The 144,179-nt window shown below is 45.3% G+C and overlaps 1 protein-coding gene across 1 annotated transcript; it reads right to left on the bottom strand.

Annotated features, from left to right (window-relative positions):
• Positions 1 to 57,718: 57,718 nt before the first annotated feature.
• RYBP (RING1 and YY1 binding protein) lies at positions 57,719 to 130,585 on the bottom strand. Its single transcript, XM_065886068.1, has 5 exons — positions 130,554 to 130,585; positions 129,680 to 129,805; positions 58,588 to 58,764; positions 58,395 to 58,493; positions 57,719 to 57,971 (listed from the first exon to the last, which is right to left on the bottom strand). The coding sequence occupies exons 1-5, from the start codon at positions 130,583 to 130,585 to the stop codon at positions 57,719 to 57,721; spliced, it is 687 nt and encodes a 228-aa protein (XP_065742140.1).
• Between the last annotated feature and the right edge of the window lie 13,594 nt (positions 130,586 to 144,179).

The following is a 144,179-nucleotide window of genomic DNA, read 5'->3' as shown; positions in this document are numbered from 1 at the left end:
ATATAAATTGGTGCAGCTACCATGGAAAACAGTACGGAGATTCGTCAAAAAACCAAAAGCAGAACTACGATAGGATCCAGCAATCCCACTCCTGAGTATATAGACGAAAAAAAAATGAAAACACTAATCTGAAAAGACACATGCACCCCAATGTCCACAGCAGTGCTATTTACAATAACCAAGATGTGGAAGCAACCCAAATGCCCATCGACAGACGAATGGATAAAGAAGATGTGGTGTGTATATATATACAATATATAAACAAGAATGCAATTCTGCCATTTGTAGCAACATGGATGGACCTAGAGAATATTATGCTTAGTGAAATATCAGACAGAAAAATAAAAATACTATATGATATCACTTACATGTGGAATCTAAAAAATAATACAAGTGAACATATACACAAAATAGACTCACAGACATAGAAAACAAACTTATGGTTACCAAAGGGGAGAGGGAAGGAGGGAGGAACAAATTAGGGGTATGGGTTTAAGAGATACAAACTCCTATAAAGAGAATAGATAAGCAACAAAAATATATTGTACAGCACAGGGAATTATAGCCATTATCATGTAATAACTTTTAATGTTGTATAATCTGTAAAAATACTGAATCACTATGCTGTACACCTGAAACTAATATTGTAAGTCAACTATCCTTCAATAAAAAAATACAGAATGTCAGTTTAATTTGAATTTAAGATAAACAAGAATTACTTTTGTAGTATGTCCCAAATATTTAGCGGCACATACTTTAAAAGAACTTTTTTATTCACTGTTTATCTGAAATTCGAATTTAACCAGCCTCCTGTATTTCATCTGGCAGCCCCTTAGGCTGAGCCCCCCGGGGTAGCCATAGGGCAGCAAACCTCTCAGAGCTTCTCACTGGCTCAGACTTGGTCATCCCAAAACAATCACTGCAGCCTAAGAAAAGTTATCCACTGGTGCTATCACTCTGAGTCTGGGGTCAGTTTATCCCAAGCTCCTAGGAGGAGGGTGGTTCCCTGAAAGCAAAGTCCAGGAGTTATGAACACAACACATTCAGAAGTAGAGGTGGAATGGAAAAAAACAGAAGCTGTTGTGAGCAAACGCAGAGGGGGGGAATTCCTGAGCTGGAGGCGGAAAAGTGGGGCCCCCAGGGGGCGGGGTCACCAAAGCAGGTGGGGTGCCAAGAGACAAAAGTGAATCCCTTAGGGCCAGAAAAAACCCCATGTTGTGCCTGACTCTGTGGCGGCATCTTCGGGTGAAGCCCACCTCCAGGAAGTCCTTCCCCAATTACCTGTCTTCTCTGAGCCTCAGTTTCCTCATCAGCAAAATGGGGTAACAGTTCAGACTCCTTTGGGGTTGTTGTGAGGATTACCTGAGGTTCAGTCGACCCTTGATTTGGGACCCCATTAGTTCTTACATCATGTTCACAAATTCAGTGGGCATCTCTCAAAACTTTTTTTTTCCTTTTGCGGTACGCGGGCCTCTCACTGTTGTGGCCTCGCCCGTTGCAGAGCACAGGCTCCGGACGCGCAGGCTCAGCGGCCATGGCTCGCGGGCCCAGCCGCTTCGCGGCATGTGGGCTCTTCCCGGACCGGGGCACGAACCCGTGTCCCCTGCATCGGCAGGCGGACTCTCAACCACTGCGCCACCAGGGAAGCCCCAAACTTCATTTCTTAAGGATAGATTTTCACAAACTGGGCTTCCAGTCTTAGAGATCTATTTCATTCCTTGAAAATAGCAAAATGAATTATGACTGCTGGGTAATTCTTTGCTGTGGGGGCCATTCTGTGCAGTGTGGGATGTTTAGAGGTCCCTGGCCTCTACCCACTAGGAGCCAGTAGCAGATCCCCCCCCTCCCCCAGCTGTGACAACAAAAACGTCCCCGGACAAATGTCCCCAGAGGAAGGGGGAGGGTAAAGTCTCTGTGAATCACTGTGATAAGGAAATAAAATACAAATATATATGCTCATATAAACAGGTTTTAAACTGTTGGATCAAATGTATATTGTAAACCCTATATTATACGTGTCCCATCGGGAACACATCTACATGGGTTGAGCCCGCTGTAGTCTCTGAAAATCAAGTCCACGTAAATTGGAGTGAAGATACCACTTCCGGAAGTAAGCAAGCCCAAATATTCTTCCTGCCCCCAGGGACTTTCAGACTGCACTGGAAATGAGAATCATCGTCTCAAAAATGTTGACTTGTCAAGTTAATTGAATGGGGAAGGCCAGGCACGGGGCAACGCCCAAGCCTCTCTTTAGCTTCCATTTCAGCACACGCCAAAGGGCTGATGGGAACAACACCGGATTTGTGTAGTGTCCGAGTCTTACAGTCCTGCTCTGCCTTTTACTATTCTTTTTAAGTCATGGAAATCAGGGACAGAGCCAAGCTTCCATCAGCCGTGGTGGGTGGGAGGGAGGGAATAGGGGCACCTGCAGGTGAAGGACAGGAGACAGCAAAATTCACCTTAACGCTGTCCGAGGACTTGCGCTGAAACCTGGGCTTCCGCGCACTAGCTGTGTTCTTGAGGTACTGCCTCATCTCTCCGACAGGTCTGGCTCTGTGGGCCCGGGTGTTGTGCAGTCACACAGGGCCCCAAGCTCAGAAGGGCCTCACGCTTGGTTCAATGCTCTGATATCAACACCTTGAAAATTCTTAGTCATCTCTGAAAAAGGACAATACATTTTCATGCTGCCCTGGGCCCCGTAGATCATGTGGCCCCAGCCTGCTCTCTGAACCCAGTGTTTGCATCTGTAAGCCGGCAGTAAGGACTCCCTCCCTCCGTAGGTCCCGCTGTCAGGATCACAGACTGGTCCGGCTGCTGACAATTCAGGACACTGCCAGTCCCCGCCTGGCCATCCCGGGAGCTCAAGGAACAGTGGCTGCAGTCATTTTCAAGACCTATCTCAGAAGGAAGTCTTTAACTACAGGCCTGAGACCATGACTCGAAGCTTCCGGAACCTTTGAAATTCTCACTGTTTATTATTTTTGTGACTCCCATCTGTTTCCTGCAGCGATGAGCTCTTTAAATAAAAAGGCCTGTGCTCTTGTGAGGGGTTGGGGAGTAGGGCCAGGCAGGGCCATTGGGAGACTCCACCCCTTGGGCGGCCTGGCTGGGGAGGAGAGGCCCCGGGGGAGAACTGTCAAGCTGAGGAAATAGACCAAGTCCCCTGAGCTTCTGCAAGGGAGGAAGGAAGGGGGGCTTCTGTCTTACATTTGCACCCCGTGAAGGTTTCAAAGAGGAAGAGAAAAGGTGGAGTTAGAGCTGGTCCTCACGAACCCCCAGCCCATCTTATTCCTCCTTCCCATGCTGTAAGCTAAGGAGTTTCTAAGAGCCCTGGGGTGCGCCCTGCCCCACCTCAGCAGGTACATCTTGGCAAGTCCACTTGGGGTTGGGGGCTGGGAGACATCAGCGGCTCTGTCTCTTCCATCTCTATCACCCCTGCAGGTGCCCAGGACCCCAGCCACCTGTACAGTTTAAAGCCCCTGCGCGTTGATGGTGCGTGATGACCACGAGAAGAGACTGCACTGTCGGGAGGCCCCGACTGAGCTCCCCTGGGCATCCCTGCCTGAGGACCCAAGTGCTCTCTCCCAGGGGGCCAGGCAGTATCTGGAAGCCGAGTCCTCTCTTGCCCACATGGCCCCAGGTCCACCTTCCTTTATCATATCCCCTCCATCTCTCTCCCTTCCCCCACCTAGGGGAATCCTTTCCATCACCAGGTTGAGAATTTTCCCTCTTCCCCAACCCTTCTCCCACATCTATTATTTATGCCTGTCACTCCCTCCTGTCCCCCTGAGGCCTAAGCTTTTGAAACTCCAAAGCCAAGAGCTGACACTCCTTGACCTCAGAGTTTCTGCTGAGTCATTCCCTCCCCGAGGCAATAAGTACAAAGGGCACCGCTGGCAGCGTGAAAGAGGCGGCAAGGTAGAAACACCAGGGGCAAAGAACACATTGCATCCCACCACGTGCTATCGGGTAGTTCGGTCAAGACTGGGATGATGATGTCTACCTGTTTCCCGAAAAGTAGAGCTATGCCTGTGGGTATGTGTCACATAGGAAAACCATCGCTCAGGTGACAAGATGCTGGGGGAGGGAGTGGTAGTCCTGCTGAGAGAAAGCCCCACAGCCCAGCATTGCCTGCATTAGTACTCTTACCGAGCAGGGCCCTGTGGGGCTCCTGGGCACAAAGACCTTCTGTGTCTCCCTTTTCTTTGATTACAGGAAACAGCCTTCATTCAGCCTCCATGACCTTCCCTGAGTTCCACTGGGCAGGTTCAAGCAGTAGTTGATTAGGGAAGGGAAGGGAGGGGGCGCGAGACCAGGGAGAAACAAACAGTCAAGAGCAGCCTTGCCACAAGGTCCTGTTTCCCTATCAATGGATACACACAACAATATGTTTGAGCTATTTTGCAGATACTGAAACCCCCTCCAGGTGGGAGAAGTTAACGATTAATGAAGGTAGCAGCACACAAGCATGTAGATCCCAGATCCGCTGGACCTCAAGGTTGATGATGCTGACTCCTACTTACCTCACCACCAACCCATCAGAAGACCATCCAAGAGCTGATCACGTCCTTTTTGAACCATTACTAGGAAACCTCTCACTCACTTCTCCAAGTGGGGACACATAGTTTTTCGAGGCAGGAGCCCGCTGTGTCCCACTTGGCCTGGCAAAGTAATAAAGCTTTCCTTTTCTACTTCACCCAAAACTCTGTCTCCAAGATTGGATTCGGCACCGGTGTACAGAGAAGACGCTGAGCTTTCAGCATCAGTACCAGCGTCTTGAGGTTGAGACTAAGCAGGGCTTCTCAGCCCCCTGCCCCTTTCCTTCTCCCCTCTGAGGCCTTCATCCTTAGGAAAGTCACTTTATCTGAGACAGTGTGGTGGTCACAGAGTCCGTGATGGGGACCGTGGGAATGGATAGGGCTCTAAAGCTCAGTCAACAAGGAAGCCCGGGGCTTCCCTGGTGGCGCAGTGGTTGAGAATCTGCCTGCTAATGCAGGGGACACGGGTTTGAGACCTGGTCTGGGAGGATCCCACATGCTGCGGAGCAACTAGGCCCGTGAGCCACAACTACTGAGCCTGCGCGTCTGGAGCCTGTGCTCCGCAGCAAGAGAGGCCGTGATAGTGAGAGGCCCGCGCACCGCGATGAAGAGTGGCCCCCGCTTGCCACAACTAGAGAAAGCCCTCGCACAGAAACGAAGACCCAACACAGCCAAAAATAAATAAGTTAAAAAAAGACAAAAACAAGGAAGCCCACTTACAGGGAAGTTAGATGTGCTTCAAACCCGAGCTTCTGAATGGGAACATTATTTACTCAGTGAATCTTAATAACTCCATCAATTACCATACAAATTTTTTGGAAACATCCTCACCCACTTGGGGAAGACTCCCAGTCAGGGGATGAGGGGAACTCTTCTCTTTTCCCCTTGGTGAGCAGGACCAGCCACTGACAGTTCACCGTGGTCTACAGTCTTGGCGACAGCAACTCTGCCATCGCCAGCACCAGAACAGTCCCGAGAATGAAGAAGCTTGTTCAGGGCCTAAGCTGGAAAATAAAGCGCCTCATCCTAATTTGGAAGACATTTCCATGCATAGCTTTGCTAAAAGACACCTCCTTTAGGTGTTGCATGCCAAATCAACTCCTTTCAATCAGTGCGTTTTCAAGTTCGGGGCTGGAATGGGTCTCTGGAGGTCTGTGAGGCCTGGAGGATGGGAGGGAACCAGGGGCAGTGAGAGGGAGTGTGGAGCTGCCATCGCAGAGCCCACTGGGACCCTTGTGCAGTGTTGGTCCTCCGTACAAGGCCAAGCCACAGAATTTCTCTGCTGAATTTGTTCCAAAGTTAGTAGCACTTCTTGTGCTCCTCCCAAGTTCCCGCATGGTACTGAGGGAGAGCCCCACCACAAACCAGTCAGCTGATCTTGGGCACATTTTATAACCCCCCGGAGTCTATCTCCCCAGCCATAAAATGGGAATAATTACACTAATCCTCCCTCCTAATACAGTGAGCCCCTCCTATCAGATCATCGGCTGTCTGCGGACAAGACCATGTCTTATTTATTTTCCACAGGGCCCAGTAGAGATGTCCATGTTGTTCAAGAAGAACAACAATGATAAAAGTACCCTCTATTGAGGACCTACTCTGTTCCTGAACTTGGCAAATCACTGGGCTTATATTATCTCACTGAATCCTTACAACAAACTTCAGTATGGTACGCTTCTCATTCCCATTCTACAGATGAAGAGACTGAGGTTCAGAGAGAAGTATAACCTATTTGATTTTTAATACAGGCACACCTCATTTCACTGCACTTTGCTTTAGGGTGCTTCACAGATATTGGGTTTTTTTTTTTACAAACTGAAGGGTTGTGGTAACACTGCATCAAACAAGTCTATCAGCGCGATTTTTCCAATGGCATTTGCTCACTTTGTGTCTCTGCCGTCATATTTTGGTAATTCTAGCAATATTTCAAACCTTCCATCAGTGAAAAGATTACAACTTGGTGAAGGTTCAGATGATGGTTAATATTTTTTAGCAATAAATTATTTTAAAATTAAGGTCACTTTTTTTTGACAACGCTATTATTGCACACTTAACAGACTATAATGTAGTGTAAACATCACTTTTATATGCAATGGAAAACCAAAAACTTTGTGTGACTCACTTTCTTGTGATATTCACTTTACTGCGGTGGTTTGCAACTGAACCCGCATATCTCCGAGGTCTGCCTGTGCTTGATCCTCGCTCATCTGCTTTTCCTTCTTTCCCCTCCCCAGTCCTTCCCCTTTAGTAAAAAAAAAAAAAAAAAAAAAAAAAAAATACAGCCTGGTATATGAAAGGATGTTCCGTAAATGTAAATGCAAATAAATTTTGTCCAGAGCATCTGCAGCTCCCTCTCCTCCCCCAGGATCATTGGCCATTTACCTATTCAGGAAACAATTATTACAAGTCTCCTCTGCACACGCCGAGGATAAAATAATGAGCAAAAATAATTATTATCCAGCCCTTACAGTCTAGGAATATAGTCAAACCTGCTGGGCATCTTTGTAAGCAAAAGGTGCTCTCTACCTTACCTCCACCCCCTGCCCAGAGTTTATTCATTCATTCTTTAACATGTACAGTTTTTTGAACTAAGATTGGATTAGGCTGCAAGTAACATGAAACCCAAGTATCACTGGCTGCCTGAAACTATACAGTGAAGAGGTTTTTTTCTCTTATGTGACATTATGTCTAGTAGTAAATTGTTTTATTTTTTTCATGAATTTATTTATTTTATTTATTTATCTTTGGCTGCGTTGGGTCTTTATTGCTGTGCATGGGCTTTCTCTAGTTGTGGCAACTGGGGGCTACTCTTCATTGTGACACGTGGGCTTCTCATTGCAGTGGCTTCTCGTTGAAGAGCACAGGCTCTATGTGCACAGGCTTCAGTAGTTGTGGCTTGCAGGCTCTACAGCTCAGGCTCATTAGTTGTGGCACACGGGCTTAGTTGCTCTGCAGCATGTGGGATCTTCCTGGACCAGGGCTCGAACCTGTTTCCCCTGCATTGGCGGGCAGATTCTTAACCACTGTGCCACCAGGGAAGCCCAGTAAATTGTTTTCTAATTAAAAGCTGTAGGAACAGTGAGAAATCTTGATGATTCTGTTGGTCTTTTCCTCGTGGACATAATATGGCTGCCACAGCTCCAACCATTAAAACTATATTCTAAGCAAGAGGAAAGTGGGAAGGTCATAAGCAAAAGAGCCCTTAGCTGAGTCAGGCTACCTTTTGTGGGGCTTTTCAGGAAGTTCTTTGCAACAACTTATACTTCTATAAAAGACACTGTTGGTGCCTGCCCCTCCCAAGTCCCCTGGACACTCGCCAGTTAAGCCACAGAAACTACTTCTACAGATATTTTCCTTTGGCCCCAGTAGCTTGCTCAGGTCACCACATAGAGCAGACCCAATGTGCCAGAGTTAACGGAGCCCAGGAACAGCCGCAACCAGTGACAGACAGCAGCTGGTGGACAAGTACTCCAGCTTTCTCGCCCTCAGAGGCTCCCAGTGGGACAGAGCCCCAGCTGCCCCCAGCGGTACCCTGCTCACTCACAGCGTCTGCATTTGGCTTCTCCTCTTTGTCTCATTTCTCCACTGCCATACAAATCCTTCCTGGATTTCTCTTCCAAATAAACTGCTGGCTCTTGAATCTTTGCCTTAAAGAGTCTGCTTCTGAGAACGCAACCTCAGACAGCCTGGTTGGTCTGCGGTCACGGCATCACGTGGCCACCCTGGCTGCCAGAGCCTGGAAGGTGTTATCCTTTAGATGAATACATTAGTGCTCCCATCACAATCAGGTGAGAAGAGGTAACATCTTGGATGAGATTGCCTCTAGCAATTTCTACCACACCTAGATTAGGTAACCTCTAGATGGGATCCAGAATTTCCCACGTTTGCACCAAGGACTCTCCCAGAACCGTGTCACACCCAGCATCACGGGGGGCACGGGGTTCCAGGGGAGGCTAGGACAGCCTCTGCCCTCAAGGGGGCTTAGAGTCTGAAGGGGGAATCGGACAGCCGAATAGCAACCAGAACGCAGAGGTGAGGGCAACAGGGCAGAAACGGGTGCTGACTTTTGGCAGCGCTAGTTTTGAGCGAGGCTCTGTCCTAAGAGCTCTACACGCATGAAAACGTTTAATCCTCCCAGGAGCCTCAGAGGCAAGGACTATTTTTACTCTTTTCTTTCTGCAGATGAAGAAACTAAGAATCAAGGAGGTTGAATAACTTGCCCAAGAACACCTGACTGCTACATGTCAGAGTTCCACCTCAAAACTCAGTTTGCCTGACTGTTGGAGGAGGTGATAGCTCAGCTACGCATGGACGGATTCACAGAGACAGGTGGAGAAGAGGGCAAGACAGTTCCAGGCAGAGAACAGCACGTGCAAAGGCCAGGAGGCTTGAGATGCTCAGGAAGGATGCCCAAGCCTCAACTGACCCACCCACGCAGAAAGGGAGCCACAGCTGGAGAGGCGCTGCTCCGGCCTCCAGCGTTGCGACCTGGAGCTATTCTCACCCACCCATCCTGCCCCACCCACCAGGACACTGCCCAACCATTCCTTCTGGCTCACTCGCTCACTGGCTTGCCGTCTCCTGCACACACACACGGCTCCTACCTTCTGACTCCACACTGACCTGCCGGCCTCACCATGTCACCCTATCATCTCTAGCTCAGGTCCAGAACTCCCCAAGTTTGCACCAAATCTTCTAAGCATCACTTTGAGAATTAGAGTCAGGTGTTCAAATCCCCGCTCTGGGACAATCACACAGGCAGTCTGATCCTCAGTTTTGTCACCTGTAAAACGGGAATTAAAATACCTACCTTGGGCTTCCCTGGTGGCACAGTGGTTGAGAGTCCGCCTGCCGATGCAGGGGACGCGGGTTCGTGCCCCGGTCCGGGAAGATCCCACATGCCGCGGAGCGGCTGGGCCCGTGAGCCATGGCCGCTGAGCCTGCGCGTCCGGAACCTGTGCTCTGCAACGGGAGAGGCCACAACGGTGAGAGGCCCACATACAGCAAAAAAAACCCAAAAACAAAAACAAAAAACCTACCTCACAGAGCTGTAGTGAGGACCAAATGAGATTGTATCTGTAAGTTCATAACACAGTGTTTACACGTGGCAGTCTTATCTTGTTACTATTACCATCACCAAAAGCGCTACCTTAGCAGATCCATCCATACGTTGGATACTCCTAATATTGCAAAGCACGTTCTCACCCGGTCTCTTTTGCTCCTGCTATTCTGCTCACCTGGAGTGCCTTCTCTTGCCCTGACTAGTCAAGCCATTCCCTCATTGAGGTCTGGGAATCTTTCCCCTCCAGGTATTTCTCCTCTGGCTCAGTGGGTCTCAAACTTGGCTGCAGAGTAGAATCACTGGGTAGCTTTTAAAAATCCCCCTGTGAGGGGGGTGGGGGGAAGGATGAAGGGAAGGGACAGTTAGAGAGTTTGGGATTGACATGTACACACTGCTATATTTTAAAAGGTTAACCAACAAGGACCCACTGTAGAACACAGTAGCAGTCTGCGCAATGTTACGTGGCAGCCTGGGTGGGAGGGGAGTCTGGGGGAGAATGGATACATGTATATGTATGGCTGAGGCCCTTTGCTGTGCACCTGAAACTATCACAACATTGTTAATTGGCTATACTCCCATATAAAATAAAGAGTTAGAAAAAAACAATCCCCCTGCAAAACCTGGAGGGCATTATGCTAAGTGAAATGAGTTGGATGGAGAAAGACAAATACTGCGTGATTTCACTCATACATGGAATATTAAAAAAAATAAAACAAATGAACAAACCAAAAGCACAGATACAGAGAACTAAGTAGTGGTTCCCAGAGGGGAAGGGGCCAGGGGGAGGGTGGATGGATGAAGGGGCCCAACAGTATGGTGACAGATGGAAACTAAATGTTTGGTGGTGAGCGGGCTGTACACATGAAATTTTTATAATGTTATAAACCTATGTTACCTCAATAAAAGATAAATTTTTAAAAATCCCCACCCCTAGGCCCCCAAGGGACAGACTGCTTCAGAACTGAGCGGATGGGACCAGGACATCGCTAGGTCATCAAGCTCCTGCAGGTGATTTTGATTTGCAGGTAGGCTGGAGAACCGGGACGCTGACCTCTCTCTTCTATGGAAGACCTGCACTTTGACCCAAACTTACCGAGGGACTTGCGTCATTCGATAGCTGGCTTGTGTGTCTTTTTGTCTCATGGAAGCAAAACCAAGTTCTGGCGAGGAAGCTCCACGAAGAACCCCTCACGGGTCCCTGCAAGCCAAGTGCTGACTCTCCTTTCCACACTCAGTCAAGACGCTGGGCCGGGAGGTCGGTGGACACACAGGGGGTCATTTATCTCTGTCTCTCTCCTCCTCCCCTCGGCCCTTCCTGCTCAGCGGCGGCCGTCACTCGGATCCCCCAGGAGCTGGCCTCTGCCCTGTCCACATGGCGCTCTCGGTGGGGACTCCTCAAAGCACATCCAGAGGGCCTGCCCTGCCCTCCAGGCAGCCTGCCCCTGACACGGGTGAGGCAGAGGGCCCCCGGGCTGGCGGGAGCACAGCCAGCCCGCCCCTGTCCGGCCACTCCCAGCCCCTGCAGCCGCCCCAGGGCCTCCTCCGCTGCCCGCGCATCCTCGGAGGAGGCCTGCAGGGAAGAGAAACGTGCAGACTGCTGCAGAAAACGCTCTCCCAAATGGCCCTGGAAGCATCTCTCACTCCGCAGACTCTTCTCCCCGTGAAATCCTGCCCCTGCACCATCAAGGTGGAGTTCGCATCCGCCACCCCCCCGCCCCCGACTTTTGTTTCTGTCTCCACCAATAAGCACATCGGCAGTGACTCAGACGCTAGATTATAAAGGTGTTTCAGCTTCCTCCTGGCTCTGCGTCTTGGGACCGTTGTCCTGAGTGCCAGTCGCCCCTCGATGAGGAAATAGGGGGCCCTAAAGAGGCCACGTGCAGATGTTCTGGCTGGCCGTCCCGGCCCAGGCCTCAGCTGACAGCCAGACCGACCTTAGACACGTGGGTGAAAGAACCTCAGGAGAATGCCAGCCCTGGCCGCCACTGACTGGACGGCAGGAGAGACCCGCGGGAGGACTGCTGCGCTGACCTCACCGGCCCCAGAGCCATGAAAGGTAATAACAATGAGGTGATTGTCGGGACTTCCCTGGCGGTCCAGTGGTTAGGACTTCGCCCTTCCACTGCATGGGCCACAGGTTCGATCCCTGGTCAGGGAACTAAGATCCCACATGCTGTGCCGTGCATCCAAGAGAGAGAGAGAGAGAGAGAGAGAGAGAGAGAGAGAGAGAGAGAGAGAGAGATATGACTGTTGTCCCGCACAACGCAGTTTAGGTAGCTTTTACAGCAACAGAAAACTGACACACTGGTGCGAAAGCAGGCTCCAGGCCTTGGGGGAGGGAATTCTGAGGTCTCCAGGCCCCAGGGGCTGGTCTAGAAGAGAGGGTGTGAGCTCCGGGTGGGCAGAGCTCTCGGTCCAGCAAACCCTCCTCTTCTTCCTGGGCGGGGGCACAGCGGAAGGTGACCCTCTGAAGTGTGGAGCCAGCGGGGGCCCTGACTATCTGGATCGAAGGGTGCCACCGTCCCCAGGCATCCAGCCCGAAAGTGGCCCAGGGGTGGCCATCCAGACCGTGGGCCTTGAGCTGAATTCTCAGTCCTGACCCCTGCGTGGAGGAAGCCGAGGGCCGGGCAGACAGACTGGGCTCTGCGGTGGGAGCAGAGCGATTGCCCCAAGCCATGTTTGACTTGGCTCCCACTGTGCTTTTTTAAGAGAAGGAATGTGCTGCCAACATTTAAAACCTGGAATACTTCAAATAAAAACCTGTAGATGTATAAATAGATATTTTCCCCCTGATTCTAGAAACAAGCATGCCAAGATTTTCTCTTGAAAATCAGACACGCTGACCCCAATGGGTCCACATCTCTTTGTGGCAACAACTCGCTAGAGCTGAGGATTCCACAGGGGTTTCCTCTCCCCTGTGCTCCAGTCCCAACCACTCCCAGTTGCCGTGCACTTACCAGGCTTCGCTCATTAACCTTCCCGTTCCCTGTAGACACTGAGCCTTAGAATCGCCAAGGCTCAAATGCTCAGCTGGCCACCCAGGTCCACCACTTACTAGCTGCGTGACCTTGGACAAGCTACTCACTTTTCTCTGCCTCTGTCTTCTACCTTGTAAAACTATGACACACCTGCCTTGAAGAACCAGGCTGAGAACTAAAACTGAAATGCATGGGAAAGACTTATCCAGCATCGGACATATAGTAAGAACTTTGTAAGTAATTACTCTTCTGATCACTGTAGTTATTTTTGTTATTTGAGGCCTTGGACCTGATTCCCTGTCCACCATCTCCCATGGCTCCCGCTCAGCCCACACAAGTAGTCCCCAACACCCCCCGCTCTGCAATTCCATCCGCTGGGCCCAGGAGAGCCATGGGGACGGGAAGCAGCCCTGAGCTCCAGCCTTGCCTTCAAAAGTAAATATTAGTGTTGACCCAGCCTGGAGGTGCTGGATGCAGGAGAGCGAGCGTGCAGGAGCCCAGACAGCACGTCTGCCAGGAGCTGCCGGGCACAGGGACCGCCGCTTATCCCCAGCACCAGCCTGCAGCGCTCTGGGTTGCTTGCAGGAGACCAGGGCCGGGGAGAACTCAGTTGGCAACGTGTGTACCCTCGCCCGGGGTCAACCCCACCAGGCCTGGGGTCTCTGACCGCAGGGGAGCAAGAGATGATGCTGGGGTCCAGGACTCTGACTTCCACATCGATCACCCCAAAGTAGGCAGTGGAAGACCAAAGGCTTCCCTTGAGAGGGGCAAGTCCAGGAGGGAGGCGACTGGCTTCTGCAACCGAAGCTGAGTGATCAGCTTTGCTTCAGCTGCCATGATCTGGTTATTTTAGGCAAAAGCTAGCAAACCAAAAACCACAGGCTTTGGATCGGACGGCTGCCTGAAACCAGAGCCCCACCCTGGCTACTTAAAACTGTTGAGTTGGGGCAGGGAGGATTATTGTCATAGCCGGGACTTTAGGAGGCTTGGGGACTAAGGTGCAGCTGTGTTCTCCTATCTTCCCATCATCAGCTGACCTCAGCACGTTTCCCGAGGACCAGGCCATCTAGGGATACGGCAGTTACAAGGGTGGGCGGCCTTGGGGTCACTCAGGGCCGGGTTTGCATCTGTTCTGCTATTCAGCTGTGTGATCTTGGGCAAGGTTGTTAACTTCTCTGGCCGTCAGTTTACGCATCTGTCAAAGGGTGAGAATGGTACCTACCGCATAGGACTGTTTGGAGGATGAATGAGACGCTCCCCTTTCCCACAGCAGAGGGATGAGTATATCTGGCCCGGAGGTGAGTGCTGTGATACCGACCGGGCAGGGCTTCACGCCTGGCACCTCCTAAGTCACTGACCAGCCTGTGGGCCATCAGCCCTGTGCCCACATTGATTTAATCTGTGGCTGCCTTCTCGCCCTCACAGCTGCTGCGTCACGTATGTACAAGGGAATATAAGGCAGCAGTTGGAAAAGGAACAAGGCCTTCCTCCGTGACCTGATGTGGAAAGATGGAGCACCCCCCTCTGGATGGGCTGGCGGACAACAAGGATGGTTGAGGGGTAGGGTTTTCCCGGCTCATCTATTCTTTCCCTGTTTGTGGGCAGGCACTGCAGGTAGATGCCCAGATGCCCATAACCTCGGCTGGGCACGGAGACCCTGATGGCTGCAACCCCCCACACAAAGCCACCGCTGCCCCCTGCCCCCCAGCCTTCTCGCTCCCCGCCCCAACTCCAACTACAGCATCCATGACAAATAACCGTGGACACGCCGAGTCTCTGCTGGGGAAAAACTCGTTCTCCACTCCATTCGCTACCAAGCCAGGTGAGCGCTCCAAGTTGACAGAATTATCAGCTCTGAGCTAACAGCGAGAGATGGACGGAGAGGTGAGTGGGGACAGCCCGCAAACACATCTATCTCCCAGCTCCGAGATTCCATCTGGGCTTGCCCCCAGCAAAAGATGACTTCGCTGCGGAAGTGTTCATGGGCCCTTGTGGTGGAGTCAGTTTTCTTCCCCTCGGCCTTTGCCGAGCCATTGAGGGAGGGAGCAGAAGAAGCCCCGGCAGCAGACCCCTGGCTGCAGCCCTGAGCATCTTCCTCCCCAAGGAAGCTTTCCTTTGATCCTGCCCAACATGCCCGTTGGAGGACCAGGGGGATAAAAAGAGTCTGAAAAATGCAGTTCTTTTGTGAAAAGATTGGCTGTCTGGGGGGCTGAATGGAAAACAGTCAACTTCAATCCAATGGGAAATTCTTCTTTCCCCAGGCGTTCTATCTGATGAGTTTGCTCAGCCCATCTTGAGGCCCCGGCAGCCCTCTAGGGATTGGAACTGCTTGTGCAGGGGCTGCGGCTCCTGGTGGGAAAAGGCGCCCAAGCTGATAAAACTGCAAGGCTCCCAGTCCACGATCTGCGGCCTCGGACAGGCCAGGTGGTGCCCAAAGATGCACAGCCGTGAGGGCTGTTGACCCCTGGAGCTGTCGCTCTGAGTTGAGGGGAAGCCAGCGCCAAGGGCTCCCCAGTCTCTGGTGGGTTCCCAGGATGAGCTGCTAAGTGACTTCACAGCTCGAGGCCTGGACAGCCCCATCCATCAGATGGGAGGGGGGACACCTGCTCTTGCCAACTGGGTGTCCACCTAAACATCACTGTTCATGTGTTGTGGTGTGTAGTGTTTTGGGGGGCTGGACACCTGGAAGTAGCACACTGGATCAAAGGACATACCAGGAAACATGCTGACAGACGGCCAAAGCCCTCACGGTTTTCACTCCTGGGTCAGGCAACTTCTACTGGGTAACAACCTGGCGATTTCACCTGCACAAAAAACAAGCATTTATCTTTCAGCTCACTTACCTGCAGTTCAGCAGGGGTTGGGCTGCTCCAGGCCATGTCTCCCATCGCCTTGGATTGGTGGCTCCCTGGGGAATGTCCCTCTTCTGGTGATGGCAGAAGGACAAGACGGACGATCGGAAACATTTGAGGCATCTGAAGGCTTAGGGCACCGTCACCCCTGCCCTCACTCCACTGGGCAAAGCAAGTCCTGTGGCCAAGCCTGGCGTCAGTAGGACAGGGAGGCATCCTCCTGTCACAAAGTTCAGAGTAAGGGAGGAGTGAGTACGTGCTGAACTGTGATCTGGTCTATACACATCTGTCTGTCACGTGTGTGTGTCAGCTTATGCTCACTCGTGCGCAAAGAGGTACAGACAAGAACATTTGCTGCAACACAGGTTGTGTTACTGACACCTAGAGAAACAAAAGTATCCATCAACAAGGAGTGATTAAATAAACTGTACCGCGTGGCTATGGTGGGATACTGTGTAGCACTTCAAAAGGAATGGGGCCGAACTCCATGAACAGATAGGGCAAGATGCCTTCAGACAGGGTACGTGAGAAAAGCAAGTCACAGAAAAACAGATTTACTATGACCCCTTCGGGGGAAAAACACCCCACCTATGTGTCTGTGTGTGTGTCTCCGTGTGCGTGTCTGTAACTGTGTGTGTCTGTGTGCACGTCTGTGTGTGTGTCCGTAACTGTGTGTGTGTCCGTGTATGTCTGTGCGTGTGTCTTGTGTGTCTATGCGTGTGTTTCTGTGGTCTGTGTGCGTCTGTGTGTCTGTGTGTGGTCTGTGTCTGTGTGTGTCTGTGTGTGTTTCTGTGTGTGTCTGCATGTATCTGTGCACGCATATATGTGTGGCCCAAGAAGGCCATGGGCAATTTTACCTGTAGGGAAAACCTTCTGAATTATTTTAATCTTTTACACGGGGAATGTGTTCATATATTATATACAAAGTTTTTTTTTCAATTAGAATACCAGAAGAAAAAATTAGAAAATACCAGTGTTAGGGGCTTATGACCTCCTTAGGTGCAAATATTTTAGAACCTCGGGTATGTGAGGACCCTGCCAACACAGAGCCACCCACTCTGCCCCGCCACAGACACTTCTGTCCCACAAAGTCCCTGTGGAAGATAAACTCACACGAGAGATCAGGAAAGAAAACTAAAAGTGGCTTTTTTATTATGAGCTGGGCTGGTGCCCAGGCAGGCAGAGCCCTTGGCCGGGACACCGAGCTGGAGCATAGGCGCGGGCCCACGACCTCCATGCGCTTCTCCGCTGAGGCCCGGCCTCACGTCCTGCTGTCTGCTGCCTGGATAAGACCCGGATGTCAGAGATGCTCCTGGGAAACGGAAAACAGAGAGGCCAGGGTGGGCACGTGGGCCCCAAGGGGGCAGCCCAGGCTCTGCTTGGCTATCCAGCACCGTGAGGAGGGAACCAGGGCAGAAGAGAATAGACTCTTGTCTTTATAACCATGCAGTTTCTTGCAAATCTCTAGACCTGCACTGTCCACTCAGGCAGCTGTTAATCCCATGAGGCCATTCACATTTAAATTAACTAAACGATCCCACTGCCCAGCCACACTCAACCCGCCTCATGTACTCAATAGCCACGTGTGGCCCGTGGGTACTGTACTGGGCGGCCCAGATGGAGAGCACTGCCATCGATGTGGAGACTTCTAGCGGGCGGTGCTGCTTCAGGCTTTCACAGTAACTCCCAGTGGAGGAACTGCGATGTCCGGCCGAGGCTGCCCTTGGTACGGGAGTGCGGGCGGGAGCCACAGACCTGAGTCTTCCGTTGTGAACGTGGTTAACATTTAATTTCAAAATGTCTGTGATGTGCAGTATCCCAGGAGGCCTTCGAAGGATGTCAACAGTTCAGCCGCCCTTCACGGGGGCAGGGGGCACTGGCCTCACGCTGGCTGCTCTGTCCCGGCCCCATTCTCTTCTAGGGGCAGCCCTGGTCTGAAGCAAAGACACTGCCATCTGTCTCCCCTTGGTTGTCCCTTGCAAGGAAGGTGGAACCCTTTCGGTACAGGAAGGCGAAACCTGGCTTCTGCCCTTACCCTTCCACAGAGCTGCCTTGTGAGGCTCTCCTGTGATGCCCTGAAGGCCACGTTTCTGTTCTAAGACTCCTGGCCCTCGCCAGACATTCAGCACTTCAACCCACTGCTGGCTGAGCATCTCAACCTCCTGTGCCTTCGGCCACACAGCACCCGCTGTGACTCCATCCCCCAGGTTCTGCCCGAGGGCCTTTCCCTCATGATGTCAGCTGATTGCCCATGGGCTGAATCTGGCTCACAGACATGCGTTCTTTGGCCCATACAGCACTTGTGCAAAGCTTGAATAAACTATCTCAAAACAACAATCAATTTCACATGAAAATCCAGATTTCCGGCTTCCATCAACAAACCAGAAGCTCTTACAAGCCCAGACCTGTCTTCCCACCTGGCAGTGAGCCAGTGGAAGCCAAGAGAGGCTCCATCTTCTTCCAGCAGGGATATGGGCACTTGTGTTTGCTACAGGCCCCAGTCCTCCCTCATGTGACCCGCCTGGTTCCTGGGGGCCTCTGTCCTCACTCTTCTCTCTTTGTTCTCACAGTCCGATCCCTCGGGGCTCCACCCTCCTGGGACTCCCAGGATTCTTCCATGCCGGGGCTTTCCACTACACCCCGTCCTCACTTCAGTCACTGACCTAGACCTCACTTGGACACCCCAACAGCACCTCCACCTCGTCCCACACCAACACAGCATCTTCCTCTCCCTCCACAGCCAGCCAGCTCCTCCCGCTGCATCTCCAGGGATGGGAGGCTCCCCGCATGGACCAGAACACCAGGAGTCATCATCACTCTTCTCACCCACCACCAGATTCCACACCCCTCACCTCTGTCCTCACCTGGAATAGCTCAATAGTCTCCTACCTGGGCCCCCTGATAATAACAGCCAACAGCCATTCATTCATCACTTGGCAAGTATTTATTGAGCACCTGCTGTGTGCCGGGCACTCTCCCAGGGGCGGTGAGCAAAACAGACAAAGATGTCTGTCCTCACGTGCTCACATTCTGGGGGACAGAGACACAGAAAACAAGGTGAATGAGAAAAAAAAGACATCAGTGTGTTTTGTGGTGACGGGCGCCATGGAGAAGAATGAACAGGGGGAGGACAGTAGAGAAGGGGACTGTCATTTTATTTGCTGTTTGGTTTTCTGTGGTTGTTTCTGGCCATGTGGCAGGTGAGGTCTTTGTTCCCCAGCCAGGGATCAAAGCTGAGCCCCCTGCAGTGGAAGCGTGGAGCCCTAACCACTGGACCTCCAGGGAAGTCCCAGGGGCTGTCATTTTCAACAGGAGAGCCCACCAAAAGAAGGTGACATTTGAGCCATGGCCTGAAAGAGGTGAAGAAGTGAACCACGTGGACGTCGGCAGGCAAAGCAATTCAGGCCGAGAAGCAGCCCAGGATGTGCCGGCTCGTTCTAAGAAGAGCAAGGAGCTCCTGTGATTGCAGTAAGTACGTTGGGCCTGGCGGGCATCTCATGACACGCGCCAGGGAGGAATGTAATGACGAGGGAGTCGCAGATCACGTAGCGCCGTGCAGGCCATTGAAAGGACTTGTTTACGCTGACGGAAATGGGCTGTTCCCAGAAGGTCCGGGGCAGAGGTGAAAGATCTGACTCAGGTTTTATCAGGATTTCTCTGGCTGTTTTGTTGAGAAGAGACTGAAGGGACCAGGATGGGAAGGAGGGAGAAGGAATGACTTTCTGCATCCAAAGGAAGTAGCACCAGATGGATGTGCAGACATGTTAGATGGGTGATGTGAGAGGAAGAGAGCATGGCGGCTTCAAGGCAGCCCGACTTCCTTCATGAAGGTTCAAGGCTTCAGAGGCACATGTCTCAAGAAAGGCAGAGCCAGGAGGAAGCTGTACCGCCATCCTGATCTAGTCTCCGAGGTCACATCGGCCGTCTCTATCTCATTCTACTCTTCAGAATCGAGTTGTTAATCCCAGCTCATATTTAAGGGAAAGAGAATCAGACTTCATCTCTTGAAGGGAGCATCATAGAATTTTCAGGCATGTTTTAAAACCATTCTAGGACTTTCCTGGCGCTGCTGTGGTTAAGAATCTGCCTGCCAATGCAGGGGACACAGGTTCGAGCCCTGGTCCGGGAAGATCCCACGTGCTGCGGAGCAACTGGGCCCGTGTGCCACAACTACTGAGCCTGCGCTCTAGAGCCCACGTGCCACAACTACTGAAGCCCGCGCGCCTAGAGGCCGTGCTCCACAACAAGAGAAGCCACCGCCATGAGAAGCCTGCGCACCACAACGAAGAGCAGCCCCCACTCGCCGCAACTAGAAGCCCGCGCACAGCAACAAAGACCCAATGCAGCCAAAAAAAAAAAAAGAAGAAGAAAGTTAATAAAACCACTCTAACAACTTCTGTCCCTCAATTTCCCCATCTGTAAAGTGGGGAAGATGGTGATAATACCAGTCAACCTCAAAGAGCTATCGCAAGGATGAAATGAGATATTTCAGGTGAAGGATTTATACAAGGTCCCATACACAGCAAGTATTTTTTTAAAAAAAAACACATGGTTAATCATTTCATTCAGATCAAAACCAAGTAACTTTCAAGCCAACAACCTGCCTTTTCGTAGATTTTTCAAGCACCCACCTAGGTTCTGGCTAAGATGTTCTGAATTCTTTGCAGGTGCCTGTCAGCCCTGGAAGGACCCCGCAGCTGAGTGGCACCTGGCTGGGCCTGGGAGTTGGGCCCTCCAGGTTCTGCTGTACACCTGGCAGATCGAGCTTAATTCACTTCCGGCTCGTTAGTGAATTCAGTTGCCGAGCGTAGGTGCCAGGCTTCCAGCCAACCTCCCCCGCTCTCCCTCAAGGAACCATGTGAGAAGGGGAAAAATAATTAGTCATTAAAACAAGTGCTTCAGGAACACGACAAACGTCAAGACCCAGTCTCCCGGCTGGGTGACATCCTGACATTTAAAACAGTTCCACAACCCCCTCCCGACACATGATGCGTCACCCACCTGGCTTCCCAAGTCATAGCTGGTGGCCCAGAGAACCCTCAGGCTGCCCTGCTGGCTGCAGACTCCATGTGCCCTGGGCTTCCGTACATAACTCACCCTTTGTCATCTACCTGGCAGAAGTGGCATCACACACAGAGTGCCCATGCTAACAAGGCCAAAGTCATGGACCTGTCTCCCACCCACCCAGCTGCTTATCTAATCATACACCCACCAACCCACGCAACCTTTTCTCTATCTACTCACCCCTCCATCCAATTATACACCAACCTACCCATCCATCCATCCATCCATCCACTCATCCACCTATACTCCCACCCATCCATCCAGGTACTCACCCACCCACCCATCTCTTCATCTATTCACCCATCCACCAACCTACCCAACCAGCCACTCTACCATCCAATCACCCATCCATCCACCTACAGCCCAAGCCATCCAGCCATCTACCAGCCAAGCCATTTACTCACGCAGCCAGGCAAGAGACACTTAATGAGCACCGACTGGCCATTCAGGTATTCATTAATATATCCAGCAAGCATTTATTAGTAGCTACCATCTATTCATTCATTCAACCAACACGTCTAGAGAACTTACTATCTCATTCATTTATTCCAGCGACGAGCACCTGCTCTTTATGCATTCACTTAAGAGTGATCAGGCAACAACCATTCATTCATTCACTTAACAAACATTTAAGTAACCATTATTCAGTCAGTCAGCCAGCTAGCAAGCATTAATTGAGCACTGACTAATGCCAGACCCTGTTCCAGGCACTTGCGATGCTATGAGTTAGGACAAAGTCCATGCCTTTGAGCAATAAACATTCTAAGCCAGCAGACAGACCCATCAAAAGATAGCTATTCTACAAGGCTGCCAGTACATTGATAAAGACACACATGGAGTGTCCAAGACGGTGTACAAAATCCAGTGTGGAACCTTCAGGGGAGGCTTCCAGGGGAGTCAGGTGAGCTGTGACTTACCTCCCGGCTTGAAATTCAGACCACCTTAAATCCCAGCTGTTCTCTAGCTCTGTGACTTGGGGTTATGACTTGCCATCTGAGTGTCAGTTTTCTCATCACAGAATTGAGTTAGTGACAGTGGATAGAACGTAAATAATAACAGTGCCTACCACATAGCATTGGGAAGAGGGAGGCCTATATGGTTATTCATCAATAAGCAGTCATTCTTACTACCTACACTTAAAACGTGAGTAGCAGTTAGCCACTGCTAACTGGTGGAAGTGGGGGGAGGCGAGGCAGCAAGACCCAGATCCAGGCCAGAAAGTCTTATCGACGGCAAGGCCAGGGCACTGTGGACTAACAGTGATGTAGGGCTGCTACAGGAGGTGATGCGAACGGAGAAGGAAGGGAAGGAGCGACTCGGGGAAAATATGGGCCACAGCATCTAGGGCAGCGGTTCTCAAAGTTTGCTTCCTGGAGCACAGTGTCCGCATCTTGTGGGAATTAACTAGAAATGCGAATCCTTGATTCCAACCCCACACCAGAGCTTGGATGACAAACTCTGGGGCAGGGACCAGCATCCAGTGATTCACAAACCCTCTGGGTGACTGTGAGGTACTCAAGTTTGGGAGTCTGGAGACTGGTCTAGTGGACTGGGAGTTATAGTGGGAGGAGGAGGGGCGGAGGCGGGGGGAGCCCAGCAAGCTTTCCATGGGAGAATGTTTGTCCACAGGTTTACTTTCATTACCAAACAACAGAATACCTTTAGTTGCAAGCTGTTGACAGGAGAACAAGGGGTAGAAAGTGTAGGTAACAGATAAAAAACCCAAAAACCAAACATCTCTCCTGCTGGCAAAGCAATTCCCTGCCTGCTCCCAGGTGGAAGGATGGGGTCAGAGGGTCCACACGTGGGGAAGCTCTTGCCTTGGGGTCCCCCTACTCCTGAAGGCGAGGGGCGGCTTCTGGCTCGGACCCGAGGGCCCCAGGCTGTGGATCTGCCAGCTGTAGGGGCTCTGCCTCCCCCATGCCCTCACCCTCTGCCTGTCACACGCGGGGATGTCACAGGAAACAATGTGCTTTTGCTAGCACCCTGCCTGCGTTGGCGGCGGCCTGGCGTCAGGCATCACAATGACTCTCATTTCCTAGGAAACAGGGAGTCGCACTTGTACCTTTGCTGGGAGCCTCCGCATTTGGAGCTGTCATGTGACTCGGGGAGCTATTTTTAGCCTCCCCCAGCCCTGTGTTGTAGGAAGAATGATTTGATGAAAATACTAAACTCATTAAAAGCCTGGGGGGTGGGGACGGGAGGAGGGGCTGCTGGAGCAGAGAAACTGCAACCTCCAAGCTTCTGGTCCAGGCTGAGCAGCACAGAGGGAATGACAGCTGGGAGCTGGCATTTCCTTGGCATCTGTGCCCTGGGGAGGTGGGTGGGGGAGGGACGATTAACTCTAGTACCTGCTACTGCTGCTATGAACTGTGGACCAGGCACCGGGCTCCACAATTTACCTGCATCATATTATTTCCACCTCACAATACTCCTAGAAAATAAGAGCTAACGACATCCCACTTTGCAGATGAGGAAACTGAGGTTCAGAGGGGTTAAAGAAGTTACTCAGGGTCATTAACTAGGAAACTGGGAATTCAGGATTCGAACGCAGTCCACTTGACCCTAGAGCTTGCCCTGTACTCATCCTGCCAGAGAAGTCCATCTGTTCAAAGCAGGAGTACAGAGCCAATGACCTTACAGGTGTGTGACCCAAGTGGTCCTGCACTTAGAAGGGCCATGCATTCAGTTTAATGCTGTGCTGTCACCATCTTGAAATTCTCCATCGTTTTGTAACCAGGGGCCCCATATTTTCAGTTTGCAAATTATGGAGTCCAGCAAATTATGTAACCAGTCCCGCTGGAGAATTCTCCTGCCCTCTTTGCAAATTCCTCTGAGCTGCGTGCTAGACTAGTTCATCACTTGGTTTTTCCTCCTGTTCAGAATATAGCAAGACTTTCTTTTCATTGCATTTGTGGAGAAGATCCATATTGTAGAGTCACCCCCCCAGACATGGGTTCAAGCCCAAACTCTGCCACTTATTAGCTGTGTGTCCCCCGGGAACCTGCTTCTCCTTTCTAAGCCTCAGTTTCCTCATCTATAAAACAAAGGCAATAATAGTCCCTACCTCATTTCATTGCCGCATGGATAAAATGTGATTTTTTTGTGGTAAGCACTCAGCATGGTGCCGAGCACGTAGTAGACACTCAGTCAAGGCTAGTTTTTGTGAGTAAAACAGCAAAGCACTGGGACTTCCCTGGTGGCGCAGTGGTTAAGAATCTGCCTGCCGAGGCAGGGCACACGGGTTCCAGCCCTGGTCCGGGAAGATCCCACATGCCGCGGAGCAACTAAGCCCGTGCGCCACAGCTACTGATCCTGCGCTCTAGAGCCCACGAGCCACAACTACTGAGCCCGTGCGCCACAATCACTGAAGCCCACGTGCCACAACTAATGAAGCCTGAGCACCTAGAGCCCGTGCTCCGCAACAAGAGAAGCCACCGCAGTGAGAAGCCCGTGCACCGCAACAAAGAGTAGCCCCCGCTCGCCGCAACTAGAGAAAGGCAGCACGCAGCAACAAAGACCCAACGCAGCCAAAAAATAAATAAAATTAATTAAAAAAAAAACGATTCCATTAGGGCTTCCCTGGTGGCACACTGGTTTAGAATACGCTTGCCAATGCACGGGACACGGGTTTAAGCCCTGGTCCGGGAAGATCCCACAGGCCGCGGAGCAAGTAAGCCGCCCGTGTGTCACAACTACTGAGCCTGTGCTCTAGAGCCCGTGAGCCACAACTACTGAAGCCTGGGCGCCTAGAGCCTGTTCTCCGCAACAAGAGAAGCCACCGCAATGAGAAGCCCGCACACCGCAATGAAGAGTAGCCCCCACTCGCCGCAACTAGAGAAAGCCCGTGCGCAGCAACAAAGACCCGACGTGGCCAAAAATAAAATAAAATTTTTAAAAGAGGCCCAATGCCTTCTTTAAAAAAAAAAAAAACCTGATATTAAAAAAACAAAACAAAACCACTCTATTAATTAAAAAAAACAACAACACAGCAAGCATTGTGTAGCTCCATCCCCACGGCACCACCAGGACCCCTCCTACTCTGCCCTGTTTTCCCTGGGTGTGGTGAGTTTCACACAGTCTTATGAACCTGCTGCCTCCAGCGTTTGCCACGGACACCCTCCCCTCTGCAGCTCCTCCTCCATCAATCTGCATTGCCTGGAGTCTCGGGAGGGGGTCCTCAATCATGTCCCCACTGCCAAGATGGCCAATAGCGTGTGTGCCTCTCTGGATCCTCAAAGGCTCAAATCCTCCAGGAACACACCCCTAGAAGCCTCGGTTCCAGGCTGCAGTGGGGGACACTCTTCAGCCCACTGCATCATTTACCAAACGCGTGCAGATCTAGTGCCATGCTCACGTTAGCCCTGCGGGGGAGAGGTGAAATAGAGGTGAAGAACTGGCCCTGTTTTACAGATGCAGAAGGATGAGCCTGGAGAAGAAAGTAACTTGTCCAAGGTCACGGCCAGAAGGTAGCTCAGCCAGGCTTCGAATCCAAGCGTGACATCAAGTGCAGTGCCGAGGTCAGGCCCCATCCTGTACTAAGCAGACAGCTTCTCGCCTCATCCCACAGAGAGGGGTGACCTCAGTTTCTGCTTGTAGCCCCTTGCTCCAAAGGACCCAGAGCCACATGTGGGGCTGCAGGGAGGAGCTGGGGAACGCAAACAACAGGCCGGTGGTTCGTGCCCAACCTCCAGACACCGTGCAGGAAACCTCCCTCTCTTTTAGCCAAAAATGTTTTAAATGCTCTTGTCCGAACCGACTCCTCCCAGACCTGTCCGCCAATTTCCCAGCTGGCCCCAAATCTGCAGAGTCTCCAGTGGGATGACCTGGTTCAGAGGCTATGGGGAGAAAACGCCGGAGAAGATGCCAGCAAGAGGAAGGTGCGCTCAGACAGATACCCATCGTTCTGTGGGGACATTCAGAGTGTAAGGGAGGGCGGAAGACCACAGGGTGACCATGTACAGAATCACGTGTTGCCTCTGAAGGACGTCCAGAACCAGGGAGCCCTGAGAGCCCAAACTGCACCCGTAGGTGCTTCACCTACATCCCTGCCCTGACACCCAAAGGCTTCTCAGGCAAACACCTGGGCTCCCTGTCCATGGGAGCCCCTGGCTTCTGGAGTGAGCCTGGCCGTGCAGAGTTTATGCCCTTAACGTCCCCAGGAGCAGCCTCAAGCCAAACAGTCGGGAAGTGCGGATCGAATACCCAGCTTTCTCACACCTCACGAGGGACAATTCTCCCGGCCACCCAATGGCACCGAGTCCCAGTTGCCCACAGCAGTGACCTGTTCATTAACGCGCCCTGTCCAGGCTGCTTCCCTTCCCTGTCTCGTTTCTCCACACCCCTACCTCTGTTTTCTGGGGTCCTCCCCAATCTTGGCATAAGAGTCTGCTTCTGAAAGGACCCCAGCCTAAGACAGAAAACATTCGTTCATTCATTCATGTATGTCACAGGTCCTTCTTGCATTTCCGCCTTTGTATGGCCATAAACAGTGATTTCAAGGAGCCCCTCCGCGGCCCCCGCCTCTGACCCAACTCCGTTTCAGGTGCCTGGGAGGCAATGGATACGAATAAAAGTAGACACCTTTACAGAGGGTGTCACGTGTGCCGGGGGTGGTCCTGAGCAAAGACCTCCACATGCACCATCTCCTTCCCTACCCACAGTGAAGCATCCATTCTCAGACTCCTTTTTCAGACAGGGAATTGAGCCCTCGGGGAGGTTAAGTGTTTTCCCAAGGGGACACAACAAGTAAGTGGCACCAGCGAGGTCTGTGGAAGCTTGACCTGGTCACCAAGCTACACTCTTGGAAGCCGGTCACCATGCTGTGAGGAAGACCAAGCAGCCCCATGGAGAGAGTCACACGAGAAACCAAGGTCCCTGGCTCACAGCCCTGGCTGAGCTCCCAGCCAGCATCTACTTGCTGGGCACACGAATGAGTCACCTTAACTCCAGCGTCGGTCAAGCCGCCTCAGCATTCGTCACATGGAACTGAGAAAAGCTCTCCCCACCGAGCCCTGCCCAAATTGCAGATTTGTGAGCAAAACGTATGATAGTTGTTGTTTTAAGCCCCTAGACTTGGGAGTGCTTTGTTTGCTGCAGTAGATAACTGACTCAGAGGCAGTGAAGGGACTTGCCCAAGGTCACAAAGCTGGTCAGTGGAATAAAGCCTTGAACCAAAGTCCCCAGCATCCTGGAGCAATGCTTTTCCCTTTCACAACCCTCGTTTAACACATGGGAAAAACAGGGTTCAGAGAAATTAGGTAACACACCCAAGGTCACAGAGTAATTTGAGGGGTTGAACTGTGTCTGCCTCAAAAGATACCTTGAAATCCTAAGCCCCAGTACTTCAGAATACGTACCACCTTAATTAGAAATAGGCTTTTTACAGAGGTAATTAAGCTAAGATGAGGTCATTAAGTTGAGCTCTAATTCAATATGACTGTTGTCCTTATAAAAACAGGACATTTGGACACAGAGAGACCACACAGAAGGGAGACGGTGCAAAGACACCGGGAGAAGGGCATTTACAAGGCAAGGAATGCCTGAGGCTCCCACAAGCTAGGGGAGAGGCACGGAACAGCTCCTCCCTCACAGCCCTCAGAAGAATCAACTGGGCTGATGCCTTGATTTTGGACTTCAAGAACCCAGAATTATGTGACAATACATTTCAGTTCCTTGAATCACCCAGCTCACGGTACTTTGTTACAGCAGCCCTAGGCAACTAATACAGCCAGTAAGTGGGAGTCTAACCCAACTGTGCCTGAACTCCTAGCGGTTATAAACTACTGCCCCTCCCCTGAAGCATTCTGGGAAGGTTTCTTGGAGGAAGTGACGTCTCAGTCCTGAGGGCTGCATAGGAGTTGGCTAAAAGCTAATGGGAGGGAAGAGTGTTCTCTAAAGACGGGGTAGCTTGGGGTGCCAGGAGACCTGTTCCAAGGACTGGAGAAGTTCTAGTGGCTGGAATAGGCTGCATGTGACAAGGGCACAGGCTGGAGCAGTGCCCAGGGGCGGGATGAGGATGGCCTTTGTGAATCCAGCAGGCAGGCCATTTGGATGTCATCCCGAGGGCAGTGGGGAGCCCTCTGCCTTTTCCTTCTGCCTTGTCACCGCTGCAGGGTTCCTCTAAGAGCATTTCACACTGTGGCCTGGCCCTCCTACTTGGAACCTGGAAGCGAGGGAAACGGTGGGCTTGCAATCAGCAGGGGAGGAACCGTCTTTGCAGAGCCCCCTCCTCTCGGAATTAAGGGCTTCTGACACTGCCTTCCACCCTGCAGGCCCTGCAAAAAGTCTCATCACTGCCAAGCGTGAATCGAAATAAAGGCCTCCACGGAGCTGCTGGGGACGGGAAGGGGAGCAACGTTGCTGGGGGGCCACCAGAGGGTCCCTTCGAGAAATCTCTCCTACAGGGCAGCCCCATCTCAGGAGGCACTGGGTGGGATCCTAGGCCCTTATTGCTAATGGGCAAGTTTACAGATTAAGACACAACCCTCACCCCCTGCAAAGCTGGGGCCTGTAAAGAGCTGCTGTTAAGATTCCTGTTGTCTGGACCAAGGCTCACATGATGTGGAGATGTGGACGCCAGAAACCTTTCTCCTACCACCTCCTGTACACCCAGAGGACAGCTTCTCTGTGTCTCCCAGTCTTTGCCTGCATTCCTTTCATATCCAAATTCCTCAGCCAAACCAGAACTTCTGAAGTGTCCCTGGGGCTGCCATGTCCCCCTTCCCAGTCTTCCGAGGGCCTTCTGTCTCCATTGATATCTGCTCAACTGTTCACCCACCCCAGGTCAGCAAATCTTGTCAGCAAACATCCTACCAGGTACCTACGAGATGCAGCAGAAGCCTGGTGGGGGGTGGGGGAGGGAGGCGTCATTGCGATAAGGAAAACAAGCACCCAGCCCCTCTGCAAAGGCCCCTAGCACTCTTTTCTAAGAAAAGCTTGAGTTGTCTTTAAACCGGGAGACTGTCCAAGCGGAGGCTGTCAGGAGAGCCTAGACGGCTGGGTGGTGGTCCTGGCGGGAACCTGGTTGAACGGTGCTCCCACGTGGGCCCGCTGCACATCCCCTGCGGGACACAGGGGCTGCCTCCCACACCTACACCCAGACAGGGGGCAAGGCTCAACGGAGATCAAGGGCCTGCAAAACAGGGACTTGGGAGCAGAGAGAAGGAAGGGGGTAGGGACATGTTTAACTGAGGCCTCTGTTTATGTATGTTTGTTTTGTCTCTGCTGCTGGGAAGGACCAGAAGGGAGGAGAGCTGTTTGTGCTGGTTCACAGTGGCTCCAGCAGGCAGCCAGGCCCTTCGGGGTGACTGCAGGGCTTGGAGACAGCCTCTGGCTGCTGTGAAATCTAGAAGATGAGGCTGGGCTCCCCCGAGGGAAGAGAGGGGAACACTGCCTAGGAAGGGGAGGGAATGTGAAAGTGCTCCGGGCACCCCCAGGGTGGTGGGCGGGGCTGGAGTGAGCACATGATGGCCTCTCCGTGGGGTCCCTAAGGACACTGATCCCCCAGATCTGATACCAACAAATGCCAGACCTGACTGTGGCTTAGAAGGAACAGCCCTGGGAGACTTCAAAGGATGGGCTGGACTTGGCGATGAGGCGGCCCTATCGTGCAGACAAACCCTGCAGGAAAGATGCTGGGAAGGCTCCATGGGGACTGAGACCGACGAGATGATCCTCCCGTCCCACGAGCACGCAGCCTGGGGCTTGGAGTCGGGGTTAGGTTATCTTACAGAACATGCAGACGTGAGGGCGGCTCCTGCAAACCTGAATTCACCAGAGGAGGAGGGAAGGAAGGAAGGAAGGAAGGAAGCGGGGGAGAGCTGAGAGGCAGGGAAGGGAGCCGGGGAGGGCCGGGGAAGAAAGGCCGAGGGGCAGGGGAGGGAAGCTGAGTAAGGACAGTCCCAGGCCCCAGAGCTCCCGGGCAAGCACTCCACAGTCCCCTCACACTGTGCCTGGGGCTGGGCCTGAGGACTGATCCCCCTGCTGCCCCCGGCGCCAGGACTGGTTTACACAGTGGGAGTGGAGACTGAAACCCCAGTCCACACTCAGGTCCCGGGGCTGCACTTTCCAATCTACACAGAGCCAGCCACTGACCCAGACCTGGGCCAGCGGAGCCCAGGCCGAGACAACCAAAGGCTTTTTCTGATTCACAGAAAAGCCATCCTGAAGTTGAGGAGCAGGCCGACTTTGCATCCTATCAGCCCTAACACAGGCTACACACTGTGCTGCAAGGGCAGCTGGGGAATGTCATCTCGATCCCAGGGCATCATGTGCCCACCTAGTATTTGGAGGTTCCATTTCTTAAAAAGGAAGAACAAATATTGAAGGACATGAAGCAGAGAGCAGAGCCCCGGGGAGTGGGAGCCAGAAAGGGGAGTCAGGAAGAAAGGGAGGCTGACAGCGAGGCTTCTCCGGGGAGGAAAGACCAGAATGAAATGTTGGGGGGCAGGGCATGGGGTACGCATGTGGCTCTCAGTACAGGGGGAGACGTCCCCTGGGCCTGAGGAGTCGGACAGTCCTGGCTCTGCCGCTCACCACTGTGGCTTTGGGCAAATCACTCCAGCTCATGGAAACTCAGTGTCTTCTTCTGTAAAATGGGCACAGCAAAAGCACAGCTTTCATGGGGTTACTTTGCGAGTAAAATGTTGACAGCCCATGCAGCGGCGCTGGGCACACAGGAAGGCCTCAGCGACTGGAACTGATGACAGGGCCCTGTGTGTGGTGTGTGGAACTAGGTTGAGAAGGACTATGGGAAGAATCTTCTAGGAGCCCCTTTGGCCTGGGCCGTCAGTTTGCCTGCTTGGAAAACATTAGTCCCAAGTCAGCAGGGACCTAATCCCTTTCCATGTTTTCTTAATTTCATCCCCACCCAGACCCTAGGAGGTAGTATCTGATCTCTGAAAACCAACTACTGTGCCCAGTGTTGTCACAAGCCAGTAAGAGGGCGAGCCCAGGTGCTAGAAGGGGTCCAGAGCCGCCCTGCCAGGAGCACGCTCCACTACAGCAGGAAGCAGCCTCCGTGCCTCCGAGATGAACACTCCTCCCCTCAGGCTGAGAAATCCTGGCTGACGCCCCAGCTGGACTGGAGCCAGCGTTTGCCCAGTAATGAGCACCGCTGCCTGGCTCCAGGGAAAGCCTGAGGCCAGCACAGGAGCTCAGGGAGCGGGACACCACCATCCCGGGCTTTTCCTTGTCATCCCTCTCCTCCAGGAGAGCTGGGAGGACGAGGCTTTGCAGCAGGAAAAGCTGCATCCTGGCGCCGATGCTCATGCCAGGAGTGGGTCTCATAAGGGCATCACCGGGCAGCAGAATCCATGACAGCAGAAAGGGAGGGACAGGGTGCCGTGGGGGTCTGAATGTCCTCCACCCCGGGCTACTTGGAGGCAAGCAAAGGAGAGAGGTGTGCATGCGTGTGTGTGTGTGTGTGTGTGTGTGTGTGTGTGTGTGTGTGTGTAGGGGAGGTGAGTGGCACCATGTCAAGGACAGGATCTGAAAATGGGAGAGGGGTGGGCATTGATCTGGGCAGAGCAGGTGGGAGGTGAGGATGGAGGAGGGAGTGGCAAACAAGAGGTGGGGAGAGGCACGAGGGAAAGGAGGGCACCAGGGATTTCAGGGGCATCTCCTGTTCCCATTGTTCCCCACCCCCTTCCTCTGGGAAGAGCACTGGGGTGGTCCCTGCTCTGAGAAAACCCCCAAGCGTATATAGGTGGTGTGGGTCGAAACATGTCCTAGGGTCTCCTGCCCTTTCCCACTGGCCTTCAGCATCTCTGCCTGACAAGTGGGTTTCCACTGGAGTCCAAAGTCAGCTTACCTGCCCCTCACCGCCCCCCTTCCTGACAAATCAGGAACAAAGGCTGATTTGGGACCATTATTTCTGGACACTGTTGAAGGGGGTTAAGCCATGTTTTGGGTTTGATTTAGGATTTCTCTCGGATTTGCTAGTGATTCATTTGGTTCTGTAAGAAGCCGGCCTGCACCTTGGTGTGGACGAGGTTAAGTGACTGACTGACCGATGGTGGCCGGCTGGCTGGGATTGGGATGGACCTGGCCTCAGACTGTGGGAGCCTGCAACGAGCTACAACTGACTGGGCTGCCCGAAATTGGGCTGATGGATGGAGCCTGACTGGCCAAGGGACGGGGTGACCAGCACGCTGACTCACGGACTTCATGACTGACTGGCTCCTAACAATGGGCCTGGTGGTGGGTAGTTGGCTGGTTGGTTGCCTAATTCAGACTGAATGGATAACTAGGAACTTCCCGGGACTTACTTTTTTGACTGCCTGAGTCCTGCGGCTGACTACTCCAGTGTGGCTGGTGGCTGATCCAGACCAGGTGACTGGGTGACTGACTGTGACCCCCTACCCAACAGCCTTGATCGGTGATCTTGCCTGAACGACTCTGGCTGGGGGAGGGGTCGTCTCTTTCGGACTGACTAGACGACTGGATGTCTGCCTGCGACCCCAGGGCCTTGGCTGGTGCTCCTGCTTGCACCCCTGACTCTTTGAGACTGACCGACAGGCTGGCTGGTGTTTCCTTGGGGCTGGAACCGACCTGGCCACGGACGATGGCTGCCGGTGACTCAATGTTCAATGGATAGAAACTGTGCCCAACTGACTAGTCTGGCTGAGTGGACCGACTACCCGCCTCAGTCACTGAAAAGTGACCGTCCAGCCGCCTTGACGGCCGTGGGCGGCCCGAGACGGACCGGACAGATGGATGCCCGCCTGCCTGTACAGCTGAGCCTGGCCGTGAGACAACGTCCTACCAGCTGACTGACGGGAACGTGCTCGCTGGCTGACTTCGATGGGCTGTCGGAAGACAGAGGAGGAGGCGACGCAGGTGATCGGTGGGCTGCTGGAGGTGGGCTGACCGGCCCGGCCTTGACTGACCGACTGGTTGGCAGGAGGCCCGCTGACCACGGCTGTGACCCACAGTGTGAGTGGCCGTGTCTGCCCGGGGCAGCCCTGGCTGTACAGAAAGCAGTGACTGACTGGCCGACTGACACTGGCTGGGCCAACAGCGGTGACTGGGTGTAGCCAAGTCCGTCTGTGAGTCACGGCCCGCCCGCTGGAGGCTAGCCAGGCACCCGGCTGAGCACAGCTGTAACTGGAGTCCTGAGGGGCCCTGCCTCACTGTGCGGCCCTGATTGTGCGTCGGGGGCTGTGACAGACAGACCGCCTGCAGACACAGTCCCTACTTGTCGCAGAACCGTCAGGGGCCCTACAGGGAGCCGGCCCAGCCCAGGGGACCCAGCGGCTCCTGTGGAACAGCAGGAGGCGGCAGGAGGCGCTGCCAGAGGGAGAAGAGCCTAACAGGCCCTGCCCAGGGCGGGGCCCAGGTGGAAAGTTCTCCACGTTACTTAGCCGCCTCACCGGGGCTGGGCCACAGGCACACGTGCTCTGAGCTGTGTTTCTGGAGTCTTACAGCTCCTTTATTAGGGGCAGGGGAACTGGGGAGAACCTGTAAAAATGCTGAGCCGATAACCCCCACAGAGGACGCCAATGACAGGAGCTCGTCGTGGGGAGGGGAAGGAGGAAAGCCAGCTGGGCCCCCGGGCTGCCGGTTATATACAGGGCTTGGACGGGGGGGCCAAACACGGCCCTAGAAAACGCAGGCCTCGTAGCACAGGGCTGGGGAAAGCTTAGGAAAGAGCGCGAGTCTGCCAGGCGCACCTCTGTTACCGAGGCCATTCTACAGCTGAGGAAACTGAGGCCCACAGGGCCCGGGGCATTTCCCAGAGCACAGCCCTCCTGGGGCCACGGGAGCCCAGGGAAACGGTGAACCCCAGGCCCCTCTCACTCTCCCGCAAGGCACTGGACCGCAGGTTTTCAGGGGCAAAGTTCATGACCTTGGCCAAGGCACTCTACCTTCCTGAGCCCCAGCTTCCTCATCTGTTAAACAGGTATTTCTAGTCGGAGGCCGTTTGGTAGAACCGAGATCGGGCTCACAGAGGCCTCTGCTACTTACTGAATACGTGGTTTCCTCACCCACCAAGGGAATAGTATCAGTCATGGCTCTTACTCTATAAGCTTGTCACGAGAGAGAAAAAAAAACCAATCCAGATGAAGACTGCAGCTCAGGGCCTGGCACCCAGTAAACAACCGAGAAACGTGCGCTTTCAGGATGAGGGATACTGGGATCAGTGAAGATCTTTGAAGGGAAGCCGGGAAGCTCAGCCCCAAAGCGCTGGGAGCAGCCCCTCAGCCTGGCGACAGACCCTTGACGGAGCCCAGCCAGGCCCTCGCTGGCGGCCCTGAGATGCCCCCCGGGCCCCCAAAGGATCCAACAGACTCTCTGGGGACACCAGCTGCTGCCGCCACTGCAGCTACTGGGCCTGGCCCCCGAGGGACAGGGAGGTAAAAACAGGAGGAAATTCTCAGGGGTTCTCCTGGGAAGAGGCAAGGGCCCGGGGATTTTGAGTAGCCGTGGTAGGGCAGGGGCTTCTTCCAGAAAGGCCCAGGATCTCAGGCCCTCCAGCGCCAGGAGAAAAGGCCAGGCTCGCCTCGGAGCCAGGGCAGACCGAGGGGTGGGATTTCGCCAGGAGGCTGAGCACCGGGGTGTGAACCCAGAAACACCCACTCCCCACCCCCATGCTGCTGCCCTGTTCTCAAAGTGCTGCCTACGCGGCCTCATTGGATCTTCAGAGCCACCTGTAGCTGTGAATTCCAACAAAGGAGGATCAAACAGCCTCAAGGTCACAGCCAAGGAACTGAAGTTCCCCTCCTGACTCTTTCCTTCCTCAGTCATTTCTTCCTGAGGCTTAAGACCTCAGACTCGGGAGCTGGGCAGACCTGCATGTCTGAATCTGGCAGCTCAACCAGTTACTAGACCTGTGACCTTGGGCCAGCGACTCCTCCCCTGAGTCTCAATTTTCCCATCTTAAAATGGGGGTGACTGTAGCATCAATCTCACCGAGTCACAGAGAGGACTGGACAAGATGCTCCGTCAGTGCTTTACAAATGTAAGGCTGAGGGAGCTGAGGGTCTGTCCCTTCTCCCCCACACCAGCTTCCTCGTCTGCAAAATGGGCTTAACCTCACCCTGCAGGTCACTGCGATGAGTAAGTGGTCACTTAGCACAGTGGCCACCCCCTTGCACAGCTCCAGAAGGTACTATTCACAGCCTACTCGGTCAGCCACGGCCTCTGCAGCTCTTCACAGCGACCCTGACTGCACGCAATAAAGGCTGTTTGTCTTCCCCTTAGAGGGGAAAGCAAAGAAGGAGATAAGCCTTTAAATACCAGGGGCGTGCTAAGGGCTAAGTTAAGGAGGGTGAAAATGCCTCCACTTAACAGAGGAGGGAATGAGGAAGGACTAGATGGGTCACAGACAGGTAGGGCTAACCCGAGGCACAGGCTATGCCAGCTCGGGGGCTTTGGCAGAGGGGACGCCCTGTGAAAGGCCTGGAGGCTGGAGAGAGCAGGACATCTGGGGCCACTCGGACCAGCTAGTGGAGCCAGACCTGGAGTTCCAGGGGGACCGGGCAGGAAAAGAGGCCCTAGGTCTGTGGCTGGGGAGGGATACGGGCAGAGTGAAGGACCTCACTCCTGGCCCCCAGAAACACCAGGGGAGGGATCTTTTCGGCAGTGGCCAGGTCAACAGGCAATCTCTGAGCAGCTCCCCTGCCTGGGGAGGGGCTGCTGGGTTCCCCGCACCCCCAATTCTACGGCCCCTCAGGCAGGAGCTATCACTGTTCCATTTGACCAAAGAAAAAAGGAGCTACTTCGTAGATTCATTTCCTCGGGACACTGTTAGAAATGACCACAAACGTGATAGTTTAAAACAACACAAACGTATTCTCTTACAGTTCTGGAGGTCTGAGGTCGAAAGGAAATCAAGGTATCAGCAGGCCTGAGCTCCTTCTGAAGTCCTCAGTGGAGAAACTGGTTCTTTGTCTTTTCTCGTTTCTAGAGGCCCGCTACCTTCCCCAGCTGGTGGCCCTCCCTTCGATCACGCGGACCTCTCGCTTCCCTTTTCACGCTGCTTTCTATCCCTCCAATCTCCTGCCTCCCTCTTAATGACGACCCTCGTGATTACACTGGCCTCACCTGGGGAACCTCCCATCTCAAAATCATTAAGTTAATCACATTGGAAAGTCTCTGGTGACCTCAGGGCCTCTGCACTTGCTTTTTTCACTGCTTGGCATGCTTCTCCCCCAGATAGCCGTTTGCCTCATTCCTGCACCGCCTTCAAGTGCTCAGATGAAACGCCTCACCCGCATCCTGGTACTCCTCATTCCTCTACCCTGCCTTCCTTTTCTCCGTTCCACTCATCACCAACTGGTGTATTAGAAATTCACGTATTTGTTTATTGTCTCCTCCAACAAGAATGTAAACTGTACAAAGACTGGGATTTTGTCTGCCCTGTTCACTGCTATATCCTCAACACCTGCAGTAACAAATGAACAAATGGGCACCTGAAGTTCAGAGAGGTCAAGTGACTTGCCCAAGATCACACAGCTACTAAGGGGCAGAGCTAGGGATCTGAACCTAGGTGGGTCTGGCTCCCATACCTTCCTGGTTTGGCTTAAGGATGCCTGTCAGCCTCTTAAAAATCACTTACGTAGATACCAGGCCATCAGGCCCTGCCCTCTGCCTTCTCCCGGTTGATGATGGGGTAATTGTGGGCTGCTGGGTGATTCACCCTAGGAAATAACCAGAGGAATAAAAGTAGTTTCTGTTGGCCCAGGGCATTAGATTTCACAATGGACTGAGGGCACCGTGAGAGCAGGGAGCATGCCTGTGTCACCTGGCGCAGCGTCATCAGTGCCAGACAATGCCCGGAACGTTGTTGGTGCTCGAGTCGTCTTTGCTGTCGAATGAATGGCTGTCACTTGATTGCACAGAGAAGACGTGCTCTATATCTAAGTATCTACGTGTCGATGTACCTATCTATCATCTATCTATCACCTATCGCTCTATTCATCCATCTGACATCTCTCTGTCTCTCTGGGTTGGGGGACCACCCATCTTTCTGCCCTGATGTCCTGGCCACACTCCTTGTCTCTCTGTGCATCCTCCTCGCCTCTGCCTCTCTGAGTTTCACGACAGGGTCCCCCCCAGCAGTACCTCAGGAGGAGCCCCGCCCTCCCCTGAAGTACGTGTTCTCCGATGTCAGTGTCCATGGTAATGACCCCCAACAACAAGGGGAAACATGCTGGAAAAGGCCCCACATGAGCCTCCCTGTCTCTCCTGAACCGTCCCCCCGGATCGGCCAGAGCATAAGGTAAAGGGGCTCTCCCAGACTCTCCCATACACTTTTCTGTCTTACCTCCCCCTTCTCCAGCCAGGATTTTCAAGAAAAACAGACCCTTACCTTTCTCCATAGTTTCTTTCCAACCAAGCTGCCAGAAAGAGAAGTCGAGAAATCTCCCATGATGAGAGAGGGGGAAAAAAAAGGCACGGGAAGGTATGAACAAGGATGCACACAGAGGCCAGCCCAGAGGGGCAGCAGAGTGGCAGCTGTGGCTACAAAGATATCTCCCCAAAGAGGGAAGAGAATGCAGGAGCTGGCCATGGCAGGTGAGTGATGCCACACTGAGGAAAAGGGAGGAAAACACGCAGAAGGAATGTCATCCCCACTGAAGAAGAGGCTCTAACCCATGGCACCGCCAGCTTCATGCAATTCCATGCTCAAGCATTTCAATCAGCCACTGAAGCAGCACGATGACCAGCAGGTGTTTGACGCTACTGACCCCATGCTTTCAAGCCTTGGCTTTACGCGTTCAACCACCCTGGTTCCATGCGGTAAGAGAGCAGCCGCTGGTGTGGGGCCACCATGTGTCCACCTCCGACCATGAGCCCGGGCTCTGTGCTCAGCCCTTCCTCTCCATTAACACTCAGATATGTCATAAATGTTTCTTTGAGGTAAGGTGTGCCCATTCTACAGATGGGACAACTTAGGCTCGGGGCGGTTAAGTCACTTGCTCAGAGCCACAGTGCTCTTCTCGTTCCCACGCTGGTCCCCCTGCAACAGGAATCAGCAAACCGCTGCCTGCAGGCCAGTCCAACTGTTGCCTGTTTTTTTTTTTTAATAAATCGATTATTTATTTATTTATTTTTGGCTGTGTTGGGTCTTCACTGCTGCGCGTGGGCTTTCTCTAGTCGTGGTGAGCAGGGGCTACTCTTCGTTGTGGTGCACAGGCTCCTCATTGCGGTGGCTTTTCTTGCTGCGGAGCACGGGCTCTAGGCGCACGGGCTTCAGTAGTTGTGGCTCGCGGGCTCAGTAGCTGTGGCTCGCGGGCTCTAGAGCGCAGGCTCAGTAGTTGTGGCACACAGGCTTAGTTGGCCCGTGACATGTGGGATCTTCCCAGACCAGGGCTCGAACCCATGTCCCCTGCATTGGCAGACTGATTCTTAACCACTGCACCACCAGGGAAGCCCTGCTGCCTGTTTCTATCAAGTTTTATTGGAAGACAGCCACACCTGGTTGCTTACAAGTTGCTTCTGGCTGCTTTTGTGCTATAGGACAGCAGAGCCGATAAGTCACGACAGAGATTTGATGACCCCCAAAGTCCAAAATATTTACTCTCTGGACCTTTACAGAGAAAGGTTACCAACCCCTGCCCTGTTATCTATTCTCTGCCCGTTCCCCAGAGGGATCCTTCAGAAAGCTCACTCGTCACGACACAACCTGTTTAAAATCTTTTGAATAAAATCCAAATTTCCTTCCACAGGCCCAGCAGGATTTGTCTCCTGCTAACCTCCTCCCCTCTCACCCCCACAGGTTACACTCCAACCTACTGGACAGTTTTCCGTTTAATGTGCCAGGCTCTTTCTAATCTCAGGACGTTTGCACATGCTGTTCCCTTGTCTGGAATGCTTTTTCCCAGCTTTAAGTCTTAGTTCAAATTCCATTTCCTCTGAAAGGCCTCCCCTCTACTTATGCTCCATCTCCACACTCGGTCTGTTTCCTGGCTAGCAGTGATAAAGGTTCGTCATCGTTTTATCTATAGGTTCCCTTTTACTCTCGTTTTGGCCGGCTGAAAAAAAAAAGCCATATTCACAAACGTCTGCAGAGGGGCGAGGCGACTCCAGAGAGGTGGATGAACAGATCCGTGCCTCAGTGAAGCCCCGGGGACTAAATCCTCCCCCAGCCCAGCTCCCTTCCCGCTTCTTCAGAACTGCTGGCCAGGGAAGAGGGGCCCATGCTGGCTGCCCCCGGGTAGCCCCGCCCCAGGAAGGAGTCTGCTACTCCTCACTCAGACCCTACCAAATGTCCCCAAGATTGTCACCCCTGAGAGGCTCTGGGACATAGCTGGGCTTCCCTGGAGAAGGTGACACTGCAGGACTGCGGTTGGTGCTCGACAGGGTCCAGACCCCAGGTGTCATAGGCTGGACAGTGGCCGCCAAAGAGATAAATCCAAGTTCCTAACCCCCGGAACCTTGGCGGAAAGGGTGTTTGCAGACGTAAGGAAGGATCTCAAGATGGGATCACCCCAGATTACGAGGGTAGGTCCTAAATCCCATGGCAAGTATCCTTTTCAGAGACAGCAGAGAGGAAAACACAGACACACAGGAGAAGGTCATGTGAAGACAGAGGCCGGGATTGGAGTGCCGTGGCCACGTGCCCCAGAAGCTGAAAGAGGTGAGGACGCATCCTCCCCTGAACCTTCAAAGGGAGTGTGGCCCTGCCTACACCTTGATGTCAGACACCCAGCCCCCAGCACTGTGAGAAAATACATTTCGGTGGCTGTAAGCCAGCCAGGTTGTGGTTAATTGGTTAAGACAGCCACAGGAAACAAATACACCTGGGAGAGGCGGGCCCACTTCTGGCTTCAGCCCACAAAGAATCACAGAGTATTTTGCTAGAAGGGACATGGGGTCTGAGTCATCCAGCACCGCTTGACTCCAGGCAGCCAGTCTCCACCTGACCGCTCTTTCCACCTCCACACACACGCTGCCGCTCATCCCTAGTAATATTTATCTTCAAACCGACCTAAGACTGTCCTACTCAGATGGATTTCCAGAGAGAACTTGAGCTCTGAGTGGGGAGAACCAGAACCGCTGGCCACGTATTCGTTCTACCCTGTTACTCCCTGATTCAGTCACCAAAACATTCATGAAGCGCTGACTGTGTCTTGGGCGGTGTTCAAGGTTCTGGAAACACAGCAGGGATGAAGCAGACAGGAACCGCTCTCCTGTCGAACTGGCTTTCTCCTGTGGAAGGGGCAGGTGGGGATCATTACCCTAAGGAATACCAAGCTGCTGAAATTAAAAACCTTCACTGGCATGTGCCCTAAAATTGTCAGTGACCCCTGCGTGGGCACGTGCTGCCGAAGTCCCACACCTTCCCTCTCAGGGAATGAGCTGAGGGGGGTGTGGGGGGCAGGGCGGTGACGGAGAACAGGGTCCGGACTCTGTCTGGGTGTGCGCTTCCTGGCTCTAGAAGAGCCTTGAGAGCCTCCACCTTCCCTCCACCGAAGCAGGACTTCCCAGGCTCCCTAGTTCCCCCGTCTCTAAGAGCCTGTGGTTCTGGAGAGGGAGAGGCCTCCCCCCAGGCACAGAGCCAGGGCGGGTCTGTGGGGCTGGGACAGCAGCATTTCCAAGGTGCTGAGCCCTCTGGGCCAGGAGGACGGGCCGGGAGGACGGGCGAGAGGGAGGTTCTCAGAGCCCGTGCCAACCCCATCCTCCCACAGGCGACGGGAAGGGCTGTCGTGTGACTTGCGGGATCTGCGGACAAACAAGCCGTGAGGCTGGACGCTGGCCCAGGGAGGACAGGAAGCCTACTTCTGAATCCTCTGGTTTTGACAACATCGACCATTCACTGAGTACCTACAACTTGACCAACCCAGACAACCTGTTTTATATAGTTGAGCAGCACAACCACCATCAAACTATTACTAGTCCCATTTTACAGAGAAGGAGGCTGAGGCTCAACGAGGCCACGCAGCTCTCAGCGGCAAGGCTAGGATCTGAACCCAGGGCTGGTCTTAGCCATCTCACTCTACCACATTTAGCTCTAGTTCTGAACTAGGAAGGTGTTTTCAGTTGCAAGGGACAATGGTCCAATTCAAAATGGCTTAAGCCCACTTCCATTCCCCAGAAGAATTTATTGTAGAGTTTAGGGCTTTCAGGCACAGCTGGATCCAGATGCTCAAACGGTGTTCTCGCAATTCTGTCTCATCCTTTGGCCTTCTTTTCCTCGGTGTTAGCTTTACCTTACAGTACCAGAGGTACAAAGATGACTACCCAAGACTTCAGTCTTCTACTCTACTTCACGGAATCTCTGGCAACATGACACTCTGTTCTAAATAGTTCTAGCACAAGTACTGAGTATCAGTCTCATTGACCCAGCTTGGGTCACATGACCAGCCCAGAACCAATCATTTGGTTAAGGGGATGCAGTGTTCCCACTGGCCAGAAATGGATCAGGTGTCCACCCCTGAAGTTGGCAGGTGAGGACAGTATCCCTACCCCCAAATCACAGAGACTGAGAATGAGGCAAGTGACTCACCAAAGCGCAATCGAGAACCACTTACTAGCAGAATGGATTCTTGGCAAGTAGAACCAACAGACATCCACTATAGTCTCTCTGTTTCCTCGTTCAGCCTCTGGTAAATTTCCTTTGGGAAATCTCCAGCCTTATCCTCATAGAAAGAAGAGGCAAAGCCTTTGCCCACTGCAGCAAGGCGAGATGGCCTTGGTGTCAGTCGCCTTTGAATGGCAGATGGGATTGGTAGAAGAAGTGCACTGTACATCTCCCCACATTGATGGTGTGTGCGGCCATTTGACTGCCTTTGGTCAGCACAGTGTAAGTGAGCGTGTGTGAGTAGAGGTTTTAAATGTCTTTGCTTCATTTCACTTGGTCTTCTGTGCTTCTGCCATTTACCATGAGACATCCTCTGGGTAACCACTTATTCCAGAACAAAGAAACACCTGGAACATACCTGACAATAGACCCGGGGCCTAAAGCAGAGCTACCCCGGAAGGCCACAGACCCAAGAGCAAGATCCATGTGTGGCTATTGCTGTAAGCTCCTGAGATTTGAAGGGAGTTGTTTGTCATGCAGCATTATCATAGCAAAATCTGACTATCACACTTTGAAAGTTTAGGAGGTTTTATGTTGAGGGAGACCACTATTCTTTGAAGTAAACAGTTCTTCAGGGCCTTAGTACTCTGGGCTGTAGCCAGTCTGTATTCTGCCAAGATGCCCTGGGAACCCAGAAAGGCACAGCCACCAGATTTTAACACAATATCATATTTCAACTGGCACAAAGGCCAGAAAGAGTTTCAGCATCTTTTCTGGAGCCCTGCAGCTGCCCTACCCTCCCTCCAGGGTCTCTGCATGACCTTGGACAAGTCACTTGCCCTCTCTTAGCCTTAACTGTCTAATCTGTAAATGGGAATAAGACTAATCCTTAGCTTTGGAGGGGAGCTGATCAAGAGGATATATATAAAGCACAGTTCCTGGTGCATAGAAATAGCTCAGTAAATGTTAGCTTTCTATTTACTTTATTTTTAAATTACAACAGGAGTAAAGATGCTTTTGAATGTTGAGTCTGCTCCTCTGAGCCTTGGGAACATCATGAAATAAGCATGTCTGCGCCCCTAACAAGAAGCCCCCTGTGCCTGAAACCTGGCACAAGAAGAATCTAGAACATGACGAGGCAGGTCTCTCTTTGTTTTAGTTCCTTGAAATCACACAGTCTATTTATTTTGATCATTCGTTACACAAATAAAAATAAAACAAATCCTTGAGAACAGCGACAGCATTGGCTGCGACTCTGATCCGTGAGAAAGAGCCACGCCAGGAGGAGAAGCCACAATTCCTTTCAGTGGGAAAACATTGCGCTCCCACGCTTCCTTTCCAACGGAAATTTCCCGTGAGGTGGGATTTTCATGCAACTGACAGACCGGCCTGGGTCCAGCCCTCTTCAGGCTCCGCCTCTGGGGGCCTCCTGTCCCCAGCCCTGCAGTGTGAGCCTTGGAATGCAGGTGGCGAAGTGGTGGTAGCTCAGCACGGGCTAATTCAGGGCTTGCCGGGCGCCGGGCGCCACATCACATGCTCGGTGCGCAGGCTCACTTGTTCTCACCACGTCCTGCCGGGCTGCTGCACATCTTATCCCAGAGGAGGAAACTGAGACTCAGAGATTTTAAGTCATGTGCCCACATCCCGCAGAAAGCCAGGGGCAGTTCCAGGACTTGAACTCAGCCCTGATTCCGAAGCTTATGCCCCAAATCCCTATGTTAGGCTGCACTGCCTGGTCCTGGCCCTCTTTGGGGAGGGATGTAGCCAAAGCTGCAGCTCCTCCAAGCCCCTGGCTGGCCACATCCAGGAAGGGCACCCTCCAAGCTACAGCCTTGTGCCCTCAGAGCAAAACGCCCACCCCGGGCTTCTGTGGCAGTCGGCCTTCTCCACTGCAAAGAGCCCTGGAATAAGGGGCTGCATACCCGCTTCCCATTCTTGGAACGACCGCCTCCCAGCTGTGTTGCTCAGGAACTCACTAACCTCCCCGAGCCTCAGTTTCCCCATCTGTAAAAGTTTCCCCACCACACACTTGGCTCAGTGGTTTCCAAACTCTTTCAGGCAAGGACAGCACGAGTGAACGGGCACGCAGACCCCCACATGAAAAGCCGATGAAAGAGCGGCTGTTGCAGATAATAGAGGCCTGGGTCTTGGCGCCCCTCAGTCTCCAGGGGAGCTGTCTGCACTCGACTATCCCAGCTCAGCTCTGTGGCTCCATCCAGCTCTGCCATTCTGTGTTTCTCAGGTCCTGACACATGCCCCCCCAAGAAAGATTTTTCTTATCAGATGTGTTCATCAAGACAGTTTTGCAAGTGACACAAACGATTCAAACCAAGTTGAGCAAAAAGAGAAACGTAGGGGCAGGGTCCCTAGAATTCCTCTTCGGCTTTCTTAAACTTGGCCCTCTCTTCCTTAAAGGCTTCTTGGCTTTCCACAGTCCCAGGGAAATTATGAGTGCCTTCCTTTGGCCTGTAATTCCCTGAGCAACCTGGCCCCTGGTTTTCACTCCAACCTCATTTTGAGGCTCCGTCTCCCTCCTCCGGGCCTTTGCACATGCTGTGCCCACCAAGAACTTCCCCAGATTCTTCCATAGCTGACCCATTCTCACCATGCAGGCTTCAGCTCAAATATCACCTCTTCAGAGAGGCCTTTCCTGTCCACTCCAACTTAGGTAGCCCCTCACCTCTCCCATCACCTCGCCTGGCTGCATTTCCTTATCACAGTCTGGAAGGACCTTATTATCTGTGTGCTCCCGTGCTTGTTGTCTATCTCCGCATTAGAACGTCCACTGGATAAGGCTCTGCATTGTTTACTGCGGTATCCCTGACAACCAGCACTGTTCTTGCCCTGGACAAGTACTCCATAAATAGCTGTGGAATAAGCGAGTGCACGGTTGACAATAACTTCACGCTTTACGGAGTCTAGACTCCTCTGTCTGAAACGCAACAGCTCACCACCGAGCAGACCCTCTTGCTCCTCTCAGAGGGAAGCCACCCCCCGCCCCCACCAGCTCTGCAAGCCAGTCCCTCCTTGGTTCCTCCCCCCCACGCCCACCCACCCATCCCCACGTCCTGCGAACTCTACCCCTGACCTTTCAAAGCCGACCACCTCTCCCTGTCTCTACCACCACCCTCCAGGCCCAGCTCCCGTCTCTCTCCTCGGGGCGCCTGCTGCAGCTTGCCAGGACCTCTCGTGGAATCTCTTCTTGCCCCAGTCCAACCTGATCCTCTCAGCACAACGTTGATTCTGTCAACCTCTGCTGAAAAACTACCAAGAGCATCAGCCGGGACACAAGGAGGACGCTCAGCTGCCTTCCCGTGGGCCACAGGCTCTGCAGGCCTGCCCTGTGTGCCCACCTGTGCCGTCCTGCCCCTCTCTTTCTGTTCCAGCCCCAGGTTCCCTGGGACCCCCAGCTGAACAGAACACTCACCAGTGTTGGTTCCCACACTTCTCCTGGGGCTACTGGATCCAGTCTGCCCTCCTCTAAGCGATCCAGTCTGCCCTCCTCTAAGCTCATCGGGGCAGGTACCTTGCCTGGCTTTCCGGGCTCAGCCCAGCCCCATTTCTGGCCTTAGGGCTGCTTAATAAGTATCGGTAAGTGCATGGATGAATCAATGCGGTTGAGTACCTACTATGTGTCAGACATGAAGCGAAAAATGTAAATACGGTATTTCATTTTCTCAGGAATCTTTTTTTTTTTTTTGGTCACGCCACATGGCTTGTGGGATTTTAGCTCCCCGACCAGGGATCGAGCCCAGGCCCTGGCTGTGAAAGCACCAAGTCCTAACCGATGGACTGCCAAGGAATTCCCTGAGCAATCTTTCAAAGTAAGCACTGTTATGTTCGATCAAACACATGATTGAATGAATGAACGAACGAACGAACTTCTAAATGAGGGCAGGGGCACAAAACCCAAAAGCGTACAGAAGCCAGGAGGGAATGCACTTAGTGAGAGGCACCCAGTAAGAGGCACCAGTGGATAGACAGGGCCACGGCAAATGAAGCACCATGGCGTCCTTAGGAGTTGAACTGTGTCCGCTCAAAATTCATGTGTTGAATTGTACCCCCAGGACCTCAGAATGTGACCTTATTAGGAAACAGAGTCCTTGCAGATGATGGAGTTAAAATGAAGTTGTTAGGGTGGTCCTAACCCAGTGTGACTGGTGTCTTTATAAAAAGGGGGAATTTGGACACAGAGGGACTGACACACATTGAGGGAAGATGATACAAAGGGACACTGGGAGAAGACGGCCACCTGCAAGGCAAGGAGACAGGCTGGGAACAGGCCCTTCCCTCACAGACCTTAGAGGAAACGCTGTCAATACCTTGACCTTGGTTTTGCAACCCCGAGGAACTGGGAGATTTCTGTTGTTGATCCACCCGGTCTGGGGTACTTTATTACGGCAGCCCCAGCAAAGCTAATACAGCACAAATGACATCCACATGCAGCAACCCTTTTCAACTCCTGGGGGCCCAATAAGACGTGTCTGGAGGTCGCATTCTGCCCAGGAGGGCACAGGTGGCAACTCCTACAGCCTGTCGGGTCCCCAGAGCACACTGTCCCCAGGGAATCGGCTCCGGGGGGGGGGGGGAAACTGAGGTCAAATGGGAGTTCAATTATGGCTTGGAGACAAGTCCCCGAGGTCACAGATGAAATGAGGCCAGATGCCGCAACCGGGCCCCAGCCTCCAGAAGCCGTGCGGACACTCCCACACAGAGCCAGGCCAGGCCCAACCTGCTTGTAAAGTACAGGAGAAAACCCGAATTAAAGGGAAGAGACAGACTGGATCAGAGACGTGCCTCTCGACCAGTACCCCCAGCATACGGTAATGGATACTCTATAAAGCACGCTGGAACTTCTGTTTACAAGTATCTGTTAATTATTAAAATCGAATCTATTTTTTCTCCCCTCCATTTAGTTGAGAAATCTCACATTACACAGAAAGGTTAATTACACACCGACTTCCAAGAACCCTTTGTTGGAAGCTTCTGTTTCATTTTCTCCAAGATGAATCCTTGAACTCCACATTTGGGAATGTAGACGCAGGCCAGCTTAGTGAAATCGTTTCCTCACTCTAGCAGCCCCCAGCTGTAGCCAACCTCTCAGATGACCTGATGCAGCTGGGATTAACCAGAAACCACTTCAAACCCACCCCCCCCAAACCATCTAAAATGTGGTTTTGTTGCTTTTTCCATTGAGACTGAAGACCACCATGTTTTCAACATGTTATCCTGGTTGCAAAAGGAAGAGGGTCTCCAGTTCTGGGACCACAGCGAGAGACATACAATATCCCAGTGGCTACATCAATTAGGTCTGTTTGCTCCCGGCCTTGGGGAAGGTAAATGGCCTGTTACTTGGCGGGTAATGCATACCACATGGCATTCCTCAGCCTCGAGGAAGCCGGAGAGGCCTTATTTTCCTAGCGAGAACTGGAACGGTGCAGTAGGGAGTTGGCCCCCAGCACCAAGGCTCAGCCCTTCCCCACCATTAGCTGTGCCAGTGAGCTCCCCTGCGCACCATGATCCCTTTGCAGCCTTCCCAGATTCACTTCTCTCCAGCCGCGCCTGGAAATCTCCTTGTAGCAGGTGGGGTAGTCCCAGCCACCGCCTAGACTCTCTCCCTGGCCAGTACTGAGACTCATAAGGTTGAGGAAGCTGTCTTCTTCTCCTAGTTTGCTGAGTGTTTTCATCATGAAGGTAAAAGCTACTTTTAAAAAGAGACCTTGAGGCTTTCGCATAAAGATCTCCATCTCCATTTACGTTCAGCATTTCCCAAAAAACTGTACACACATATCATTTTGTTCCCTCTTGGCATGCCATCTAAACTAGAGTCGAGGTTTTTTGGTTAGGGTTTGGGGGCGGGGGGTATTTTTTGTTCGTTTGGCTGGCTTTTTGTTTTGTTTCAGCAAAAAAACAAAAACCAAAACCCGAAAAACAAAACAAACAAACACAAGTCTGGGAGAATGAAGAGGAGACAACGATAAGAAAAGGTTTTAAGCTGGGAAATAGATGGGTAGGTAGCCACTGCCTTAAGAAAGCCAAATCTTAAGCCAAGTTGCAAAAACCACCAATCAACCAAATCTTTCCAAAGGTCAGGAATTTGTTCCTCATGTAATTCTAGAAGTCGAGGTGAAGGGTAGGGCTGACTTTATAATAAGGAGAACCGGTTAAAGTTGTTAAAGAAGTGGATGGTTTCCCAGATGGGCTCGCTGGGCCCACCTCTCACTCCTGGAGGCAGGGTGCCCTCTCCTCCCCGACTCCACCCTAGAATGAAGGTTTATTCCCCCAAGAAGGTGAAGCAGACGATGCATGGCTTTACCTGATGAGGACTGAGGCCCCAGACTGTTCCCGGTCGGTCTTTACTTCCAGACAGGAATTTGGAAGGGTCTGAGACTCCTGAGGTGGGCAGACCTAAAGACATTTACATTCAGCGTTTCCCCAAAAACAGCGCCAGCACATCCCTCAACAGATAACAAGCTCTGCTCTGGGCTTGGTGTTTCAGCTTTTCAGCCCGCCCCTCTTCAACAGGAGACACCTGAGGAAAGCCTTTAACAGGGCATAAAACAAGGACCTGAACAACAGAGACTACTTCTGGGAAAAAAAAAGCTTTAAATCATCATTAATTTTCTCAGAGAGTTGAGAGAATATACTACAGGCATGATATAAGAAGAGGATGTGACAAAGAAAATATACAGAGAAAAAAACACAGCAACAAAAGGCTCTTGGAAATCGGAAACATGACAGAAGAAATGAGCTTAATAGAAGAACTGGAAGGCAAAGATGAGGTGTATTAGTCTCTGGGAGCTGCTGTAATAAAGTACCACAAACTGGGTGGCTTAAAGCAACGTAAACGTATTGTCTCACAGTTCTGGAGGCTGGAAGTCCAAAATGAAGATGCTGGCGAGGGTTGGGTCTTTCTGAGGACTGTCAAGGGAGAGCCTGTTTCTTGCCTTTCTCCTCGCCTCTGCTGGTTTGCTGGCAACCTTTGGCATCTCTTGGCTTGTAGAAGCATCACTCCAATCTCTGCCTTCATTTCCACGTGGCATTCTCCCTATGTGCATGTCTGTGTCTATGTCCAAATTTCCCCTTTTATAAAGACACCAGTCATATTGGATTATGGCCCATACTACTGACCTCATTTTAACCCAATACTCTGCAAAGACCCTATTTCCAGACAAGGCCACATTCAGACACCGGGGTTAGGACATCCACATCTTTTGTGGGGACATAATTCAACCCATAGCATGAGGATGTTTCTTTCTAAGAAAAACAAGAACATAAAAAGATAGAACACAAAAGAGAAATCACAAGAAAATCAGAGGAGGTGATTCTCTGAATATCTGAATAACAGGGGTTCTAGCAAGAAAACGGAGAGTAAATGAAGGGAAGTCATAGCAAAATATTTCAAGGAAATCTCTGAACACTGAATGACTTGAATTTGGGGTTTCAAAGGGTCCACTGGGCATTTGGGAGAGAGGTGAAAAGAGACCCACACCAAAGAGCACAGCCATGAAATGTCAGCACACTGGGGACACAGGAAAGTTCTGTAAGTGTCTAGAGAGAAAAAATCGGTCCTGCGCACAGGTCAGGAACCAGCCGGTTTTGGGCTTCTCATGAGCGTCACCAGCTGTGAGGGAGGAAAATGACTTCCAACCCAGAGATTGTGCCAGGCAGGTGTGAAGGAAGAATAAACATGTCATTGGTCTGGAAAGGACTCAACGAATATGCCTCCTACACATACACTCTTTCTCAGGAAGCTACTGGAGGATGAGCTCCGCCAAAATGAGGGAGTAAAGCAAGAAAAGGAAGACTGAGGTGATTTACACAATCAGACCCCGAATTCTCAGGCCTTTAGACTCGGACTGAACCAAGTCACCAGTTTTCCTGTTTCTCCAGCTGGCAGGTGGCAGACTGTGGGACTTCTTGGTCTCCATAACCACGTGAGCCAATTTCTATGAAAAATCTCTCTCTCTAGATAGGTAGATATCTATAGATACACATATCTGTCATCTATCTATCTATCTACAGTTGACCCTTGAACAACACGGTTTGAACTAGTCGGGTGCACTTATATGCCGATTTTTTTCAATAAATAGATACGACACTACACTATCTGCGATAGGTTGAATCTCCGGTTGGTTGAATCTGCAGATGCAGAGCCATAGATACAGAGGACCGACTGAGTTATACTTGGAGTTTTTACTGCGTGGGGAAGAGGTCTGCATCCCTAACTCTCCCGTGTTGTTCAAGGGTCAACTTGTAACATCTCCTATTGGTTCTTTTACTCTGGAGAACCCTAACTAACACAGAATGGCTTAAATAAAAGAGAAGTTTAGGTCTCACCTGTGAGAGGTCAGGAGCTGGGCAGGGCATCCAGGCTGCTGTCTTTCAGCTCTTGTTGTCCTTACTGTGTAGCTTCCATCCTTAAGCTGACCTCATAGGCCGAGATGACAGAGGTGCAGCCATCACATTCAAGTTCCAAGCTGAAAGCTTGAGGAGTCAGGCAAAGCTCAAGGATGTTTGCCTCCCTCTCATCATTCAAGGACATTAAGGGTCTCTACTGCATAACTGGCAGACGTTATTGTTCTTATATGCACTTACGGCCCTTCTGATCAGACAGGCCTGGGCTCAGGCTGGCTGTGCCCTTTGTGACACTGCGTGAGCGTTGTCAAGACGTAAGGACGGTTCTGTTTGTGTACGGTCCGCAGCAGTGGTTTAGTGGGAGGCCAGATCAGACTGTCATTTCCAGGGTGGGCTGACATCTGACAAATCTTTGAGAAAAGAAGCCAAGCCATCCAAACAAAACTCAGGAAATAAAACGTTAAGTCTTTCAACATGACGGCGGGAGGCTGGCCACCATCCCGCTCTTCCCACAGGGCCTGTGGCTTCTTGGGATGCAAGCTCCCGGCAGGACTGGTGGCCCTGGAGTGGGAGAGCCTGTTCTCCAGGAGAACTGTGGTGAAGCCAGAACCTTCCTTGTGGGGAGGAGTGGGGAAGGTGGGGGCGGGGAGGGTATCGGCTAGCCGCTGTCCTGGAACTGTGTCCTTTACCACCAAACAGCAGCAGAGTCAACGCTGGGCTTTGAGAGGGGGGGATGGCTTCATAGCGGGAGAGACCAGCTAAGAACAGAGGGAAGTTACAGGCCGGCTTTCACGTGGTTGAGTGCCAGGCTTTTTAGAGGCACTCAGGCGGATGTGTGAGAGAAGGCCCTGGCTCTATCTGCCGACTGCCAGAGACTAGAAAACGCCCGTAGCAGGGCCTTGGAGCCCACGCCTTGTCAAATATATATTTACCGCCTTCTCCCTCCCCTCTTCAGGCTAGGCTCTGCGTGGTTGGGAGCAGAATAGCTGGCTTCCTCAAACTTTTCAACAGAAGCACCCGTCAAGACAGCAGAGTATACGGAGAATGTGAAATTTCTTTGAGGTCCTGCTTTTACTGTGAAAATTCACGCTGAAGTAGTACGTCACCAAACCCCAGGCTTCCGGAATTGGTCTTGTGAATTTCGCTCCCTCTGTGCGCCAAGCGGCCTGCCCCCGCCCCTCACTCCCCTCCAGCAGCACCAGCCTTTCCCAGGCAGCGGTGCCCGGGAGAGGGGGGGTGAGGGGGGGCCCGGCTCAGGCGGAGCGGGGCTCACGCTGGGCCCGCCAGCCTGGCACACCTCCCTCCAGTGGCGGCCGACTCTCTCAAGCAAAATCTTCAGATGTCTGGGTCGCCGGGCGGTGGGGATTTTCGCAGGCACTGAAGTGGATGGTCCCCGTCGAGAGGCTGCCAGCATCTCACCTGCTGTCAGGAAGAAAGGCTTCTGGTGTCCAGGGAGTCAAGAACGACTCACTTAAGCAGGAGTGTGACTAAGATGAGAGAGGATTCAAGAGCACGGCTGACAGCCGGAGCAGACTGTTAAATCCTCCCTGGTTAAGTGACGGTGGACAAACCCACAGGGAGAGAGCCGGCACCCCGCCAAGGCCACAATGCTGGCACGCAGATGTTCCAGGAGGATTTCCCCATCTGCAATTACAGCGCCAGAACCTTCCCTCTTCTGTGGTGGGAGTTCCGGTTTACAGCTCTGAATGCTCCTATCTCTGCAACTAATTGGTACCTGAAGGTGAGACGAGCGATCCCCTTGCAAAGCTACCGTGGTTCCAAATGTGGCCTCCATGGTGGGAAGTGGCAGATAGAGAGAAAGACAGACAGATAGATAAAGGAAATATTTAAAAACAAGATAAGACAATCACAAAACAAAACAAACCCTTCTCATTCATTCCTGGTGTTAACATCATGAAGCATTATAATGAACGTTCGGGAAAAGTTTTGCTCTCCTTTAGTAGAAACATAACAAAATACAAGCAAAGGCTGGGCCACTGGCCCATGGCCCCTTGGAGCAGAGAACAGGGCAGGAGAAATTTGCTTCAGAGGAGAAGAAAATGAGCCTGAGGAAGCTGACTTGCCCAAGGTCACCCAGTCAGGTGGAGGTGGGAGTCTCACCCAGTTCTGGCTCCAAAGGTGTATCCTGTTGTTTCCGGGAATCACACCCGTTTGGTGTTCTGCCCTGTCATCTGAGAGTCCCCGAGTTGGCAGAACCGGTGTGACTGCCTGGGCAGGTCCTGGTCCAGCCTCCATGGTGGGCCGCTGGTCTGGCACTCAAAGCAACAGTGCTCAACGTCGGCCTCCTCCTCTGGTCCCGTTGTGAACTGTGTTAAGAGTTGGTGTTGGGGCTTTTCTGGCGGCGCAGTGGTTGAGAGTCCGCCTGCCGATGCAGGGGACGCGTGTTCGTGCCCCGGTCCGGGAAGATCCCACATGCCGCGGAGCGGCTGGGCCCGTGAGCCATGGCCGCTGAGCCTGCGCGTCCGGAGCCTGTGCTCCGCGACGGGAGAGGCCGCAACAGTGAGAGGCCCGCGTACCACAAAAAAAAAAAAAAAAAGAAAGAGTTGGTGTTGGGTATTTTGTTCTCTTCTTTCCGGACTCCTTCGAGCCTCTCGGCTACCTTCTGCTTGGAATCCCTATGGCTCCAGCAAGTGCTCCACAACTGAACGGTTGATTCCAAACTGCCTTGTAGTGTTCCCCGATTGCTGTGGGTAAGGATGCCTGAGAGCTGTGTTGAGGTTTCAGAGGCTGAACTCAGCTGAAAAACAGTACCGTGATCGACCTGTGATGCCTGGCACAAGCTCGAGGTGGGGAGAACAGGGTGGGTGGTCCAGGTCACAAGCACCCGTGCACCACTTTCAGCCCGTGCCCTTGTCTCCACACTCCACCCTATTCGCTGTTTTTCAGAACCACGGTGGATGCGTAACCAGGCACTGGATGCCTTACAGCTTGGCTTCCGCCCCAGCCTTGCGGTTTATGCCTGGAGAGAAGGCAGGTTGACCAGGCAGAACACAACAGCTGGATGCCTACTTTCACTCTAGGGTCTACCCAGACCTGAGCCCCCTCCCTTCAACCTCTCTAGACATGGCCTACGATCTTTTCTAGAGAAATCAGAGCCTTCCCTGCAGTATTCAGTAGTTCGTTTCCACTGTGCTTACAGAGCCCAGGCTGCCGGGATGAAGACTGTCCTTTCCTGACAAACGTCATTAAGGGCAGCCAGATTAGAACCTGGCTTCTCTTGATGATTAACAAACAAGACCTTGATCAAGAGTGTTTACGCCTAACACGACAATGGCTCTGAAGCTTTCCTTGCTATGATGTTAAAATTTCAGAGGAGCTCTTCAGAACTGCTGGGAGGTCAAGGATGAAACAGATGCAGGGCCTCCCTGACAGCCCTCTTCTCCTCACTGCCCTTGTTTCCATGTTACAGGACAAGGAAAGGAGAGCACGGCCTGGTCACTTCCCAGCTGAAGACATCATCCTACCCTTGACCAAGAGTAATTCAGCAAGAGCTTCTTACCTCGATGGTGTCACACCCCGGCCACGGTATTCCTCAGTAGGGGTCTGGACATGTGGTATCAAGGCTGGGGTTTAGCTAAAGACATGAGGGAAGAAGCCTTCCCCTCTCTTCTCATCTTCACAACCGGAAGGAATCCACTCTTCCTAAAAGACATCCTTGCACTTTCACTGTAGGGACCAACATCTTGCTGTACACCTCCATCTGGTGTGGGAAGCAGCCTCCGTTCTCCTCAAAAGGTGGTGCCAGTGCCACTGGCAGCAGGGACCCTCAAAAAGGACTCCTCAGGTATCAAGGAAAGCTGACCGGTCGGGGTACAGCCCATCCCTTATCTGAGAGCCCTGGGAAACATCAGAGACACACCACTTGCTCCCTGCTCTTCGATCCTTCCAGATCCTTTCCAAGACTCCCGAGGAGCCGGAGCAAAGACAAAAAAGAATGAAGTTTGCTAAGTTTTCTTTTACCAGGACAAACCCATTTTCCAATTACAGTCCTGCACCATTTATACTCTCCTCCTCTCCGTGCTAGTTCAAGTGCAGACTCAGGCCAAAGAACAGTAATCACAGATGACTCTTACGAGCGCTGTTAAGTGACTTCCACATTCTTTGGAAGTGACTGTCTCAGCAGCAGTCTCCCTAGCCCCGGGCAATAAGCCGGCTTTGTTTGTGGGGCTTTTAGGTTTGACACTGCATTTCCTTTACATCAGAGTCACAATTCACCTAACTGCAGTTGGCCAGAAATGGGTTGTCTTCTGAGGGTTTTCAGTCATGCACTGAATTAATCATCGTTACCCATCATCTCCACTTCCTTCCTTAAATCACTGCAACCTACCTCAAAGGATGCATTTACAGACACTACACACACGCTTTCTTCCAAAGTTTGGCCATTCTTTGGTTCCATTGTATTTTCTGCTGCAGCTCTGAGCCGTGCACCGAGACACCCAAATCAACTTCAGCATATGATAAACTCAAGTTCTTGGCCTCCTGTTCTACGGGGGAATATGACACAAGTGAAGAATCTGAGTACAAAAGTTAACTGTTTTCCTACGGGCTAAAGTCTACACAGACAAAAATAAAGATTTCAATGTAAATTTTACTATTTTATTTGTGAAAAAACTACAAGCAGAATTCATAAATAGACATTTCTATTTAAAGCAGGAAAACGATAAAGTGGCTTCTAATAACATAGTCGTGCACATGCCAGTAACAGGAATATATTAACATCTTTTATTTGCTAGACAAAGAGCAGTGTCCAATATAAATTTCCCCCAAACATTTAAGACCTGTGAATTTCTGACCAGTTCACAAAACCACCGACACTTTAGCATGAAGAAAAAAAACAAACCTAACAGACTGTCAGCTCTAAAGACGTTACAGAGCAGGAACTTCCAAAAGCGTTATACAAGCTGTCTTTCTGAGCAAATGAAAAATATAGCTCGTATAATACATTAACAAAAATTCACAAGGTAAGATTATGTTTTGACATACTTAACAAGCATTCTCTATTTGTCTCCAACAAACAAAGCTAAGGAAATAATGTAACCATCTTTACACAGTAAATTAAGGTTACAAGTCATACACAAGAACAGAACTGCTTGCGCATTAAAAACTGTTCAGCTCCATTGTCATACTCTAAATGTCGGCTCTTAAACCATTTTCGGTTACATACAAGCAAAGGTTATTATATATTCAGCAATTAATAAATTTTCAATAATTTAAGATACGGTAGCTTAAAAAAGTAGACTGAGAATGGTCTTGATAAGGCAGGTGAAACATCTTAGTGGAACTAAACTCACAGAAGCTTCTGCCAATGTTTTGAATATCCAGATTGAAACTGAAAGATTTTGATTAAAATTTTTTGTGGGTGTCAAGATGTCTTTACCTTAATATTACTATTATTATTTTTTGAACTGCATGACTCAAGCAGAGCAGGTCAGATAAGCTCTGTGCGCGCACGCACGAGTGTGAAGGATTGTGTGGTATTAAAACAAATGGAAACTTGCAAGCGTAACACTGTGCGTTTGTTTGTTTTTATAACCTGCTTACTGTGCCGCTGAATACCAAGTATTTCCGGTCCTCTTTTAATATGTATCTTTATCACCTACACTAGTGTTTTTACACACTGCCTACTAATTGTAGGGCAAACTGCAAATGCAGAAAGTTACAGGAATTCCATTTCCAGAATACATGCCTGAGGGACATCATCAATTTCAGAAATTAAAAGCCTAAAGTACCTACCACCTCACTACCGTAACAGAATTACACAACAGCAGCTAAAGGATGGGCCCAAGAACATCTGATTGCTGAGAGCAGTCCCACCGTGCGCTGCAGTTTCTACCAAAATGGCCATTTCATCCTCTCACCTGTTCTAAAGCAATCCTCCCCCTTCCTTCACCCCTCCCCATTCTTTAATTTATTCTTTATCACGGAGGCAAAACTGAAAAACCAAGACATTGGCAATGACTCAATTAGCAGCCTCTGAGTAGCTGGTGAACCAGCTTTTCCCACTAATCTCGGGGTCCAATCACTTTACATGAAACTAATTTTGAAAAAGTACACAGTGTTTCTGAACAAAGTGCAAACCAACACTTACTGGTTTCAAAAGCAGTGCAACCCACATGAGTTTGGTGACTTTTAAATTTTTTAAAAAAGTTAATTAAAAAACTTAGCAATTCCTTTACACCTCTGGAAAATAAATATGGCTGACTAATTCACCCTCCCTGAGACCCTTAATAAAAGGAATATTAAAACTTTAGAAGGAATGTCTTTGCAATACCCCACTAATATTAAAATGTGGATTTAAAATTCATAGTCAAATCACTATGTATTCTATATCCTGATGCTTACAGAAAGCATCTGATTTCCTTTGGTTCGTTAATAAATACTTTAAAAATGTATTTAAAAAGGTAAGTATAGCTTGCATCCCAGATAAAAGCAGTATTTTAAAAAGAGGGGGCACATTGTCCATGCATTTGAGTATAGGACCACAGCAACAAATGGCACTGCTTTATCATCTATACCTTTGAGAACAGAATTTAAAAGATGGTACATTAGTGACTAAGGAATAGTTTTAATGTAAATGTGAAAGGAGCCTTCCTGTTGGCTACTCAAATCAAGCTGTTAATTTTTCTGTTTACTTGTTGCCTCCACAGACAGAAGTCACTTCTATTCTTAAGCAAACCAGGTTTTTCACACCAAAATGTGGCGTTTCATTACTAATCTGCTGCCCTCCCAGAAGTACCGTCAAATAAAGGAAGGTGACATCAAGTTCCCATGCTTGAAATGACTCTCAAGTCTATGAACTCTGCAGATATGAATGTAAGAGTCAAAGAGCAGACAGACCCTAAATCTAAACAAAGCAAAACAGAACATTTTTAAAATGAGGAGGGGTGGATTCATATTAGCGGTCTTTTTTTTTTCCCCCTTTTTTTGTTTGTTTTTGCAAGACAGTTTTTAAAAAGAGAGAGTGAAAAGAATCTTTTTTAAAAGAGAGTTTTACTCAAGCCATCTTTATGTTGAGGAAGAAAAAGATCACAGGCTCGCAGGAAGTAGGAGCTTTCCCTGCAACTCTGGCTGCCAGCACTTCAACCATTTATTCACCACTGAGTTCCTTCCCACAGCAGGGAATTGAGACATGTCTCCCAACACTGAAAAGCTCCATGTGGGGACTGGATGTACTGGTTGATAACCTTTGTTCAGTAAAACAACAAGACTAGATTTTAAGAAAGAAAAAGAATTCTCACAACTGAAGGGGTAGGGTAAGGGAAACCAGGGGAAGTGAGGCAAACAAAGTTCCATTAAACAAAACACCACATGCAAAGTGGAGACAAGGATTTGCTTCTTGTATGGACGAGAAATACAGGTTACACAGTTTGAATCCTAAAACTAAGAGACAATTTATCAATTTACCTCAGACATGAGTAGAGGTCTGGAAAATGGATGGAATTCGAGTTACAGAATACCATATTTTCATGAATGCTTATGTAAGAACAGCAATGTTAACATGTAACCGTAATTTACACGAATACTTGGCATTCTGGAGCTAGTTTCGTTACTTTTGACTGATCAAAGCCCTCCCAACTAAACCACTTGTGATTTGTCAGTTATTCCATCGCAAATGCAGGCTATCTGGAGCAGTCTTTAATTTGAGATCACATTGTTTAAAAAATATATATTTTTCTATCGTCCAGTACTCTTTAGACAGATGAGAAAGTCAAGTTCCCACGTGGGTTGGAACATACTTCACGTAAGACTGATTTTAACTTAATTTCAGCACTTTCATAGAAGGGACCGTCCCAGATCTGTAACTGTTCAATGTTGTATTCACTTCACAGTGTATCAAGCACCAGCGTTGCCATGGATTGGTTTCAAATAACCCTTTATATATAATTTTATATTTATATATATATAGTTATATCAAAACTGATAGTACATAGTATAACTGGAAGAAAGAACTAAACTTAAAAGGATATGCTGAAAGGATGGAGTCTGTGAACACAATAAATAAAAGCTCCCTCCCCCTCCCACCCCACTCCCCCCCAACAAAACAAAAACAAAAACCAGTTGTAATGTACATGGAAAATTGTGCACAGCAGATTTTTTTTTTTTATATAAAAAGTAGATTCAGGAGCACATCCAATTATAAATGATTGTTAGGAAAATCATATAAAACAATGGAATACATAAAAGTGTCAAGAGTAATCGTCAGGGTGCGAAATTCCTTGGGGGCCAGATGCCCATGGCAAGCAGAAATTATCCTGGCAGCATCACTAAGAGGTCGATGTCCACAGAAGATTCTCCAGGGGTGCAAGCGGCATGGGCAGGTGGAGGATGTGAATTTCATACCCTGATTCATAGTTTTCACAACTCCATGTGCAATTTCAGAAAGATTCATCATTTACTGCTGACATGTCGCCCTTTGGCGTGGAGGAACGGGAGGAACCCTTGTCTGTGCTCTCCGACCCCGAGCTGCTCTGGTTCTGCTGTTCTGACCCTGCACTGGAGGTCACTGTGGATGAGGAGGTCGAGGAGGAGCGAGTCTTTTCCTTAAAGTCTGTGATAATGACGGTGACGTTGCCCACAGTTACTGCCAACTGCTGTGCGGTGCTCCTGTCCACGTTTTTCAGCCGGGGCCTGAAAGCAACACCACAGGGGAAGAGCCCGTGAAATCGGCTACGGATGCAAAGGACTTCTGGCCCAACATCACCCCGCCACACACACAGACTGCAAGTCGCTGTGGCAATGAATCTAAAACGCCAGCACGGACACCAGCGCTTACTACCAAATCTGCCGACTAAGCATAGCAAGAAACGAAACCGCCAATCAGTTAGCAAAGCTTCGGACCACGGCAAAATTATGATCAATTTATCCTTCTCCTGTTTTGGACTCAGTGATATAAAAGCAGCTCATATCTATGTGCATGTACTTTGAAAGTTAACAGTCCCACCGCCCCAGCTCTTCACCCCACCCCTTCTTAGCCTACAAACCCAAAGGCACAAAACCACCCCTGACTCTTGATTATGAGCAGACGTGGTATGTCACTCTAGTTTCAAATACCTTGAGGTGTGATTCGTTTCACTGGTCTTTGTTGTAGCATTTGCAGACTGTATACTGTTCGCTTCGCTAGGAGGATCTTTCAGAATATCGGACTTTGGTCTAAATGGGGAGACAGAAAAAGAGGCATTTAAAAGACATCTTTGATTCACCTGCAAAATAACACAGTACTGTACTGAGTTACCGAAGAACTTACTTTGTTTTTTTGTTGGTATTTTTCTTGGTAACACTAGGACTAATTTCTTTATCTTTCTCGGGTTTCTCTTTGTCTTGCTTTTCAACCTTCTCCTTCTTCTCCTTTTTAGGGGGTGGTGGAGTGGCATACTGTTGGGCCACTTGCTGGGCCACCAGCTGAGAATTGATCCGAGGTTTCCTAAAACATTCAAGAAAAGATGTCTCATTATTTGCTTTTTAACTGTTTCTTTAATTTTAAAATTTTGGTCTCATAATTTTTAGGTATTTTATTACTGGTATCCGGCAACTCCAAGTAAATTATATGGTGTTTATTATTTCCAGATAGTATGGTTAAGTCCATAAAACTTTTCCTCTTTCAAATCCACTCTCCGTACATCCACCTTTAATGACATAAACACACGCGCTCACACAAACACACATATCCCTGTGCCGTCAAGACTTTCAGCCAATTAAAACATGGCGCTGCTCCTAGGAGTGCTGAGAACACTACTTCTTTTGAGCTGTCAAGAGTATACTGACTGACAGCTTTCAAATACTTCTGCTGCAGAGGGTTAATCTCATTTTATTAAATGGACACTGGTAATCCCTTGAAAAGAGAATGAAATTAGAAGTGTGACATTCACTCCTCAATCTAATTATTCCGACTTGGTCTGCTCCCCTGCTGCTCTGTGACTGGCACAGACAACACGTATCGAGCAATAAAAGGTAACTGTGGTTCACACGAGCTTCCAAGGGCACGGTGAAGACAAAGTCACTAAAAACATCTCAGACAAGTGATACATTCATTGTGCCATGAACCATTATGTCTGCACCAGTCTCCAACTGACACTGGCTCTTAGCACTATTGTTTACAAATTCTAAACGGTGCCAAACGCTTCTCACAGTGCATGACCATTCGGACACAAATGGCAAAGGGAGAAAGGAAAACCTAGGCGCTATTTCTATACAATATTAATTTTCAAAGACGTTAGCATCTAGATCGACACTTACAATATAATAAATTCTCCAAGTACAAGGTAGAAAACACATATCTAAGTGGGTTATTAATGAGGTGAAGCAACGACCTGCCATGATGTAATGATCCCCTTCAGACCCCACGTCCCCCTCTGTTCCCAACGATGAAGGCACTGGCCAGAGAAAAATAACTGAACAGACAAGGTCTGCCTCATCAATGAGAGAGCCAGTGGTGGAAGAATGGAAATAGAAAAAAATTAATAAAAAAAAAAAAAAGCCTACGAAAAACAAAACAGAAGTTTCTTTCTTAAATAATTCCGCCATTTTTTTTTCAAGAAAACAAAAAGAGTTGCTAGGTACAGGACACGCTGGCTCCTAAATTAAGCACAGTTACTGAAGCACCTCTTGGGAGGAGGTGTGATGTGGCGAAGAAGAAATACAGGACAAGGAGGGGACAGACACCTACTCCTTGACTTCATCAAGGCCAGCCTGCTAGGGGAAGACACTGGGTTTGTTCTGAGTGTCTCAGTGCTGGCTCCACAATAGTGTGGCTTTGCAGGAAACACAGCAACAAAGGAGCAATCCCAGAGCAAGTTTCCTATTGGTCTCCAGCAAACACAGGCCTTGGTTACGGCGGCATACGACGAAGCCCACAACGGGTACGGTCACCTCAGGCTGGACCACAAGCAGCCTCACATGCCACTGAGCAAGGGATTCAAAGATGTGAAGTGCCCCGAGATAAAGGGAGGAAGGTACTTAATACTCTAAACCCCCGGCCCTCAAGTGAAAGGTGAAAGGTAACATTCTTTTTTCACAGGTTCTAACAAAGGCAGCAGCAGCCATTCTAACACATTCTTCTCTTTCAAAGAGGAAGTGTATCTGTTAATACTTACAGAGAAGATAATCACCACTACAAACTATTTCACAAGTATTCACGGGGAACACAAACAGACCAGCTGTCTACAGGGATTACCAAGCAGTTTAAATCAGAGTTTAAACAAACTGTCATATACTAACCAATACTCAGGTGTCAAAATGAAATAACTCAGCCAAGTGAAAACTAACTAAATAAATAAAACTTTATGAAAAACTACACCTTGAGGGAGACTTTCAATTAGGCCAGTATGTGTACTTCACTGCATGGAAGTCTGACAAGAGAAGACAACTGGACACCAGTCCAAGACCACCTGCAACAGCGAGAAGAACCAATGGCATGTGGCACACCAGACGCTTGCCCCAGAGAAACCACCCCCGGCCCCATCACCAGGCCCACCCAGTCTGAGTTAGGGGGGCCTGCCTCACTCCAGCACGTCCTACAGAGTTCTATGATGTCAGTTAGCACGCCACACTGTAACTGTCAATCAAATGTAACACTCCTGAATGGCAAGACCGTGTCTTAATCAGCCTTCTCTGTGGCATTCAGCACAGTACCAGGTACCCAATAAAATTACCTACTGGATGAATAAAGGATAAACGAAAATTTCAGAGAAAGACAAAGTAGGATAAGGACTGAGGAAAGGGCCCAAGCTTTGGTGATCAAGAAGTCAACTGCCGACTTTCAGGAGAGCAAGCCACACACTATCAGGGCTGCAAAGAGGAAGGAACTACAGGATGTCAGAGGAACAATCTAGAGGCAGCCAACAGGAACCCTTTTGAGAACCGTGGTGCTGAGGTAAAGGACAGCCCTGCCACTGCAGAAAGGGGTCAGCAGGGTTTGAGGATATTTCCTTGGGAACAGGAGGCTTAAATCATGTTGTACACTGAAGAGGGAGAAAGACTGAAGGCAGGCAGAAGAGAGGGGTTAGCCATGGGGTAAAGGAGAGAAAGCATACAATCAAGAAAAGCGCTGGGGGCTTCCCTGGTGGTGCAGTGGTTGAGAGTCCGCCTGCCGATGCAGGGGACGCAGGTTTGTGCCCCGGTCCGGGAAGATCTCACACGCCGCAGAGAGGCTGGGCCCGTGAGCCATGGCCGCTGAGCCTGCGCTCCGCAACAGGAGAGGCCACAACGGTGAGAGGCCCACGTACCGCAAAAAAAAAAAAAAAAGAAAAAAAGAAAAAGTGCTGGGATTGGGATTGACATGTATATACTGATGTGTAAAAAACTGATGACTAATAAGAACCTGCTGTATAAAAAAATAAAAATTAAAAAAAAAAAGCAAAGCACTGGGAAAGGAACAGAGACTTTCTTCTGAGATGGGAGGGATGCTAGGTACTGGGGGATTATTGGCAGAATATGGGAATGAGAGATCAGAGGAGAGATCCTGAAACAATGGACATCAGAAGTGGTGCCTGGGTTGGTGAGCAGCTGGCACTACCAGCAGAACAGAGAGCTAGGGAAGAGCAAACAGGAAAGGAAGTCACCCTCGTCTCACAAACAGCCCCTAATGGCAGGCACCTGATGCACCTGCAAGCGGCTCTCAACCACCCAGACGCCGTGCTGATCCAAGATGGATTATCCCCTCACAGGTGGCTTGCCGAGGCCATGGGCAAAGCGTGGGCAACAGGCCAGGTGCCTGTCTCGTATTCCTCCCGCGGATGACCACTCTCTAACATTTCAGCAGGGCAAGCAAACCCTCAGAATTTTTCAGTGCATGCACTACAATCCAGCATCTGTAGGACAGTATGTACACACACACACACACACACACACACACACACACACACACACGGTGACATAAACTGCAATTCCTCAAATGCAGCACATGTGCACAACCGCATGGATGTCCTCACTTGTTCCTAAGAAAATGATGTCTGACTAGAATAGTGAAAGAAGTGTGCCTCCTCTCTAATGGGCAACCAAATTGAAACTTCACAAATGAAAAGGACCCAAGGCTCACTGGGATCAGATTATTACCAAGAAATATGGGATGTCTGCTAAAAGCACCTGTTTTGTTTCACAAGTACGTCTGTGTTCTCAACGTCCTCACATAACAAACTAGTAATTCTTCCATCATCACTTGCTCCTTCCCCACAAAAAACCCTCACCAACAGGTGGGAATCTATTATTTTAATTATTAGAGTGGTTTTTTCAAACTAGTTCCCCCAACAAACCCCACAGTCCTTCTCGGATCAGGGAACGGGGTGAGGTGGGGAAATGCACCGAATTCATTTTGAAATGGTGCACTGCTGCTCAACACAATGCATACCTCTGAAGAAGGTGAAGAAGTGAGAAGGGTCATCTGTGGGAGACCCTCCAAAGGTGCCACCCTGCCAGAACTGCTGTGGCAGCTCCTGCCATCCGTCCCCTACTTACTCCCAGGCCGGAGCATTCTGACGGCATGAGGATGGGAACGTGCCACCTCCACGGAGAGCCACGCACGCCGCACCCCAGCCGGCCGCGCTCTCCAGGTTAGATGCTGTGAACTGCCGTCGAGCAGCAGGCCAGGACCACCTCACAGCCAAAAGAGGACAGGCACACTACGGAGCCAGAGTCAGCACAGCATCCTCCAGAGCACAACTGATTGTCTCTGTTCTACCAATTAAGGAGACTGAAAGCAGAAAGATCAAGAACCTTGTCGAAGGTTCACAGTAAGTGGCTAAACTGGGATTTTTAAACCCAGATCCACCTGAACTTTTCAAAGCTTCCTCTTATTTATTTATTTATGTATGGCTGCGTTGGGTCTTCGTTGCTGCATGTAGGCTTTCTCTAGTTGCGGCGAGCAAGGGCTACTCTGTTGCAGTGTGCGGGCTTCTCATTGCAGAGCACGGGCTCTAGGCGCGCGGGCTTCAGTAGTTGTGGCACACGGGCTCAGTAGTTGTGGCTCACGGGCTCTAGAGCGCAGGCTCAGTAGTTGAGGTGCACGGGCTTAGTTGCTTGGTGGCGTGTGGGACCTTCCCAGACCAGGGGTCGAACCCGTGACCCCTGCACTGGCAGGTGGATTCTTAACCACTGCGCCACCAGGGAAGTTCCCAAAGACTCCTCTTATGAAAGTAACTTCAAATGAGTCTCCCCACCGTTTGTGTGTGTCGGGGGGCGGGGAGGGGGCACAGGGTACTAGGGATGGAAGACCCAGGTCGACTCAGGCTACGGTTTCAACAGATACCTGCCCAAGAATTCCAGCACTCTCGTTAGCTCCACCATCTTCACTGGGGTAAGAAGAGGACTACTTGGTTGTCCTTAAGGGGAGAGAAAAGGGCACGGGGAGAGGAGATGGCAAAGTATGTTTTCCAATGTCTTTTAACATTTCCTGTAAGGAAAGAACCCTTATCATGATATTTAACACTGCTGATCAGTGAGAAATAGTTACTTCCCACAGATTTACACTGCTCAGTGCAGTCTTTTAAGTGTCATACAACACACTGTATACAGCTCGCTTAATGGGCAGAATTTCCAGCATATTGCAGGACGTCAATTCTTCAATATGGAGCTGAGAGTCTGGGGTTCTCCAAAATTACCTAAGTTTCCCAACTAACAAATCTTAAACTGGCAATTAACAGCTTTCCCAATACAGGGGAAAACATCAGATCAAAGAACATGGCTTATTGCTTTTGGTGACTACGCCTCAAAGCCCATTAATCACCACCAACAAAAACAGACAAACAAAAAGCCCTATTTGACCAGAAATACTATACAGTATATAACATGGGGCCTGGTTTCCTTTGTAAGTACGTTTGCCAACAAAAGTTTTTTCCTATCTTCTTCAAAACTGTATTTTTTTAATAAAAAATTTTTAGGTTTCTGAAAATTGTTTCATACCTTTATTGCTGCTTTTCCAATAGAGTTTACCAAGGAAAATCTGCTGTGACATTTCAGTAATAGGCATCATCAGGAAATCTTGTCTATTTATTTACATTTGAACAGCTAATATTTCAGAGAAGAACTGATTCCACAAAGTGAAGCAAATCTTTATCAAGGGACATCCTTAATTTTTGACGAAGAAAAATTTCACACAAACACAAATGAGAGCAAAAAACAAGCTATCTTCCTGGATTGCTCTGGGGGAACATGGGCAAACCCTATGTTTTCCCCATACAACACTTTCCTTCTCCACTGTGTGCTCAGGGGAACCTGAGATCTGTGATCATTTCTCACGTGCTTTTCTGTATCTCAGCTCCCACAAAGAGAAACAGGACAAAGCCATCTTCTCGTAGTTCAGGCAACAAAGAGCAATAACAAATCTTTTTTTTCCCTTGATTATGTCCAGGTCTTCCTAAACTAACATTTGTGTGTTTTGTCCACTTATGGAATTCCATTTTCAGTTAAAATACCCTAAAGGCTCTGAAATCAGACAATCAACTTATCCATTAAAAAAAAAAAAAGAAGTACCCTGCAACTTACAAAACATCTTTGCCAAGTTAACTGACACTGCCCTTGAGTTCTGCCATCGCCCTTACCTCCCCCACCAAGCCCTTCCTTGCCTTGGCAATCTGTTGGTTGAAAAATTAGCAATTTCCAGGACTGAACTACTCTGAAAATGCCTGTCCATTTAGCTCACTCTACCAGGAGCCCACGAGTCTTTGAGATCACATCATGGCTCTGTAATTAAAAGGAGACTTCTCCACATGACCCATTTCCCCGTCCCTCCACTCAAAAGGTTACTCTACACATGCGCATTGGACTAACTAGGATGCATCTTACCTCCCCACCAATGACTGAACTACTGTATTACTGAGCCCCCAATACACGCGCGCACGCACGCACACAAACACACACCAGCTGGGAACACAGCAGAGTACTCTGCACAGCCGTTACCGACTAAAATATTTTGAAAATGAAATGGGAGTAGAAAATACACCCTCAGGGAAGCGGGTGGGCCAAATGTGTAAAATGCGTTATAAACTGCACTTTTTTTCTTTGCAGAAGTACCTGTTAAAGCCATAATTAGGGTAAATAAATCTGATCTCTGTCTGCATACAATATGTAGTCCAAGTTAAAAGAAGCTGCGAATCCATTTTCACGCCAGCTATTGCCTGTATTTAGCTCCAAGGCCATGTAAACGTTAAGATTCAGAGTCTGTCCCAGCAACACTGCCAACCACACACTACTGGCTCCTGGCTTCGGTGAGCGCAACAGAAAAGAGGCCCTACAAGAGCAACTCGCTTTCTGTTCATTTTACCCACCCGCTGCTGACCCATTGTAAGTTACATACCAAAGATAAAGCAGAGGAGAAATGCTGTGAACACAGAAGTCAGGATTCTGGCTCCAACATCAATGACCATGAGATCTCAAAGGGTGACACAAGACTTCTTTTAAACTCTAGACATGCACAGGTAGAACAGATTTGAAGTAATTAGGCTACTTTAGGGCTCTTTCCCCTCCACCTATACTTATATTTTAGCAACTACTGCCTCACTTTATCCTCAACAATTCTAAAAGGTATGTTACACAACCACTAGTATTCTCAGTTTAAAAAGAGAGAGAGGATTTGTAACTACACCAGAGACAATTAGTCTGGTAGTCTTTCAGTTGTACCATGCTAGGCTGAGAGTTTGTAACAAAGGGTGTTAATCTCACGAAAACTTCTGTACCTTTTCATATTTGATTCACTGTTATAGTACAGTTATTACTAAGAGTCACCCAGGTGAGTCAATCCAGCCCAATGAAGAATAACAGATGGGGAAATATGGCAGATAATCTAGTTTTGTAAGTAAGCTCCCAGGGAGTTTCTAGTTAAGCACTTACTTTGCCACTATTTTAAAGGGCTGATTATCTTAAGAGACCAATGGACAAATAAATATTCATCTGTTCAGTTATGGGAGGAAACCACAAAAAGAGCTCCAGTCAGATTCTTCCCTGACGCAGGAAACGTAAGACCTTGTACTAGTTGTCAGTCCCAGTGACTAGGATGCTCTTTCAGCTGGCTGATTTAGGCTCACTTCAACATTACTCAGACCTAGCTGGCTTTGCTTTGGAAAGATGAATACTCACGGCCTTCCTTCCCCAGAGCTGCTGCTGCCACAGAGTCAGGCCACGCTACACCAGGGTAGTACGAAACTTCTATGACCCTGTGACCTTCACTGCTACAATCATACACTGCGTGGCATTATTAAATTCTCTCTGCTCCCCAAACAGTATCTCTTCTTGCTGTTCTTTTCTCTCCTAAATAGTTCTTTGGCCTCTCAAGTAAACACCTGTTTTCATGAAATTTCTCAAATCTTCTAGAATGAGCCACTGGGTGGCCTGAAGGGGTCAGAGTTCATCTTCTAGGTTACTCTTTGCTGCCAATATACATCCTTGACTCAGGAGAACCACTCTGCCTTGTACCAGAAAACTAAAATTTCCCCCTTAATTCGGACTCCAACTATCAAATTAAAAAAAAGAAAAGAAAAAACTGTCAAGCCATCCCCTTTATTCCACTTATCTCTCCATCCTCACCTTCACAGGTAAATAGGGCGAGTACAGACTTTGGAGTTAGGACAGCCTTTGGACTTTATCCAGACTCTGCTATTGAGCTTGGGTAAATTACTCAAAATGGAAATGGGACCACACCTAATATAACAGGGCTGAAATCAAGATGAAAGGAGGTGAAGTTCTCTTAGCTCGTCATAGTACATGTACACAGAACATGCAGATATTCCACAAAATAATTCCCCTTAAAAGTAATATCTACGTTTCAAAGCACTAACTTTTCCAGCTGTAGATGCACCTACTACCCTTCCACAGACACAGGGAGGGAAATGGAAATATTTACAAATAAAAGAAGCTGTTAAGCTCTGCCCTATGGAAATGGCTCTAGAGACAGAAATCGCTCACGTAGCTTAGTGTCCTAAGTTAATCATGCTGGCTGGTAGCAGAGACAGCACTAAGGATCCTCACTGACTTAGCTGTCAGTTTTTCTGCATTACTTCAGACAGAATTTTGGTTTTGCAGATATTCCTTTTAAAGGAGAATGCCTTTAGGGGAGGCTGCCAGGACTTCAATTTTACAATAATATACGTGGTATTGCACAAACTCACCAGATACAACTTGGTTAGAAAACAACTGGCTCCAAGAGAACTAACACAAGCATCCTTAACAGCATAATCTGAAATGTTCTACTACAGATTCAAAATTATCATTGTATTCAAATGTCTCTTATGCTCTGAAAACACACTTACTTAAAAAGTACTTGAGCACCAGTAACTGTCGGCACTGTAACTTTTCTGCAACTCTGGAACATATGTTCAGAAAAGTAAAAGGAGCTACAAGTGGTTGAGGTTCTTGAAAACAAAACCCTTATTTTATAAACGAAGCTGGCGGCAATGGAGAGAGAGCCTAGTCCAGGTTGGTTCTTAAAGTGTGGTCCAGAGACTCCTGGGGGTATTCAAGAACCTTTGAGGAGGGTCTACAAGGCGAAAACTATTTCTATAATAATTACCTCCACAGTAATACCTGCCTTTTCATTTTCCAAAGACTAAATGACACGTGACATCACTGCTCTGAGAGCTAATGAAATGTATGTTTGTATATTCCTGTGTTCTAAACATTGCTCAGTTTTAAGTTCTGATGTGGAAAGTATCTACAGGTATAGCCAACATGAGCAAAAGCTACTTGGGGTCCATAATAATTTTAAACAGTGCAAGAGATCCTCTGACCAAAAAGCTTGAGAGCTGCTACCCTAGGACCATGACAAATATTTTACTGTGCAAGTCTGCTGCTTCATCACAGGTAAAGAAAGAAGAGGTTTTCTTCAGAAGACAACTTCTAAAACAACTCAAGCTTAAATTCTTGCTCAGCAAAACTGCAAAAAAACCAAACAAAAAAAAACAAAAAAACCCCACCACCATGAAAAGCAGCATCACCTCCAAACGCAGCTTAAGAAAACATTTCAAAGAAAAAGAATAAATTTTCAACTTCCTAAACACAAGCACAACTTTCAAGAACAAGGCTTAAAAGTATTTCAACCACAGACTATAAATCTGGCTTCCTTCCATTTCCTCTCCCCTGTGGTGCCTAAAATAACAGAATTTCATTGTGGTCATTCAAATATTTAAAGTAAATGTCCCATAATAAATATGCCCTTTAGATCTCTCACAGCATTTCTCCCAAAGTAAATCCACTGACAAAGAATGGACTAGTTGACATCATGTGAAGAAAAATGTTTCCTAAATTGTTTTCAAAATGGACCTTCTTTGAAGATGGCTAACTGCATTTCTTTCCGATACCTGCCATTCCAAATTTTCAATACAAATTTTATTCTACAGTAAAAGACTTTGGTGTTAAGACTGGAAAGGTGTTTTGCTGGCTGAGGATTTCTTCTGAGCTGTGTTAGGATCGCTGCCACGCTTGAGGCAGTGTGAGAATTACAGTAGCTGCTGTATTGTGACTACAGAAGTGGTGGAGACACACCTCCCCTCACCCGCCTCCTTGAGGAGAAGTCCATGTAGGTTACCAAATCCCAACTCTCTGGGCCAGCATCCCTACTTCCGGAAGCCCATCTGAGTAAAGGAGCAGAGAGAGATGTAACATTCCTCATGCTGTCTCTTGTCCTGGTTTCACCTCTGGCATTTGGGCTTATGTTTCCAAATTCATCAAACAGACTTTTCCTGGTGTCTACTCTATGCCAAGGAAGGCGCTCTGCACTCTTGAGTACGGGTGTATGCTTCTTTTCCAAGAAGCTGCTAAAATATGACGCTTTAGATTTCAACGGCCAAGATCTCTGTTGAGGGTCCTTTGTGTTTTCTGGGCTGCTCCCTGTCACACAAGTTGGATCATAGGACTTAGCAGGCTGAGGTGCCTCAGCTCTCTCCTCTGCTTTCTGTATTTATTTTAGAATCTAACTCCATGACCTTGGATGAATTACATACTCTCTCCAGACTGCAGTTTCCTCATTGATAAAAGAGATCAGAATAGAGTAAGTAAGCAATCTCTATGGCTCCTTCAGCTCAGATACTTGTATTCAATATTTAATAAAAACAATAGAGTTATTTGTTCTTAACATACAGGCAAGTTTGCGTTAAGTACGTTCTACAGACTACACTGCTGGTTTAGTGACTTTGATATGACCTCTCCCAATCTCCCCAGAAGATACACAAAATTACCTTATAAATCATGCAAATTATTTTAAAAAGGATCACAAGACACTACAAATCTCTTCGCAAACCATGTATCTTCAGATGCAAATAAACTTGATGATGTATCAAGTCTTTCTCCAAGAAACTATACTAAAGCAACCCAATCTGCTCTGAAAATTACTTTATAGCTGTCAGAGATCCCATTTAAAATGCACGTAACCATTTTGAAATTACAGTTCATGTCACAAAACTGGGCACCTACAAAGCACACAGAAGAATTTGTAATTCTTCAGAGGGAACTCCCCGCCCCCCCGCAAAAAAAAACACTATTTAGATAATTTAAAGAAATCCAAGATCTAACAAACCAGTTGCCCTCTTCAGGTCTTGGTTTTCTCACCTGTAAAATTAGAGGGTTGGACTAAATTAAGGTAATCTTAAGGATTCCCTCAAACCTAATCCTTAAAACGAAACAAAAACATGTACTAGAAAATAAGAGTTATAACAAACAGGCTAGTTCACGGTCAAATTATAATGGGTTTCCTAAATCGCTGGTAGTCAAAACTTTCTAAAAGCCTATCATCACTTTGGAAGGATGTCTACTGCATGGTCTCTCAACCACAGTGCTGGTGGCATGTTAGAACTCGTAATTCTTTGCTGTGGGGCTGTGCTTAATGCAGTGTGGGATGTTTAGCAGCATCCCTGGCCTCTACCCACCAGATGCCACTGGCGCCCCCCCATCCCCAAGTTCTGACAGACACTGCCAAATATTCCCTGGGTGGCAAAATCAGTCCCAGGTGAGAAACACTGGTCTACAGAAGAATATAATATAAAGGAGTAGAAACATTTACAAACATGGGAAGGCAGCCCAGCAAAAAATAGCACTTGACCCATCAGAATTTTATCCAAAGATATCTACCAAAAACATATATAATATATTCATCATTCTAACTGGTTGGGGTCATAAGAGGGGAGGATTTGGAAAGAAGAATCCTGAGAGCTTTTAATATGCCGACACTGTGTTGTTGTTGTTTTTTATTTATTTTATTTTATTTTATTTTATTTTCTGCAGTACGTGGGCCTCTCCCTGTTGTGGCCTCTCCCGTAGCGGAGCACAGGCTCCGGACGCGCAGGCTCAGCGGCCATGGCTCACGGGCCCAGCCGCTCCGCGGCATGTGGGATCTTCCCGGACCGGGGCACGAACCCACGTCTCCTGCATTGGCAGGCGGACTCTCAACCACTGCGCCACCAGGGAAGCCCTGTGGTTGTTTTTTTAAATAAAGTTGTATGATCACTCCTCTCAAACGTTTTGCAAGTTTTATTAAAGTTGTACACAGCATAGCAGCACGGAGATATACCCATCATAAGATAGATCAGTTACAATGATTAAACACGATGTCTTTGGTAATTCTACATAGCTAAGCATCACACATTTGGTCAGGAACATATCATTCTCTCAAGATCTTATGTAACATTACTTTAATACGCAGAGCCTTTTCTAGGGGAAAAACCCAAGGTAAAATGTAAAGCAACTTCTGTGTATAATACCATAAGACCAGTCTGTTCAATCACCAAACAGATGCTTGAGGGAAGACTACCTAACGGTCTCTACACAAGTTACGACTCTGACAATGTCATCTTATACTTCAGGCATTTCAGGTTAATCATAGTCTTTATTTGAAGCAAGGGAAGGAAAATTTTAGGGTATTTTATTTACTTCAAATGGTTGAAAAATTAGATGTAAATGAAGGTGATGACTCTGAAACCACCAGTAGCTACTGGCTAGAGGCATGAGCACTGGCTTGGAGAACTCCTTCAACTCAGTATACATGACTTTGTTGTGCTGGGACAGGGGGACAGTGTGGTACAGCTTGAAGATGGGAATCCATATACCAATTTAAACAATACAGTAAATATTTGAATTAAATGTTGGTCATATTTGCTACTCATGGATGAAACATTTCTCAGGATTCCAGAAAATAATTAGAATTTTTTGGATAGGAATAGAAAGTTAAATAAATATGAGAATAGTTTGAGGTATGCCATCAATACAGTTGTCCCTCGGTATCCGAGGGGGACTGGTTCCAGGACCTCTGGGGATATCAAAACCAATGGCTGTATTTGCCTATCTGCTGACCCCTTAGCTTCTGAAATGTCAGTTCTCATACTTTTTCTGCTAAACTCATACCTACTTTAAGATCCAGCTCATATGCCACTGCTTTCCCAATTTCTCCTGGCAAATAATAGTTGGTGGTCAGATTTTCAGGGTTCCCAAACCACCATGACATACCTCTACCACTTAATGTTCTACATTATGATATTACCCTATTTATCTGTCTCTTTCCACAAGATTATATACATCTCTGAGGCAGTCCCCACCTTTTACATTTTATGCTATACTCTCCAAACTTGCTTCAAAATAGTTACTTGTTTCCCTGACAGTACGGTCTAAACAATGTGGTGCCGACAGCAGATGCTGTATCAGCATGTAACATTACGTTGTATTCTAATACTAAACAGTTTCTCTGGGCCTCAGAACTGGGGGACTTTGTATAACTCTTCTTTTATACTGCCAAGACCAAGCAAAAAGCCTCACACATGAGAGGTTCTCAATGAATATAATAACTATCTATCCCAGAGATAGAACGGCTCCCAGTTTGTAAGAGGTGAAGAAGAAAATTAACAGATGATGAAATGCGTCCTATGAGGCGGCACTGTGTTCAGTGTTTACATGTATCACCTCATAATTCTCACAAGTTTTTGATGTTTTTGGTGGAATCAAAACTCAAAGGTCCAAGAGCCAATAGGCTAGAGCAGTTTACACTAAGTTTATGCTCCTTCCACTAAGCCACATGGTCCAACCCAAAGAACCTTGAGAAGAAAGGGAATCCAACTGGAGCCAGTGAAAGTGAGGAAAACAAAGGAAAACACTAAAAAGAGAGCCGGAGAAAGTTTTCATGAAGTGGTCAGTAATACTGAAAACTGCAGCAAATGAAAACTTGAAAACAGGTCTCTGAATCTGCCAGTCAAGGAGGTGCCCTTCCAAACAAAGTGTTTCTCTTCCATTCCTTCACTAGATCACCTATGTGCCCCTTCACCCTTCCACCTTTCCTCTTACCTCAAATATCTCAACTACTTCAACATACCCCACCTATACTCACAACCATACAGGTATGAAAAATGCAGACTATGACATTCTGTACTGCAGTGCCTGTATTTTTCTAGGGCTAGGGAATTAGGACAAAATTCTTAGGAAGTCAAGCCTAAGTCCTTCAGGAATGCTCTTGGTCTTCTGTTTCTCTATCAAAGTAAAAAAGATCTATGGGTAGTAACAACTGACTTCACAGAGCATGACATAATTAATAAGTCTGCTTACTTAACCTTAGAGAAACCACATTATCACCAGATTAAGTACTGTGGAATCAAGTGGGATTCTCACACTACCAGCAAGCTCTCCAGTTACACAGATTTATCTAAATCCTTAGCTTATAGAAAGGGATACTTAAACTGGGACGATGGTATACTGCATACACACACGTATCTGCATCGTTCTGTTACAGGCACTTTTTTTCAAGTTGGTATTCCACTCTGAAGCATCTCCCTTTGGCATCAAAGTAAGCGAATTTGCATGCCTTGTAGTAAGTTTCCAACAAGGTAAGGCCTGTGTGTGCCAAAAATGACTCTGAAATGTCTTTGTCTGAAAGGGACTTTTTTCTTCTTAAACTACATTGCTGCAAGTGCACTGTCATCAAAGATCTGCTGAACATCTGATTCACTGATCTGCAGAAGTACAATGGAGATTTTGCAAGGTTTTTTTTTTTAAAGTCTAAAACAAAATTTTAAATGTTTCATCTTAAGCTAGAGTTGCAAAACGGCACAGAGTTCTTCCCACATACCCCTCACTCAGCTTCTCCTAATGTTAACATCTTATATAAACAAAGGATAATTATCAAAACCAGAGAAGTTAACACTGATACAATATTCTTAACTAAACCGGACACTTTTTTGGATTCGCACTCGTTTCCCCACGAAAGTCCTTGTCTCCGTCAGCCTCCCATCTAGGCATCCACATCGCAGTTTGTTTTTCCTCACGTTTAGTCTCCTCCTATCTCTGACAGCTCCTCAGCTTCTTTGTCTTCGACAGCCTGGACACTTCTGATGAGTACTAGTCAGTTGTTCTGGAGAAATGTCCCTCAACTTGGGTTTATTTCATGACCAGAATGAGGTTATACACTCTGACGATTCCAAAGCAAAGACGTGCGTTCTCCTGACTGCATCACAGTAAGGGGTCCCGGATGTTTCCATGTCTTATCCCCGATGTTAACCATGACCAGGTGACTAAGGTAGTGTCTGTCAGGTTTCTCAACTTTAAAGTTATTATCTATTAAATAAAAGACTTTAAAAGAGTTACCTTGAGACTCTATATACCAATATGCTGTTTCTTCTCAAACTTTCACCCACTAACTTCAGCATTCAAACGTGGACTGCGCAAACACTGCCATTGTTTTGTTTTGGCCCCATGGTGATTTGGTCTTCCACATTTATTAACTGGAATTCTTCCTTAAGTAAGAGCTGTCTCTTCAAATTCATTCATTTTTTCAATTATTTTTATCAGTATGAATTCATGGCTATTTATCTTATCTTATGGGTTAAAATCCAATTCTATCGTAATTTATTTTGTTGCTTAAATTGTTCCAGCTTTGGCCATTAGGAGCTCTTCCTTCAGGCTGAGTTCTTTTGACAAGCCCCCACCCTTCCTTGATCCCAAAAAGTCTAGAAGTTTTTAGGATCCAATGTTCCTTGGACTATTTTACATTCCTAAGCACTATACTCAAAGAAAACCCTTACAGTCCAGCTAGAGAAGGAACAAAACAATCATTCGAAGTGATGAATCATTTACATATTATCACAATCAGCGTTATATTCCACACAGCATAACCACTAACAAAAGCTGGGTGATAGCTAAGCAAGTGAGAGCTCTGGATATCACAAGGAGTACATTTTCTCAGAATGTAATCACTTATCTAATGCCTCTACTAACAGAAAACTTTTGTGTTCTAAAGACATACTTCATCATCAAACATTTTGTGGCGAGAGGTGAAAATTCCAGGTGGAACAAGATTCCAGTTAGTTAGACAAGTGTCCTCTAAAAACACACAATGTATTTTTCTGGCGTTCTGCGAAGGGAAAGGGAAAAGATTTCAGACTCTGGAATAAGGAATAAGGGTACAAGAGCCAAGGCTGAGTGCATGTTCCAAAGAGTAAACAGCCTGTGGTGGAGGGAAGCAACGACAACACTGTTCCTTTTGACTTTATCGCGCCCTCTCCACGGCTCCAAAAGCACTAAAGAAGAGTGGGACCTCAAAAATTACTCCCTGCTTGCTTACAGATGCCTAATCACCTGCCATCCAAACATCCCAAAAAGGGTAGGGTTGGGGGTGTGGTTGCTAGAAACAGCAACCGCTGCTGAGGTCTGTTGACTTGGACAATCTTTGCCTGGGACAAATCTTAAGGAGATACAATTTACACAACAAAACGCACGTGGTTTTAAGGGTACAGTTTGTTTTGACAAATATATAGAGCAGTGTAATCACCACCCCCAACCGAAGTTCTTTAGTGTCCTTTTCCAAACAAGCCTCACTCCCAGCTCTAAGAGACCACGGATTTGTTTTCCCTCACTGTGGACTGAATGAGTCTCTCCTCGAGTTTCACATAAATGGAATTATACAGTATATATTCATTGTTTCGTATGGCTACTTTCATTAATCAAAGTATTTTCTGACATTCATCCCTGTTGCTGTGTGTTTTGTTTACCTAGGCTCCTACTGATGGACATTTGGGCTGTTTGCAGTTTTCAGCTCTCATGAATAAAACTGCCATGAACATTCACATACAAGTCTTAGTGTGGACCTGTTTTCATTTCTCTTGGCTAAAAAAACCTATGACAGGTATATATTTAACTTTACAAGAAATTTCCAAACTCTTTTTCAAAAGTGACCATACCGTCTTACACTTCCTCCAGCAAAGTATGGACATTCCAACTGCTCCGTATCCTCAACAGCACTTGCTACTGTCAGTCTCTTTGAGTCCCTCTAGTGCATGTACAGTAGCGTCTCAATGTGACTTTAACTTGCAATTTCCCAATGACTAAAGATGTTGAGCCAACTTTTTGTCCAGGATGCACTTTTACACAAATGCAGTTGATGGTTTCCCGCAAACAATAAGCTTTTATAGTATTTGTGAAGATCGAGAAGCTTGCCAATACGATAAGTGTGGAAGCTGAGTGATAGGCAGAGAGACTGATGTCTCTACTTTTGTGTTTAAATTGTGTCCACTGAAAAAAAGTTAAAAATAAACCAGAAGCCTGCTGGGTTGCCTGCCCAGAGAACATCTTATTGAGGTACAATAATTACTGAGGTACAATAATTTTCAATAATCTTATTGAGAATATCTTACTGAGATACCTCAGTTAAGACCTCAATTGAGGTCTTAACTGAGGTACAAGGATTCAGAAAGAAGAGAATGAAAGTAAAGACAACTACTTGTCTAATTTAGGTACAGAGTAATGGAATAAAAGCATTTTGACTCTGAGCTATAAACAGCTTTTCAAGAACCTACTATCAACTAATTCTTAAAAATTACCCAGCTGATCCAGACGAGTAAGAGTGTATGTACGATATAAAGGTCTGTACAAATCAATGCATTAGATGGAGACACGTGGCAAGACTAGAAAGGTGAGCTGCATGGATACCTGCCACCTTGGATGACACAATGGAAATCTGAAAGGGTTCAGTGAACTGGAATAATGGATTTGATATCAGACAATAGGATGTCACAGGAAAGCAATATTTACGGAGGTAATCTGCTTGCTGCATTTCTTAATCTGAATGTAACTGGTCTAGTGAAAAGAGTCATAGGTGTTAAGAAAATGGAATTTTACTGCTGGTTCTCTTAACAATTTGCAGAATGATTTATAAGAACCACAGCCTTCAGCCTCAGTTTTCCCATTAAGAGAGAAAATACTGGGTTGGCCAAAAAGTGCCTTTGGTTTTTAAGTAAAAACATAAGACATATTTTTCATTTTCACCAAGAACTTTATTGAATGTATTCACCCTTTTGTTCCACTACCTTCTGCCATTTTCAGACAACTTCGTAATTCCACCTTCCCAAAACTTTTTATCTTTTTGAGCAAAGAACTGTTCCAAGGTGCCTTTTACAGTCTTCCAGGGAACTGAAACTTTTTTCCATTGAGAGGTAAAGACCGAAATCAATGGAAATCTGAAGGTGCAATGTCTGGTGAATACAGCAGATGAATCAGAACTTCCCAGCCAAGCTGTAACAGTTTTTGCCTGGTCATCAAAGAAACGTGCAGTCTTGCGTTATCCTGATGGAAGATTATGCGTTTTCTGTTGACTAATTCTGGATGCTTTTCACCCAGTGCCACTTTCAGTTGGTCTAACTGGGAGCAGTACTTGTCGGAATTAATCTTTGGTTTTCTGGAAGGAGCTCGTAATAGAGGACTCCCTTCCAATCCCACCATATACACAACATCACCTTCTTTGGCTGACGACCAGCCCTTGGCGTGGTTGGTGGTGGTTCATTCCGCTTGCCCCACGACCTCTCCCATTCCACATTATTGTACAGCAACCACTTTTCATCGCCATCACAATTTGTTTTAAAAGTGGAACATTTCTGTTACGTTTCAGTTGATTTCAGAGAATCACACGTGGAAATACGGTCAAGAAGGTTTTTTTTTTGCTTAATTTATGTGGAACCCAAACATCAAAGCGATTAACACAGACAAGCTGGTGCAAATGATTTTCAATATTTGATTTGGATATTTTGAGTATGTCAGCTATCTCCCACGTGGTATATAATGTTGATTGTTCTCAATGAATGTCTCGATTTGATCGCTATCAACTTCAGCTGGTCTACCCGACTGTGGAGCATCGTCCAGCAAGAAATCTCTAGCACGAAACTTCCCAAACCTCTTTTGACATGTTCGATCAGTCACAGCACCTTCTCCATACACTGCACAAATCTTTTTGGGTGTTTCAGTTGCGTTTTTACCTCTCTCGAAATAATGAAGCATAATATGCCGAAAAGGTTGCTTTTCTTCCATCTTCAATATTAAAATGGCTACACAAAAATTCACCAATTTTGATAAGTTTTTTTTTTAAATGCACGTTGATATGATAGCTGTCACAATTCAATCTAAGAAAATTGTTTCAAACAAAGTTAAAGACAACTAAGCACTACTAGAGCCACCTTACAGAAAAAAACAAATGAACATTTTGACCAACCAATACCTCTCCTACCTTCTTCCCAGTACAGGCGAGATAAAATGTTGGAACCAGCAAAACATACGCTTGGAGGGGGCAAGTATAGCAGAGCTATTTTGGTTTTCACATTCACACACACACACTTTTGTATGCATAGTCATAAAACAAATGCAAGTTTTCAAAACTTTGGTTTTAGTAAAAACAGAAGAATGCTTCCCCAAGTTTCATACCAATATATGCCTCAGAGAGGTGATACTACATAAAAAAATCATTCAATAAGAAAAAAAGACAAGCCTTAATTGCCACACTACATTTACTGAGCACTACCAGTCATGAGCGAATTTGCCAAATAGTTCTTTTTTTAAAGGTTTTTAAAAACTGTATTCCTAATTCCTTGTATTATTATTAAAGACTACATGGAAAACAACTTAACCTTCTTCTGGTTACTTCAGGCTGCTATTAAACTGAAATTCCCTGGAGAAGTGCAGACCTGCTCTAGCCCTGTAAAGCCCATACTGCTGTTTTCACGGTGTCGATCAATGATAGTGTCCTATACTCATGCCATCTCTGTTACCTAGCAGCTGTCCACTGTTCCTCCTGTTAAGAGCCATCCACACCCATACCCAGACCTCATTCTGGGAAACTGGAATGCACGTAAAATAACCTGTTAGAATTGAGAACACAATTCTTTCAGAAGCAGATTACAATGTATTCAATTGCCTCTCACCGTTGTGGCCTCTCCCATTGCAGAGCACAGGCTCCGGACGCGCAGGCTCAGTGGCCATGGCTCGTGGGCCCAGCCACTCTGTGGCATGTGGGATCTTCCCGGACCGGGGCACGAACCCGTGTCCCCTGCATCGGCAGGCGGACTCTCAACCACTGTGCCACCAGGGAAGCCCTCCAAGTGTCTTTTGAAGGAACTTGTTCTCTTACATAAGTTACTACTGCATCAAATCCATCAATCATAAAAAATACATTTAAAACTTCCTCCCATACCTAACAGTTCTTAACAAATAAACCACAGCCACGTAATCTCAATATGCATGCACATGCCAAACTTAAAATCTAGTAAGGAAAACTTCAGGAAGACAAAAACTCATCAGTAGTCATACTCATGTTATAAGGAGAAAATGTTAACTCCTGGAAACAACAAAATAGTAAATCAAGACCAAAACTCTTCCCTTCAAACAGGAGCTAGAAAATAATACTCTTGATTGGCAGGGATACGGGTGAGGACATCAGGACTAACCATTAAAATCTTCATCAGGGTAGAGGTGTTTCCTACCCAACAAATGACTCCTAAAGAGCTAGCAAATTCAATTCAGAACTTTTAGAAAAGCACAAAACTCTAAATAATACTACCAATTTATCTTCTCTATTGTACTTTTAACAGAACTAGCTTCATTCAACCTTCTCAACTACTGAAGAATACGATGAACAATTTGCTGACCATGTTTTGGCAAAACTATACATACTCTCCCACAGAGTTAACAAAAATATGAACATGTTTAAAATAGAAGAAGTGATAAGGAGAGCAAGAGGGTCAATCGTGGGGGGAGGCACAGCATACAGCAATACCTCCACTCAATTTTTGAGTTGTGAAAAGTTAGTTACCCACAGTTCAAGATCCACAGGCTGCAGAGACTAGACTGGACAAGGGGGCTGAGAGCCACACTCTTCCTAAGTTCCTGAAAACCCCATCTCTTGGTCAACAGGATCTTGCCAGAAGCCCCAGCACTGCCGGTGCACAGCGAGACGCCAAGAGAGGAAATCAATGGTGCTTAGAAAAAACCAGAAGCCTGTCTCTCACTTTTGTTCCTTATCAGGGAGGATGGGGTTCAAGCGCGTACCTTAAGGGTCTAGTAAATGCAAAACTGGCCCCATACTAGATGTTACAAGAAAATAAAGGTGAAAAAGACAGGGAGGCCATGATGAGATTCAGCAGGATAAATACCCCAAAAGGTACAAAGTGTATCAGAATTTTGTTCAAAGGGGAAAATACATCCAGTTGGTGTGATGAAAAATATGCTTAAGGGGGAGGAGGTTTCAAGTGAAATGTAGGGAATAAACAGGATTTTCAAGCTTTTGAAGACCTAGCTTGGACTTGTAATCATAATTGACCTAGAGCAGTTGCTAAGTAGTATTTGGTGAGGTAGAAATAGGTGTTTCTTGACGAAATAAATTTGAGAACTATACGTCCTAGTATCCCCTTTAGAGTTCACAACAGACGGTAAACACTGAAGACCAAAAAGCTCTACACTGAATCTGCATAGCATTGTTTTTACCCAATGATCCCACATTGCTTTGATCACAGAACCATCTTTGGTTTTGCTATTTTCCCTATTACATTCATTGAATTTCTAACTTTCATACGGTGTCCTTTTCATGTTCCATCTGTCTTACCATCGAACTAAATTAAAGTATGAGGATTGGTGCTCTTTTTTTTCCTGTTATCCTGAAGGAAGATGTGGTTCACTGTTTTCTCCTTTTTTCTAGTAATAAAAGTTAATTCCCCAAAGTGCTATGTGTCTGTGATAAAAGTATGAGTTAGCAACCAATAGGGTAATGAGTTTATGCATTTCACACATTACAATTCCCAGGGTAATCTTATTGTGGCTGCATGATCATAACTGCCATCCAAGAATGCAGAGACTGGAGAACACCTGCAGAGGCTGCTGGAGTACACTGGCTACTCTCTCTCCTTTGCTTAGTTTCAAAGTAATTGTTTTTTAATAATAATGAAAACTTTCCTTTATTTTACAGATGAGCAATAGGCTTAGGGAAAGCTAGTAATCTCTTCTCAAGAATGTGGGTTTAATTTGCCTCTCCACACAGTTGTAAGTGCCTAACCAAGACTCCTAAAAAATTTTCCCAGTTTTTAGCAGAAGGGTCAGTGCATAACTAAAACTCTTATGCATCTACTCCAAGCCCCAACTGATGTCATGTTTTCTTAATCTTACCAGAGGTCAAAGGGAAATTTTTACACCTCTACTTTCCAACGCCAACTGAGATGTCAACAATATTAATATGTGCCACCGTGTCAGAAAGGTTAAAATATGGGAACGTGACAGAGCAGGCAAAACAGGGTGTGACGTGATTTACTCCTCTGGACCACTCTATGCCTGTCCACAGTCACTGCTACCACTGCAGTAAAAAGACATCGTGCTTAACAATAAAACTGGATTAAAAAACTGAATCAATTTTTAAATACTCTTAATATTCTCGTTTTGAAGGCTGCTTTGATTTCTTCCCCTCTACTCCCACTTAATCCAAAATATTTAAGTATTTCATTAATACTTATCCCCTATAAAAGCTTCAGACCACATGTCTATCTAGTGCCTTTAAAATAAAAATTCTCCAAATGATCCAAGAGAAGTGCTCTCCTTAAAAGGTCCTGGGGCCCAAGAAGAAAAAGGAATCAAAACATGGGTTAATAAAGGGAATCATGAGACATCTATAGTAATAAAATTTTCCCAGAAAAATACCAGCTTGTATCCCTGGGACATATTTAGTCACTGTGCTAAGTGCTGAGGAAACAGAGATAAAGAACACTACGTGTATCACAAATATATTCTTCAGTAGTTCTTAACCTGGGTGAGTACATGGGTACCTCTTGGAAACTTCTGCGAATATGCTATTAACCTACTCAGAAAAACGCACAAACAAGTAAACGTCCGCGTGCAATTTCAGATTTGTAGATCCCACAGTTACAACTGGTCCGGCAAATACCAGTTTGTATAAAAACAAACAAGAACAACAGGGATGACTGGCTAAGATTCCATCTGGGACTTTCAGAATCTCAGGATGTTACTGCTGAAGCTGTCTGACTTTTCCTTTATCGACTATGAAAACTGCAAATGCTGAATTTAAGTTGAATCAGTCCTTGAACGGTATCCAGAAACTTAGCTAAATGGTAATGACTGAACATGGCCACACATAAATGCCATCCTACCTTTTTTCTATAGATACAGTCACTGACATTATTCGCAGCACGGTGCGGACAGAACACCCACATCCAAGAATCATTCCATCTTTCCCTCTCCACCCTGGTCCCATCGTTACCATTTATTAGAGAAGAATTAACACAGAGTATAGGTTTAAACTTGCTTATCTATTCTTAAATTGAGTTTTTGCTTGTGTATTAACTTCCATAACTAATAAATGGTAAGCATTTTGTGACCCAAGAATAGTTTTTATTCTTTCTTGAAATATAAGCCTCTGTAAAATATTATCCTGAAGATTAAGAAAAATCACCAATGTCTAGCATTACAGGATGTTGTGTTTCTTTTCTCCTGTGACACCTTGGACAATAGCCCTGAATTCAAAATCTGCACTTTAAAGTCCTCTCAAAATAGAAATGTTTTGGAATATGTTTCAACATGAGGGAATAAGACTTTATACAAAGATTTATTCAATCTCCTTCATAACTGAATCCAATGGCCCAGTGTGAAAATGTACTGGTGATACCTCAAACAGATCCCTGACTGAATTGATCGGGGCAGACTAAAATGGGGTAGCTTGGGTGAGGCAAATTCCACAGGCTTGTGTAGAAAAGCCATCCATATAAAAATTCATGTATATACATACATATATATATATGTGTGTGTGTAATGAAATAATCCCAGTTCATGGACGGCAAAGGCAGCTTCCAAAAGCAGAAACGTAGCCTCTCTTGGAGGCCTCCAAATGAAATCTCAACCCGCCTGGGAGAGTGAAGAGCCTACCTTTTCCCACCAGTCAGCCTTCTTTCCTGATAAAAACAGCATCCCAGTGTTACCTTGTCTCAATTTCATCTCAGACACACCATACCCCTCTTCAGACAGACACATACACATGCCCACCCACGCCCCTCGAGCAATCCCCGAAATCCACCCCACACAAGTTCCACACCCCCCAAAAGCACATGGTCTTCAAACACACACACCATGACACCAACGAAATAAACACAAATACACCACCCAAATAAACCAGTGCTCCTAATTCCACCCAAAAGATACATACTCCTGTACCTTCCTTCTGTCACTTCACTTGATGACATGCATGTAACAAACAGAATATGACTTAAGTGATCTGAGCTGAGAATAAAGAGGGAGTGCAGTTTCCTCCTCATTCTCTCTTGGACCACTGAGAGAAGCCAGAAGTCATGTGTTGAGGAAGCTTACAAAGCCTTAAGGAGAGGTTCATGTGGTGAGCAGCTAAGACCTCCTGCCTTGTCTGCCAACAGCCAGCAAGGAACTGAGGCTTTCAGCCAAGTCACGTAAGGACTAGTTATCTTGAAAAGCAGATCCTCTGGCCCCAGTCAAGCCTTCAGATGACTGCAGCCCCATCCAACACCTTGATACAACCTCATTAGCCGGAACACCCAGCTAAGCCACCCTCAGATTCCTAACACTTTTAAAAGGTGTGTGAATTTGGATAAAGGTGCTGACAAGGTACAAAATTCCAGTTATAAAATTAAATAAGTACTGAGTATGTAATATACAACATGATGCCTACAGTTAACACTGCGCTCTATGGTAATCTGAAAGGTGCTAAGAGAGTAAATCTTAAAGTTCCCATCATAAGGAAAAAATTTTTTCTCTCCTTTTGTTTGGTATCTGAGGCAATGGATGCTAACAAAACTTACTGTGGTTATCATTTCACAATATATATAAGTCAAGGGATGCTATACACCTTAAACTTATATACAGTGCTATATATACGTGTGTGTATACTCAGGTGTCAATTATATATCAATAAAACTGAAGAGAAAAAGGTGTGAGATAACATTTGTTTTAAGTTGCTACTTTGGGGATAATTTGTTACACAGCAATAGATAGTTCAGACAGACACCTGCTTCCCACATTTCTCAAATAGACAACAGTTTAAAAGTAAAGAAAAATGCCTACGAAAGAGGATGCATGTTCCATGTTAAAACACATTGATTTTCTACAAAACCTTTACCGTTATACGTTCTGATCAGATTTACTCTAGAGGGAATAATGGTTAATTCAACGAAGCCAGAAGTGAATCTTAATTAATATAAGTAACTCAGCTCTGACCTCCTAGTCAACTCTTCAGATACTCAGTTAAATATTATCAATAATATTTATTGCATTCTTTTAGGCCAGGGGTCAAACTTTTTCTGTAAGAGGCCAAACAGTAACTATTTTAGGTTTTACAGGCCAAGAGGCAAAATCAAGAAGATTATGTAGACTTAAACCACCACCATTTAAAAACGTAAAACCATTCTGAGCTCTCAGGCTCAGAATACAGGTGGTGGGCCAGTTTGCCGATTACAAATCTAGACTACAGAGAGCATACGGTTTCTCACACTAAAGCAAATCCAAAGCTTTCAGTGTCTGTATGTCAAAGGACTTCCCCATAGGTTGCATATTATGCAAGCCTTAATAAAAAAGCAACAGAAACTAGAATAGCTGCTTTTTCATAAGAGAACAAGACTTGCCATTCCAAAGTTAAAACAACATCAAGGGCTTCCCTGGTGGCGCAGTGGTTGAGAGTCCGCCTGCCGATGCAGGGGTCACGGGTTCGTGCCCTGGTCCGGGAGGATCCCACATGCCGCAGAGTGGCTGGGCCCGTGAGCCATGGCCGCTGGGCCTGCGTGTCCGGAGCCTGTGCTCCGCAGCGGGACAGGCCACGGCAGTGAGACGCCCGCGTACCGCAAAAAAAAAAAAAAAAAAACAACAAAAAAAACACAACATCAACACCAGAGCTCTAAGAACAAAGACACACACATTCCTGTCAAACTGGAAAAAATGTAAATTTGTTTCAGTCAGGATATTAAGGGCAAGAGAACGATGGTGGTAATGTTCCCAGAAAATAAATTTATCATTAAACAAGTAAGGGGTTTGAGTAGTAAAAATGACATACTAGTTAACCAATACAACAAGGAATCATACAATTCACCTTCAACTATTGCCATTATCACATCCTCTGGTTTTAAAATTCCTCAAGTGACAGGTTTCCTAATTTATTTTTTTAAAAAAGAGCGTGCAGCTCTGCAAACTCAACTTATTTGGGCCACTGGATGCCTAAAATGAGGTTAATCCTATTAAATTAGCCCTTGTAACAATATAATAGTCAGGAGACTCCCAAGTCTAGTCCTTATACTCTGTGACTAGCTGTTCAAACCTTTCCCAGTCATTTGCGTTCTCTGAGATTCAGATTCTACATGATGGAGCTCAAGTTTATTACATCTGAATCCTCTGAATGACAAAAGACCATGATTCTTATATTTAAAACAATTATGAGAAAGCCTAAAATAACTTAATTCTGTCTACTTAACTGCTATTAGGCGGTAAGCAGGTGTTCTTATAGTTAAAAAAAAAAAAAGGGAGAACAATGAAAAAAATTAAGGGCTGGAAGGTACACCATTTGCTTATGTTCTTGTATTATGAAAATTTTCTAAGAAGCCAGTAAAATGTTTTCTAAAGAGAATACCAATTTCATTGTTTTTTTTTTTTTTTTGCGGTACGCGGGCCTCTCACTGTTGTGGCCTCTCCCGTTGCGGAGCACAGGCTCCAGACGCGCAGGCTCAGCAGCCATGGCTCACGGGCCCAGCCGCTCCGGGGCACGTGGGATCTTCCCAGACCGGGGCACGAACGCGTATCCCCTGCATCGGCAGGCGGACTCTCAACCACCGCGCCACCAGGGAAGCCCAATTTCATTGTTTAATTTGCCTTAAGACAGTGTTTTGTCTCTGTCTCTAAAATTATAGACCCATTAATCTTCTCAGTAGAAATCTTTTTCCCCCAGTAAAGGTTTCCTGTAAAATGTCCTCTCTTAAGTGGAAATATCACTGACAGCGCTTGCAATCGGTCTCGTGGGCCAATCAATGGCCCTGAAAACCCCCATAGGAAAAATAACAGGATCAAGATCCATCTGCCACAAATGGGTAGCCAGGTACTCACTGGGAAATTATACATAAAGTCTTGCACTCACTTGGTTAACGCAGTTTTCCTGCTTGGTGGCTGAGAGCATTTAAGGAAGACCTCATTATCCTATCTTTGACATCTAGTGACAGGTAAGGATCCAGTTTGAATCCAAGTATACTACGTATTGAGATATTGTTTAAAGTCTTCAATATTTTAGACATACTTAGCATAAAGCTGTGAATGTATTTAGAGTCCATACTGAAGTAAAATTCTTTAAAAACTGAAAAATATTAAGTACATTGGAGAAATCCAATGCTTTAACAAAACTTACATTTTCTCAAAACTCTAACCATTATTCTACCTCCACTGTATACCACAAAGGAGGCAATGGATTATAAATTTTCTTAACCACAGATTAAATATTTATATATTTAAAAAATCAATACTAATGAAAACCAGAGCAGAAAATTAGGACCAGGAAAAAGAATATACAGCATTGACACTGTCACTCTAGTTACTAGAAATTCAAATTTTGGCTGAGTTTCCCATGGCTCCCTGGTACTTTTAAAAACCAATGGGCAACAGTCTCCACTTAGGGCCACTAGATCCTTAAGGGAGAGAATTTAGGGACAAATGGACTGTTCAGTCTCTCTAATCTTTTGTTATCAGTAATTGTTTTGGGGGGGAGCAATTTTTGAGAGACACTGAACAAAATGAGCTGGAGGGGGAATTTTCTGATGAGGGCCTGGGTGCTAGCAACCAGATACAGAGGTTAAGTCCTAAGGCATGACAATTACGGCACTTAAACCAGGCCAACGACCCCCTTGTCAAGTGAGCAAGCAGAGGCAGCTGCAGGCAGTCTCGTTTTTTGTTATTTAGAGAGCCCACCTCACCACACGTACAGGTACCAAACTGACCCCCCTAAAGTTCTACATGATAGGCGATGGAGGGTGATTTTTGCCTGGAAACTTTTCAGAAGAGCTGCCCACCAAGATCACAGAAAGGTCTTCGTTTTACTGCCATGAATACTGTGGCTTTGCTAATGCTTTCCAGTGAGCTTAAGCCTTAGGCGTCCTGCAAGGCTGGTCATTAGTGAAAAAAACAGTGGTGAATCCCCAAGTACTTTATTCCCTGGACAATTAAAAACAGGAATTAATGGGGGGTGGGGAGCCATCTATGATTACCTTTTTTTCTTTGGTTTATGTATTACAATGCGTTTTCTTCTAAGTTGTGAAGTTAAGTCCAGACAAAAAAGAGTAGTAGTTAACCATGTTCTCTTGGTTCTTCCCTGTGAGAAAATACTTAGCTCAATTTCTTCTGTTTTACAGATGACACAAATGAAATGCAGATACCTAGCGGTCTGCCAAAGGCTTTACTGTTATTTAGTGTCTTCTGACTCCTGGGTACAGTGGTCTTGATCCTTTTATCCCATAACACTGCCTTCCTTATAAAATTCATGTAAATATTCTGAAAGTAATATTCATAGATATGTGAAAATACCCTCCTAAATATTAGACATGTATCCCAAGACTCATCTGCAATTAATAAGCAGGTGATTTAATGAACAACTGGTTTGCTTGCCAATTTTAAACTTAAAAAGGTATGAATTATCCCCATTTCCTTAAAAAAAAAAAGATGCCCAGAAAAGTCGTAACTACTTAACTTACGTCCATAAATTTTGCTACCACTGAGTAACAATTTCTCTAAAAATAACCACTCTTTATAAACCACTATTTCTCCACAGTGACCCTTTAGCGTCCATCCTGCAAAGCCCATGGAGGACACATACCCAGCACAATTTCTCCCCCTTCCAAACCCAGAGCAAACATAGCAGAGCCCAAATGGGGCTCTAGAATCCTCAAAACAACACTCCTGAAGGCTTTAAGATAAAACCCGTATGCTGCTCAGTATCTCCAGCCTCAGAAGTCTCTGAGTTCCTATCAACTCTCCTATTTATTTGGTTCTATAGACATATACAAGCTAATGGAATTTGTGTCCAGTTACCTTGCATTTTATTCATTCATTCAACACACGCTGTTATCTCAAGCACTGTGCTAGGTGCTAGAAATACCCCATGGTGAGTAAAAACAGGCTGATCCCTGCTCTTAAAGAGCTAGGTCTAAATAGTGAGTCAAACTAGCAAATAATCACACACATACATAGGAAATTACAACTGAGGGAAGCATTCCAAAGGACAGGAACATGAAGGGCACATTCAAAGAAAAGTGGCTTTGGGGGGGCGGTGAGGTAGTTAACCAGAATGGGGGGAGGGAAGAGTCAAGGACAGACAGTCTCAGATAGGCAAAGTATGGAAAACGGCCCTGTAGTTGGAAGGAAGATAGTATGGTAATACGAAGCGCAAGGTGGCAGATTTGCAGAGACGGCACCAGAAGATGAGGCCAGAAGGACAGGCAGGGAGCCAGATCAACACTATTATTTAGGGAGCATGTACTCAGCTACTGTAAACCTTCTGTACTGTCTACTATAGTGCTATTTAACCAGAAAGGTAAAATTCACTAGCTGAATGGAAAGTTAAATTCAACAACAGGAATATGCTGGAATATTAAGAGACACAAAAGTTGCTAAAGAAATGAACAGCTTGGTAGGCAATCCTACCAGATTCATATCACTGATAGCCAACTATGTTTACCACTAGATCAGTGACTCTCAGAACTGACTGCACATTAGAATCAACAGGGGAGGCTTTAAAGAAGAATGAGGCCCTGGTCCCACCAACGGAGACAATGATTTAATGGGTCCAAGATGGGGCCCATCTATGCAAAGGTTTTGTGCTCCCCAGGAGACTAATGTGACGTCTGCATGGAGAACCATCTTTCTTAGGGATACTCTCCTAACAAGCCTCTCAGAAAGAGCCTTGTGCTTCTCATAGCCCTTCCTTAACTGCTAGACACTGCCCCCGATTCCTCCTAGACTTAACCCAACTGCTGGGGTCCCCAGACATATCTGAGGAGCTAAGTCGCAGGAACCACACTCATTCTTTCCACACCCTTTCAAACAAGCAAGTTGGTATAAAAAATGAGGTGGGGATGGAGTGACGGGTTAAGCTGGAATAAAAAAAACCACGCTGAAAGTAAGTTCAGTCTTGAATACTCTAGTCAAAACTCTTGTCTGTGGGAAAGGAGTAAAAATCCCTAAGGTGGCAGACAAAACAAGGGTGACTTCTGTCCAAGAGAAGCTTCCCCCCAACCCACAACACCAGCAGAAAAAAAAAAGGAAAAAGAACAGGGAAAGGGAAACCACTGGATTCGTGTCTGCTTGCTATCTCAGGCAAAAAGGTCTGAGAAACCAACAGAGAATATTAGACAGCAGGATGCCAAGAACAGGAGGAGGGCATTCAAACCTGCTCCTGAAGCTGCAAGCATCAAAACAGTCTTAGGAACTCAAACACAAGTCAATGTAGGTCAACTCTTGAGCTATTAAAATTGCCAGAGTTTAAGCAGAGAGACTTTGCCTATAGCTTATGTTTGTTATATAAGAAAATTGCTTGTCGATGTTATTGTAATAATAGGATTCTATCCCCGAATTCTGGTTATATACAAAGATAATGTTTATAATAATTCAAAATTAAATGCAACTTATGAGTAATTTTAGATTTCACTGGCAACTTTGGATCTTCTGTGCATATCTCCTGATATGATGGGTGCTGATGCACAAAGCATAAAGATTTTAAGTAGGCAGTTTTACGAAGGAAAAAAAAAAAAAAATCAGAATTTGCTGAAAATTACCTCCAAGGATGCGATGCAATTTTCACCTTCTCTATTTTAAAAGTGAAGCCGTTTTAAGAACAATTACAGGTGACACAATGAGAAAAATTAGCTCTCTCCAAGAACTTTCCATTCTAAGATGAACCTGGGCCAACTGTAAACGACACCATCCTGGCACCATTATTTGAAGTCGTTTTCCATTTAAAGAGTCTCACATCAATGGCAGAAGTGCCTTTCATTGTCTAGCCCACTTAATGCCCCCAATTTCTCCCCAGTTCCACTGGCCAGAACATACAGAGCTGACGTGAGTGACAGTGGATTACTGGGATTCTTAATGCCTTTACTTTCGTTAGCTACAGGCTGAACCCTGGGCACTGTGCCTGAACTAACATTGAACTGTCAGCCTAACATCAAGTGTCTTGAGGAGAGTCCTGAAGGAATTAATGAAATAAAAAACAATGTCTGCTCAGCAAAATGCCTCTCACCTCCAAACTTCTAAGTTTCAAACATACATGAAATGTTTATTCTTTAAATCCAGGAACAAGAATATTTCATTCCACCTTTTTGATGACATAATAAAAAACACTTTTCATTCAGATTTTTATTTCCTTCCCAAAAATTACATGTCGAAGAAAAGAGATGACTTAAAAATGCCATCCAATGGAAGTCCTTCTTTTAACGATGGCTGCATTCTTGGAAATGTGTCCTATTTCATCATCACCACCACTAAGGCAACAGTATGCCTTTGTGTTTAGAACGTTAACTTAATATAAATCTTTGGACTGGCAGAAATAAGTCAAAATTATTTTATAATACATCAGGCATCTTTTACAAATACATATCAGGCATCTTTTACAAATACAATACTTTTCGTGTGGTACTTAAAAATTGTTTCTATAAACTCAGCAATTTCATATTCCTAAAATCATATTCTCTACCTTTACTATTTCATCCAATTGCTGTAGTTTAAAACACACAAAAAATACTAAATTTTTTTCTTACTAAAACCTCTTTTTTGTTTGTTTTTTTTTGAAGAAATGAGCCTGTTCACACTGGACTAAGCTCAATGCCGTACAAATGAAAGACTTTACAGTTCCCTTTTGGACATTATGGTCTAGACCTATAAATAAAAATATTCAGAACATACACAGTAAAAAAACGAAAATATCTTATCAAGCTAAACAGTGCATTCAGTAGACTGGTGAATAAATAGGCAAAGGAGTACTAGCAGCATGCTGCAATAAATCATTATGACTCCCTATAGAATAGCTGCACCTCCTGATATTATAGGAATCTACTTGATTCCAATCTCTGGGGTTACTGAGGGGAGGAAGCTGAGAAGCTGATATAAGGCATTTCAGAAAGAAATGCAATTAGAAAGGAGGCTTGCAGACAGGAACAGAAAGCTTAAATGAAGTAGATTGCTGTGTATAAACCTGTAAGATCTATATAAGGCAAAGAAGTGTGAAGACATCAGAGGGGGAAACGTCATCTGTCCAAGGAAGGGGCTTTGGCATATAAAACAACAGAAACAGTGGACACAGCCAAATATCTGAATGATAAAAATTTTACTTTCATTTCTTCTTCGGGTGGTTAATGTAGTTAAGTTACTCAAGTGTCAAGTTAGTTACCGGACAGAGCTCTTCGGTTTACTTTCAAACATATGTAGTAATTGTTATTTTTCTCCCCCAATTCAAAATTTTTACAATACGGTACCATCATTCATTCATCAAATGATCTCTTTAAAACAGGGAGTATGCATTTCCAAAGTGGTTAAAGATCCTTCCTCACAGTAAGGCTAATGTTCAGGATAACAGAACAAACATATAAAGGTCTGACTTTTAAATAATAATTAGTAAACAACTTGAACAAAAACACGTAATGTTTCCAAAGAAATCAAAACGAGCTTCACCAAGCTGCCAGCACCAGCTTGGGTGGTAGTTCTCCACCAAATCTGTAAAGGCAACGCCTCAAGAGGCCCACACGTTAAAGGCAGTATTTCACCCCGCCCCCGCTTCCACCCGACCCGTGCTTTTCTCTGCCGCGTAACGCCTTTCTCTGCAACTCGAGTTAGTACATCATACTAACACCACGTACGTTCTGGATGGCTTATGTCTATCCTCATCTTTAAAATGGAAGATTAATACTAGGTGTCTCCAGGGCTGCTGTAAAGATAAAAGTACATGCCTCGTACCAGACCTGGAATATCATGGTCCCTCAATAAATGGTTATTATTGCACCTCCCACTGTGGATCAAAGTACAGCTCACCTGAGCTACTTCTACTACAAACCTCTGGGCCTCTAGTATTGTCCTTTCTTTAGTTTACCACAAGAGTGTCAAAGTTCATTCTTTCTCTGTCACTGATTTACACCACTCCCTTCCTCAAAGTATCAGCACGAGTTCCCACTTGCACTGGGAGCCGGATCTAAAGTTCTTACCTTCACAATCGATTGCCAGGAAGCACTGACACTTCTAGACATTCTCCAGAGGATCCTTTTGTCTGGAACACTCTTCTGCACCCCAGTCCAAGCCACAGTGTCATTCTTGTTCATTATATCCCCAAGCCTCACTTGTTTCCTTGACTCAGCAAGTATTTACTGAACATCCACTGTATGCAAGACCTTATGTATTAACCTCTTTGACTGACAAAAGAGGTGAGACCTAGAAACCGCTCAACAATTCAAACTTAGAATCTGTTCGGTTTCACTAACACTTCACACTTCTATTTTGCTGCTTTCTCACTTTCAACACACTTGCTCATACATCCTCCTCAAGCAATTCTCTCAAAACAACAATTTCACAAATGAGAAAACTATGAGAGGCCCAAGAATGGTACTGACCATTGGAATATTCCGAGGGATATTCAATGGGAATATTCCGAGGAGGGGGAAATATATGCAAGGGGAGAGACAAACAAGTAAGTGCGGGGAGCGCCGAATAATTTGGGCAGCCAAAGCACATGATCACCGGTAACAGAAAGGACTGTAGGTGTTCACCAAGTGTTTGGGTTGCTGGAAAACTAAAAGCATATGCCAGGTGGTGAAGTCTCAAGTACAAAGAACATCTCTGCTGTGGGTTTTGTTTTGCATTTGTAAATTCACATAAGAATTGATTACACCACATCACAGTGTCCACAGCCTTTTTCAACCTGAACCACAGAACACCAAAAAGTCATTTCATTGATTATTTTCTCAAGTCTCCCGAGGATATAGATAGGAATACACACACACACACACACACACACACACACACACGTATGGCTATGAACGCATGGGAGAGAAGGTAATTCACTATCTCCAATGGAAGCCTTAGAGCAGTAGAGATTAATCCTCTTCAGAACCATTTAAGGAAGTCTGTTGGGTTTAAAAACTCTGTAGGCATCCTAACACTGAATACAGAATGTATAGAAACTCAACTTGAGGCTTCTGCTCTTATCTGAAAGCTAGTAGACGGTAAGGAATTTCCATTGGTGTTATAGTTTTTTCTCAGAGGCGAAAGGGGGAAAGGCAGCAAGATACGCTAGTTTCCACAGTCTGTAAAGTATTTGCAAATAATTTAATTGCTAAGCATATCAGATGATGTTTTTATTTAGAACAAAACTGGGTAAAAAAATTACAACCCATGAAATTTGAGGATTTGGAGCTGGAAAGCACTACAGAGATCTATTAAATATAAGCCTTTTATCTGATAGGTTAGAAAACAAAAGCCAGGAAAAGTTTAGAGTCACACCCTGTGCTCAGGCAGAGGCTGCATGGAGCTCAGGCCTTTGCAGGCATTTTCCATTTGCGTTCACTACCCGTCCTCTTTACAGCTGACATACACCACTTCAAAATAAAGTATTTATAATGGAGTGATAATTAGCAATTGCAACGATGGGGAAGAAGCAGCATTACTTTATAATGCTTCCCAAATTCAGTGTTTGTATTCACTTGAAACACACATTGTAATAACTAAGCTTGTCTGGTTGCATTTCAATGTCAACTTTTTAAAGTCTGAAAATCCTTTTAGATTTGTTTACTTATTGGTGACATTGTTGTTCTCATCAGTGAAAAACTGACTATCAGGAGAAATACACTAAGACCCTCTAACCTGTAGATATCTAATTTTGTAGTAATTCTTGAAAATTAAAGTTAAAAATAAAATACAAATTCCATCTTTAAGGCTTCTATAAGAAAATATTTTACAAATTCAATTTTCATAACATCTCATGTCTTATTTATACCTTCAGAATGAGGAAAGTTTGAATTTACTTGGCTTGAGCCAAAGTCATTTATTTTCACAGTGCCATGGTTTTTTTTTTTTTTGGTCAGTAACCTGTATTTTATTTTATTTATTTATTTTTTTAACATCTTCATTGGAGTGTAATTGCTTTACAAGGTGCCATGGGTTTTAAAAGTGGTTATTACTTAACTTTTGACAAGATCCACTTAGAAACTTTAAAGTATATTCTAAACTATATAGACACCTCAGAACACAAACTTAAGTATAATTTATATATGAGAGAAATGAGCAATCAATCAACTTTAGCCCACATGACAAATTCTAGACCAACGATAGCAAAACTTAAGATGATTCAGCCAATTTGTAAATCTGTGATGAGAAGCCACCTCAGTATTTACCTCTAGAACCTACTGTAAAAAGAGGGTCCTCCACAAGCCCATGAAATCATTTCACAGGTGACCAGGATGACATATGCACCTTGGCAGCTTTAAAGGCCAAGATCTGCAGGGAGGCGACAGTGAGGATGAACCCACTCTTGCCACTCGAGAGATTCAGAAGGGTCCCCATCGACCTTTATGCAGCTATACTAATGGTGCAAATAAAGGACGACAAATATCTAACATTTTTTCTATATTGCAGCAAATGGGATTCCATTATTTGTTAGCACATTCACTTTCTTTATGCATGCTCATGCTTAAGTGGAATAGAGCAGCCTAGACATCTACCAGTACAAGTTTCCTGGTCAAATCAAAATTCCTTCCCCAAAAACCCTCCCTGGAGTTTGTCTGACACTGACAAACAAGTGTATCAGAGAATATTCTTCAAAAACAGAAAACTGAAACTCATCATCAGCCCTAAATGCTGCGAAGAAAACCTTATTATGTCATATAGTGAAAACACAGCCAGTCAGAGCAACACCATCACTTTGGGGAAGAGAATTAAAGACAGGAAGTTAAGTCCAGTCATCTTGTTAACTCTCCACATCTCCTCAATAGTCTGCAAAACATGCACCCTGGTTTGTAACTGAGGGAGGGCATCCAAGCCAGGTTGGAGGGCCCTCAGCTTACTAGACTAAGTTGGTAAGGGTGAGACAGGCTGGGACCTGGGACCCTTTGCTGCAGTGCTGCAATGCTTGCACCTGGACACACCTCTCCTCCAGCAACAAAATACAAAGAAACTGTATGGGACTAAAAATAACTGCGTGCCTGGCAGTTGGGGCAAATTCTGGACAAAAGATACAAAGAGACCAAAAAACCCAACTGCCACTTTTGAAGAGCCTGGAACAAAAGCAGGGCATCGGGAGCAAAAGCAGGGCGCTGCTCGCATGCCCCCTGCACACACCACCACCTAAGGGGTGGGCAAAACACCTAAGCCATCCCTCTGGCCCAACCTCTGGACACACCCCTACCCTCACCCCATAGAAGGAACAAGCTCACCACCCCCTGCCCCCCCCCCACTCCGGGGAGCGAACAAGCAAGGGAACCTGCTGTTTGTTCCCACTCCCCCCTGCTGCTGCCGGGGCCCCAGTAAAGCCTTGCCTGAATTTCTTGTCTGGCCTCTGATCAACTTCTATTGATTAAGGAGGCCAAAAACCCTGGTAGGTAACAAGGGGACAGGATCAGATTGCCTGTATAGCTAGCTAACTGCTGCTTGGCTAACTGCAGCCTAACTGAAAGTTTGTGGTTAACTCAGCAGGACCCATCACCACAGAAGGCTTGAAAACTATTTCGTACTTGAAATACATTTCTGGCAACCTCCAAGAGAGTAGATGTTTAAAAGATTATAGCATGCTTATTAAAACACTTTCCTGTATTTTCACTTTTGTGCTATCAACTATGCTGGGAAAAACTGCACCAAGTTAATTGTCTGAACAAACAGGTGCTCCATGTCTACAAGATGAACCTCCACAGCACGGTGTACAATGCAAAACAAAGTAGACGACTTCCAAAAAGGCACAGCTAATCCTCTGATGGGAATGATCCTGCACAAGAGCTTAACAAGTTACTCTGCCAGCACTCCGGATGCCAGGCACATTCTCCCTCATCGAATTCTCTCATTTAAAGGCAATCAGTGAAGCAACAACTAGACTCCTACTAACTTTTCCCCCATCTTATCACCAACTTTCGGTGTGTCATTTTACTTCTTAGCCAGAAAAATTCTAACTTTTACTGGCAAAAATATGCATATGAGGTAGGAAGTGCACACACAGTTCATACTAATGTGTCCTATCTGAAAGGTGATCTCAGTCCCCTCTGGTTTCTGATCTTCATTATCAGAGTCTCTTAAATAGCTTGCTGTCCATACATGATGGCACACTGCCCCAAAGCTAGGACTGTTCTGCACAGGGAAAATTCATAAAAGATGGTTGATGCAAAGCAGTGGAAAAAGTACTCAAATAACCTTCAACTTGTACCCATCTTGAAATCCACCTGAGAAGTTCACTTTCAGTTAAGTGTTATCATTCTGCTGCCCTCTGCATATGAAGGTGATGTGTGGCTAAGGAAACTCAACTCGAATGCCATAATTAGGTGTACAGCTTGCATTCCTTCCTTTGTCAAGTTTTCTCTTTTTTTTAAACAAAATTTACTCAAGATCTACCTTGCACTTTAGTAAGTTATTACTAGTGAGCCAACGTCAAACTAAGACAAAAGTGAGATATGCAGAGAGGAAAAAGGATGATAAAAACTTGACACTCTCAAGCCAGAATTACACTGTTGTGTAATTGATCTCCAGATGGCAATTTCAAAAAAGCTTGCTGCATCAATAAAATATACATTAAAAAGTTACAAAAGGAGAAACTAAAATGCCATTTTATTTCTTCTGCTGAGTTCTAAACAGAATAAAGAAAAAGAGCTCAAACATAGACACCTGTTCCCCACTACCCTGAATTTCTAATAATCTGACGCCATTTGGTGTTAGTTTTAATATATATTGTGTATCTCAATCAAGCTTAATTACTTGTTGTTCAAGAAACTGTCTTGAACATGCCAAGGGTAGAATTAGTTACTGCTTTTTCACTATAAAGTAAAATGATGAAAACCTAACTTTTCACACAAGATTTATAATACATTCAGAAGGTTCTGGGGCAAAAATATAGACAGATGTTATAAGCTGTTGTTTCATTGTTGGGTAAAAAAAGCTAAAAACCAAGAAAAGAATCAAGTCAGGAACCCGGTATCATTTTAGAAACAGACTAACAAAGGTCACAATATATCATTTTTCACTAGTAAGACTGCCTTCTTAAAAAATATTTTTCTATAAGAGGATGAAAAAGATAAATTTAAAACTTCTGCTCTTCAAAAGACATCAATAAGAAAATGAAAAGGCACATATATTTGATAAAGGACATACATTCAGAACATAGAAAGAACTCTTACAATTCTAAAAACACAGATAACCCAATTTTTGAAAAGGGGCTAAAATATGTGAATAGACATCTGACCAAAGAAGATACACAAATGGCTAGTACAAGAAGATACACAAATGGCACAAGAAAAGATGCTCTTCGTTAGTGATTTCAGAATCGCAAATTAAAACCACAATGACATTCCACAACACATTCACTAAAAAGGCTATAATAAAAAATACAATACAACCAAGTGCTGGTGAGGATATGGAGAAAATGGAACCCCTGTATGTTGTTGGTGGGAATACATAAAATGGTATAACCCCTTCGGAAAGCCCTCTGACAGTTTCTTTGGAGTTAAATATACAATTACAAGTCAGCAATCCACCCCTAGGTTATCTACTCAAGAGACACAACATAAAAAAAAATAATAATAATAACCACACAAACATTTATAACAACCACAATTGGAAACGATCCTAAATCCATTAACTGGTGAATACAGAAAACGAAATACTACAGAGCAATAACGAAACAAGGTGGACAAACCTCAAAAACATTATACTAAGTGAAAGAAACCAGACACAAAAGACTATACAGTGAATGATTCCACTGCCATAACATTTATACAGAGACTAAAAACGTATCAGTGATTGCCTGGAGTGAGGACTCACTGAAAACAGGCCCAAGGGAAGTTTCTGAAGTGCTGTGTTCTAAAACTGGACTTTAGTGATGACTGTAGAGCTGCATAAGTTCACTAAAACTCACTGAATTGTTTGATGGGTGAACTGTATAGTAAATAATGCAATAAAGCTGTTAACTTTAACCCAATCCTCCAAATGTTTTAAATATAGAAGCTAATTTCCAAAATATTCTCACTCCTTATTCTTTATTTACCGATTAGACAACAGACTGTTTTCAAGTATAAATTGTATTGGAATTAAAGAAAACTCAAGATAGTGGCAATTTCCCATTTAAGACACGATGTTTAGAAAATTCTAACATAGCATACATATTCCAGTCTTATCTGTAGTGTCAAAAAAAAAAAAAAGAAAGAAAAAAGCATTGCCCAGTAATTGTACTCTTGGGCGTTTATTCTAGAGAAACAAAACTTATGTTCACATAAAAACCAGTACACAAACATTTAGACCAGTTTTATTTGTTCATTGCTCAAAACTGTAAATAACCCAAATGTCCTTCAAAGGGTGAACGTTAAAACTGTGGTATATTCATACCATGGAATACCACTTAGCAATAAAAAGGAATGAACTACTGATGCATACAACCTGAATGGATCTCAAAGGAATTATGATGAGTGAAAAAAAATCCAATTTCAAAATATTACATATGTATGACTCCATTTATATAACATTTTGAAAAGACAAAATTACAGAGCTGGAGAACAGATCAGTCGTTGCCAGAGAGGCTGGGGGTGCCGGAGGTAATTGTGGCTGTAGAAGAGTAGCTGAGGGGCTCTTGTGATGGCAATTCTGTTCCTTGACTTTGATGGTGGTCACACAAACCACGTGTGACAACATTACAAAGAAGCGAATATGCATGCTTTCACACCTACCACCATATGGGTCTGAGTAAAACTACAGAAATCTAAATAAAGTCTGTGGGTTGTATCAGTGGCAATTTTCTGGAAGTGGTATTAGTCATGCAAGATGTTACCGCTGGGAAAAACAGGGTAAAAAGGATATATCAGATTTCTCTGTAGTATTTCTTAAAACTTCCTGTGAACCTATAAGAATTTCAAGATAAAGGTTTTTTTTAAGTTAAAAAAAAAATCAAGGCACTATATTTGCATTACTTCTTCTGTGGAAAACCAATAAATCACATATTCTGAAGCTGCATTATGCTTAAGTCTTGCGATGTATGATTCTTTTTTATGGGGCATAAACCGCCTCATCAGAAGAAAAGCTGTGATCAAAATCAATCATTAACTTTCGACTCCTAAACACCAGAGAAAAAAAGGTATGAAAGAAATTCAGCACTTAAAACTTCTACACCAAGCAACATAAAACCACCTCTGGAAGTAGACTTAAAATTTTCACCAAAAACAAAAACAATCATCAATCAGAAAGGTATTTCCTACAGTGTGGTATAAGCCATGTCTTTAAAAAACTGTAAGACACACAAACAGGCACAGCTTTTGTTATGAATTCCAGGTTTACCAAGCAAGTTCAAATCACTAACCTGGATTCCCCTTAGCACCCTGACATGTAACAAAGTGCATCTGATAAGGATACCTGAGCATTCTGGTTAGCAGAAAGAACTATCACCATAAACTGCCATTCTGCTTCTACCTGTCTTCTGTGTGCCTAATTTCACCTTCCTTCACCTACTATCCCTCACTGAAAGCCTGTGAAGCTCAGCCCCTGGAATCTGGTGACGTACTGATGGCACCATCAAGTCTTCAAATGGAATGGACAGCTGCCAGGAAAAGGAGGTACAGGTGGGAAAGCCTTCCTGCCCATTTCAAAGAAAGGTGCAGCTGTGAAGTAGCCATTTGAAAAACCATAACATTACCTGACAGTTATAACAATAAAAAGAAAAGCAAAACGGGCACATACTGTAGTCCTTTTGCACCCTGAACTCAACAGATAACTAAAGACAAAAGGATACAAAACATGGGAAGAGATGCTAAAGGAACTAAAAGAAAGGAATGCCAAAGTTCAAACTCAGAGAAGTATGTTCAGAAGATTAAACCCTCTCAATGTTCCAACACAGTGAACAAATACAGAAGGATTTCAAATAGCTAACAAACATATGAAAAGATGTTTAACCTTCTTGATAAGGGAAATGTAAATTAAAACAATGAAAAACCCTTTCCCATCCTACAGATTCCATTCTCCCTTCTCAAATTTAAATCTGGTAACCCCAAGTGTTGATATTACAGGCATAACCTGGAGATATTCTGGGTTCAGTCCACAGCAATAAAGTGAGTCATGGGAACTTTCTGGTTTTCCAGTGCATATAAAAATTATGTTTACACTATACTGTAGTCTATTAAGTGTTAACGTCTTTAAAAAATATATACACACCTTAATTATAAAATATTGCTAAAAAATGCTAACTACCAGAGTCTTCAGCGCGTTGTAAGCTTTTTGCAATGGTGACATCAAAGATCACAGATCACCATCATCATCATATAATAATGAAAAAGTCTGAAATTACAAGAATTACCAAAATGTGACACAGAAACACAAAGTCAGCAAACGCTTTTGGAAAAATAATGCCAACAGACTTGCTTGACACAGGATTGCTACAACATTCCATGTGTAAAATGCATCACCTGTGAAGCGCAAAGGAAAACTGGAATTCTGCTGCTGGCAAGAAGAGTCTGGAGGACAATTTAATAGACAGCCCTCTATCTGTAGGTTCTACATCCATGGATTCAACCAACTGCTGACCAAAACTATTAGAAAAAAACGAAAAAATTTCTAGAAACTTCCAAGACCCACGACTTTAATTTGGAGCATGACAGCAACTACGTACATAGCATTTACATTGTATTAGGTATTAAGAGATGATCTGAAGTACACAGGAGGATGTTAGAAAGTACACGGGAGGATGTGAGGATGTGCATAGGTTATATGCAAATACCATGCCATTTTATTTAAGAGACCTGAGTATCCTCAGAGTTGAGTATCTGCAGGGGGTCCTAGAAACAATCCCGTGGTAATACCCAGGGATGACAGTGATTCTTAATACTGAAGAAGCTCGTATCTTATGATCCATCAATTCCACTTAAAAATCTCTAATCTAAAGAAACTCACAAAATTATCACAAGAAAAAATTTCAAAGATGCTTCCAACAGTGCTACCTGTAATAAACAAAAGGAAAAGAAATCTAAGACAAGCTATTTTACCCAATAAAATACTACATAACAGTTAACATGTGCAAGTCAGATCTAGTATCAACATGGATGTATCTCAAACAATGCTGAAAAAAAATAAGATATAAGACAGGTACCGTACACCATTTAGGTTGATTTTCCAAACAAAGAAAAAAGGTTTATATTGATAATGAATTCATACAAACACGTACTAAAAACAGGAAAATATGCACATGAATGATATATACATCTGCTTCAGTAACAGTGGTGTACTCACCATTTAAACCCCAACTAATGTACACTAAACATTTTAATTAAAATTTCCCAAAGCAAATGTAGGAAAAAATGCTAACATTTATTAACGACGGGTGGAGAGTACGAAGGTACTTTTTACTATTCTTTTGTACTTTTCTGTTAGCTTGCAGGGTTATGTTTTTTCTTAAGTTTTGAAAGGGGTTAGCATATTAGCCAAGGAAAAAAGAAGAGAAAAAGTCTCTGTATCAGGAATGAAAGAAGAGACATCACTACAACTCTTACGAACATTAAATGCATACGGGAAAATTACAAGTAACTTTACGCTTAATGCTGACTGCTTAGATGAACTATGTGTCAAGGAACTTTTCCAACCAAAGCTCACTCAAGAAGAAAGAGAACATAAATAGACCTATATCTACTAAATAAACTGATTTGTATTTAAAAACCTTCAGCAATTAAAATAACAAAACCAGAAGAACCTCCCTCTCCCCAGCCAAGAAGACTTCATTAGTGAATTTCTACCGAAAATTTAAGAAAGAATTCTATACAACCTCCTCCAGAAAAAAAAGAGGAGCACTTTTCAATTCAGTGTTACTAGAATACCAAAGGCCAGCATTACTAGAATACCAAAACTAGGCAAGGACAACACAAGAAAACTACACACCAATCTCTCTCACGAATATGGGTCCAAAACTCGTTAACAAATTCCTGGTAAACTGAATCCAGCAATACATAAAAATAATAAAATATGATGACCACGTGGGACTTATACCATGAATACAAAACTGTTTCACTATTTGAAACATCAAAATAATTCACCATGTCAACAGATTAAAACAAACAAACAAACAAAAAACCTATATCTCAGGAATTTCCTGGCTGTCCAGTGTTAGGACTCCTCTCTTTCACTGCAGAGGGCCTGTGTTCAATCCACTGGTCCAGGAACTAAGATCCCACAAGCTGAGAGGCGTGGCCAAAACAACAACAACACCACCACAACTGTATCTCAATAAATGCAGTAAAAAAGCATTAATAAAATTCAACATCCATTCATAATAATTTTCAAAAAGGCAGCAAACTACGGGTTCTCTTCAACATTGCCCACGGTCCTTGCCCATGGAATAAGGGGGAAAAATAAATACATAAAAAGCAAACAGACTTAAAAGGACAAAATAAAACTGTCTTTACTCACAGTCTGCATGACTGTGTATGCAGAAAATCCCAAGGAACATACCAAAAAAATTCTTTAAAAAAAGTGAATACAAAAACCAATTTTATTTCTACATATTAGCAATGAACCACTGGAAATCTAGAGATGAAAAAGTACCATTTACAACAGCATTAAAACACCTGCAATAGATGTATCTAATAAAATATGTGCAAGATCTGTATGCTGCAATCTGCAAAACACTGACAAGAGAATCAAAGACAACTGAATAGGGGATATACACCACGTTCACGGACTGGAAGACTCAGTATTTTTAAGAACTCAGTTCTCCTCAAAATGACCTACAGTTGAGCTATCCCAATAAAGTAGCCACTAGTGACATGACTATTTACACCTCAATGTAATTAAAATCAAATGAAATTTAAAATTCATTTCCGGACTTCCCTGGTGGCGCAGTGGTTAAGACTCCACCTGCCAATGCAGATCCCTGGTCCAGGAATACCCCACGTGCCGCGATGCAACTAAGCCCATGCGCCACAACTACCGGAGCCTGCGCACCTAGAGCCCGTGCTCCACAACAAGAGAAGCCACCGCGATGAGAAGCCGGAGCACCGCAACGAAGAGTAGACCCCGCTCACCGCAACTAGGGAAATCCCGCGTGCAGCAATGAAGACCCAACGCAGCCAAAAATAAAATTAAATTTAAAAAAATAAAATTCATTTCCTCAGTCTCAATATCCACATTTCAAGAAGTCAACAGGCACATGTTGTTAGTGACTACCATGTATTCGACAGTGTAGATACAAAGCATGACTATCATTACAGAAAGTTCTATTGCTGTTGGGCAGTGCTGATCTCTAGATTCAATGCAATCCTGTTAAAATCCCAGAAAGTTTCACAGAAATCGACAAGCTGATTCTAAAATTTAGACGACAAAACAATGGACCTAGTAAAGTCAAAACAATTTTGAAAAAGTAGAGCTGTCCCTTGGCGTCTGCAGGGGAGTGGTCCCAGAAACCCCCACTTAAAATCATTTCTAGATTACTTATAGTATCTAATACAAAGTAAATGCTATGCAAATAGCTACTGGCAGGGAGCAAACTCCAAGTTTTGCTTTTCTGAAACTGTCTGGAATCGTGTTTTTTTTAATAACTGTTTTTTCAATCCATGCTTGGTTCTCTATGGATGCGGACCCTAAGGACACAGAAGGTCAACTGTACCAAGCTGAAGGTTACCTGATTTCACGCCAACTGTACCAAGCTGAAATTTCACGATTTATGCTGACTACTTGCAATAGACAGTATGGTATTGGCAAAAGGACAGACACATAGAATCCATGGAAAAACAGAGTGCAGAAATATATCCACACGTCTGATTTTTAACAAAGACACCGATATAATTCGACAGAGAAGGGTCTTTCAACAAATGGTGCAGAAAAAATTGGGATGTGCATATGCAAAAATAAGAGACTCAATCTATACCATGCTCCATATGTAAGAATTAACCCAAAATGGATCATACACCTAATTGTAAAACCTCAAACGTATTATAAAGCTGCCAATAAAACATAAAAGAAAATCTTTATGATCCCAGTTTAAGCAAAGATTCTTTGGATAAAACATAAAAAGCATAAGCCATAAAAGAAAAAAATTGATATACTGGGTTTCATAAAAATTAAAAATGTCTGCTCTTTGAGAGACATTATTTTTCCCCCTTTTATTGAGAAATAATTCACATACATCACTGTGTAAGTTTAAGGTGTACAGCATGATGGTTTAATTTACATATATTGTGAAATGAGTACCCACAATAGGTTTAGTTCACATCCACCATATAGATACAATAAAAAGATGAGAACTCTTAAGATCTACCCTCTTATCTTTCCTATAGAAGAGAGTCCCCGTTTATCCACGGTTTCACTTTCCACAGTCTCAGTCACCCGTGGCCTGAAAATATTACGTGGAAAATTCCAGAAATAAACAATTTATAAGTTTTAAATTGTGGTGCCTTCTGAGTAATGTGATGAAATCTCGTGCTGTCCACTCCATCCCACCCAGCATGTTAATCTCCCCTTTGTCCAGTATATCTCACCCGTGAGTCACTTAGTAGCTGTCCTGGTTGTCTGAGAGAATATCAAAGTATTCCAGCACTTACGTTCAAGTTAAGTCTTATTTTGCTTAGTAACTACCCCACAGCACAAGAATAGTGATGCTGGTAGTGATGCTGGCAATTTGAATGTGTCAGAGAGAAGCCATAAAGTGCTTCCTTTAAGTAAACAAGTGAAAGTTCTTGACTCAATAAGAAAAAAAATTGTCTGCTGAGGTTGCTAAGATCTAGTGCAAGAATGCATCTTCTATCCATCAATGTGTGAAAAGGGGTCGGGGGAAGAGAATCTATGCTAGTTTTGCTGTCACACCTCAAACTACACAAGTTATGGCCACCATGCATGCTAAGACAAGATGAAAAACGCATTAAATATATACAATAAGGTATTCTGAGTGTGTGAGAGACACCACATTCAGGTACTTTTATTATAGCGTATTGTTATAATTGTTCTATTTTATTACTGTTGTTGTTAATCTCTTACTGTGCCTAATCTATAAATTAAACTTTATCATGGGTATGTATGTATAGAAGAAAAACATGGTGTATATATAGGGTTCAGTACTATCCACAATTTTAGGAATCCCTTGGGGGTCTTGGAAAGTACGTCCCCTGGATAAGGGGGGACTACCGTGTATCATGCAGCAGTGATAACTAAAGTCATAATGTTGTACACTACATCCCTAGTGCTTATTTCTCTTATAACTGGAAGTTCGTACATTTTTAACCATCTCATTCCAATTCTCCCTCCCCGCTGAAGGACACTATTAGGAAAATATAAAGCCACAGACTAGGAAAAAACATTTGCAAGACACATATCTGATAAAGAACTGTTATGCAGGATACATGAAAAACTCTAAAAGCTAAATAACAAAGAAACAGAACATTTTAAAATTGGCAAAAAAATCTCTAAACTCGTTTCACCAAAGATACATGGGTGAGTTACATAAGCAAATGAAAAGAGGCTTATCATTATTCATTAGGGAAATGAAAATAAAAACTACAATGTGGTACCACTACAACCTACTATACAAAACAGCAACTGGCAATACCAAGTACTGAGAAGGATAAGGATGCACAGAAATGGAATTCCTACACTGCTGATGTGAACGCCAAGTGGTACTTTTAGGATGAGGAAATATTCTTTTCCTTGTTTGTAATTAAAAGACCAAGTTCAGACCTAATACATGAAAAGGTTTGATACTACTATATACAAATACCTCAATAAACCAGATTTTAAAAAAATTCTCATATATTTTCTTAAGTATTTTCTCTAAAATATTTTATCATTTCAGTTTTCCATTCAAAAACTCTTTTCATCATGTCCTTCTAGATGGCCTTCTGAGAGCCTCATATAACCAGCTTCATCAAACCTCAACTCTGCAAGACAAGATGACTGGCTGTTCCACATCACTAGACAGTATGTTTCTAATGCATAGAAATGTACAACCAATCAGATAAGCTTCAAAAAGACATGTAAAGCATTCTACCTCTGTCAAAGTACTCCAGCTGCTCCACAATTATCTATAGAGAAAGTCATCAAGACGAGTTATCAATATGAAAGGATTGATTCTAAAAACGAAGGACATCTTACAAAGGGAAAGGAAGTGCTATGGATGTGATACAGATAGCAACTTAAAAAAAACACCCATCACTCTTACATACTTCCCACTGGGGGAAATTAGATGGGTTGAAGAACCGAAACATATGTCAAGAGAAAGTTCACGCCCCGAACCCCCTCATTTCAAATAAGAAGTCTACCTGTCAAGCACACCAAACCACAGACTTCCAAAGACAACATAAATGTTGGAAGTCGAAGATCGTAATAACTGTTTATGGACTATAACATGAATCAATCACCAGCAGACCTGCACTAACAAGAAATGTTAAAGGAAGTCCTTCAGGCAGAAGGAAAATATTACCACATGTAAATCTGGATCTACAGAAAGGAATGAACAGAACCAAAAATATATGTTGGGAAAATATATAAAACTTCTCGTTATATTTTAAAATCTCTTTAAAAGGTAACTTGACAAATTAAAGCAAAAGTTAATTGTGGGAGACTACAACATATGCAGAAGTAAACCTATGACAATAATAGTGTAAAGGCTAAGTGCAGGAAAAGGGCTACTACAATAAGGTTCTTATACTATATATAAAGAAGTGTAATATGACTTAAAAGTAAACTAAGTTAAATATAAAACAACAACCGAAGAGTAATAGCTGAGAAGGTAAGAAAGGACATACGTGAAATAAAAAAACAAAAACAAACAAGCAAACCAAAAAACCTCAACCAAAAGAAGAGGGGGAACAAAGAATCAAGAATAGGTGGGAAGGGACTTCCCTGGTGACACAGTGGTTAAGAATCCGCCTGCCAATAAATGCAGGGAGTGTTGATCCCTGGTCCGGGAGGATCCCACATGCCTCGGAGCAACTAAGCCCATGTGCCACAACTACTGAGCCTGCACTCTAGAGCCTGCGAACCACAACTACTGAGCCTGCGTGCTGCAACTACTCAAGCCTGTGCCTAGAGCCCATGCTCCACAACAAGAGAAGCCACTGCAATGAAAAGCCTAAGCACCAAGGAAAAGTAGCCCCCACTCGGTGCAACTACAGAAAGCCCGCGTGCAGCAACAAAGACACAACACAGCCAAAAATAAATAATAAACTCAAAAAAAAAAAAAAGAATAGATGGGAAAAATAAAAAACAAATAGTAAGACAGTAGTTAAAATTTAAAACCAATAATATCAATAATCACATTTAATGTAAATGGTCTTAACACCACAATTAAAAAGGCAATGTTGTGATATCTGATCAGAAAAACTAAATCCAACTACCTACTGCCTGTAAGAAACCCACGTCAAATAAAGATACAAATATGGGAAAGGGTATGCCATGCTAACCCTAGTCAAAAGAAAGCTGGAGTTACTATATTAATATATGACAAAGTAGGTAACAGAGCAATAAATTACCAGGGATAAATAGGGTCATTTCACAATGACAAAGAGCTCAATTTGTCAAAAAGACATTATTCTAAATGTTTAGACACCCTAACAACAAAATTGAGATAATTAAACCAGAAGTCGATGAGAAGGATACCTAGAAAATCCTCACACACTTGGAAACTAAGTAACATAATTCTAAATAATGCATCAGTCAAAAAGAAATTAAAGGGATAAAAAAGTATTTTGGATTGATTGAAAAGGCAAACACATTATCAAATTTTATGGGTTGTAACTATAATAGTACTTGAGAGGGAGATCTATAGCATCAAATGCCTGTATTTAAAAAAGAAGGCTCTCAAATCATTGACCTCTACCTTAAAAAACTAGAAAGGTATAATAATAGTAAAGACTAAAACAGAAATCAACAAAATACAAAAGAGAAACAAAGAAAAATCAGTGAAATCAAAACCTCACTGAGATCAATAAAATCCTGGTAAGCCCAACTAGACACATCAGGAAAAAGGGAGAAAACACATATCACCAATAAGGAATAAAAGAGATGACAACTCGGGCTTCCCTGGTGGCGCAGTGGTTGAGAGTCCGCCTGTCGATGCAGGGGACATGGGTTCCTGCCCCGGTCCGGGAAGATCCCACATGCCGCGCAGCAGCTGGGCCCGTGGGCCATGGCCACTGGACCTGTGCATCCGGAGCATGTGCTCCGCAACGGGAGAGGCCACAGCAGAGGCCCGCGTATGGCAAAAAAAAAAAAAAAAAAGGTGACATCTCTACAGATGTTATAGATATTAAAAGGATGATATGGGAATATTATAAGCCACTTTATTTCAGTGAAATGGACAAAGTTCTACATTCCTTGAAAGGCACAAACTGTCAGAGTTTGTGCAGGAAGAAAGAAGTAATCTCAATATTCCTATACCTTTTAAAGAAATATAATTTGTAGTTAAAAACTACTTATAAAGAAGACTCTAGGCCCAGATGGCTTCACTGGTGAATTCTACCAAGCATTTAAGGAATAAATAACACGAATTCCATAGAAACTCTTTCAAAAAATTAAAGAGAAGGAACATTTCCCAACTCATTCTATGAGACTCACATTAGCCTGAATGTAAAACCAAACAAATATAAGGTAAGAAAACCACAAACCAATGTCCTTCGTGAACACAGATGCAAATATCCTTAACAAAATAATCCAACATGGATTATTGCCCTGAGAATACATCATGACAAAATGAGATTATCCCAAAAATACAAGGTTGGTTTAAAATTCAAAAAATCAACCAATGTAATTCAGCATTACACATGAAAACCTGTATAACTGTTTTAATAAATCCAGGGGGAAACTATATCTGACAAAGTCCAACATCTATTCCCCAATAAAAACTCTGAGCAAACCAGAACAGAAACTTCCGCAACCAACCAAAAGAAAACCCAACTAAATACCATACCTAATGGTAAAAGACTGAATGCTTTACTTCCTTAAAAATCAGGAACGATACAAGGATTTTCACTCTTACAACTTCTATTCAACACTGTACTGGACAAATGACCAGTGCAATAGGCAAGTCAGAAAAAACAAACAAAAAAAATCAAGGCATCCAAATTGGAAAAGTAAAACTCTTAATTCATAGACAAGATCATCGATGAAAAAACCTACAGAACCTGAAAAAAACAAAACAAAAACCCTGTATTTTTATAAACTAGCTACAAACAACCAGAAATTGAAAATTTTAAAGTACCAACATTCACACAGCATCAAAAATGTGATAAATTTGACAAAAATATGCAAGACTTGCACACTGAAAACCACAAAACACTGTTGAGAGAGCATTTAAGTAAATGGATAGCTATACCATGTTCAAGGATTGGAATATGGAATCTAATGTTAAGATGTCCATTTCTTCCCAAGTCTATCTATAGATTCAACAAATCCAAACAACAATCCCAGCAGGCTTTTTTGTAGAAATCGACAAGCTGATTCTAAAATTTATACGATAATGCAAAGGACCTAAAATAATGAAAATTACTTTGAAAGCAAAATTAAAAGTCTTATCAGCCTGCCTCTGTATCCAAGGGCTCCACGTCCACGGATGCAACCAAGCAAAAATATTTGGGGGAAAAAAATTCCAACAAAGCAAAACGTGAATTTACCATATGTCGTCAACTATTTACATAGCATTTACATTGTGTTAAATAGTAAAACTACCGTAGAAATGATTTAAAGTACACAAGAGGATGTACACAGGTTACATGCAAATATGCCATATTATATAGGGGACTTGTGCTTCTATGGATTTTGGTATCAAAAGGGGGTCCTACAACCAATCCCCATGGATAGTGAGCATCTACTGTATGCCCTGATTTCAAGACATTATAAAACTATACTAATTAAGATAGTAGTAAAGAAAGACAAACATATCAATGGAACAAAACAGAGTGACAAATATACAGTCCACTGATTTTCATCAAAGATGCCAATGCAATTCAACGAGGAAAGAATAATCTTTTCAATAAATGGTGCTAGAACAACTGGATAGCCATATATGTAAAACAAACCAAAAAAAAAAAAAACCCAACTTACTTCACCCTTACAAAATTTGTATACAAGTGTTAACCCAAAATAGACTAAAGACCTAAATGTAGGCATTATAACTATAAAACTTCTAGAAGATGATCTGAGAAAATCTTAGTGGTCTCTGGCAAAGATTTCTTAAATGACACAAAAAATTATAAAAGAAAAAGGAAATTAAAATTCATCAAAATTAGTATATCTGCTCTTCAATACACTTTCAAAACATGTATCTGAATCTAGAAGAACTCTCACAATTCATAAGTCAAGCAACCGTATTTTAAAATGGAGGAAAGATATAAAAAGATAATAAAAAGAAAATACACAGATGGCAACTAAGCACATGAAAACACGCTCAACATCATTAGTTATTAGGGAAACACAAATTAAAACCGCAATGAGATACCATCAGAAGCCCTCTTAACATTAAAAAGACTGACCACATCAAGGCTGGCAAGATGTGGAGCAACTAGAACTCTCACACACTGCTTTGGAAATTTAAAATAATATAACCGCTTTGAAAAAAAAGTCTGGCAGTTTATTAAACACACCCACTGATTCTACTCTGAGGCATGTACTCCAGAGAAGTGAAAGTATACATCTACACCAAGACTTGTTCAGGAAAGTACAAAGCAGCTTTTTGTTTGTAAGAGCCAGAAAATGGAAACTCAAAGGTCCATCAACAGATGAAAGAATAAACAAATAGCAGAATATGCATGCAATGGAATATTACTCAGCAATCAGAAGTAATAAACATGGATGAATCTCAAAATAAGCATGCTGATTGAAAGAAAACAGACCCAAAGAAGTGTATACTGTATGATTACATTTGTGTAAAATTCAAGAAAATGCAAGCTAATCTATAGTGACAGAAAGCAGATTAGTGGTTGCCTGGAGACAGAAAGGAGAGAAAGCAATTACGAAGGGGCAAGAGGAAATTTTTAGGAGTGATAGATATGATCATTATCTTCTTTGTGGTGGTTTCCCAGTTTACTCTTCAAATGTGAAGTTTTTTATATGCCGATTATACCTTAATAAAACTGAGAAAGAAACACAGATGACGAGATGCTGTGCTTTTTTTCCCTGACTGCAGTGTAATACTTCTTGGTTTCTCTTAGATAGTACAAAGGATTAAGTAACACAGAGTTAATACAGAAATTATACATTAGTGTACAAAATTTACACAGGTTTTACTGTTTATCATCTTTTAAAATCAGGAGATAAAAAATCTAGCTGTTTAGTACTATTTGACAACACATTCTAGAAATGCTACAAATAGATCCTCTTGTAGAGCAGTTATCTTCTCGCTAGTTTCGAAGTATTTTCAAAATACTCCATCTTCATTCCTAGTAATTTTAACTGGCAATAGAGCCTGACATTTTAGCTGTAAATTTAGTATCCATACCATCATTACCATTACACACACACACACACACACACACAAAACACACCCTATAAATTATAACATGCATCTCTTCAGGAACAATCTGCACTGCCAGAGTTTCACCAAGGCATAAAGTGGTTTTCCTGATGACTGCAAGAGGTCATAAATCTAGCTTGTTTACAGCTTCGTGTCGTGTATTTGGGGTTGCTATGCTATTTCTCACACTCCCTACAGTAGAGTAATCCTACTCTTCTTATCTCCACACCAGTATCTGATCCAAACAATTTCATGTCCAGCACAAGAAAAGATATGAAAGGAATGAAACACAGCCACGCTGAATTTACTGAACGGTCAGTTATCTAGTTAGCTCTTCCCTGCTTCACGTCACCTAAAACTTCTCATGGGGCTGGACATGGAGAGTTGGGACTTCTTTCCCTACTTTTGAATCCATGAGTCTTGAAAAGCCAGAGGTTAGCAAAGAAAAGTGTGTATCAATTTCCACTTGCCAGAAGCCTCGTGTGTTCTAATTCCAGGGTCTGCTGTTTGGTGTTTTGTTTGGGGATTTTTCTGGGTGGGGGGGGGGGGGGGGGGCGGGGAATGATAAAAAGGTTGAAGCTAAAATGAATTTGCGGGTTAGATGAGGAAATTCTAAATCATATAAGACAACTGAAAACTGGCTCTAATGTTCTGCATTCATCACTCTTACTTTGCTTCATCTCATAAAGCAGAAGCAGGGGAGGCCAACTAAACTGGTTCCTCTGATTCTAAATACAGCCAATGGAAAGAACTGAAAAAGTGTTCATTCACAGGTAATAAAATGTATTCCACAAATATTTGCTAAACTGAAAGTCAAACTGTATCCTCAAGAACAGAACTATAGAAAAAGTCTGATTTATCTGCACACTACAAATATTCTGACCCTAAAGAACAATCAGTAAGTCCAAAAGCCTATTCTTTAAAGGAAAATATAAAGAACCCAAGAAAACCACATACTATACCTTACCTTCTACAGTCCGGATAGGTTTACTCAATTACATAAAGGTAAAAGAGTTTTAAAATGAAATTCACAGTAGCAGACACCACCATGAAGTCAAAGTTAGAGTTAGCTCTGACCTATCGAAACTCTCATTCATTAGCACGAGGGTTAGAAAAGTTAAAATGACACAAAAATATCCAAAATATATATGTCATTATGTCAGACTTTGAAAGGTTTTCCATTTCACCACACTGCCTATTACTAAGAAGCTGGAGAATAAAAACTATTGTAAATTTGAATTTTACTTTATAGACATTTGAACAAGAGTTACAAACAATTTCTAAAGCAGTATTTCATAGAAAACTTTAGAGCCTGGATAAAGGAAAGGGGAATAGGAAAAGATAATCAGGACCTGTTTACTTGACAAAATCACTGAACTGGAAATAAAACAAACTTCCAGGGACAGGAAAACAAAATTAAAAGGACACTTTAAAGATTCTATTGCTCACTGAGAAAAACAAAGCAATATCCTTATATCAATTTTCTGTGAGCATGTTACGAACAAAATTAATTCTGAAAATACACCTCTCAAAACCACAAGAGGATCACAATGACTCGTCAAGTTAGCATAAGTTGATTAAGTATTAGGATTAACTCTAATACTAAGTTTAGCAAAAGCTTCCCAATCTACTGATCAGCTTGGTTGCTGTGTACTAAATTTATTCAATTTTGTAAAGACATTTCTTGCTTGTAAATATTCTTTAAAACTAGGTATTGATTTTACAGAAGTTTCTACATTAACATCTATTTAGAAACCTTAGTCTCTATTTTCAATGATAATTTGTTTATTCTCAAAATTCACACTACAGTTATTAAGTGCTTATTAATAGCTAATAGTTTTATTTAAAATGCAACAGGGCTTCCCTGGTGGCACAGTGGTTGAGAGTTCGCCTGCTGATGCAGGGGCCACGGGTTCGTGCCCCGGTCCGGAAAGATCCCACATGCTGCGGAGCGGCTGCACCGGTGAGCCATGGCCGCTGAGCCTGCGCGTCCGGAGCCTGTGCTCCGCAACGGGAGAGGCCACAACAGTGAGAGGCCCGCGTACCACAAAAAAAAAAAAAAAAAAAAGCAACAAATTCACTTTTTTACCAAAACATCCCAATTCATCAGGAAAAATATCTTCTCACATGAAATTCATTACTCACATTAAATTCATTATTAGATCAAAGATTTCTGAAAATACTAACAATTCAGAGGCTCTGTTTATAAAACAGTACCAGCTGAAAGGGAAAGATCCGGGACTTCACTCCTGAAAAATAATAGGTAAAATTCCAACATGTCTAAATTATTAAACAATTCAAAAAATTCTCTAGCCCACCTCCTGAACATCCTTTTGCTAAGAGAATTACAATCATTCTGAGTCCTACGTAGCTGCAAAATTTCTAAGAAAAAGACTTCACGATCTTGTCGATTTTAATCCTCCTTAAGCCATACTCTTGAGCCTAGTAGACCCTCTAGTCACTGTTTTATAAACCTTTATAGATAGCTCTGTTTCTAAAACCTTCAAGCAGAATGGAATTTAAGAGGAGGTCATTCTTTAGGAGTTCTCCTGAGAAGGATCACCTTTTTAAAAGATACTGCTTCAGAAGAATTCTATTTTGCAATCAATTGTTGTCTCAGCTGTGAGCAGAAAAGCAGGTATCAACTTGAAAGGGAGATAATCAAGGGACCTATCTAAACAGTAACAACAGAACAGTAACAACAGACTATGCAAAGACTAATGTAAAATTAGAAACTAAAGAGAGGAAGTAAATTAGGGTTAGCAGTATTTCCAAGTCATTTACCAAGGTGTTTTCTTTTTTAAATGGACATACCCATTTGCAGAGAGGGTTAACCAATATACAGCACAATCATTTTAAAAAGGAAACAGGATTCTTAAAAGAGAGACTAGGAGAATGGATTACACTCTAAAGGGTATCATGAAGAATACAACAGCAGCAGCACAGAAGACCCTGCCTCTGAAGACATAACAGTATGTCACTGTACCTGCCCATGAGGGCTTCAAATGTAAACTTGGGGCAACAAACGCAAACAAGAAGTTTCGGTACACAAATTATGCTATGCTATGCTAGAGATGCATACAAACTACTTCAATGATCACAGAAAAAAAGAATCAAGAAAGGATTCCCAAAAGAGCTGACATGAGCTACGTCTAGAAGCAGAAGGTGGCATTTCCTAGGCAACAGTAAGAGGTAAGAATATAGTTCCCTGTGCTATACAGTAGGACCTTGCTGTTCATCCATTGTACAGTCTTTCTTTTAATTAAACGATATAATAAAAGACCAAGTAAGCATACCCCTGGGGCTGCAGGACACCTGTCTGTACTTAAAAAAAAAAAAAAAAAAAAAAAAAAAAAAAAATTCATCTTCCACACCAGGTGTTCTGTCTCGAAGCCCTTATCGTAAAGATCCTTAATAGGAGATTAAATGAATCTAGTGTTTTGGTCAGTCTGCAATGAGCTTAATTTATTTGGGAAAATCAGGGACAAGGATTTATTAACCCATAAATGAAGAAGTTAAAAATAAAAAGATTAACTATAACTTAAATAGGAAACTATTTAGTTACACATAAAGTTGAAAATGCCAAAAAGTTTTAACAAATAAAGTTTTCCTTTTCGAGATTCTGAAATGTGTATCTACTGATGTACCTTGGGGGTGGAGGGTAAGACATTACAAATACATTATTTTCTATATATTTTAAGACAAGTTATTTGGCATCATGATATTCAAGAGTCATTATATTAAAAGCTAACAAAATTGACATAAATCACAGTGTTTCAAAACTGGAGGAAACATAGACATCATCTAGTTCTGTGAATTTCAGGGAATTTCAAGTGTTAACTGCAACCCACAGTTTTACATTCCAACCCAGCACACAAATCTGTACATATATATTTTACAATATATTATTTTTAAGATATATATAATTGTAGTAGCGGACATCGTGTATAGCGAAACTTTTAAGAAATCCTAGGCATTAAGATTGCCCCTGCCAAAACAGTAGACATCTTTGTAACATGATTACATCAAACTTCATCCCCAAAGTGAATCAGGATAGCTACATTCCACAAACCTCACAACTCTTCAATAAAGAAAAACAAATACCAAAGCAGAATTTCATGTTGTAAGACATCACCAAGATCAGAAACGATGAGTCTTTCGTAGGAGTTCTGATGGGTTCTTTGTGTAAGATTTACAGCCCTTAACTATATAAGGGTAAAGGCTATATAGACAGGAAGAGAGGCACTGTGAGGCAAATCATGCTGAGCCAAAGTAAAACGATCTGAAAAGGCAGGGAGAAAACCAAGGGGCAAAGAACATTCCACCTACCTCCCCCTGTCATCACTTGGTCCTGAGCACCAAAACATAACTTCCCTTCTATAAATACGCTTCAACGATGCACACCAAAAGTACTTGTGCCAAGATGACTTGATAGTTTACTGTCACACATTCTGTCCCAGGGTACCCAGCAACAAATTGGATGTCCTGTGACTTCCTCAATTTTCTTAATTGAAGAAGAAACCAGAAAAAGGTCAGCAATGCATACACTGAAAGGAGAATCTACGTATTAGAACACAAAGAATGAACACCTGATGATATATGCTGCACCTGACTCTGCCCAGGAGCTGACTGCCTTGCACTGCACCACTGCTCTGGGAGAGTCAATCATTCACAAACTGCCTCTCACCACTGACTTTTAATGGTAGCATGCAATGTTCTTTCAAAGAATTGTTTAATCTTCTGAGTAAGTCAAGCAACGAACAGCACTTCAGACGAATAGCACTTCAAATAATCTGATTTTAAGGCAGTCGGCATATATAGCATATTCTTAGCCCATTTTTATGGGTATATTTAACCAAGAAACAGAAAGATAAACACTCAACTTCACAACAAGCAAAATACATCACCTAATCTACACAGACTTGTATTAACTTTTTACATCACACATAACCTGATTAGGCTAATAATAATGACGGAATAACTCTGAATCAAAAGAATACAGTTAGGGCTTCCTTGGTGGCGCAGTAGTTGAGACTCCGCCTGCTGATGCAGGTGGACGCGGGTTCGTGCCCCGGTCCGGGAAGATCCCACATGCCGCGGAGCGGCTGGGCCAGTGAGCCATGGCCGCTGAGCCTGCGCGTCCGGAGCCTGTGCTCCGCAACGGGAGGGGCCACAACAGTGAGAGGCCCGCAAAAAAAAAAAAAAAAGAATACAGTTAAAACACTTTTGTACCATATTAATTTGTCCATTTAATTATAGTCATTTTTCTATTTCTTCTATTCTACTAACTGGGTAGGAAATCAAATAAGTTACTTCACTTTTCTGAGCCTCAGCTTCTTCAACTGTGAAAGCTAGAATAATAACTACCTCTCAGGATTGCTCTGAGTACTGCACTGGGAAAACAGACCAAAAACTGGTATGCAAAATGTAAAGTACTATGCAAATACAATGTATTTGAGGATATCATGTTACGACTTACAGTCTAAATGTTCAAGTGTCTCATGCAATATTTTGCACATAAGTGCTCAAATATTTGTCCATTCATTCAGTCATAACTTTAAAGTTAGGGCCCAAAACTTTAATTCTGGAAAACAAAGGTTATGTCATATACTCCTCACATATTTATTCACTAGGAATATTATTAAGAAATCAGTTGTGCCTTTAGAATGATGAGTCGTTCAATCAATACACAATCTATTGGAATAGTAACATTACCATCAGTTATATACTGTTTACAGTATGTATTCTGTGCCAGGTCCTGTGCCAGCTATGCTATATACATTCACTCATTTAATCCTTAGAATACTCCTAGAGAGAAGTTATTATCCATAACTGAAAAACTAAAGCACAAGTTAAAGTAACATACCCAAGGTTACAAGGTTAGCAAATGACAGAGCTGGTGTTACTCAAACTTAGGTTTGACAACCAAAGCCCTGACTTTCAACTGCTACTGCTACTACTCTCCAATATGGGAGCCACGAGGCACCTGTGGCTACTGAGCATTTGCAGTGTGGCTAGTCTGAATTGACTCATGCTGTAACTGTGAAAACACACCGTAATTTGAACACCTAATATGAAAAAAAAGAATGTAAAATATCTCACTGCAGCTTAATATTGATTACAAGTCGAAATGACAGTGATTTGGATATAATGCATTAAATAAAATATATTCTAAAAAATAACTTCACCTGCTTTTTGCTTTCTTACTGTCTGTCGCTAGTAGAAAGTTTAAAATTACATGTAGCTTATAATGCATATACTTCTCCTGGACAACACTGATTTAGAATATTATACAGGATTTTGTAAAACAAAGAGCACAATGGGCTTCTGTGGTGGCGCAGTGGTTGAGAGTCCGCCTGCCGATGCAGGGGACACGGGTTCGTGCCCCGGTCCGGGAGGATACCCCATGCCGCAGAGAGGCTGGGCCCGTGAGCCACGGCTGCTGAGCCTGCGCGTCCAGAGCCTGTGCTCCGCAACGGAAGAGGCCACAACAGTGAGAGGCCCGCGTACCGCCAAAAAAAAAAAGAGCACAAAACATTTTATTTCTTAAATGTTTTAATATTTTTTTCATCCATATTTAATGGAGTATAGTTGCTTTACAATGTTTTGTTAGTTCCTGCTGTGCAGCAGTTAATCAGCTATATATATATACACATATATCCACCCCTTATTTGGGTTTCTTTCCCATTTTGGTCACCACAGAGCACTGAGATCCCTGTGCTATACAGTAGGTTCTAATTAGTTACCTATTTTATACATAGTAGTGTATATATGTCAATCCCAATCTCCCAATTCATCCCACCCCCATTTCCCCCTTGGTATCCATACATTTGTTCTCTACATCACTGTCTCTATTTCTGCTTTGCAAATTAAGTTCATCTGTATTATTTTTCTGGATTCCACATATAAGCGATATTATACAAGAGCACAGAACAATTTTAAATTTACAAACACAACATATTTTAGAGTATACAGATATGTTCCAATAATAACAGCTGTTTTAATACTGTTAGTGTAACCAATATAAACAGAACTTTCAAATCCCTTAATCTAAAATTTGATTTTGCTTACTTAAATTTCAATATTCTAGAATTAGATTTTTTTAAAATTTCCTATTGTGAAAATTGGTTTTTCCAACCGCAAAACTGATACCAACTCATCCACACTACAGAAATCACAGAAGAGCACACATACAAAAAAACCCCATCATCCCACCAAGCAGAATTAGTCTTTTGATCAGTCATTACTTCTAGGTATGTGTATTAGTGAAATGGTATGAAATATTATTTCAAGTGCGATTATATTGTTCATCATTTTGTAACTTGCTTTCTTTCAATATATTAAGAGCATTTTCTTATATTACATATTATTTCTAAATGTGTTCTTAAATTTTTATTTGGAAATAATTATAGATTCACAGGAAGTGGCAAAAATAGTACAAGGTCCTAAATAACCCTTACCCAATTTCCCCAAAATTGCATCTTTTTGATTATAGTACAGTATCAAAACCAGGAAATTTACATCGGTATACTGTATGTAAACAGTTCCTGTCATCTGATCACACGTGTAGATAGATGAAACCATCACTACAATCAAGATTCAGATCTGTTCCATCACCACAAAGACCTCCCTCTTGCTACCCTTTTCCAATCACACGCATCTCCCTCCTTTTCCCGCCATCCCTGACCCCTGACAACCACTAATCTGTTCTCTCTGTAATTTTGTCATTTCAAGAATGTTAATGGCATCCTACAGTAGGTGACCTTTAGCGATTGACTTCCTTCCCTCAGCATAAGGGCCCTTTGAGATCCATGCCGGTTGTATGCATTGATAGTTTCTTCCTTTTTAACTGCTGAGTAGCAGTCCATGGTATGGATGTACCATTCACATACTGAAGGACACTTCTGTTTCCAGTTTCAGGCTATTGCAAGTAAAGTTGCCATGGATACTTGTGAACAGATTTTGTGTGAATGTCAGTTTTCATTTACCTGGAATAAACGCCCAGGAGTGAAATTCCTAGGTCACATGGTAAGTTTTATAAAAAACTGCCCAAACTGTTTTCCAGAGTAGTTGTACCATTCTACATTTCCACCACCACTTGATAGAGATCTCAAACCATTTTTAAGAGGTGCAAAATATTTATGGCTATTCAATAGTTTCTAACAATTCCTTGTTGATTCCTATGTAAGTAATTTCATTTTTTGTTAAAATAACGATGCAATTAATATACATAACACAGAATTTTCACATGCAGATCCTGTAAATTAAATTGTTGGGGAACAGGATACAAATATTTTAAAGGCATTTGCTACCAACTGCCGTGATGGCCTTTGGAAAATTTAAATCAACTTACACACCACCCACCCAAGGGTCTGTAAAAATGCCCATTTCCTACCCTCACTAAAAAGTTTTTTTTAATCTTTAATTTTTTACTTGCAAAAAAATGTTACCTTGTTTTGTATTTATTTGAATAATGGGAAGGTTGTATACATTTCCCACACTTCCTAACTTAATTTGCAGTTCTTTCATAAATTACCTGTTCATGTTCTTCGCCAACATTTTACTGTAATGTTGGTTCACTGATTTTAAGACCTAGTTCTGTCTCTCTAACTTACGTTGCAAAGAAATAGGTTTTTAAAATAAACGTCTGAAATTCAAGCCAAGTGTTAGTAATGCAAGATAACTGCTGATTTTAGGACGTAAAAAATAGTTTAGTTGATATGGTCCCCCAATTTATCAATTCACACAACATATTTATTAATTAAGGAATCACCTCTAATGCCAGCTCTGGATTAAAAACATGGTTCCTAGAACGTTGATCACTTACTTCTCTTAAGCTCACTTCAAAATACTAAGACATAATTTTTCCATAACAGACATCAAAAACGATCTTCACCTTCATGAGGAAGCGTGGCTGGCTTCTCTTTAAAGGAGAATTTAAGGTCATCTAAACCAGTCTTCAAAGTGTGCTCCCCACACCAGCAGCCATCAACATCACCTTGGACTTGAACTTGTAAGAAATGCAAATTCTCAGGATACCCCAGACCTACTTAATCAAAAACTCATAGCCTACATATGAAATCTGATCTGTTGTTAGAAAACAGTCACCAGGTTTGTTTTCGCCCTGAGTAACCACCATGCACTTTTGTGTTTAAGACCCAATAAGCTGATGAAACTGGCATCCTATATCACCCTTAATTTCTTGTCCCTCCCAAAGGCTATCAAAGTTTCCTCTTCAATTGTATTGCTTATGATCTGAAATTAGAGAAAATGTTTTGAGCAAGTTTTAAGATGCTTCTTTTACATCCCCCTTTCCTAGTTTCTTTTCCCAGCCAAAGGATAATTTAAGTAGATTTTCTAAATTGACAGAGAGAGGAAAGGAGAGGAGGAATAAAGATCTAATTGTATTTAAAAATAAAAATTTCACCTGTTTTACCTTGTGATTTCAACTACAGATGGTCCCTTACTTATGATGGCTTTTTCAACTTTACCATGGGGCAAAAGTGATACACATTCAGTAGAAACCACACCTCAAATTTTGAATTTTGATCTTTCCCTGGGCTAGAGATATGTGGTACAATACTCTCTGGTGATGCTGGGCAGAGGCGGGGGCTGCAGCTCCCAGTCAGCCACGTGATCAGCAGGGCAAACAACCGATGTACTTACAACCATTCTGTACGCAGACAACCAATCTGTTTTTCACTTTCAGTACAGTATCAATACATTATATGAAATATTCAGCACTTTGTTAAAAATAGGCTTTGCGGGCTTCCCTGGTGGTGCAGGGGTTAAGAGTCCGCCTGCCAATGCAGGGGACACGGGTTCGAGCCCTGCTCTGGGAAGATCCCACATGCGGCAGAGCAGCTGAGCCCACGCGCCACAACTACTGAGCCTGTGCTCTAGACTCCACGAGCCACAACTACTGAAGCCCGTGTGCCTGGGGCCTGCGCTCTGCAGCGGTGGAGGCCATCACAATGAGAAGCCTTCACGCCACAACTAGAGAAAGCGTAAGCGCAGCAATGAAGACCCAATGCAGCCAAAAATAAATTTAAAAAATTTAAAAAAAAAACACAGCTTTGTGTTAGGTGATTTTGCCCAACTATAGGGTACTGTAAGTGTTCTCAGCACATTTGAGGTAGGCTAGGCTAAGCTGTGATGTTTGGCAAGTTAGGTGTACGTATTAAATGCATTTTTGACTTACAGTATTGTCAACTTATGACAACTTATGATGGGTTATCTGGATGCAACCCCATTTAAAGTCAAGAAAAATCCGTATTTATGATTTCTGAGTAACACGGGAGTTTATCTGTAATGCCTTTACTGAGAATTCATCTTTGGCACCACAGTCTGTCAATCACTGCACAGAAGTGAAAAAACAGCCACATAAAGAATGAGTCAAGACTTAACAGCAGTAATTAATCTAAATAACAGTAATGTATACCACGTATAAGGTACAACTATCAAGTTATGGGTGTGTTAACACAACAGAACTTAACACAATGAACAGCATAGCAAAACATTTCCAAGAACACCCAAAATGTTCCGTAGCCATTTTTAAACTCCCTTTAGGTGCCAGCTTACAAGTGCACCCACCTAGCTCCTTATCACATCTCAAAACTGGTTTTCCACAACGTGACTGACCCTCTGCTTTATTAGCACACCTTTCGACATGACTTTTGGCAGCGTAAATCACCAAATGGGCAACAAAAAAGGAAAAAGAGTCATCACAGTTATTGTTATTTAGTTAAGTGTGCTAAAGCTCTGTAGCCCAAAACCACTCCAGGAAGTACTTTAAATGCATGGCCCAAGGTCTCCAAGGTTGTAAACTCTGTGTTTAATTTCTAGAACATGTTTAGAAAACAAAATCAGAAAAATGAGAATACTACTTCTTAAGGACATGCTTTACAAAGACAAATTTCCCGTAATCCAATAACTTTACAGACAGGACGCAAGCCCTAAAGTGCAATACATATCAGAACTCTTAACTGCAATAGTTTTAAAGGCGACTCCAAACTTCCAGTCTTCATCTATTCTACATACATTGAGTGAACCCCTACCAAGTGCCTGGCACTGTAACAGACATAGGAAAAGATATGAAAAGAAAGATCGTGCCCTCAAAAAAAAGGTGGAAACATAACAAAGGTAATCAAACCAAAATGCGGTTCAAATGTTAGGAAGAGGTATACATGATCTTAGGGTGTTGGAAAAGGCTTCCAGAGACATGTAGAAAGACAAATAAGAGTCAGCCAGGCTACAAGGAAGGAGGAGCATTTTAGAAGAAATCCAGAGGAAAAGAACGTGTGAAGGTATGGAAATGAGACATCATGGTCCATGCTAGGAAAACACCAAGCAGTTCGGTATGAAACACACACATGCTGTGTGTGGAGGGCAGATAGGGTGGTGGCAGGCTGCTTCCAGAAATTCTAAAGAAACGGTAGAGGACCATGAAGCCCCTTGTGATGCTCAGGATTTGGACTTTACCCTAGAAGCAATGAGAACCAGGAGATAATTTAAGCTGTCCAAATGGAGAGGCCCAAGAACCAGTCGGATCTGTTTGTCACGTGTATTGTGTACATGGGGATGGTGACAGGTGGTTAATAAATAGTATCTGGGAATTACCAGCCTGTGAACAGAAGTGGAAAGATACGGGTGACATCTAAGGAGAGTGAACAGTTAAAAAGGAGGTAGGAGGAGGCAAAGAACTAACTAACTTGTATCAACCTGTACAACAAACCCTACATCCAAGAACGAAAAAGGCCTAGTTCAAACCTCAGATTCAGTGAGGCCTTCCCCAACACACCCCACATACTGTCTCTACCTCCTCTAAAAAGCACTTAGGGTCTCTACCAGGTACCATTCACTCCATGCCTACCATGGCATTCACACCACTGGCTATCTTTTTATGGTCTTATCTTTTCAACAAGTTTGTTAGGTTCCTTGTTTATTCAACCAGTGCCTTGAAATATAAATGACCGATGAACAATATTACTCATGAGAGCCAAAAGTTTACTCCATTTGCATACTCCAGAAAATTCCACACACCAGGGTTTATTCCTTTCACCTAATGATGTGTGGATTTTATGCTGCTGCTGGGAGGAGATGACTGTGTTCAACTGTGTAGGTAATGAACATAAGGTGCAGAGAGATCCCATCTCTCGAATGTGTTAGGGGTCTGTATGTAGAGTTGAGCTCTAAGATATTCTTAGGATGAAACAGCAGTGGTTGACTACACAAGAACTACACACAACATGGATATTCACAAGCACAACAATGAGTGAAAAAAGCCAGACCCAGAAGTGTACATACTGTATGACTGCACTTAAATAAAGTTCAAGGGGAAGTGACTGCAGCGTGAACAAGGGGCATCTGGGGTCCTGGTAATGTTCCGTTTCTTAATCTGGGTACTGGTTACACAGCTATGCTCACTTTGTGCAAGTTCATCAAGCCTTACAATTATGATTTGTGCACTTCCCTGTATGTATGCTACAGTTCAAAAAGTTTACATAAAAATAAACAGGCAAGGCTTCCCTGGTGGCGCAGTGGTTGGGAGTCCGCCTGCCGATGCAGGAGACGCGGGTTCCTGCCCTGGTCCGGGAAGATCCCACATGCCGCGGAGCGGCTGAGCCCGTGAGCCATGGCCGCTGAGCCTGCGCATCCGGAGCCTGTACTCCGCAACGGGAGAGGCCACAGCAGTGAGAGGCCCGCGTACCGCACAAAAATAAAAATAAAATAAACAGGCAAAAAGAAAAAACGGGAGGAGAGATAGTGTTAGGAAGTATAAAGGAAGATGTCACAAAGAGAAAAGGCCCTGGCGATGGGACAAGAGGGCAAATGAGAACCACAATGACTGTAAAATGTTTTACTTTAAGTTGTAAAGGAGACTCTTGGAGACCCACCATTTCCTAAAGTACTAAGGAACCGAATTAGTGCTAATAAGTATTTTCGTAAGCTACAGCCACTTGGAATTTCTTCAGCATCTACGGAAGCACACAATAAATACATGATGCATGAAAAAATACACACTGAATCCATTCAAAACCTCCCATCCTAGTAACAGCTGACCCTTGAACAACATGGGTTTGAACTGCGCAGGTCCACGCATACACGAATTTTTTTCAATAAACACATACTACGATACCATACAGTCCGTGGTCGGTTGACTCCACAGATGCAGAACTGCAGATATGGAGACCAACTATGGGACTTGAGCAGCCAGGGAAATCCGTGACAGGTCCCGGAACGAATGCCCCTCAGACACCAAAGGACAAGTGTTACGTGGATTTTCAGCTATGCACAGGGGGGTAGGTATCAGCGCCCCTCACCTTCCAGTTGTTCAAGGGTCAACTGCAACAGGATATACTGGCACGTTAGCTGGCCAGACTTTAGTCTACGATGTGTAGCTAAAAGTTGAGCAGCCTATGCAGAAAGGCTCGAACTCTAAACTGTCCCCCACCAAATGAGCTAACTGGCACAGGTAAACCTCCAGAAATAACTATCCCCTTGCTCCAAAAGAAAGCAGCTTTAGTGTTTCCTAAAAAGGCAAATGTGTATCTCGACACTGCCTACAAAGCAGTTGCTCTGCCCAGTACTCACCACTCTGTAGTTCCCTATTCTGCTCTAATTTCTTCAGAGCACTGGTCTCTAGCTGAAATGATCTTACTCTTCTGTTCGCTTGTTTATTTTCTTGTCCTCGTCATAGTACTTTAAGCTCCACGGGAACAAAGATCTCATCTGTCTGTACACCACTGTACACCCAGAGCCCAGATGTCTGTGTGCTCAATAAAAACTTGTCAACTACCCAGGTAATTTAAGGCCACCAAGTATACACAAGATCAAGTCAGTACTAATAAATCAGTTAAGTCCAGTGTAATAGCAAACACAAAATAAATCATCACTCCGTTTCTGGGTAAGAGTGATCTCTAAACCTGTACCCGCTTTTGTATCAGCTTCGAGGCCAAAAGGTTTGACAAGGTTTGATGATTTGGAGGACCGATAATTTTTCTATGTATTTTATGGAGAAATTTTACAAAAGACAAACACTACAATAAAACCAGTGTGGCCTAAGGAACAGAAGCACTGTGGCGAGTGACCCAGAGCTGCGGGGAAGGGCCTGGCTCCTCCAGGTCAGGCACCCCTCTGCTTTTGGGAGGCTTCCTATCCGCAAAGTACCACAGGATGATGCTCTCTTCTGAAGCTTCCAGCAAAGAGCAAAACTTTCACGTTTCACTAAATATGTGTGTTTTCCCCTAAAGTACTTCATGACTAGTCAAGACTTTCAACTGTCAGGGTATCTGAATTTAAGAGGAGAAAAAGTCCAAAGTTACAACTGCAAAGAATCAGGGAGCTCCTGGACAAGGAAAATATTTTACACACAAACAACTGAGTACTACCAACTTCCCATTCAATATCCTTAGTACCAGAATTTTTTTTTTTAAAGTCACACAATCTTATCACACATCTAAAGCAAATTCTTCACTTTTACTTGTCTGTAAAAACTCTAAATACGGTACATTTTTCAGGGGAATAGTATTCAGTGCAGCACTATTATCGAAGAACCACTAACCAAGAAGAAATGCAGCAATATTTTAGTAATTTTAATTTTACAATAGAGATCACTGCATTCAGAGAAATAACAAAACCAAAAGTAAAATATACCTCATTTATCACCATGTCTAGGAAGTTACTCTGCCCAATACTAAAAAACTTCAACTTAGCAGAACAACGGTTAGGTAAATTTGTGAGTTTGTGGTTTTGTTGGTTTTCTTCCTTTTAAAAGCTGATATCCTCTTTCATGAGACAGGCAAAGTGGGCTGGGAAATAGTACTTTGGCCATCACCTAGGGAAGGGGTAGTGTTTCTTTCCCACTCACCACCACCTTCCATAGACACTCCTTTATTTACCACCTTGAAAGGCTCAGAGTACATCAGCATGGTGGGGAGGCGAACTTCTCAGCCGCAGGTGCCTCCTCCATGCTCTAGTGTTAAAGACTCCGTAAAAGTGTATCACAGAACAGGCATGAGGAAGCCATTCAATGTGACAGAAATGTACTAAAACTGGTTTGTGGTGATGGCTGTACAACTTTTTAAAATTTCCAAAAATCACTGAATTGTACACTTACACAGTTGATGCATCATATGGTATATAAATTATGTCTCGATAAAGCTATTAAAAAAAGAACAACCAGCAGGGTACAAAGCGGAACAGTACAGGCGGAAAAAGGACTGTATTTAAGAAATAAACAGACCCAAAACAAAATTGGTAATACATCCAAAATAAAGCTCTCCACTGCCCCGTGAACCTCCAAGTAGCCTATTAAGTGTTGTCTCCTTCTTCCCTTAACACGTTCCTTTCGAGCTTCTGACCCTCTGCTCTAAGCTGCTACAGAAAGAAGAAAAGACCTTCTGAAACACTTTCATGACTCCACCCACAGAATTAAATTTATCTAGTACACATGGCAATAACAGTGAAAGATGGCAGGTAATTCTGTAGAAATCAATTCTTCTTATCCAGAAGAATTGAGGGGAGGGGGAATTCTTCTAATTGATGCCCAAGCCAGACTGCTGAGACCTCCCGCAGCACTTTATTTATACCTCTCTCAGAGCCTTTATAACTTGGATTACAGCCATTCCTATACATGTCTTACCAACCTTTTAACACCCTCCTCCCGTCCCCAATGTCTTCAGCAGACTCTCTCACACCCTAGTAATTTAATAAATGTTCTTTGGATGAGTGGCAATATTTTCCTAATGAAACTGAGGAATATCAATTCTATTCTCAAAGAATACAGTTCTATGTCCTATTGGACTATCACTAATTCAAAGCTGACTTCCTTGCTTGATTGGTAGATAGATGATGGCAACGACAGTGACAACAATGATGAACAAACTCCAGAATTACCACTGGCTACCCAACCAGCGAGGCTGTTATAATACAAAACATCAGCTCAGAGCAATAAAACCCAATTTCTATGCCAGTCAACAGGCTAGAAGTCCTTTTATTACTTAAAAATTATTCTAAAAATCACTGATTTTTGCCTATTACCCAGTATCCAAAACCCACCAAGTTTTCTACTGCCATCAATACCAAGTCTGATTAAAACTATACAAGGCAACAGATGTCAAATCTTTGTTGTATGAAGAAAATTACACACACACAAAAAGGCCCAGGAAAAAAACAAAGCAGTAGTAACTAGTGTCACAGAAAAATTAACAACAGTTAATACACTGGATAACACAGGAGGAAAACCTGTGAAATTCACCCTTTCACATGAAACCCATCCACAGCATAAGAAAGCCAAATGTTATCTGCCTTTTGATCAATGACTTCTAGAACAAAATCTTATAAAGACTTCCAGATCTAACACATGAAAATACTGACAATAACCAAGATGAAATTAAGTTATGTAAAAGTATCATGAGTTGGTAAGAATTTAAATCCTCAGATCTCTAAAATCTTGTGTTCAAATTCTACACAACCACAGACCTAAAAAAGTCACAGACTCTTCAAGATAGTAGGTGAGTATCCTGTTCCTGAAACATTTTCATTATTAGTAATTTAATATATTTGTTAAAAAAACAATTCCAATGTTGTCATCTGTGACTCTGGAAAAATTTTAAACAACTATATTGTTTTTCAAATCAAAACCTTACACGTGCTTCCAAAGAGCTGATGAGTCAGATTTTTTTATACGTGTAGAAACTGAAATGCACTTTATTATGAGATAATTATTCCCAGCAATGCACTGGATGTAAACTTCTGAATCTGCTTTAAGTTTCTCTTCACCAGTAAAGTTCTCAAGTTCTTAGGAGTTTCCTAGTCATTTACTTTAACATTATCTACGGTAACACTCAAAGCAAAACCACAATAAAGAGGTTTGGCCTCTGAGGGATTCTACATGTAAAAAAACATTACTCAAATAAAATACAATCACTATTGCTTTAAATAACAAATACATTTCTAAACTTTCATGGCATTTGATGGAATTCCCTGTTTTAGATAGCAAAACAAAATCTACTAAGCTCCCAATCTAAATCTACTAATCTACTAAGCTCCCAATGAGTGTTTCTTATTTTAACTAAATCTGCTCTATGATAATACAGAATATTGATATGAATTTACTTTAAAAAGTACCTATGGGGAAATAGGTACTTTTTAGTTCTGGAATACTTTTATTCAAAAGTCTCAGTATTTAGAGTTAGTGGAATTCACAGAACTGTTCCACCAGTAATTGGACAAAGTTGCCCAATATCCTATTTATTCCCAGGTATAAATAAAGCAATGAAACCCTAAGAGGACACATTCATTTAGCCAAAGAACAATAACCAGTTAGAACTGTGCAGTGCTACTACACGGTCATGTTGGAATGCCACCAATTCAAAAACAAGTACCTGATGAAATAAGACTTTTGGCAATCAACTTTAAAGATCCCCAAGGAACTCACTCATTCTGTCTTTCTTTCTCTCTCTCTCTCTCTCTCTCTCTCTCTCTCCCTCTCTCTCACACACACACACAGCCCGCCGATGTCTGCCCATTAAATGACATAAAGAATAGTTTTTAACTTCAAACTCTAATCACTGAAACAAATTCCAGTTACAAGTTAGAAGATGACCGGAAGACTACAAAATCAGCTTCCACATTTCATTCAAGAATATCTAAATGTTAAATCTGGAGTAGTTCAATTCGTTTCGATACCACACAGTTTACCACCTTCACTAAAATGAGGAATTCCTTCAACATTCTTTGCATTTTAATAAAGCTCTAAACACAAACTTCAGTATAATCACGCTATTCATTCTACATTTTGCAAAAATCGTCCTCCATCACCATTTCTCATAAGCTAATCAGAAACATACACACACACACACACACACACACACACACACTGACAGTTTCACTCTTCCAAAAAATGCACTTTCTTTATCAAACCCCAGCATTTATCTTCAAGTGCAAGGAAAACAAAAAAAAGACATTTGCAGTTCAAGACAGGAAAAGCACAACCACCGCGTTACTGTACAACCACCACCAAATTTCTCAGGGAAGAGAAGAATAATTCACGACAGGCAAATTAAAAACATTCTGCACATGGCAAAAATAAAAGGTCCAATGTCCTACAATCCATAGCAAAGCTTCCTCTCTTTTGGAGCCAATACCAATAAGCCAATGGATACAAGTGTCAAATAAATCCAGCGTCTGTTTGAAACAAGACGAAACCTGGAAAAATTCCCTCCCATAAATCAGTGAACATGAGGCTTTGCACCCAACATGAAATATACACAACCCAAACCGACATCATCCCCCCCACCCCACCCGGCACGTACAGAAAAAGCCGTAATCAACAAGTTGGAAAGAAGGCAGAAAGTAGAGCTCACAACCCTATACCCCCGCCTTTAAAAAAAAAAAAAAAAAAAAAGTCCTATAACAAAAGGTAACACAGATCTTCAAGTACCTGGTGGAGGTGCCTTTCCTCACATCGCAGATGCTGCATTTAAAGGCTTCCGCGCTGTTTCTGAAGGTGCAGACGCTACAATCCCAAAAGCCTTCGTCTGCGGCAGGTTTTGCTTGTCTTTTTGGCCTTCAGAGGAGTGAGGAGTGAGGAGTGGGGGAAAGGGGAGGGAAGAGTCAAGGAGCAGGAAAAAGGGGGAGAGACAGCAAAACACAGCCGCTGGTGAGCCGTCGTAATTTCGCAGGAATCCGGCGCTGGAAACTTCGCCCTGGCGACCACCCACCCACCCTTTTCGGGGCCGAGAAGAGGAACCGGGGGAGGGAACGGGGCGCCCCCACCGGCACCACGCAGCCTCCGGGCCCGGGCCGTGCTGCCTCGCACAGTAGGCGGCGGCGGCGCCCCGGGAAGGGCCGCGGCGGGCGCAGGAAGCGGGCGGACTTGTGGACTTGAGTGGGGCTGGGGGGGCCGGGAGGGGAGCCGCGGGCCGGATCTGGAGGGGGCGCGCAGGGACAGCCCGAAGCCGGCGGCAGGGAGTGGGCCGGCTCCTTCCCTCTCCCCTCCCATGCTCGCGTCCTCCCTCCCTCCCCACCTGGTTAAATCTCCCTTTGTCTGGGAGGAGTGGCGGCGGCGGCGGCGGAGGGCGGCTGAGGAGGAGCCGCCATGGCTGCGGCGCGCACGGCCGCCGGCCCCGAGCGGGAGCGACACCGCCTCCCGCCGCCGCCGCCACCGCCCGCCGCCGCCGCCTCCCCCCGCCCCCGGATCTCCATCTTAGCAGCGCCTCCCCCCGCCCCGGGTGGCTCCGGGGCCTAGTCGTCGCCGGCCCCCGCCCGCCCCCAGCCCTCCCTCCCCTTCCGCCCCCTCGGCTCGGAGCAGGTACCTGGTCGGGCTCTTCTTGTCGCCCATGGTCATGGATGGGCTGTACCCCCGCCCCCCCCAAAGCTGAAACCGGCGTTGCTCGGAGGAGAAACGCCGTCCGGGGAGTCGTCGCGGACCGGCCCCCCTCCCTCCCCCGCGCCCGCCCTCAGCCGCTGGGGCTCGAGCTCCGGCCGCCGCCGACGCCGCCGCCGCTGCCAGTCTCCGGACGAGACTAGTCCCCACCAGCGCCGCCTCCGCCGAGTGACTGACGAGGGGCGGGGCCGGGCGCCGCGCGTCACGCGCCGGGCGGCCAATGGGAAGGCGGCGGCCGGCGCCGCGAGGGCGGGGGCGGGGCGCGGGGGAGGGCGGGGCGTGGCGGACGTGGGCCGGGCCGTTGGTGTGCGTGCCCGGGAGTGTGTGCGCGCTGGGGGCGCGCGTGCCTGCCGGTGGCCCCGCGGCCCGGCGCGGTGGAGCGTGCGAGGCCGGCGGGGCGCACGTGGCCGCGCCCGGGTACCGGGTCTGGGCTTCGGGCCTCGCGCGGCCGCACCGTGGGACTGTCGCCGGGCCCCGGGCCCCGAAGCCGCCCCGGGGAAGTAGTTGGGCGCAGTTTGCGCGCGCCGCTGGGGCTTGCAACAGCCGCGACGCTCGCAACGCCTCGAGGCTTGCGGTGCCCCGGGAGCCGGCAGGGCCTCTTTTGGCCCGGGTTCCCCCGCGCCCTTCTGCTCCTCTGCCACGCGGAGCTTTGTATCTGCCTCTCGTGAAGTCCCTGTTTCCAGCCGATACACCGCCCCGAAGCCCCTTACCAGGCCCCTGACGCCAGAGGGAACTGTGCGGAAAGGGTGTGGCTCAGCTCAATGTCCCCCAAGGCCCGACACTCAGCTCCTGCTTGAACCCCCGAGAGCCTAAATAGGGCGTTTCCCCTAGGGAAACTGCTGTTCAGATCCCGGCAGCCACATGCCAACAGTTTAAGCCTTATGTCTCAGCGCCTTCATCTCCAAAATGAGGCTAATAATCATCCTCCATAGGTTCTTCGGAAAATTCAGAGACGTAGTGCACGAAAAGCAGGCAGGTCAGCGCCTGGCACTTAGGAAGGACCAACACAAACTAGTGGGTTGAGAGCTACTATAACTGGGCCTGGGTTGTGCACCATTTCCCCTGCTTCAGAAGCTTCTTAGAGGCGAGGAACAAGTAGTACCCTTTACTTTCTGCCCTGCTCCAAGGACGCTTGCCAAATTGACTTGAACGTGACTCAGGCCCCTCTGGCCTTAGGCAATGGGGAATCGTGGTAGGGGGAAAACCACAGATGATAAGATAAAAGGCTTGGCTGGGCTGAAGCCCTGGGTGGGGTAAGGGACAGGCTCAAGGGATAATGCTAGAAGTTGGGGGGTGGGGATAGGGGTGTGGAGGGAAGATAAGACGGGCCCTCAGCTTCCACTGAGACAGCCCCCCTCCCCCCAGTTTATATGCAAACACAAAGTGGGTTGCTGTCAAGACTGCCCCATAAAAGGGAAGCATTCCAGGGCAGTAGACCAGGGAAGCTCACTTCCCTGAGACAGAGTGCCCAGGGAGCAAGAAGTCCTAGGATCAGTCCAGGGATCAGAAGGGAGAGAATTAAAGAGGGAGGGAATGTGTCAACGGATAAGCTTGATAAGCACACGCTGTCCTTCCTAGGCAGGCACACCCTGGAGGGCCAGCACGAACACACTGTTCAGCCAGGGTCAGCCACCTCCCGCAACCCTCCAGGGAGGAAAGGAGGAAGAGGAGGGCCAAAGAGGCCAGAGGAAGGCAAGGGGCATGCACACAAGCCATGGCACAGTGCCTGCAGCCTTGGCCTCTGATGTCTGCCTGGCATGCTCCCAGGATTCTGCCCCTAGCGTGAAGGTACTGCGAGAAAAGGGGCATTAAGAAATCCCGGCTGGAGAAGTGGCCTTGTGGGACGGAAACTTGGGTAGCTGGAAGCCACAGGTAGTGGGAAGGAGACGGACTTTATTACTATTTAGCAAGAGTAAAACGCACGAATTGTTTTGCAGCTCCGTGAATTTTTATGTGTATCCACTGCACCTTTGCATGCACCATCTGGATCAAGATACAGAATCTTTTCATCTTTCCGGCGAGTTACTCCTCTCCCTGTAGATTAGCTTTGCCTGAACATCGTACACATGGGTCACACGGTATGGACTGAAGTGTCTGGCTGGCACCTTTTGCTCGACAAAATATTTGTGATATTCATCCATACTGTTGGCTATCTCAGTAATTCATTTTTTGTTTGCTTAAGGGTGTGAAATTCCATTGCCAATACATGGTCATTTAGTTATCCATAGGAGACTGACTTTTTCAGTGTATTTGTGTGTGTGTGTTTGACCTGTGTATTTGTGTGTGTGTGTTTGACCTGTTTTATCTCTTCAAAAAGAGAAAAAGTTTAAAAACTGGTTTGAAGAAAAAAGAAGTTCCAGAATAGAGAACTAGTTTCTAGGAACATATCAGACCCACACATCACCATGTGGTTGTAACTGCAGAAGCTCTAAGTTCGTTCACATGTTGGACGTAAATATCTACTGAAAGTCTCCTTGTAGTTACAGGAGCCAGACAAGACTCCTTCATGCTGGAGAACAGCATGACTCTAGGCAGAGCATCAGACTGTGATCCTAGAGCGGTGGTTTCAACCTGAGCTGCGTGGGGAATAAATCTTCCTCCACAGCGTAACCTTGAACCAGTGTGGGGTGAAGGGATGAGTGGGAGTTGACAGAGAGCTGCCTTGCTGCTCCTCTGTTTCCTATCTTGAACTTCCACTTCGTATTTCATTGGAAGGAAGGGTTCTACTGCTTTAAAAACTATTAGAAGCCGGTGGTTTTAGAACAGACGCTGGTTAGAAGCACTCCCCAAGAAATGTCTGGTGTAAATGATTCCATGGATACACAGGGCAGATTAAAGGACCACATTTGGACATTTTGCCTCCTTCCCTCTCATTCACTCCACTTCAGTCACACGGGCTCTTCCAGGAACAAGTCGTGCTCCCACCACAGGGCCTTTGCACTTGCTGTTCCCTGTGCTTGGAATGCTCTTTTCCCAGATAACCACATTTTCAGCTGCCTTGCCTCCTTCAGGTCTTTGCTCAAAAGTCACATTCTCCGTGAGGTTTTTCCTGGTCACCAAATCTAAAAGTACCTTCCACCAGCTCCCTGTGTGTCCCTTAACTGCCTTTCTGTTGTCTCCTTTGCACTTATCACCATCTGGCATACCATGCTGTTTGCTTATCTCGTTTAGCAGATCTTTACCCAGTAGGATAGAAGCTCTGTAACGGCAAGGATTTTTTTTTCTCTTTTTCTCCTCACCACACCCCACCCCCCCTCCAAAACACACACACTGTGATATATAAACGCCTAGAACAGTGCCTGGTGAACGAGCATCGAAGAGGATTTCTCTCATTTAACAGTAATTTATTGCACTGCGACTCCATGCCTTGCCCCACGCCAGGGATGGGAAGATCAGATAAGCAAGACACACTTAATTCCTGATCTTTTGGAGTTTACATTCTACTTCAGCAGGCAGACTTCATCAGAGTAATTAATTATGATTGTGACAAATGCTACAAAGTACGGGAAGCATGGCAAGATTGCCTAGGAGAAGAGAAAGGAAGAGCATTCAGGGATGTGGGGCTTTGGAGGAGACAGAGGTGAGCAGCTGTGCCAGGAGCCCTGTGAGAGAGGAGAGATGGGGCCAGAGAGGTAGCCCCTGGCTACCTCCTGTACGGCAGGGTGGGCTGAGATGGGAGCAGGGTCTTTATCCTGAGTGCCATGGAAACCACTGAAGAGTTTACCAAGACTCTCTGTCTGCCGGGGACTGTCTTTGGTCTGCCTTCATGAATGAGGGACTGGGAGAGACAGACCCCTTAGAGCAGGGAGGCAGGGGGAGGATCTTTAGATTAGCTTGGGAGTTGGACAGGGAAGGGCAGTTCGAAAAGAGCTTCCCCCCTTTCTTATACTCCAGAAAGAAGCAAAACCTACTGGTGCCTGTCAAAGGAAGGGTCTGGAATGTTATCAACTCAGCTTCCTCCTGCCTTTACATTTGCAAGTGCTACTCCAGGCAGAAAACCTAAACACTAAGACTGGGGCTCTGAACTTCAGCAACACCCAATAAGGGTATTACGCACAAGTGAGAGGAAAAAAAAGCCTTTCTCCAGATACCTTAGGGCTTACTCCGCCCCCGCCCCCCATGTTACACCTTCCTATGGTCTGAGTCCAAACTGTGGTTTAGGGTGAGGTTTTCACCAACCTGCAGTGAAATGAGAAAACTAAAGGGGAAATGTATGAATACTTTCCTACACTCAAGTAAATTACCAATTAGTTGGTTCTCAGCAAAGACTATTTTTTTTTCTGAGATTATGTCCTTCCAAGTTTTTTCTTTTCTTGTAGGGTTGGGCAACTTAAATCCTCCTTTTTCAATGGAGCGGCGGCAATAGTAGACAGTACTTGCCTTGCTTAGAATGTCCTCAGTTGACCAAATCAAAAGTGGACAATTCTCTGTTGGCTTCCTAACCCCCTCTCCTCATCCAATTTTATTCTTGATGTTTTAAGTGTACCAAGATCTAAATAATTGTAATGAAACTTCTCAAGATGGTGTTATTGAGGGGAACAGTAAGGAAAAAACAGTATCACTTAGTGACTGAAAAAGTCACCCACGAAGGGCGGAAGCTAGAAAGGTTAAGATTTTGATCGTAATTGCAAAGCTTTAATGCCCTACTTTGCACTGAATGTTCCTTCAGTGGTTTAAGAGAGAACATTGTTTCTTGAAGCATCTAACTACCTGGAGTATCTTAGGAACTGGGGAAAACCTAGCTCATTTCACTGAAAAACTCAGGCCTGTGCTGAGATCACTGGCGACATCTGTGGAGCTGTTACTGAAGACAGGATGAACTTCTAAAGAAGCAGCCCCGGAGTCAGAAAGAGGTGGAGCTTCCCTGACCGTCTGTGTTTGAACCTTAACCAGATTTTGCAATGAGCCACACTGTCACCTGTGCTCGTGCTCATCAGAGATAGGAAGTTTTATTGATCTGCTTCTTGCGCAAGTAGGAAATATCACAAGTCACATTTGCCCTGGGTTATGCCTCACACCATTTACAAAAATTAATTCAAAATAGATCAGAGGGCTTCCCTGGTGGCTCAGTGATTAAGAATCCACCTGCCAATGCAGGGGACACAGGTTCGAGCCCTGGTCCGGGAAGATCCCACATGCCTCGGTGCAACTAAGCCCGTGCGCCACAACTACTGAGCCTGCGCTCTAGAGCCTGTGAGCCACAACTATTGAACCTGCATGACACAACTACTGAAGCCCGCACGCCTAGAGGCTGTGCTCCGAAACAGGAGAAGCCACCGCAATGAGAAGCCCGCACACTGCATCCAAGAGTAGCCCCCGCTCTCCGCAACTAGAGAAAGCCCGTGCGCAGCCACGAAGAACCAATGCAGCCGTTAATAAATAAATAAATAAATAAATAAATAAATAAATAAATAAACAAAACAGATCAGAGGCCTAAGTGTAAAACCTAAAACTATAAAACTACCAGAAAAAATGTAGAAGAAACCTTTGTGGCTTTGGATAGAGCAAGATTTCTTAGATATGATACCAAGAAAACCACATGACCCATAAAAGAAAAAGTTGGTAGCTTGGACTTCATCAAAATTAAAAAGTTTTGCTCTTTCAAAGACACTTTAGAAAATGAAAAACAAGTCAAAGACTGGGCGAAAACATTTGCAAAACACATAGTTGATAAAGGAATTGTATCCAGGATACATGAAGAACTCTTAGGATACAATTAAAAAAACAAGCAACCTAGCGAAACATGAGGAAAAGATCTGAATGGACATTTTGTCAAAAAAGAGGTATGAATGGCTAATGAGCACATGAAGAGACACTCCACATCATTATTCATTAGGGAAATGCAAATTAAACCACAGTGAGATACTACTGCACATTCAAATGGCTTAAATCAAAAAATCCTGACATTCCCAAGTGCCGGGGAAGACATGGAGCCGCCTTCAAACAACACCAGTGGGAGTGCAATATGGTATGAGTCCTCTGCAACAACGGTTTGACAGTTTCTTACAAAGTTAAACATACACTTACCATATGAGCCAGCAATCCCACTTCTAGAAATTTACAAAGGGAAATAAAGACATATGTTCACCCAAAAACCTGTACTCAGATATTTATTCATCATCACCAAAATTTGGAAACAACCCAAATGTCTTTCAGCTGGTGAATGGGAAACAAAGAGTGGTAGGTACCTCCACACCATGGAATACCACTCAGCCAGGAAAAGGAATAAACTATTGACACATCTGTGCAGCCCGGGTGAATCTCAAATGCGTTCAACTAAGTGAAAGAAGCCGCCTCCAAAGGTCCCACAGGGTGTGATTCAATTCATGTGACATTCTGGAAAAGGCAAAACGACAGGGATGGAGAACAGATCAGTGGTTGCCAGGCGTCAGGGGTGGAAGGAGGATGCGACTGCAAAGGGAGGAGCAGCAAAAACGGAATTGGGGGCGTGATGGAAGCAGTTTACATCTTGACTGTGCGGGTGGTGACAAGACAAAACGAATTTGTCAGAATTCATACCTAGTCACCCCAAAGAGCACGTTTCACTGTACGTAAATTATGCCTCAATAAATCTGACTCTTGATCGTTTTGGGTTGAAAAGGTCCCAAAGCCTCTACATTCTACATTGCCTGCTCCCTTCATAGTACTAAGCAAAGAGCTAGCATTTTGTGCACCTAGCGCTGTGGGAAACCCTGTGCTGTCCTGGGTGCTCTTTTCAGTAAGTTACTCAGGCCATAATCCCTGGAGTCATCCGTGACTCTTTACTTTCCCTAATACCCTACCTCCCGTCCGTCAGCAAATCCTTTGTACTTAACCTTCAGTATATCCTGAACCTGACCACTCCTCATCCTCTCTGTTGCTTTCACTCCAGTCCAAGCTGGGATCACCTTCCAGCCTCCTAACTGGCTCCCTACTTGCCCTCTTGCTCCTGGTACCTGCTAGGATAGGTTAGGTTAGGTTATGGTTACAGCTCCCAAATCTTCATGATTTATCCTGACAAAGGTTGACTTCTTGCTGATGTGATGTGCCCACTGCAGGCCAGCTGCAGCTCTTTTCCGTCTCCTCCCCCTGCAACCCAGGCTTCACCTCCAACATTACTGGTTGCCGACACAGAGGAAAAAGGAACTCTGGAGGGTCTCGTACTGGCAACTGAGTGCCTGCCCTGGAAATGACACTCGTGGGCTTCTGCCCCCAGCTCACTGGTCAGTTGGCAACAGGAAGTGCAGCCCGCCATGTGCCCGAGAGGTGCAGGAAATATTTGGTGATCAGCTTGGTGACTACCGTGATTCCTTAAAGTCTCTTCTCCAAACAGCAACCAGAGGATCCTTCTAAGATGTAGATGACAGTCACTCCCCTTGCTGAAAATCCTCCAATGACTTCTCATGACGCTTTGGTTAAAATCCAGAATCTTTTCTTTTTTTCCTCTAACATTTTCCTTCTGTCTTTACATTTAATATGCTTTATTATGTCAATATAAAATGTATCAAGGATGTTGATCTTTTCTTCTTAATCAATTTTGAGATGACAAAGTAAATGTTCTGTTTTTATTCCAACCTCACAGTACATAAAAAATTAATAAATCATACATTTCCCTGAGAGATTCACGAGCTAAATGGAATTAATAGCTAAACATTACATATGATGCTTAGAGGTTATAAAATCCAGAATCCTTTTTTATTTTCAGCTGTGCCATGTGGCTTGTGGGGTCTTAGTTCCCTGACCAGGGATCAAACCTCCACCCTCGGTAGTGAAAGTGCAGAGTCCTAACCACTGGACCGCCAGGGAGCTCCCTAAAATCCAGAATCTTGACCCTAGTCTTCAAGGCCCGCTGACTTCATCCACTCCCAATTCAGCTCCAGGCACACAGGCCTCTTGCAGTTTCCTGCCAAGTGCAGCCACCTCTTAGGGCCTTTCTACCTGTTCTTCCCCCAGATATTCCCATGGCTCCATGTCTCTCATGGTTCAGGTGGCTGCTAAATGCTCCCTCCTCAGAGAGGACCTCTCCGACTAAGCCATCTTACGTGGTGTCACCCCACCCAGTGCCATCCCCTCATCCTGCTTTATTTTTCTTTACATCCTTATCATGATCTGGCATTGCATGGTGCATTGTTTTTGCCTGGCTCTTCCACTAGAATTTAATTTCTCTCAGGACGATGGCTTTGCTTCGTTTCATTCTGTATCCTTAGTGCCTAGAACAGTGTAGGAGATGTTCCTACACGTAGCAGGAGCTCAAAAATTATTGGTGGAATGAATGAAGCACTTTTACACCTGTTACCCCATTGAAATTGCAGATGATCCAGTGAGGCAAGAACTATTATGACCCTATTTGACAGATGAAGAAATGGAGTCAGTGATGTGCCCAGAGCCAGGGACAGGGTTTGAATTCAAACTCGGCGTCTGACTCTCCGACTCCATCCCTTCATCTCTGCTTCTAGAGCACACCTTGCGTTGAAAAAGAACCAGCCGGTTTTGGAGGGAGCCTGAGGAAGGTGGACAGATGTGGAAGTTCAAGTGGTCTTTTTTTTTTTTTTTTTTTTTTTTTAGTGGTCTTTTTGGACCGAGCATCCCGGGGTCCTCTTAAAGACAAGTAGGTTTCCTGCCCCTTGCACACCTAGTTAATGGGCCCACATTACTGTGAGTTCTTGCCAAAGCAGACAAGCCACATGTGCCAGAACCCAGGGACTGAATGATACACACTGGCACTGCTGCAGTTTGGGCCTTGGGAAGATGCAGAGTGGGAGCTTCCCTAAGATGGGTGTGGTTTCCTTCATTGATTCAACAATATCTGCTGATGCCTTGGGCCCAGAAACTGCTTCCCCAGCAGCTTGTTCTTGATGCTTGAATTTCCACCCTTAGAATCACAGTCATAGAATTTTGAGGATGCAAAGGAGAATCAAGACAATCCATCTAGTTCTGTCTTTTTAGGTCAGAGGCAAAAACCTGGGGATGTGGAGATTGTGGAGGGTTTCACCCACACTGCCCTCTTGGTCCTCACAGCCACCCTCAGACCCATGAGCAGGTTTTAAATTGGAGCTTCAAAACCTGCTTCTCTGAGAGCGGGGTCTCTCTACTAAACCACGAAAGAAATCCCCTCAACCCAAACACCCTGGGATTCATTAATCAAGAATTAGGTTAAGAAAGAGGCTCCCCCAAAGAACAGATGTCTAATGGTGGGGTTTCTTTACATGTTGTCATGGACTGAATTGTGCACCCTGCTCAAATTCATATGTTAAGCCCTAACTCCCAATTCCTCAGAATGTGACTACTTGGAGAGAGGGCTTTTAAAGCACTGATTACGTTCAATGAACCCGTTAGTGTGGGAACTCATCCAATCTGACCTTATAAGAAGAGGACGAGACACTGGGGATGCATGCACACTGAGGAAAGATCATGTGAGGACACAGCAGGAGGTGGCTGTCTGCAAGCCAAGGAGAGAGGCCTCAGGAGAAACCAAACTGGCAGACACCTTGATCATGGACTTCTAGCCTCCAGCACTGAGACAATAAATTTCTGCTGTTTTAAGCCACCCTGTCTGTGGTATTTTGTTACAGCAGCCCAAGCAGACTAATAAAGTGCCGTGAGTTTGTAGGTAGCTAAAGAGAGGCCAGCGCGGGATCATGGTAACCAACATACGTGGAGCGCTTACCGGCGAGGTGCTGAAGAATTTAGGTTTGTTTACTCAGTGAACGCTAACAATAATCCTGTGAGACGGCTTCTATGACGATGCCTCTTTTTTTTTTTTTTTTTTTTTTTTTTTTTGCGGTATGCGGGCCTCTCACTGTTGTGGCCTCTCCCGTTGCGGAGCACAGGCTCCGGACGCGCAGGCTCAGCGGCCATGGCTCACGGGCCCAGCCGCTCCGCGGCACGTGGGATCTTCCCAGACCGGGGCACGAACCCGTGTCCCCTGCATCGGCAGGTGGACTCTCAACCACTGCGCCACCAGGGAAGCCCGATGCCTCTTTTATGAACAGGAAATGAAGACAAAAGTCACTTGCCCTGAGCTGCATATTTGGAAAGTGGCAGGGCTGGGATGTGAACCCAGGCAGCCCGAGTCTAGTTATCATCGCTCCCATCTTCCGGATGAGGAAACTGAGACCCAGAAACCTGTCCATCTTCCCACAGCCAGGGCATGGCAGAACCAGAATTCCAAGTTCTCTGTACTTTATCACACACTGAATCCCTGGAACTCAAGAATCCTGAAAGTCATTCACTGGAGGGAGAGTAGGGACCCACCTGGAAGGGTCAGGGCAAAAACATTTGGTCTCACCAAATGCATCTGCAAAGGAGAGGCGTCTGATACAGAAGTTTGGGCCACATGACAAGGGTGAGGGGAGATGATAAAATTGAGCCAGAATGTGGGCAGGTGAGGAGGAGGGGACGTACAAACACCAGGGCTTTAAGGAGCACTGTCTCTCACCTCCTCTTCGAGTCCTCGCCTCCCCGTGGCTACTGCCCACAGACAGAGCTGTGGAAACTGGCCCCAGGTCACACCCCCAGGAAGGCAGCTGGCAGGATTCATTCAGCTCTCCCTGGCTCCAACGTCTACTCTCGTCTTAGTTTTTAGCTTTAGATTTGACAGCTGTTTACGAGGCACCTACCATGTGCCAGCTTCCAGGTGCTGACAACCCCTGGGAAGGGGAGGCCACGGCGGACCTGGGCCGCTGGAACGCACGGGCTGGGAGAAATGGGCCAAAGCCAATAATGACAGCAGGGTGGGGAGGGCAGCAGTGGCCAGGTGATTGTAATGGTCCCTCTGTGTTCTTCTGTCTCCTGGCATTTTCCTCTTTCCCAGGCAGTTAATTCTCTGTCTGAAGGAAGCGACGTGATACAGTACAAGCAAATAAGGCCTGTCAATCTCTGCCTCTCACGTTCCCTAATTCTAAGCCCTCCACATTCCCACAGGGGAGCTTAGGGGAAGTAAGGAATAAGCAAATGTTCAGAAGAAGAAAGCAGATGGAAGTGCTTTTTTGAGACAAGAAAACTTCCCAGGTGCTGAGGGAGGGAGAGATGGCAAGGAGGTAACAAGATGGAGAGGGCAAGGGCCAGAGAGCAGGGGTGTCCATCCACAAACCCCCAGGAAGGTAGCAAGACCTCAGAGCAGGCAGAGGGGTGCCTACGCGGGCACAGCAAAAGCCACCTTGTAGAGATTCCAGGGACCCAGCGTGGAGTGGGCATTGGCAAGATGACTCCTGGACTGGAAGGGGCCATGAACAGAAAACCAGGGATGTCTCTATGGCAACCTGTGATGAACAGATGCCCTGAGACCAGGCAGACACGTCCCTCAGCACCCTGACACTTGGATACAATGCTGGAGAGTCTAGAACTTGGATACAATGCCAGAGAAAGGGGAAGCACCAAATGGACCAAGATTGAGTTGGGATGGGGGTTCAAAATAAAAATCAAGGGGAGAGAGATGAAAATAAGGCAAGCTATTTCTGGCATGCCTGAAATTCACACCTGCTATGCTGTGTGAGTGGCAAGCCAAGGTGCGCAAGGATCTACTGGCCAACCAGGATTGTCCAGGGAGACAAGTCAGGGAGGACATCCCAGGTCCATGGAACCACACATGCAGTGACACTTGGCTCGTGGACCATAAAAATCAGTGGGCTAGAACTTAGAGCATGTGTGGAGCGGTGGAAGTGAGAGTTCAGAGAGGTAAGGGCCATCTTGAAGCATCTTAGAAACCATGTGGATTGGATGGATTTCATCTTGAAGACAAGGGGACTGCCGACACAGTTTAATCAAGGAAGTTGCTGGACTGGTACTGAGTTTAAAAAATCTCGTTGGGAGCAATATAGATGGTGGTGGCTTGAGTCAAACTGAGAAACGGGGCAGAAAACCAGTAAAATGGCAAAGAACTGAAAAGAACAAGGAGAGGGTAAATGGAAAGAACACATGAGAGATTTTCAATAGTAGAATCTCCTGGACGTAATTCATGATCACACTTTTAGGGGTGAGGCAGAGTGTGGAGTCAAGGGTTATGTCCAGGTTTCGGACTTGGGTGAATGAGTCAACCATGGTGCTATTAACAGAGATAGAGTCATAGGAGGGGAGGCTGTTTGGAGGCGCAGATAATGAGTTGAGTCGTAGATATGATGAATTTGATGTGTCACTTAGGATGCTTTTGGCTGCAAACAACAAAACAAAAACAAAAACCCATACAAACAATGAGAAAAATGTGTTATTTAACACAGCTGGAAGCCCCTGTCCCAGGAAGATACAATCAGCGGGTCATTAAGGACCCAGATTCCCTCCTCCTCTTGTTGGATTCAACCTACCCCTCAGGGTTGCTGATGGCTGTCACCACTCCAGTATTACAGGGCACAACATCATCTAGAAGAAGAAAAGGAACCACTTTTCATGTGTCTGTTTAAGAGAGAGAATAACCCCTTATTGCTAGACATTCCCAGCAATCTCTCCTGCCTGAATCAGGTCACACGCCCACTCCTTAAGCAATCACGGACTTTGGTAAAATATCGGGAATGGAATGGTCGTTAGTGAGTCCACCATCACCACCTCTACGAGGTGACTGTGGCACATGCAAATGGAGAAATCTTGGGAACAGCTGGAAACGTGGAGCACAGGACAGATTTTGGCTATATTTTGAAGCTGTCATAGAGGGGCTATGAGAGGAAGGCTGGAGATGAACCTCTACAGGGACGGGGCAGGCAGAAGAAACAGGGGCCAAACACAGAGCTCCGGGGAACACGCCTATTTAGGGGGCTACCTGGGGAAGATAAACGGCACTGTGGTCGCCGAGAATTTGATTGTGGATTCAAACGAACCTAGATGGGAATTCCAGTCCAGCTACATATCAGCTGTGTGACCTGGGGTGAGGATTGCTTCATCGCTCAGAGCCTTACTTTCCTTGTTTGTAAAGTGGAACCACTAAGCCCTACCTCCCAGGGTTGCTGTGAGGAGTTGACAAGAAAATGCACACAGAGCCTGCATGACCTCAGCACACGGCAGCTGCTGGTAGCCATTGGTGGAAAAGAAAACAGCCTAGAGAGGGTCTGAGAGGGAGTGACAGGGAAAGCTAGAGTATAACCGGGATGGGATGGTGTCATTGAAGGCTCAGGGTGAGAGGATTTCAAGGAGGAAAGAGTGTCATCTGCTGAAGAGAGGTCGGGTCAGAAGTGGACTGAAAAATGCCCTTTGGCTTTAGCAATTAGAAGGTCACTGGTACCCTTGATAAGAGCACTTCGAATGGAGCGCTGGGGGTGGAAGCCAGGAAGCAGGGGGTCAGCAGTGAAGACCAGAATTCAAGCTGCCTGACTGCCAACGTCAGCGCCCTTTCCGCTATGCCAGGAGCTGCTTCGTTTGGAAAATTCCCGTTTTTTTTAAGTCTTGCCTCAAAAATACTCATTCAGAGAGCAGTAGACAGTAGGATTCCACAAGCTGTGAATGAAACGGCCCCTCTTCGTCTTTTTTAATTTTTTTGTGGATCAAGCGAAGGTGGTTGTTTCCTTTCATTAGAAATATGTTGCATCCTTTTGGAGGGTTTGTGTTTACATTACCATTTTATTGCTCTATGGTTCTTTTTTATATAACATAT

The sequence above is a fragment of the Phocoena phocoena genome, chromosome 10, assembly GCF_963924675.1.
Source record: "Phocoena phocoena chromosome 10, mPhoPho1.1, whole genome shotgun sequence".
Taxonomy (NCBI): domain Eukaryota; kingdom Metazoa; phylum Chordata; class Mammalia; order Artiodactyla; family Phocoenidae; genus Phocoena; species Phocoena phocoena.
This window is presented reverse-complemented; position numbering and strand designations above follow the sequence as displayed.

Coding starts and splice junctions, on each gene's coding strand:
- RYBP (XM_065886068.1), bottom strand. CDS start 130,585: ATGACCATGGGCGACAAGAAGAGCCCGACCAG. Junction 58,765..129,679: donor AGGAAAGGCACCTCCACCAG/GTACTTGAAGAT, acceptor TGAATGTTTTAG/GAAACCTCGGATCAATTCTC. Junction 57,972..58,394: donor GAAACGAATCACACCTCAAG/GTATTTGAAACT, acceptor TGTTGCTTTCAG/GCCCCGGCTGAAAAACGTGG.